The sequence below is a fragment of the Mustela putorius genome, unplaced genomic scaffold (genome assembly GCF_011764305.1).
Source record: "Mustela putorius furo isolate JIRA1106 unplaced genomic scaffold, ASM1176430v1.1 tig00000095_pilon_pilon_pilon, whole genome shotgun sequence".
NCBI classification, from domain to species: domain Eukaryota; kingdom Metazoa; phylum Chordata; class Mammalia; order Carnivora; family Mustelidae; genus Mustela; species Mustela putorius.
The window spans coordinates 35,787,279-35,900,694 of record NW_025421280.1 but is presented as its reverse complement, the minus strand read 5'-3'; the positions used below and the strand labels follow the sequence as shown (position 1 = coordinate 35,900,694).

Sequence of the window (113,416 nt, the reverse complement as noted above, 5' to 3'; positions counted from 1 at the left end):
CCAGAGGAGGGAGGAGGAGGGAGAAGCCCCTGGCGGAACAGGACAGGGGGATTCTGAGAGCAGTGGGGCAGGGCTCCCGGGACAACTCCATCCGCTAATATGGCAGAATGTGCCAGAACCCAGGAGGGCAAGCCTGGGGAATACGGGGCCTCCAAAATGCTGGCACCATCAGCTTGGATCCTGATCTCTACCCTGGCAGTTCCCTCAACCCCCCACTCTGGAGAAGTCTCAACGGCAGAGGGCAGGAGAGGGTAGAAGAAGACGGGGCTTGATCCCAGGACCCAGCAGGGGCGACCCCATCTTCCCACTTCATCCGGATGCTGGGATGTGACATTTCCCGATGGGTCGGTGGCTCCCAGCCCCCAGTCCTGCGCCAGCCGTCCTGTCTCTGCCCTTGACGCTGCTGCTCCCTCTTGCATCTTAGCCAGCGTGGAGCCCTCTGTGAGGCTCGAACCCAAGACCTGAGCTGAGATCAAGAGTCAGGCACTCGACAGGCTGACCCACCCCAGGCGCATTCCCCCCCCCTTTTTTTTTCATTTCATGGTATTTATTGATACTTAGGTGACCATGTGAATGCCTTTTATAAGTCATTAAGTGCTGTACATACCCGAGGAGTTACTAGTGTACGAACTTCCCACACCACCTGTATCCGGTATGTCCTCCCCTCTGAGAACAGGGGGGTCCACAGAGACGGGAAATTGGTCAGAGCTTGCTGGGGGAAGGGAGGAATAGGCACAGGTTTTCTCTTGGGAGGGGGTGATAAAAATATCCTAAAATTAGACATTGCGATAGTCGTACAACTCTGTGAATATACTAAAAACCGCTGAATTGTATACATTTTAAAAGGATGAGTTTCAGGGTGCCTGGGTGGCTCAGTGGGTTAAAGCCTCTGCCTTCAGCCCAGGTCATGATCCCAGGGTCCTGGGATCGAGCCCCACATCGGGCTCTCTGCTCAGCTGGGAGCCTGTTTCCCTCTCTCTCTCTCTCTGCCTGCCTCTCTGCCTACTTGTGATCTCTATAAAATAAATAAATAAAACCTTTAAAAAAAAAAAAAAGGATGAGTTTCGTAGTATGTGGATCCTGCCTCAAAGGTGTTATTAATAACACGAATCCCTCCTACTGCACTCAGACGCTCGCCACCGGTCTCAGGGGCTTCACAGACATTCCTCCTCATGTGCTAGATGCCCCCCCCCGCGCTTGTCCCCAGGACACCAGGACACGTGATAAACTGTAGAATCTTTCCTAAACTTCTTTTTTAGATTTTTTTTTTAAATTTGACAGATCCCAAGTAGGCAGAGAGGCAGGCGGAGGCGGGGGAGCAGGCTCCCTGCTGAGCAGAGAGCCCTGATGTGGGGCTCGATCCCAGGACCCTGGGATCATGACCTGAGCCGAAGGCAGAGGGTTTAACCCACTGAGCAACCCAGGCACCCCCACCAAACTTCTTTTTTTTTTTTTTTTTTTTAAAGATTTTATTTATTTATTTGACAGAGAGAGATCACAAGTAGGCAGACAAGCAGGCAGAGAGAGAGGAGGAAGCAGGCTCCCTGCCAAGCAGAGAGCCCGATGCGGGACTCGATCCCAGGACCCTGAGATCATGACCTGAGCCGAAGGCAGCGGCTTAACCCACTGAGCCACCCAGGCGCCCCCAAACTTCTTTTTTAAATAGTATTTAAACTGGGGGCTCCCAGCTGGCTCAGTCAGTAGGACGTGCAACTCTTGATCTCCGAGAGGTGAGTTCAAGCCCCACGTGGGGTGTGGAGTCTATTTAAAATAAACAAACAAATGGTATTTGAAATTGATCTGGGGGAAGTAAAGTCAGAACAGTAACATATACCCACCTTCTTAAAACTATTTTATTCATCATCTCAGGAAATACTAGGTATGAAAAAACCTGAAAATAAAAAAATGAAAGAGGAAAGTCCCTGGAATACAGATGTGGGTAGATTTCTTTTTTTACTCTCCATTTTGGTTGAATTGAAAAACAGATGACGATTTCTTTAAAATCACGAAAACTCTCAAGATACAAAGTGTATTTATTACTGTGTAGCCTCAGTTTCCCCAGATTGTGCTACAAAACTCTCCAGTGTGCCCAGAAGATCACTATAGTTCTTATACTCTATGAGCAGTTCTCCTGGCACAAGGTCAAAGGCACCACTTGGTTCTGCCAACCAAGTCTAATGTGCCTTTTATCCCGGAGGGAGCGCAAGGATAGCTCCTTCACGTGTTCCCTCCGAGCGACTTTTGATGTGGAATGTGGCCAGTGGATGTGTTTCTAGCTGCCTAGAACTCAAAGGTCCGGAAGTAAAATTAATGTTGGCAGCTGTGCGTGTTTATTCCCACAGAATTTCAATACCGGCGACTCAAGACTTTCTCACCCAGTCCTTTTTAATGCCTTGAGCAAGGGGATATAGGAGGAACGGAGCTAATCTAGCCACTTCTCACCTCCCTGGAATCGAGTCTCTCTCTCTCTCTCTCTCTTTCAAATAAATCAATTAAATCTTTTAAGAAAAAATAAAGAAGTTTCTCTGGTGATTCTTATTTTTTAAAAAAGACTCTTTTTACATTAGAAGAAAGCAGGGGTATCGCCCACCTTGCTCAGAGGAAAGAACGGATCCAGAACACATCTAAATGTGCTGGATAGAATGAAATCTTGGAAGAAACACAAGCCGTCGGTAGTGACAGATTAGAGCATGAGACTTGATAAGCGATGTGGCAGATTATGAATTTGATAATCCGGAAATGTTTTTATCTGTTTTGCCTTCGGCACACAACCGCTCTTCCTAGAAAGAGGCTTTCTGGATCTGACAGCAGGAAGATCGTGAAGTCTAGAAAACTTAACAATTGCAGCTATAACAGTTGCAGCCGTATTTGTGTAAGACTTTCTCCCGTCCTCAGATTTCTGTTATTTTGTCATAATGAGGAAAAACTCAAAGATGCCAAAATCTTTCATCTTTTGTTTAGGCGGGGAGGAGCAGAGGGCGAGGGAGAGAGAGAGAGAGAGACTCCCAAGCAGGCCCCACGCTTCCCTTAGCACGTGTTTCCGGTCCATTCCTGTTGCAACAGTGCAGAGCGTCATCCCCTTTTTGGGCTGAGAACCGTTCCTGCGCGTGGATGCGCCGCGTGACGTTTTTATCATTCATCAGTCAGTAGATGCTGGGGTCACTTCCCCCCTCTGGCTGTTATGAGCAAGGCTGTGTGAGTCTGGGCATGTGCAGGCCGCTTCCATGCCAGCCGTTTTTCTGTTTTTTGTTTTTTGTTTTTTCTCTTCTCCCCTCGCCATCTTCCCTTTCTGGATCACGGTCACAGAAGCGGGGTTGATAATCGTACCAAGACTGCAAAGACAGACCCTAGGATGATAAGTCCCCCCAAATACACTCAAAGCACGCCCCACTGCGATTTGCCTGCGCCCCGGGTGCTTTGGCCTTCATGGGTCCCCCAGGCCATAAGGAAAAAATGCATATATATATTAAAAGTTAAAATTTGCAACTGGGGGGCGCCTGGGTGGCTCAGTGGGTTAAGCCGCTGCCTTCGGCTCAGGTCATGATCTCAGGGTCCTGGGATCGAGTCCCGCATCGGGCTCTCTGCTCAGCAGGGAGCCCGCTTCCCCCTCTCTCTCTCTGCCTGTCTCTCCATCTACTTGTGATTTCTCTCTGTCAAATAAATAAATAAAATCTTTAAAAAAAAAAAAATTTGCAACTGGGGCGGGGGGCATAAAGATGGATATAATCCAGACTAGATTACAGGTGTTTTTTTTTTCTGATTGTAAAAGAAACGGAAACATTTGCAAGGACCCCCAGAGTACTGGGGGCCCTAGGCATATACTAGATAAGTCAGCTCTGCTAACAGGTCCGGCCTGGCTCTTGGGAGGGCCCGACTCACTGACTACCCCACCCACAACCTACCCAGGCTCTGATGAGCGCAAATGATTTCGACAAGAGAGATCAGCGCGGTGGTTACTAATGGCCTGCGTTGCCCACTTGATACCCGAACAGGCAGGTGTGGCCATTCCACCGTCACCGAGCCCCGTCCAGCCCGTCTCCTGGCTTCTCAGCAGAGCCCCCCCCCCGGCCAGGCCCCCCGGTTTGGGACACTATGGTGGCTCCTAGTGACCTCCAGTGGCCTCCTCACTGCAACCAGAGGGATCTTTCTGCAAAACAGAAAGAACGGTAGGGCTCGCAGGACACCCACCGCGTCCTTCTGCACCCGGGATATTTGCATAGGTCATCCCCCCAATCCCAGAGCGTCCTGACCTCTCCCCTGCCTGCCATCCCTCCCCACAGCAGCCTTCGAGAATCGAGAATCGCTTTTGGCCCATCACAGACCTCCCCGCTCGCTGCCCTTTGCTTCTTGGCCTAGAAAATGGGGGGATGCTTGCTGTCAACTTCCCAGACTTGAAGTCCGCATCTGCCTATGCATGGCTCTTGCTTCTTCGTGACCCTGCCCCCACCCTGCCCCGGGGCCAGGAGTGCCCCCTGCTCTGACCTGGGACGACAGCCCTGCCCTTTCTTTCCAAGGTCACATTCTCTCCGAGGCTCCCAGCCGCTGTGGGCAGCTTCCTTCCCCTCGGCAACTTTGGGCGCCCATCTGTACCCAAGAGCTTATGCTCGCATCCGCCTCAAAGGTGTGGGGGGGGCCGCGGTGGGGGGGCTGCTAAAGGAGCCGGCACTTGGGGGGGGCAGGCGGGCTGGAGCAGAGGAGGGGAGCTCCAGTGCCAGTAGCTATTATGGTACCTGGAGGAGGCGAGAGCAGGAGATGGAGGAGAGAGCCAGCCGGTAGGGGAGGGAGCAGGGGCGGGAAGGAAGCCAGGCAGAAGGCAGACAGAACGCGGAGGCCTGTGGGCAGCAGCAGCTGGGCGTGGGCAGGGGCTCTGGGCCCGAGGCAGGACTCCCAGAAGCTGTTGGAGGAGTTTGCAAGCGCGGCCCTAACAAAATACCACGGGCTGGGGGGAGGGGCTTACACGTCAGAGGGCTCCCCTGCCCCCACACCCCTCCTCACCCCTCCCCCCCACCCCACCCCCCGCAGGTGGCAGGGCCTCTGTCCTTGGCTGGCAGGTGGCCCTCTCTGCACCCATGTCCCGTGTCCCGTGTCCCGTGTCTGCCTCCTCTTCCTCTAAAGGCACCAGTCACACTGGACCGGGATCCATCCAAATGACCTCATTCAAACTTGCTTATTATCACTTTTAAGGCCTTATCTCCACATCATCGCATTCTGCTGGGCTGGGGATGGTAAGGAGGTTCACAGATGAACTTGGCGGGGGGCGGGGATGATGGTCAGCCCAGAGCGGCCAGCAAGGGGCTTGTTGGAAGAGGGGCTTGTTGGACGACAGGAAGCTTGAGGAGCCGTCGGTTGCAAAGAGGCCGACTTCTCTTGCTAAGGATGTGTCTGGGGCCCCAGCCGGTCTCCCCGAAACCAGAGGGCTGTCCGGGGCGGCCCGCGGGGGAGCCTAGCTACGTGGTGAGATGCCGGACTCTCTCATTCGGGTTCTTCACGGCTACAAAGGGCCTGATGAAGCCAGTATGCGAAGCTCTTGGCACACTGCCTGGCCTCGAGAGCTTAATAAATCATTCTTAATTAAGATGATTTGGCCGGCAATATTAATCTAGGAAAACCACCATTTGGGCCAAAAGAAAAAAAAAAAAAAAAAAGAGCCTGATTACATAATGATAAACATCACGAAAAGTTGGAGACATGGCATTATTAAAACTCTGTGCCACATAGAATATAATCACACCACATGGAAAAAACGTTCGAAATAGAATAAACTGCCAGAAACGTAATTGCAGTGAGAATTTAAGAGACTCCGTGGCAAAGCGAGGTACGAGAACAGAAATCCTCTATCCGACAGTCACACTCCTCGGTATTATCCAAACTTACAACCGCACCCCCAAACCCGCGCGCACAGGTGTCTAAGGTTGATTGACTCATCAGCACCCAAACCCCGAAGCAGCCGAGACAGGCTTCAGCGGGGGCGAAGAGACAAACTGCGGGACATCCCGCCAAGGGGGTGATATCCAGGGTGAGAAAGAGATGAGCTCCCCAGCCCTGAAAAGACACAACAGGGGAACTTCAAATGCAGATGAGTAAGCAAGAGAAGCCAGTCTAAAAAGGCTACTTACCCGCTGTAGGAGTCCAGCCCCGTGACATTCTGGAAAAGGCAAAGGCACGCAGACCATGCAAGGATCAGTGGCTGTCAGGGGCGGGGGCCGGGGGGGGGTGGGTGGGCAGGGGGCGATGAAGGAGCCCAGCACAGGGGAGTTTTAGGGCAGTGAAACACTCGGTATGTCACCCCAACGATGGGTGCATTCATTAGCCATCTGTCCCAACCCATGGAGTGAACCCCAGTGTCAGCCCTGGCTCTGATCGATAACGATGTCGGTGTGGGTTCACTGATGGTGACAAAGCCGCCCCTTTGGTGCCAGGTTGACGGTCGGGGAGGCTGGGCATCCGGAAGGGCAGAGGTTTGTGATATGAGGTCAATGGGAACTTCGTTCACTTCCCACTCACTTTTTTTTTTTTAAAGATTTATTTATTTATTTATTTGACAGACAGAGATCACAAGTAGGCAGAGAGGCAGGCAGAGAGAGAGAGGAGGAAGCAGGCTCCCTGCCGAGCAGAGAGCCTGATACAGGGCTGGATCCCAGGACCCCGGGATCATGACCTGAGCTGAAGGCAGAGGCTTTAACCCACTGAGCCACCCAGGCGCCCCACTTTCCACTCAATTTTGCTGTGAACCTAAAACTGCTCTAAAATGCAAGTTGTATTTTAATTTTTTAAAAGAGGCCCTTGTTTGTTTGTTTGTGTTTAAAGATTTTGTGTGTTTGTTAGAGAGAGAGCACAAGCAGGGGGCATGGCAGGCAGAGGGAGAGGGAGAAGTAGGCTCCCCGCCAAGCAGGGAGTCTGATGGGAGACTCGATCCCAAGGGGCCCTTGTTTTTTACATTAATGCCTTTATTGAGAATACAGTACCCTTCAGGGAGATAAATATATTAAATGTATGCATTCATAAAAAGTAATGACACAGAGGGGTGCCTGGGTGGCTCAGTGGAGTAAGCACCAGCCTTCGGCTCAGGTCATGATCCCAGGGTCCTGGGATCGAGCCCCGCATCGGGCTCTCTGCTCAGCGGGAAGCCTGCTTTTCCCTTTTTCTCTATCTACGTATTCTCTCTCAAATAAGTAAATAAAATATTTAATTTTTAAAAATATTTTATTTATTCGAAGAGAGATCACAAGTAGGCAGAGAGGCAGGCAGAGAGAGAGGAAGAAGCAGGCTCCCCGCTGAGCAGAGAGCCCGATGCGGGGCTCGATCCCAGGACCCTGAGATCATGACCTGAGCCGAAGGCAGAGGCTTTACCCCACTGAGTCACCCAGGTGCCCCTGAAAAAATTTTTTTAAACTTTCTATTTTAGAAGATTTACAGAAAAATTCCAAAGATGGTACAGAGTTGGGGCGCCTTCGTGGCTCAATGGGTTTAAACCTCTGCCTTTGCTCAGGTCATGATCTCAGGGTCCTGGGATCCAGCACCGCGTTGGGCTCTCTGCTCGGCAGGGAGCCTGCTTCCTCCTCTCTCTGCCTGCCTCTCTGCCTACTTGTGATCTCTGCCTGTCAAATAAATAAATAAAATCTTTAAAAATAAAAAAAAGATTACAGAGTTCCCATGTACCTTACAATCTTTCCCCTAGTTATAATATCTTAGAATAAAGTCTTTGTTATGATTAATGAACTAACACTGACACATTATAATTAACTAAAGTCCATATTTTATTCATATTTTTTCAACTTTTCCATGATGTCCTTTTCCCTACAATCACCTAGCTGTCATGTCTCCTTACCCTCCTCCTGGCTGGGCCAGCTTCTCAGACTTTCCTGGTTCGTTATGACCTTCCTTGACAATTCAGAGAGGAACCAATCAGGAATTTTATAGAATCTCCATCAGCTGGGACCTGTCTGATGCTTTTCTCACAGACAGACTGGGGTGGGGGGGTTTTGGAGGAAAACCCCAGAAGGGAAGGGCCCCTCCCATCATATCACATCCTAACCAGACAGAGTACATGCTGTCCGCAGGACTAATCTCAGGTGTGTGTTCAAGGAACAGTAACAAAGACTGACAACATGCATAGGCCAAGAAGAAAATCTCTAAGCACAAAAAGTAGACACTGCCCAGGCCTCAGGTTCTGTTACAGTACAACTACAGAAAATGCAGGGGGCGCTACCCCGGAGCCCTGAGTCTCAGCCTCTCCGGGCTGCACAATCAAAACACCCTAACACTGATGGCGGCGGGTGGGGGGCTCTAAACTGGCCCCCATGGTTCCCATCTCCTATATTCGTGCTCCTGTCTGATCCTCTCTCCTTGAGGACAGACAGGATCTAGCGAGTCCATTTCGACTAAAAGAATACGATCCCTGGGATCGGAGATTAGGTTACAGAAAACCGTGACTTCTGTCTTGCTGGCCCTCTCGTACACCCGTGCACGTCCGCTGGCTGTCGTGTTGGAAGCTGCCAGATGCCCACTTGGCAAACCCTGCAGAAGGCTGCCAGCAGGCGGTCCGTGAGAGACGGAGGCCCTCGGTCCGACAGCCGGTCAGGGACTGAATCCTGCCAACAGCCGCAGGAGTGATCCTGGAGCAGAACCTCCGCACCGTCGGGCCTTGAGAAGATGGCTCGCAGACCCGTGAGACGCTCTGAACCAGGGGACCAGCTGGGCCATGCCAAGATGCCCTTCCCCCAGAAACGGTGAGAGCATCCAAACTGGTCTTAAGCCATGACATGGTGGAAAGATAAAAACAGCTTTATTGGGGCTCCTGGGAGGCTCAGTCGCTAGGCATCTGCCTTTGGCTCCGGTCATGATCCCAGGGTCCTGGGATCAAGCCCCGCATTGGGCTCCCTGCTCAGCGGGAAGCCTGCTTCTCCCTCTCCCACTCCCCCTGCTTTGTGTTCCTGCTGCTCTTGCTGTCTCTCTCTCTCTCTCCGTCAAGTAAATAAATAGAATCTTAAAAAAAATAAAAATAGGGGCCTGGGTGGCTCATTGGGTTAAAGCCTCTGCCTTCGGCTCAGGTCATGATCTCAGAGTCCTGGGATCGAACCCCGCATTGGGGCTCTCCGCTCAGCGGGGAGCCTGCTTCCTCCTATCTCTCTGCCTGTCTCTCTGGCTGCTTGTGCTCTCTCTCTGTGTCAAATAAATAAATAAATAAAATCTTTAGAAAATAATAAATAAAGTAAAATAAATAAATAAAAATAAAAATAAATAAATAAATATAGCTTTATTGAGGTAAAACGGATATGCAAAATCTGCAAATCCTTAGCGGATATAATGTGACAAGTGTGAACCTATGCGCACACCGATGACACCATCGCCACAATCCGGTAACCCACCCCTCACCTCCAAAGTTTTCTTGTATCCTTTGTTTTTGGGGTGTGGGGCGGAAGAACACCCAACATGAGTTTTCTTAAAACTGAAAAGAATTTTTTAAAGATTTTACTTCTCGGGGCACCTGGGTGGCTCAGTGGGTGAAGCCTCTGCCTTCAGCTCAGGTCATGATCCCACGGTCCTGGGATGGAACCCGGCATCGGGCTCTCTCCTCAGCAGGGAGCCTGCTTCCCTTCCTCTCTCTCTGCCTTCCTCTCTGCCTACTTGTGATCTCTGTCAAATAAATAAAGAAATGATCTTTTTAAAAAATAAAGATTTTATTTCTTTATTTGATGATGGGACGCGGGGGGGCAGGAGAGCCCAAGCAGGGGCAGTGGAAGAGGGAGAAGCAGACTCCCTGCCGAGCAGGGAGCTGGATGTAGGGCTCAATTCCAGGACTCCAGGATCATGACCTGAACCGAAGGGAGACACTTAACTGACTGAGCCACCCAGATGCCCCTAAAACTGAAAATTTTAAAGTGTACAATATAGCATAGAGAACTGGAGGTCCTGTGTGCACAGCACAACTCTAACACTCACTTTGCTTAACTGAAACTTGCACGCACTGAACAGCACCTGCCCATTCCCCCACCCCCTAGTCACCCGGAACCACCACTCTGCTCTCTGTCATTCTGTTTTGGAAGAATCTGTCCCATGGCCATGGTGAAATAATAGTGTTTCTGTGATAATCCCAGACCCAAATCTTGACCTTCGTCGATGAAGACTGCATGCACACACACTCCCAAGAACAGGCTTTCTGGATGCTTCTCCAGAGGGCAGCTCCCTGAGTGCCTTGGTCCTTGTCCTGCTCTTGGTCTTGCCATGGCCTTGCCCAGTGCACACTCACCACACGGCGCTGGGAAGGTTGCCTGCATTCTGCCACCACACCAGGCATCCTGGAGCACACACACGGCTTGGTCTACTGATCAGGGGAAGGTCTTCTTCGTCAGCTGCACTGGGGGAGTGCGGGGCGCTAAACCGCACACAATGATGTCTCACAGCCTGGAGTCTTAAAAGTCCAAGATCAAGGTGGTGGCAGAATTCGGTCTTTCTGACTCAGAGAGCGAGCGAGTGAGCAAGCGCGAGAGAGATCTTAACCAATTCTTTTTTTTTTTTTTTTTAATTTTATTTATTTATTTGACAGACAGAGATCACAAGTAGGCAGAGAGGCAGGCTGGGGGTGGGGGAGCAGGCTCCCTGCTGAGCTCACCCCATGCAAGTCTCCATCCCAGGACCCTGAGATCATGACCTGAGCCGAAGGCAGAGGCTTTAACCCTCTGAGTCACCCAGGCGCCCCAGATCTTAACCAATTCTTGAGTGTACAGGACAGGATCGTCAACTACAGAGCCCACTATTGTAAAAATTGGGGGATGTTTCCCAAATCGGGGTATCCTCCTGAGGCAGGGGCTGGGCTATCTCTGTGTTCCTCCAGGCTCCTTCCGATGTTGGTATACACAGTGCCGCAGCGAGCGCCCAGCCAGACTGCTGCTTACAGAACTAGGAGCTAAGGAACGGGTGTGTTTTAAGCCACGAACTTAGTGGTGAGTTGTGGTGCAGAAATGGAAAAATAACATCTCACCACATAAGGTCGTTGGAGAACTTAAATGAGACACAGCACGCACAGCACTTCCTACGGCACGCGTCTGGGTCAGGAAATCAGCGACTGTTGGTATCACTGACCACCCACTGTGTGCCCAGTACAAATCAGCTGGAGCACATCGCTGGCCTGGAAACCTCAACTATTTCCCCACAGGGGACCAGGGTGATGAATGCAGAGCAAGGTTCTCTGCCCACACCTGCCGGGCTGGAATAATGCCTGGATGGATGGACACACCTACAATGTCCCCTGGGCCCAGCATGACATTTGCCAGCGGCTGCTCTCCCTTCTCCATCTCCTCCCCATCCTCCCTCGAGCTCTTGCCGCCCAGCAGCTCAGCATGTAAATACACTCCTCCCTCTCCCTTCACAGACATCATAAAAGATGGAACCTTTGACCAAGCCAGCACACGGAGTGTCCCCCGATTACATCATGAACCTCCTGTTGGCGCGCATCAGAAACACGCATCACCTATGGGACCTCTTGACAACATAGGAACTAATCATGCTGAAATTAGTCACCTTCAGAATGTGGGGCATGTTTACAAGACAACAGCCCTTCCAAATGCTCGGTCATAAATGATCCCTCCCCCCAAAAACAAGGGGACTTGTATAGATTTCTTTTTTAAGATTTATTTGTTTGACAGACAGAGATCACAAGTAGGCAGAGAGGCGGGCAGAGAGAGGAGGAAGCAGGCTCCCTGCTGAGCAGAGAGCCCAATGCAGGGCTGGATCCCAGGATGACCCGATCCCAGGATGACCCGAGCTGAAGGCAGAGGCTTTAGCCCCCTGAGCCACTCAGGCACCCCAGGGACTTGTTTAGATTAAAGAAAACTGAAGGAGGCATGACAACCAAAGTGACGCTTGATGGAACCTTGGATTTTTCTTTTTTTGAAAAGCTACAAAGCAGGACACCTGGGTGGCTCAGGGGGTTAAGCCTCTGCCTTTGGCTTGGGTCATGATCCCAGGGCCCTCGGATTGAGCCCAGCATCGCATCGGGCTCTCAGCTCAGCCTGCTTCCCCCTCTCTCTCTGCCTGCCTCTCTGCCTACTTATGATCTCTGTCAAATAAATAAATTAAATCTTAAAAAAAAAAAAAAAGCTACGAAGAGAAAATTGGGGAAGGAATACTGGAGAGTTTTATTTGATTGATTTAATTGCCAATAATGACTCTCTCAGGTTGATAAGGGCATTGTGGTCTGGTAGAGAATGCCCTTATCAGAAATGTGCTTAGGTATTTTTTTGTTAAGATTTTTTATTTACTGGTGCACCTGGATGGCTCAGTCATTCAGTGTCTGCCTTCAGGTCAGGTCATGGTCCCAGGGTCCTGGGATGGAGCCCCTACCGGGGGCTCCCCGATCAGCAGAAAGCCTGCTTCTCCCTCTCCCACTTTTCCTGTTTGTGTTCCCTCTCTTGCTGTGTCTTTCTCTGTCAAGTAAATAAAATATTTTTTAAAAAAGATTTTTTACTTATTTATTTGAAACAGAGAGAGAGAGAGCAATGCAGGGCTTGATCCCAGGACCTGGGGATCGAGACCTGAGCTAAAGGCAGACGCTAAACGACTGTGCCATCCAGGCGCCCCAGAAGAGGTATTGAAGGGGAAGTGTCCTGATGTCTGCAACTCTCTTTCAAAGGTTTAGCAAAACAAACAAATCTGCTTGTATACATTTGTGTCAATACATATAAGAGATGGCAAGGGTCAAAATGAATCTAGAGGAAGCGTCTATGAGTGTTCATTATACCACTCTTGCAACTTTTTTGGTGGCTTTTAAATGTCTCAAAATGAAAAGGTGGAGAAGCACAGCACCCTCAGGCCTCCCCATATGTTCCTCCAGCTGCCATCATTTCTTCCGCTACACACAGCAAAGATTCCTCAGCGGTGTCCATGCCTGCTCTATGGGCCGGCTGAGTGTTTACTAGTGGGCCCTCTAAACGAGCCAAAGCTCAAGATCTGTAGTGTCTGCCAATTCCCGTGGTATAAATACTCCCACCGTGGCTGATTTTCAAGCCTTGGATGTAGCGTCACGGAACACGGAGTTGATAGAGGATGCAAAAGTGCACAGGACAGCATTCCCAGCATCCAGATGTGACTTACGTAAATACCTCCAGTAGCACAGCTAGCGACACGTGGAAAAATAACGAGAAAGCACTGCGTTTTGAGTATTTATTACCTTTGCCTAAATACGATCCATGTGATGGGGAAGTTTACACATGAACTTTTCAACAACGGCTGTTTGACAACTAGCTCCCAGATTCCTAAAAACTTGACAATTAGCTCTCGCCGGCCAGTACAAGTTGACTCCGGCTTACCTCTGTTAAAAAAAAAAAAAAAAGGAATCTCAACCCACTGAAATCTGGCTTCCACCATCACCGTTCGACCAGAATGCCCTTGCTTCTCACCAGGGACCTCCGTATTGCAAAATGCCAAGAATGACGGACCCGGCCTGGCTATGCCTACCTTGCCTGAGTGCAAGAGTCCCCGGCAGCATCCAACACTCCGCACACCACCTGCCTTCTCTGAGGTCCTCCAGATGCTCTCCCTACCTGTTGACCAGTCCTGCCCAGTCTCTTCCCAGGGCTCTTCTCTCTCCACTTTACCCTCGGCCTTAGATATGCCCATTTGACACACTCCCAGGTGCCCTGATCCGATCTCATGGTTTTAGCTACTATGAAGAAGCCCTGACCTTCTTCTCAGCAACAAACCTATATATCCCAACCACTTAACTAGTTGGCTCTTCTTGGAGTCAAGATATTTCAGACAAATCCAGAGTGGATCGCAGACTCCCACCTGGAGGTGGAGCTTCTGAGAGACAGAGAATTGTCCAGCCCTGAAGCTAGAGGGAGTGTGTGTTGCCTCCCTTTCAAGTCCCACAGACCTTATCACAGTTTAAAACCTCAGAAGGCTACAAGAGGGCAAAGGCAACACGCGCGGACTTCGCCACCGTCCCCATCCCTCCCAGACTCAGACTGCGCGGCCACGTCAAGGTACCGCCACTTGGTGGCGGCATTCTCTAAATGGCAAATAGTGTCCCGGAGCTAAAAAGACAAAAGGCCTGATCTTCAGGGCCAAGTGTGTCAAGTCACACGGAATCCGTGGAGGAGTGGCGTCCACCCGGCCTGGTCTCAGCTTCACCTTCCTGTTCTGGACTAAAACCAACAGGCGCTTTCTCAACGTTTTGCACAAAGTGGGCTCCTGGGCTCTCGCTTTGGAGCAACTCACTTGCCCTTCTGTCGGTCCCTCCAGGCCACTGTCAGTGAGACCCAGGGCCAGTCACTACAGGGCCGGCCCGCGGGCCCATCGGTCAGAATCCAACGGAATCGCCCTCGTCCTTCCAGCCGCGGCAACCCCGCGTGATCTGCCGGAGAGCTCACGGCTCGCGACGCAGCACCCCCTCACGACCCGCCCCTTCGCAGTCTTATCCAACCACAGGTCTCCGCTTCAAAAAAGTGCCCGCCCCCCGGGTGACATCCAGTACCAGGCCCCGCCTTCCGAAATCCTGCCCTATCAGAGGCCTAGCTGTCTAGGAATTCCCCCCCCTCATTACGCTCCGCCCTATGCCACACCGCTCTCCAAGGCTCCGCCCTCCCCGGGAATGCTGTCTAGTCATAGGCTGTTTCTTCTCCGAAACCCCGCCCCCAGAGCCGGCTTTTCCCAGGCCCACGCCGCGCCACATCGACGCGGCGGGTGACGCCATCGGGCCGCGTCGCAAGAAGGTCACACGGGATCCTGCAACATGGCGGCGGCGGCGCTGTGGGGAGGCTGGTGCCGCTGCCCGCGGGTAAGTGGACGTGCGGGGTTAGGGTGGAGATTGGGGGCGGGTCCAGGGAGCTCCAGGCCTGCGACCTCCAGGGCCTTTTTGTCCTCAGGCCTTTGGCCCCCTCCGCCCTCCCTTGGGCTCGGCGAGAATCTTGGGGTTGGGGCATTGGGTCGGCGGAGGCCGGGCCCGGGATCCCGGAGCGAAGCTCGTGGGCAGGAGCAGAGCGTGCCGGGTCGGAGGCCGCCATGGGCGGAGCCGGGCGGGGGGCGAATCGCCCCTCACTTCCCGATCAGACTCCACGTGCTTCGGGGAGTGAATGGTGGCCTGGGCGCCCAGTGGAGAAACAGCGAGAAGTCAGAACACCGTGACAGTCACGGCTCGCGTTTATATGCCAGGTCCTCTACCAAGAGCATTTCCTGCCTCGCTCCTCCTAACCCTCCGTGTGAAAGTGCGGCTGGTAGTTGTCGCCCTGGCTGAGAGCTTGGGTTCACAGGGGCGGTGGGAGTTGAGGTGTGTATAGCGCGCTCAGAAAACAGTAGTGCTTCATGTTGTTGGGACTGGGTGAGGAAACCGGGGCTCAAAAAGGTTAAGCAACCTGTCCACAATGTCAGCTACTCCAGTAGCTGACACGGCCAGCACCCTGGGTCAGGCTGACCACAGAGCCGGAATGCAGGGAGGAAATGTCTCATAGGGATCCTAGTGTGGGGAGAAAGAAGCTCTCTGATTCAACGCTGGTTTTTTTGGGGGGGGGGTGCTGCTTGTCTTAAGAGTCAGGGCTGAGAGATTGAATCTCTACATGTTTGGATTTGGGCACAAAAACTGGTGGGGAACCAACCTCAGGTTTGGGCATACTGTGGGATTTCTTTCCTAAGTTAGACTATTTCAGACTGTTGCTGAAGTCAGTGGCTCCAGGATCAATAATGTAGGCAGAGAAGAAGAACTTACTTAAACTCTTGGGAGTTGCTCTCTCTCTCTTAAAGATTTTACTTTATTATCTGGCAGAGAGAGAGAGAACAAGCATGGGGAGCAGCAGGCAGAGGGATCGGGAAAAAAGCAGGGAGCCTGGTTCAAGGCCTGGTCCTAGGACCCTGGGATCATGACCTGAGCCAAAGACAGATGCTTACCGACAAAGCCATCCAGGCATCTCAGGAGTTACTGTTTTGTTTTTTTTTTAACAATTTTTTTGGTAAGTTTATTTATTTAAGTCATCCCTATCCCCAGCATGGGGCTCGAACTTATCACCCTAAGATCAAGAGTCTCAGTCTGTTCCAACTGACCCAGCCAGGCATCTCAGGAATTACTCTTGAGCTATAGGAGATGGTGACATTTGGGATGTTGCTTAAAGTTCCTGGAGAATGGAGGAGTGACACAGGGAGAGGAAAGGGCCAGAGAGTGGAAATGGAAGCGTGATTCTGCGGGGTCACTGACATCAGCATACCTGGCTTAGCTCTGAGTGCTAGGGTTCAACATTGAACAAGACCTGCACAGGCCCTTCTCTTATGGGGCTTAAGTTCTTCATTTGGTGGGAGCAGAAATGCCTTTTATATGACATTAAGAGTATCTTTGCTCAGGTGGGTCCCCTCAGTTGTCCCGCTGGCAGCCCAGCCCTGGACCAGGACATGGTAGGTTTGTCCCAGGGTTGTGCCTGGACCAAGAAGTTCTCCGTGTTTTACCTCTGAAAGCCCAGGTCTCTGCTCTTCCAGGGCTGGTAGAAAGGGGGTAGGCTGTGAGAGAAGACTGCTTACTGCCAGTGTCGAGGCTCTGGGTGCCCATTTCAGGTTCTGGGATCAAATCAGACTGGCATGATTCACCTTCTTCCACTGTAGGTTGGCCTTTCCCAGGCCTCCTCTGGTTTCCCCCAGGTTCAGAGGCAGGAAAGTAGACATGGACTCTGGAGGTGCAGATCCAGTGTCGTCTTTTCCGCAAGATTCCACTGGCTTCTCAGAATTTAGCAAGATTGCCGAGCGACTAGCATGCAGCACAGGCATGCGGTAAAAATTGGCAAATCAGTCTTGGGTGACCCCCCTGCTTTTTAGTGTGGCCTACCTGCTTCCCTGTCAGTCTCTTACCTGTATTGGGTCTTTTCTCTCTTCTCGCCCAATTAGAGATGCCTCGGCAGTGGGGTCCAGTTCCTGTCCAGCCACAGCCTGCTGCCGCTACGCCACCGTACCTCTCAGACGCGCTGGCCCGGGAGAGAGCTGCCCGTGGTGAGTGACTCAGAATGCCGGCAAGCTGAGGGCAGGGGAACGTCTTCTGAAAGATTAGGTCTAGGTGACAGGAAGAGAGGGCCTCAAGTGTTGCTCACACTGCCCGGGGCCGCTGATAGGCTGACATTCCACAGCTAAGCCCTTCGAGGTTTCGGAGCCCAGCCTGCTGGTCCTCTCGGGAGGAGGTCCAGCCTGATGGAGGGGATGACGTGTCGGCTCTGATGGCTGGGAAGGCGTCCCTGGACTCTGCTGAAACCCACCTCCCTGCGACTCTTCCCTTTTCTCTGTGACAGCCCTCCAGGCATTGGAGCAGAGTCACCCACATCGGGAGCTTGGTTTCCGGTTTCTGTTGTTCCTCAAGACCACATTTTCTAGAGCTTTTGCCCTTCCCTTCATACCTCTTCAACCGTGCTTCTTTCTGTGGGTGCCTCACCGCTATTGGGAGGAAAGCCCAGAAGCTGACCTACCTCCCCAGACCCACATGGGGGGTGGGCAGCCCACACCCTACCGTTCCCTCTGGGTTTCCTCTCAGCACTAGACTCTCTCATGTAGACAGTGGTGCAGTCCCAGACAGTCTTGGAACTTGGACTACCCCCCCCACCACCACCACCAGAAAGCCTGGCCAGGCTGGCCCTGCGGCTTGATAGGGGCTCGGGAGTCGGTCACCCTGAAAGTGGGAAGGCGGGCCGTGTCCACGGCGGTGCACTTGCACACTGTGAAAGTGCCCATTGTCCCATGGCACAACTCCCTCGTGTCGCTGTTCAAGCATTCCCTTTTCGGAGCCTACTCTCATGCTTGCGGCAGAGCGGAGATCCGAACCTGGCCTAGTCTGACCTTGAAGCCTGTGTCTTGGGCAGTGGACTGACTCTTGTTCCTGGAGTGGGGCCTTGGCCTTTCTTGTGGCCTCCCTAGGCTCTGGCTTCTGGGTTTGTCGGGTTTTCCTACAAGAGAGACCCCTGAGCTTTGGTTCTTGGTGACAGTGATCCTGTGGGTTGATGAGGGAGGTTTGTGCCAAGCCCTGGGGTGACACGTGAGTCCCAACTTTGGACTTGAGAGTGACCCCCAAAGGAAGCAGTTGTTCCGGCCCCAGAAGCCCAGGGAGCAGGGTCCCATGCCAGCTTCTTTGGGATAAGGGGCCACGGAGTCCTTTGAACTCCAGTCCTAGGACAAGGGCCCCTTTGGCTGTTGACCTTCACCTGGGGTGAGCACATTTGAGTCCCTCTGAGGATTCTCACCTGTGCCTCTTTCTTGTCCAGGGTTTCCTCTGTTGGAGAAGGAGCCTGGTAGTTTGTTTTGTTTTAGAATAGACTTTATTTTATTTTATTTTATTTTTTTGAGATCTTATTTATTTATTTGACAGACAGAGATCACAAGTAGGCAGGGGGGCAGGCAGAGAGAGAGGGGGAAGCAGGCTCCTCACTGAGCAGAGAGCCCGATGTGGGACTCGATCCCAGGACCCTGGGATCATGACCTGAGCCAAAGGCGGAGGCTTAACCCACTGAGCCACCCAGGCGCCCCAGAATAGACTTTATTCTTTTGTGCACTTTTAGATGTACAGAAAAGCTGACAGGAAGTACAGAGAGTTCCCATCAGCTCCCCCTCCCCCTCTCCTCCCACCTGGGCACAGTGTCCCTGTGAGGCGTCTCTCCATGAGGCGCGTTTTGCGTTAGTGGAGCGCGGTAGCTACGGCTGATGAGCCAGTATCGATCTGTAATCATTACCTGACGTCCGTGGTTTACCTCAGGGTTCACTCTGCACATTCCTGGGCTGAGGACAGACGTCTGCTGCGTGTCCACTGTCATCATGTCCCAGAGAGTAGTCTTGGTGCCCAGAAACTCCCGTGGGCTCTGCCCATTCATCTCCCCCGCCAACCCCCACCAACGGGCCCCTGATAACCACTGATCCTTTTACTGTCTGCATGGTTTCACCTTTTCCAGAAGGTCCTAGAGCGGGATCATACCGTTTGGAGTCTCTTCAGATCCGCTTCTCTTACTTGGCGGTATGCAGCCAAGGTTTCCCTGGGTCTTTTTTATTTTTTTAAAGATTTTATTTATTTATTTGACAGGCAGAATCACAAGTAGGTGGAGAGGCAGGCAGAGAGAGAGGAGGAAGCAGGCTCCCTGCTGAGCAGAGAGCCCGACGCGGGGCTCGGTCCCAGGACCCTGGGATTATGACCTGAGCCGAAGGCAGAGGCTTTAACCCACGGAGCCACCCAGGCGTCCCTCCCTGGGTCTTTTTTAAATTGAGATGTCATTGAGATAGGACGTTGTGGCAAGCCACTGCATCTTTTCATGGCTTGCTAATGCATTTCTTTTTATTATTGAATGATATTTTATTGTCCAGACATTTCACAACTTACCACCTGATGCTTTTTTATTTTTTTATATATATGTTTTCTAAAGATTTTATTTATTTATGAGAGAAGGAGAGACAGAGTGTGAATGGGGGTGGAGGCAGAGGGGGAGGGAGAGGCAGACTTCCCACGGAGCGGGGAGCCCAACTTGGGGCTCCATCCCAGGACACAGGAATCATGACCTGAGTCGAAGACAGATGTTTAATTGAATGAGCCCCCCCCCAGGCACCCAACCCGATGCTTTTTTGATTTGACTTTTGTCACTCAGGAAAGAGGTAGCTGTTCATTGTGAAACCCGTATCGGCGCAGAGGAGAAAGTACAAACCCTTTGTTTTTTTTCCCATTTTTTTCTAGTCCAGATCTTATTCTTCTGGAAACAGGAAAGGCTTTCTCTCTGGCTTGTTGGATAATATCAAACAAGAATTAGCCAAAAACAAGGAAATGAAAGAAAGTATAAAGAAGTTCCGAGATGAGGCCCGCAGGTTGGAAGAGTCCGACGCGCTCCAGGAAGCCAGGAGGAAATACGTGAGTCCCTCTGCTGCGCGTGTCCCCCGCTGGGACACTCGCTTCCCGCGCGGTGCCCGTGTGGCAGGGGCAGGCGAGGTCACTGTGCTGGCACTGGGGGGCGAGGGGACAGGAGTCCGCTGCCAGTCCTCCGTTTCCGTGGTGAGATGGAGCGCGGCCTGTGCACACCAACAGCGCCATCTCCATCTCGTGAGCAATGCCGGGTCTCGGAGCCCCCCAGCTGCAGGATCCGAGTGTGCATCCGCCGGGCGCCCCTGGTGACCGCGGGAGCAGTAGGCTTGAGACGCGCTCTCCTGAGAGGCGCTCGTGGCTCTCTGAGTGAAGTGGGTAGAAAGCGGGTCACCGCACTGTGGGTGTCGTCATTGATGAGCAGCTGCGAGACGCCTGCCATGGCGAGCGGGCTGCACCGCCTCTGCCACACAAGGCCTGGGAGGTGGGGCAGCCCCCCACCCCGTCTCAGCAGTGGGCATCCGCTCTGGGTCTCTGGGCTGTTTGTTCTCTCGGCGCCCTCCCGAGCCATGCGCAAGGTCTGCTCCATCTGTGGTGGATCACCCTTCCTCTCCATTAAGGAAGGGAAGGGGGCTGAGGGGTGGTTTGGGAGCAGGGCAGGTGGGACAGTGGCTGTGGGGGATCCGGCCGGGGCTGGCAGCTGCAGGGGTGCCGAGTGAGGCAGGACCATGTCAGTTCATGTCAGATGTGGGGGAGGGGTGGGGGGGAGGGGACGGCTCTCCCTTGCACCTAGCGAGAGAGTGGAGGGTCTCCACAGGTCCGCCTTCCGGCTGCTGAGCCCGCTGGAGAGGCTGTGGGGCAGTGAGAGGCCCCCGGGGCGGGGGAAGGAGCCTCTGAGAAAACACTTCTTTGGACCCTCCCCTGTAAGAGAACTGTGGCGTCGTAACCAAAAGAAACACCATCCCTACCGTAGAGAACCATCGAATCGGAAACCATGCGGACGAGCGAGGTGATAAAGAAGAAGCTGGGGGAGATCTCGGGCACAGTGAAGGAGGTAATGGTCTCGGGGCCCCCGCGCTCCGTTGGCCTCGCTCCGGGGCCATCTGCTCGGCGCCTCTGGGAGGAGCCGCGGAGCGGGAAGCAGCAGGCAGAGCCGGCGCCCGGGACTCGGCAGGGCGGGACTTGGCCCAGGCGATGAGTGGCCGCGGGCGGCGAGAAGGGAAGAGCGTGCCTGGTCGGCCGCTTCCGGAGTTCGGCTGCAGGGCGCCCCCGGGAAGGAGGGTGAAGTCAGACTAGCCCCCGTGCCCTGCAGTTTACCGCCTGGGTGAGAAGCTTGCTTGCAGCTGGCAAAGACCGAAGGCGAGAGGAGGATTTTTTTCTTCCTGCCGAACAACTGGGAAGCGCTGCTTGGCCCGCAGGCCGGGATGGAGATGGGAGGGAGATGCTGCGGCCTTCCTTTCCGGGGCTTGTTTTGCTTTTCTCTGTTCTGGGCAGGAGAGAGGGTCAGGCCAGTGTCGTGCTGGACGCAGGCTCCTCCCCTGTGTTCCCCAGGCTGCCACTCCTGCCCGTTCTGGGGGGAGCCCAGCAGACCTGGTGTCTAGCCCGGAGCCCAAGGGCCCAGCACCCTGGACATCGTACACGGGGGACCTGAGTCTCGGGGCCCCGTGGGCCAGATGCTCACCTGTTCCTGCCCTTGGGAGGGCTAGACCGGCCTAAGTCTGGGGGAGCTCGTGCGGGCCCCAAGGGGCGCTGTGCTGACATCCTCCTCCCTCTGTCTCAGTAGAGTCTTGACGAAGTCAGTAAAAGCGACCTTGGCCGAAAAATCAAGGAGAGCGTGGAAGAAGCAGCCAAGACTGCCAAGCAGTCCGCCGAGTCAGTGTCCAAGGGCGGGGAGAAGCTGGGGAAGACCGCCGCCTTCAGAGCCCTCTCGCAGGTGGGTCAGGCCTCGCGGCCGGGGTGCCCTGGCCTCCCTTGGCCTGCTCTGAATCCAGGAGCCAGAGCTCCCAACTCCCACAGGCCTGGAAGCGGGAGCCCCTGCCCGAGGCACCGGGTCTGTGCTCCACTCGAGGCCGGTCAGCCTTGGGCGAGCGAGATCCTCTGAGCTGCTGACTGTCTTTGCTTATGGCCTTAAACCGGGGACCTGTTGCACTCCGGGTGACTGGAAGTCCTGAATTCGTTCCCCATCACCTGTCGAATCTTCCTTGGCTGGGTCCTCTCTGGCCATGGGGGTCCCAAGATAGAAAGCCCATGTTTCTGCTCTCAAGGGGCCTGGGGGACCTGGCAGGGATGAGCAGTTCCTGAGTGACAAGTGAGGGAGGACTATATAGGGAAGAGGCCACAGGTGGCGGGGGCGGGGGGCAGGCTCTCCAGAGGGGGGCGCGCATAGCCCCCTGCACGCAGCCAGAGCCCCCCGCAGGTTACTCAGGGCCACATGACCTCAAAATTGGGGGAGGCCAAGGCCCTGGGTTGCCATCAGGCCCTACACTGGGGTTCCCAGTGCACATGCACAGGCCCGCCGTGGTGGTCCGCAGTGTCGGGAAGGTCCTGGGTGCCCACTGCGTGGTGGGCTGCTTTCCTCCAGGGGGTGGAGTCGGTGAAGAAGGAGCTCGACCAGAGTGTGCTGGGGCAGACTGGGCCCTATCGGAGGCCAGAGCGGCTCAGGAAGAGGAAGGAGTTTGCGGGAGAGAAGTTCAAGGAAGAGAAGGTGTTCGAGCCTAATGAGTAGGTTCGGCGCCCCGGTCCCCCCCACCCCCCGCGCCGTTCGTTCCCCAGCTGCTTTACTGCTCTGGAGTTCCTGCTCCCTAGTGCTTCTGGGGGAGAGGGTGGGGCGGTGGGAAGGGGAGGGAGGAGGCAGGAGGCTGAGAGCTGTCCGGCTCCACCCTCCCCTCCGAGCCGGGCGGGAGGGAGGGCTCGGGTGCTCCCCCGCTCACCGCTCACCGCTGGCCCCGTCTTCCCTAGAGAGGCCCTGGGAGTCGTGCTGCACAAGGACTCCAAGTGGTACCAGCAGTGGAAAGATTTCAGGGACAACAACGTGGTCTTTAATCGTGAGTGTTCACATCTCCAAGGCTCAGCTGACAGCGTGGCCGCAACAGCAGACGCTTCCTGAGTGTCCCCCTGGGCTGGGCACAAGCCAGATCCCCCCACTTTACAGAGGAGGAGACCAGGGTCCGAGGGGACCAGCCGCTCCCACAGGCTCACCCAGCCAGTGAGCAGCAGAGCCCTGGCCGAGCACAGGCCAACAGTGGCCAGCCCCGCTCACGCGGGCAGCCCGGGACATCTTGGGCCGGTGGGCCAGGGACCCTGCCGTGGGGGCCGTCACCCGCCGCTGTCATTGCCAGAGCTGTTGCCAGCAGCAGGGCGGCCAGGCACACCCGTCTCGCTGGGGCCACGGCTGTGGATTCCACCATGAGATACTCCCCGCTAGGGAGAGCGCTGGTGCGGCGCAGCCAGCCAGCTCGCGGGCCCGGCTTGCTCTGCTCTCGTCTGGGGTGGGGGGCCTCCCAGGGGCTGCACACCCTCGTCCCTTGTTCTGTGAGGCTTGCTAGAGGCCTGTTTCCTGTGAAGGGAGAGCGCCAGGCAGCGGGGCGGCCCCTCACTGTTCACATAGCCCCCTCGACCCACTGCTGGGGACACAGGCTCGGAGAGGGCCCCACATTTACCTTTTCTGCTCCGAGAGTGGATCTCACAGGGGCCCCAAAGAGCCCTCGGAAGTCGTGGAATAGAGGCATCATTTTGGAAGGGCCTCTGACCCTGGCCCACGTCCCCACAGGGTTCTTCGAGATGAAGATGAAGTATGATGAAAGCGACAACGCACTTATCCGGGCGTCCCGTGCGCTGACGGACAAGGTCACGGACTTGCTGGGTGAGTGGCTTGCCTGTCCTTGCCACTGGGGCCGGCCTCGGGAGGGCCGTGGGCCCTCGACCCACTCCTGGCTCGGCTGCCTCCAGGGGGCCTGTTCTCCAAGACCGAGATGTCGGAGGTGCTCACGGAGATCCTGCGAGTCGACCCCGCCTTTGACAAGGAGCGGTTCCTGCAGCAGTGTGAGAATGACATCATCCCCAACGTCCTGGAGGTGGGTTGCCCCTCAGTGGGCCCTCCCTGTTCTGCCCTGCTTCGGTCACCCAGGGCTATGCACAGCACACAGGCTGCGGCCTGGTGGGGCACTGTGCCAGGGGCAGACGGCTGTCCCGGCTTCAGAGGTCTGAGTCCCCACGCCTGGCCTTTGTTTGTCACGCGCCTCTGAGAAGGGACCCGGGGCCGCCCATGGGCCCTGCTGGTCCCCACGATGGCAGGTGCTCTCTGTCTTGCCTTGCCTGTGGGGTGCGTCTGCTCCCGGGACTGAGTTCCCCATCACGATGTCCGGCAGCAACTCCTACCTCCGTTGCAAGCTGGCCTGGAGCCTCCTGCCCGGCTCCGTCGTGCTCACTGCTGGAGGCGGTTCCCTCGAAGCTGCCTTGAGCGGCCGCCTGGGGCCTTTCAGGAGTTGGGGACACTATGGCACGGGGGCCAAGCCACAAAGAGGACCCTGAGGGGGCTTCCCTCCGAGGTGTCCTCTCTGTGGGAATCCTGGTCCCATCTCCTAGCCCCTCTTTATGGCTCAGAAGCGAGGAGAGAGCAGTTGGCTCAGGGTCCTGCCACAGTGCACCCTCCCCAAGGCCCGTGCCCGAGGTTGGTGGCCTTTTCTGTGCCATGTCTGTTCCTTTAGCCCCCACGATGTGGCCGGACCCGGGGAAGGTCCTGATGAGACCCCAGAGGGGCCCTGCACTCCCTGATGGGTCCCTATCCCCGCCACCACCTTCCTCCTCCATCCCAGTGACCTTCCCAGGGTCCCCTCCCCCTCCGATTTCCCAGGTCCCTCAGGCCACTCTGGGCGGGGCCGGGAGGCTGTCGACATGGAGCAATCCCCAAAAGCAGCTGTCCGAACACAGATGAAAGGTTTCTTCCACGGGAGCCTGCCTGTGTTTACCCTCGGGTCCTGGGCTCTGGGTCCTGAGCTCCTTCATCACCTTCTGTGGGTGTGGCCCTGCCTGTCGGTTCCTGCCGAGGCCTCCCCCATGCCATCTGGAGGCCACGCCCGGGTCCCTGCCTCTGGGCCTGTGAGGACCCAGCGGGGCAGAGCTCCAGTGGAGCGAGAAGACAGCTGCTGCCCTCCTTGGCTTAGTTTCCCGGCCGGGGTGAGCCCGCCACGATGCTACCTTCCTCTGCCTCTCGTATGAGGCCTTTGGGACCACCCTGGGCTTCTGGGGGTCAACACACAAGGCCCTTGGTCCCTGGGGGCCCCTTCTCCCCAGCTAGAGTCTTTAGTGGAGGGCCCCCCAGCTGGATCATCCCTTCTGAGACTCAAGCTAATTTTTTTTGTTGTTGTCCCCTTTTAGGCCATGATTTCTGGAGAGCTCGACATTCTCAAAGATTGGTGCTATGAAGCTGTGAGTACTTCTTTCTTTTTATTTTTTCTAGTTAGGCCTAAAAAGAATCACAGCCTGGAGATCCGCTTGGGCAGGACGGTCAGAGAAGGGCACGACAGGGTCTGGTGTCCTGATTGTGGGGAGACCCCGGGGGCCAGGGCTGGGCGGAGAGGGGCTGTGAATAGCCCTGGGTGTGTGTGACCTTCCTGTCCCTGGGCCAGAGTCCATCATCACGCGCATGTCACAGGCGTCATGAGGAAACAGCACGAACACAGATGCAGCATTTGCAGGACACGAAGCTCTGATGGGACTCATTAGCTGTTCTCACTTCAAGTTCCCGAAACACAGATCAAAACAGACGGTGATAGATTTCCCGCACGGGGAGGAGCCGTGTGTCCTGACAGGGCCTGACTAGGCTGCCTGGAGTCGGGGCTCCGGGTCCCGGGGCTGCACGGCGCCGGGCTGTGGACGGCGGGCCAGCCCTCCTCGGGAGCACACTCTGTCTGCCCCGGGCCTGGCAGCCTCTGTGTCCCCGCAGGGCTCTGGCCAGCCACCTCGGCTCACCCTGCTCACTCCCTGACCTGTGTCTTCATGGGGCTTTTTTTTTTCCCCGAGCTTATTTGTATTAAGCAATCCAGAGCCTTTTTTGGCTGATTCTATTCTGCTTCCAGCTCACAAACAACTTGGAGAAAGCAGAGGAGAAGATGTCAGGTTTTTTTTTTTTTAAGTACTCCTCTGCATGGTGACTAATCCAGCAGACATTTCTGAGAGTGGGGGTGGCATTTTTTTTTTTTTTAAATACTTTGGGTCCATTAGGATGTGGTTGATTATCTTTGCCAGAAAGCTGCTGGTGCCCCAGGAAATGCACTTGAAATTGCAGGTGCTCTTAGAGAGGGTGTTTTTTAAATGTCGTTTTTTTTTAAAGAATCACACCAGAAACGGGAGTGGCAGCATTTTGGTTTTTTTCTTGGTAGATCAGTTATTTCCATAAAAAGTAGGTATGATTGGAATATCTTCCATCATAGTTGCTGAGTCCAGAGAAGGTTCCAGAGGAAAGCTGCAAGGCTGCCCATGTCCCGGGCCTGGGCGCAGGCTTGGGGAGAGGGCTGTTGGGGGGCGCTGCTGCCCCTGGGGAAGAACGAGCTGCCTGCAGCCAGCAGCTTCTCAGAAGAGCTGGTCAGCGTGGAGCAGGCCTCCCGGGCAGCCCATGTCAGAGTAGCCGCGGATTAGGGCAAATCCTAGAAAACGCGTTTGATTCCAGGCCAAGACTCAGGACTGTGAATATGGGCAAGTCCAGGATCAGTCAGAGAGGCCTCGCCGGACGCCTGGGCCTGTGGTTTCAGATCCTGTAGCGGAAAATTACCAACCCTTCGGGGCTACCACTTGTAGTTCATGGTTTTGATGCAGCGCTGCCTTTGCTGCGAGGGACGGGGCCGTGCTTCGGACCAGCAAATGGGTGGCAGCAGCCGGCTGCTCGGAGCCGGGCTCCTGGCATCTGCCACTCCTGGCATGGCAAACCCAGGCGCCAGGAGCCGTTGCTGGACAGTGCCAGGGCCGAAAGCACGGAGCTCGGCTGGCGAGCCAGGGAGAGTCTCCCAGGCCTGTGCACCCGGACCCGTGGGGCGCCGGCCCTGGGGCGTGCTGGGGACTACAGGTGTGCGGCTTCTCATTGCAGACCTACAGCCAGCTGGCCCACCCCATCCAGCAGGCCAGAGCGCTGGGCCTGCAGTTCCACTCCCGCATCCTGGACATCGACAACGTCGATGTGAGTGTGTCTCCCTGGGGGTGTGCTCGTCACAGGGGTGCCCTGTCCCTGGAGGAGCTGTGGCACGGGCAGGTGCTTGGGTTAAGGGACCTCCAGGGTCCCTTTCAGTGGGAGCCTGTGGTGGGAGAATGCTTAGGCAGGTGGCAGACACACTGGATGCCTCTGCCCTGACCTCGGGGCCCCGGAAGGCAGTGCGTGTCCCTGCACCTTTACTGGGAAGGGTGGGCGCTTTGTCAGGACCGCTCAGGCCCCCACTGTCCCTATGGGGAGCTGAAGACACGCCAGCGCGTGCTTCCCTCTTCCCTGCCTGTGTGCAGAACTGGCCCCTCTGGGAGGCCTTGATGTGTGCACCCAGCCCACGTCTGGGGCGGCCGCATGGGTTCTTAGCAGTTGGGACTTGGGCTCACACTGGGAAGGACCTTGGAATCCCCCACCCAGAAACGGGCGACCCCTCAGTCTCCTTCTGGGGCCTGGGCAACAAGGGGCACAAAGGGAGTGCTGGGGCCGCCTCTGCAAAAGGGAGGAGCGGGGAAGGGGTGTGGCCACTCTCTGAGCACCGGCCCCGCCCCCCTCCCCCAACAGCTGGCCATGGGCAAGATGATGGAGCAGGGGCCTGTGCTGATCATCACCTTCCAGGCCCAGCTGGTGATGGTGATCAAGAACCCCAAAGGCGAGGTGGTCGAGGGCGACCCGGTGAGTGAGGGGGGAATTGGAGCAGGACGGGTGGGTGGCCGCCCTCAGCTCCCTGTGCTCTGGAGCCAGGAGGTTTTATGACTGCAGAAGCAGCAGGGCTGGGCCTTCAGAAGTCGAGGGCCCTAGCTGGGCCTGGTGGAGGTCAGAGGGTGACAGAGCTGTCTGGTTGTGCCACATCCTGAGTTGCAGCCTCTGGAGCCCAGAGCCAGGCTTACCGCCCGCTGCCCCACTCCCTGGTCCCTTCCAGCGGGAGTCCCCTCTCGACAGTCCCTCATCCCCAGCCCTCACCTTCCCCACCTCGACAGGACAAGGTGCTGCGCATGCTGTACGTGTGGGCGCTCTGCCGAGACCAGGACGAGCTCAACCCCTACGCAGCCTGGCGGCTTCTGGACATCTCCGCCTCCAGTACGGAGCAGGTCCTCTGAGCGTGGTGGCCATGACTGGGGGCTCCTGGGCTGGATCAGCACACAGTGGACACCCGGAGGACTGGTGTCTGCCCACAGCAGTTAGACCTTTGGGGACAGGACTGTTGGTTCTCTACCAGGGTGACTGGAAGCAGCTGGATGGGGAAGGGCTGGCAGCCGCAGAGGGCTTCTCTCCACACTGCGGGCCCACACTGCTCCTCTGCCCTGTGGGGCTGCTGGGCGAGGTCACTGCGGTGCACAGGCCAGATGGTGCCAAGGGGCCCCTGCCCAGGGATTCTCTGGAGGCCGGACGGCAGGGCCCAGGCCCCTGCCACTCAGAGTGGCCCACTGGCCACTTCAGCCAGGCCATTTTGGCTTTGTTTTTTAACAGTGCCCTTATTACCCTGTATATATGCCTGATATTTGGACATAATAAAAGACCAAAGTGCAGGAAAGCAGCTTGGGTCGTCTGATGTGTCTGTCACTTGGGGGGGGGCGGGGGGAGCTGGGACTGATGATGGGGTGGTGGGAGCTGGCCAGGAGGCCACAAGGAGGTGGGCAAGGTCACTGAAGGAACTGTGGCTCTGGAGGAGCAGTCTTGCCTGGTCAGGACCCTGCTTCCCCTGTGGTGGTGGTGGGGGCCGTGACACAAGAGCTAGGGAGCTTTTCAGTAGGCCCGCTGGGGTTTCAGAGGGTTGGGGTCCCCAGAGCTGGAGAAGCTGGAGTGCCGACAGGAGTGATTTTTGGAGGCACTGGGATCCGCCCCCGCAGGACGTTTGGTCCAGGGGTCCATCGCACAGAATTGCGGGGAAGGTGCGGAAGTCGGGCTGGGCTGCCTGGATGCTTCTGGGGTGGGGTGGGCGGGGTCCTGGGTGCTGAGGCTCCCCGCGGCGGAGGTCTCCCAGGCGCCTCGGGGTGGGAGCTCCGTTCTCGCCGAGTCCGGGGCGGGGTCGCGAGCCCGCGCACCGTTCCCTGCGCAGCCTCCGCCCCCCGCGGGGGCCCCGCCCCCCGTCGCCATGGGAACAGCCGCGGCGGCCCGGCTAGCGCGCGGCTCGCCTGCCTCGGTCTCCGGCGCTCCAGGGGCGGGTGGGGTGGGCTGAGCCCCGGGCGCCGCCGCCGCCACCGCCGCTGCCGCCGGGGAGAGGCCGAGAGCGGAGCCGGCTGGGTCCCGGAAGAGAGCGCAGCCACCGGGCGCACGGTCCCCGTCCCGGTCGAGGCCAGGGTGAGGGGCGCGGCGGGGCGGGGGTGGTGGGGGAGGGGTCCCCGGGACGCCGAGAACAAAGGGAGAGGGGCGGGGGACAGGGCTTCGCCCCGCTGCGCCGCCGGGCTGCGCGTTCGCACCTGTTGTGTGCGGGCCAGCCGGGTCCGGGCTCCCTCTCCCCACTCTCAGCGCCCCCACCTGCGCGCACGGCTGGAGTTGGGTCCCCGCGTGCCTGTGGCGGCTTGCCCGGGAGCCGGGCTTGGGCGTAGCCAGGGGGACAGAGGCGCGGGCGGGGGTTGGGTCCGGGCAAGGTCAGGGGGCGGTGGCGGGAGAGGCGGCGCAGGGGGCGGGAAGGCGCATCCTCATCCCAGCGCCCCCGGCCGGCTCCTCTTCTGCAGGGCGCGCGGCGATGTGAGCCATGAGCGCGACGTGGACGCTGTCCCCCGAGCCGCTGCCGCCGTCGACGGGGCCCCCGGTGGGCGCGGGCCTGGACGCGGAGCAGCGCACAGTGTTCGCCTTCGTGCTCTGCCTGCTCGTGGTCCTGGTGCTGCTGATGGTGCGCTGCGTGCGCATCCTGCTCGACCCCTACAGCCGCATGCCCGCCTCGTCCTGGACCGACCACAAGGAGGCGCTTGAGCGCGGGCAGTTCGACTACGCGCTGGTCTGAGCCGCGCGGGGCCGCTCCCCAAGGGCGGACCCGACCGGGGCGCAGCCTGGCAGGGGATCGCGCTCAGGACCCCGCCCCATCGCCTAGCCCGAGGTGGGAGGGCGTTAGAGGTCCAGCTCCTCCCCCTCAGACCCTTCCCATCTTTCCTCCCGGCCCGGCCGGAGCCCCACTTCGTGCCTTTATCCCGCCCCGTCCTCGCTCCATAACTCGACAGCTCGGCTGGCCCCCGACTGGGAAGAGGCCCCCCATCCCCACCCCAAGGCGTATAGGTGGTTCTGCTATTGTCCTGTCGCCGAGCATGAGTGTCCCGTCCACTCCTGGATGCGGGGGACCCGCGTGTCCCCTCTCTCTCCCCTGTGGTCTGGCCACCCTCACTCCTCCGCCCCCAAACCCCCCTTAGTGTTGAGACGCTTCTGCGGGGCAGTCTGTCCTGCGCCCGCGTCGTGGAGGCTGCCATACCCACGTGCCCCGCGCGGCCTGCCCGGGAGTTCGGGATCCGAGAGCACCGATGGCTGCTGTGTGTCCAGGACGCCCGGCACCTTCGGTGGGAGGAGTGCGGGCAGGTTCTCCCCAGCACAGGTCAGCACCCCCTGGCCCTCCTTTCGCTTCCCGCGCTTCCCTCTGAGCCCTCCTGAGCATCCCCCGGTGGCCTTCCCCAGCCCTTCTGCCCGCTCCCTGCCTCCGAGCGGATGTTGTCAATAAAAGCTATCACTGAGCGCTTACTACCCGGCCAGCCGCGCGTGACCTGTTCCCTCTGCAGGACCCGCAGTGAGCCCTCTTAGCATCGCTGCCCCACGGGCGGGGGACCAAATCAGGCAGCCGCAGGGACTAGCCTGCACGGTGCTGAGTGGCAGGATTCCAGCCTGGCTGGAACGTGAAGCCGGGTCTGACTCGCACATGCTCTTCGTGGCTGCCCCACGCTGCCAAAACAGCCAGGTGGCGTTTTGGGGGGACTGGCCTGTGAACTAGCTCTGTTCAGCAACGTGCATCGCTGAGATCCACCCCCCCCTTTCTTTCCCTTGACTTGGGAAGAACCGGGGGAGGCTCCGTGGAAGTGGGGGGCCAGGGAGGCCCGCTGAGCCAAGAAGTGGCAGGCTCTCCTGGCACGGACCACAGCTGCACCCCAAACCTCTCTCAGCCTGGTTCCTCCTGCCCACCTTCCACGTGCGCTTTGGAAGCCAGGGGCCCGGCAGCAAGCGAGTGGGCTGGCTGGGCTCCACACCCGCCGGGAGACGTGGTCTGTGCCCCAGGGAGCCGTGCGCAGCGTGTGGGGAGAAGCAAGCGCTTCTATAAAAGGCAGGCTGTGTGACTGCACGGGCTCTGCGAACGCGATTCACCCGCTCCCAGAGGACTAGTTGGGCTGCGGGGGGCGGTGCTGTGCTGTGGGAGGACACCCGGCTCCCGGCTGTGCGCTCCGCAGCCTCTCCCTGAATCTACACCCTCAGGCAGGCTGGGGAAGGGGGACCCCTTGCAGGGAGACACCGCCGCACTCCCGGGCATTTGGGACCTTTGGCAGGGGCGCAGCAGCAGCATTTCCTCCCCCAGCCCGGCTCCTCCCTCCCTGTCCCCAAGGCCCCTCCACCCCCAGCTCCGCCTCCCTCCCTCCCTCCTAGCACCTCCTCACTTTGCTAAGGCCACCTGGGGGGGGCTGCTCCCCTCTCTCCCAGCTCCTGCACAAGCAGCCGCCACGCCTAACCCTTGACCTCTACCTGGGGCCTGGCTCCCCCTCCTGGCTTCTCTTCACCGGCGTGAGGTGAGGTCACCTGCGCCTGAGAACCTGTCAGGCTCAGAACTCATCCTCCACACAATCAGCAATCACCGAGGGTCCCCTTCACGGCCAGACCAAGGTCACTCCCCGGGGCACAGAACCAGACCTGGCAGTGGCGGCCTCTACTGACGACTGGGCCTTCCTTCCGGCCTGCCCCCCCAGTTCAGCCTTGAGACCTAAGGCTCCCTCGGTCCTGTCTGACTTCTCCCTCTGGCACTTCGGGCCTCCACTCCCATCATTCACTCACAGGAAAAAGGGAGCAAGACAGATTGACAAGAACTTTACTCACAGGATGTAGGATGCAGATGTTGGACAGGACAGGAGCTCCCCACCTCCCGCTTCCCCCACCTCAGTTCCGTGGCCAAACCCCTGTACAACCGTGCCTCTGTTTAGGAGACCCCTGCCGTGTTGGTCACCTTAGAGGCCAACCCCTGCTGCCCACCATGTCAGGGACCTTCCACCGTGACAGGATCCTCCTGATAACCTGGGGCCAGCCCAGGCAGCACTGAGGGCCGGGGGGGCTCGCAGATGTCTGCTGTGTCCTCCGTCCGCTGGGCCTTCACCTAGCAGGGCCGGCTGCCTGGCCCAGAAGTTCCAGGGGCACCAGGAACGGGTTCAGGGGGCAGACCCCAGCTGCTTGCCAAACAGACCTTGGCTCCCTGGGCCTGGCGTTCTCGGGGGCCTGCAGCTCCGCCTGGCTGGCCTGGCTGGCCTCCTTGTGCCCCTGGGCGCCTGTCCCGGCATCCTCAGCTCCGGGCGCCAGGCCCTCGAATGCTGGGTCGGGTTGGGGGGCTGTCAGGTGCGCGTACATATCCGACAGGTGTTTAACCAGGGCCTCGCAGGGCAGGCGGAGCAGCTCTTGCGGAAGTGCCAGGAGCAGGTCCAGGACCACTGCTGCCTCTGGTGATGGACACAGAGGGCTGGGGTGAGGGCAGGGCAGGTGTGCTACCTGGGGCTCCCTCCCTCACAGCCCCTGTCCGTTAGTCTCACCAGCTGCAGAAAGCTCAGGGCCATGACACCTGCGGGAAACAGACGACAGGTACTTGTAGATCTTCTCGAAGTCCACGGAGAAGTCTGCTTCTGCCGGCGGCGCCGAGGGGTCAGACAGGGATGCAGCTGCGGCCTCCGAGGCGGGGCCATTCGTCTTCGGGGCGGGGCCAGGAGTGTCCGGGCTGGGGTCCTCCCGCCCGCCAGGGGCGCTGAGCAGCAGTAGCTTTCCCCGCGCCTGTGTGGACTTGGGGGGCTTGGAGTGCAGGAGGCTGACGGGCTCCGTGGCGGCGATGGTGAGTACCTGGCAGGAAGGGAGATCGGGGAGGGGAAAAGGGGGGAGGTTCTCCTACAGGCCTCCCTCCTGCCCTGCACCCCGCGGAGCCGTCCACCTCCACCTGCTCACCAAATCCCCCCTGTTGGACGTAACACGGAGGGGCTGTCGCAAGCAGGGTCACTGAGGCTCCGTGTGTTCAGTGACTGGCCGGCGTCCCAGGGCGGGCAAGAGGAAGGCCCCCTTAGCCTTGCGCGCACCACCCTCTCCCGGCCTGCGGGATGGCTGTACCTGTGAGAAAGCCACAGTCAGGGCCTCCTCCAGCGGGCCTGTTATCTTCTCTGCCAGATCCATCCATACCTGGAGGGGGCGACAGAAAGGCCCACGGTGGGCCTGGGGACCCACCCTCGGGGGTCTCCAAGCCCTGCCCCTCCTGGGGACCCCCTGAGGTTATTCCCCTCAATACCCACATCATGCCACAGGGGCCGGCCTCGGGGTGGGGGTGGGGGGGGCTTGTCCTGCCTCACCTCGATGGGGGCCGGGGTCTGTGTTTCCCGGCGCCTCCGTCCCTGCGGGCCACCGGGCTGCACCATCTGGATGGCCTCCCGGACCACGCGGCCCTTGAGCTGCCGCAGGAAGTCCCGGATCTGGAGAAGAGAGGAGGCGGCCGAATGGGCCTTCTGGGCGCCCAGGGCTGGAGAGAGAGGCCAAAGCCTACCGCCTGCTGCGGGACCGGCACTGCTCCCCAGCCTCCCGCTACCCCGGTGTGACCGGTCTCGGGGACTCTGCCCCGGGGTTCGGGGCCAGGCCCCAGGTGTGACCAGCCACCCTGCACAGGTGTAAGGCCCAGGACAGCTCCGCTCCCTCCCCGCAGCCACGGCCCACCCTTTGCTAAGTACTACCTCGCTTCACCCACTCGGCCCCGTTTCCTGGCTCTCACTTCAGCCTCACTGCCCCGGGGTCCCGCGGCTCTTTCCGCCCTGACCCGGCCTCCATCCACTTGGTCTAATCGAAGTTCGACCCTCAGCCTCTCGCAGGCGCGGCCTCTACCTCGCCCCGCCCCTCAGCCTCAAGCATGCCCCGCCCACGCCCAGCAGCTCCTCCAAGCTCGCCCCGCCCCTCAGCCCCGGCCTCCCCGTCCCGCCCCTCGGCCTCATGCATGCCCCGCCCACGCCCAGCAGCGCCTCCAAGCTCGCCCCGCCCCTCAGCCCCGGCCTCCCCGTCCCGCCCCTCGGCCTCACGTACGCCCCGCCCCCTTCGCTCACACCCCGCCTCCTTTCCAAGTCCCCTCGCCCCCATCCTCGCGCTCGCCCCGCCCCTCCGCCGCCCGGATGCCCCGCCCACGTCCTAGCCCAGTCTCCAGCCCCGCTCCCTTCCCGGGACCGCTCACCTCCGCCTCGCTGCGGCCGGGCAGCTCCCGGGCCAGCTCGGCGGCATCCGGCTCCGGCTGGCCCTGCCGCGCCTGCAGCAGTCGTAGCAGCTGTCGCTTCTCGCGGGCGCTCCAGGCCGCGGGGCCGGTCACCTCGCCCAGGTAGCGCGCCGGGGCCGCTCGCCGCCGCTGTGGAGGCTTCATGCCGGCGAGGGCGGTCTCGCCGCTCCGGCCCGTTTCCCTGGTAGGCGGGGCTACGGAGGCCGCTGGGGTCAGAAAGCGCGGCGCGGAGGCGGAAACAGATGGGGGCGTGGCTCCGCGTTGGTGGCCCAGGAGAGCGGCGTAGATGGGAGATGGAGAGACTGGCCGGCGAACTGAGGTGGGGGCACATGAGACACCCCCCCGTCCGCATTTTATCTCATCCGTGACCTGGAGCCGAAACCATAGATCTCCTGCCGTCCCTCCATTGCGGGACTAAGTCTTGTAAAACTCCTACTGTGTGCTTTGCTTCTCCAAAAGGGGTGGACCCTGGCAGGAGGGCAGCTGTTCAGTGGTAGCCAAGAACCTGGGTTGTGAGGCTGGCCTGCCCGGAGGACCTAGAGCAAATGGTTTGGCCGAACCGAGCCTCAATTTCCTCATTGTAAAACGGAGCTAGCAGTCCTGCTCCGGAGAAGGGAGGAACTGGGGCGGCAGACATTCTAAGAGCTCTAAACTGGACGGAGTGGAGACTGAAGCAGAGGCCAGAGGTCGAGGCCTTAGCGAGGGCAGGGTCCAGGGTGGGGGTGGAGAGCGGAGAAAGCCTGGCTTTGTAGGAGGGCAGGTGCAGGGGTTGAGAAAGGAGGCGGACCTTTTTTTTTTTTTTTTCAATTTGACAGAGAGATCACAAGTAGGCAGAGAGGCACACAGAGAAGGGGAGGTAGGCTCCCCACTGAGCAGAGTGCCCGACCTGGGGCTCGATCCCAGGACCCTGAGACCAGGGCCTGAGCGGAGGGCAGAGGCTTAATTGACTGAGTCACCCAGGCGCCCCGAAGGTGGACCTTATTAAAACTTAAGCAGATGGGATTGTTTGGGAAAAACTCCCTTGGGTCTGCCCTGGCCCCCATCTGCACACGTATATATGAGTGTGTGGGCCAGGTCCCCAAGTCCTGGTCCAAGGCCTCTGCTTCCTGCCCCCTATAACCGCGCCAAGTGCACACGCAGACTTCAGAACTCAGTAGGTCAGACCGGGTGTTTATTTTGAGCCCAAGTGCGAAAAAGAGGAGGAGCCGTCAGGGGCACGAGGGTTCAGGAGGCAGAGACAGTGGTCCCACTGGGTCTGAGGTCCACCCGGCTGGTCCAGTCCTGGCGGGCCTGGTTCAAGGCCGTGGCTGTTGTGTCTCCGGACCGTGCTGGGGGTGTGCCATCCCTGGGGAGGGGCTACCCAGACTGAGCGAAGCAGAGGGACACCATGCAGGCCGCCCCCTTCCCAGCGGATCATTGGCCGCCTCCATCAGTCTGTGTGCAGGAGTGAGGGTGAGCGGTAGGTCTGAGTCGCGAATTCTCCTTGCCTAGTACTTGTTCAGGTCTGAGGACCCCTCTTGTGACACAGGGCCTGAAGCTGGGTGCAGGTGACCCCATGCCCGAGTCTGAACTCCACCAAATTTTGTGACCTTTGACAAGTTACTTCAGAGAGTGCCTCATGTTTTTCATTTCTAATATGGGGATTATAATAATATCTACCTGAAAGTTGTTATGAGGATTACATTAATTAATATTAATGAAACCTTGAGAACACTTCCTGACACAGGAAAAGCCTATGAAGTCATTATCATTACCTCCCTCTTCCAGCTGTCCTCCAGGCCCCCCGTTACAACCCCCCCCCCGCCCGTTTACCTGCCTTATTGGGGCCTCCTGGGCTGGGGGCCGCTGGGCGAGTCTCTCGGGGCGGGACCGGGGTTCGGGGGTGCTGGAAAGGAGAGGCAGGCTGCGGAGCAGTCGGGGTTGCTGCGCATTGAGCCGGGGCAAGTGCGCCCCCTGGCGGCTGCTCTGGGCGTAGCGCAGGCAGGTCTGGGGATGGTCGTGCCCCACCGGCTGGGTGGCGGCGACCCGGGGTTCCGACCCGCGGGAATAGGCTGGGGGCCGTGCGGAAGTCCCGGCGGGCCGAGGTTGGTACCTGAATGCGCACAGACAAGGCCGAGCCCGGCGGCCAGCGCAGCGCCCAGCACGAAGGCAGCCAACACCAGCGCCACCACGGGCGCGGGCTCCAGGGCCGCGGGGGCCGGGGCGGGAGGCTCAGGACGCACGGCTTTGCTGGGGATGCCCTTGGGTGGCCCTGTGGGAAGTACATCACAGGGACTGGGCCCAAGCCCCAGGTTCCTCCTCACCCCCCTTCCCGGGACCCTGCGAAGAACTGCGCGCTCACCGGGGGGTGGCCGCGGCACTGTGACCACGATGGGCTGCGTCAGCGTGTGCAGGTGGGGACCGTCGGCACCCAGACTCTCGCCGCTGCCGGCGCCCGTGCACGCCTCATCCTGAGGCAGACACTGTGGGGAGGAGGAGGCAAGAGATGGGGACGTCAGGCCCCAGGATTCAGGGACCTGTCCCCGGCGCTCCCGAGAGATATAGGTGTCTAGCTCTCTATTGCAACCAGGAGTCGCACCAGTAAACTGGAAATCCGACCCCGTGAGAGGTCCCCGAGCCCAGCCTCTAAGATATACAAGCATCCAGCCGCCTAGCCTGTAAGGACTCCAAATCTCAGGCCCTCAAGGTCACACGATCCAGTTCTTTGAGAACATTAGACACCCAGAAGTTTGGCTGCTCAGCCGCCTCTGCATCTGTAGAGCCAGCCAGCCCTGGAGGGAGCTCAGAGTTCCACCCAAGGTGTCCCAGAGCAAGCCCAGTGTTCATTCCCTGTCCCCTGGGGAGCCCCTAGGGAGAGCGTCACAGCCCTCCCCCTCCCCACCCACCCACACTCCCCGCACAGGCCCTGAAGCCCAGCCACCAGCCTGAGAGAGACCCAGTGACTCTCCCCAGCTCCAAGGGTCTCCAGGCTCCAAAGCGTATGAATCCTAGATCCCCAAGCTCCAAGGGACTCTTCCTTCAGAGGCCAGAGGGCCTGTGCCCAGCCCCCGACTGGCCCAGGCGGCCATTCCCCGCCCCGCGCACCAGCGATGGCGGCGGCAGCGTCAGAGGCGCAGGTGTCCGGCGGGCTCCCCGGAGGCGGCGGCAGCGGCTCAGCTGGCAGTGCAAAAACTGCACCGAGGCGTTGAAGACCGGGCGCAGGCGGAAGCTGAAGCGCACGGGACCGGCAGCACCCGGGCGCGCCGGCGGTGGCGGGAGGACGACGGAGGAGTCGGCGGGGCAGCCCCCGCGCAGCAGTGCCAGGGCGGGCCCCGGGGCCGGGCGCGAGGACGGCGTCATCGAGCAGCGGTGCAGGATCAGGCCCCAGCGCGGAGAGGGACGGGCCAGGGCCGCCTAGGGTGCGGGGGCGGGATAAGCACCAGCCCCGGCCGCCCCCATCCGGCCTGACCCGGCCCCGAGCGCCCCGCGTCCACACCTGCACGAACACGCGGCTGTCGGCCGGGACCTCGAGCGGCCCCGCGCGGCGCGGGAAGGCGTCCTCGGCGTCCGACAGCTCCAGACTGAAAAGGGGTTGGCGCGGCCAGGGCCCAGGAGCCGCGGGGAATGGAGGCGCTGGCGGGAAGAAAGGGTGACACGACAGAGGTCGCGCAGCCCCTCAGCCCCTCCAGGCCAGTGCAGCGACCTCCCCGCCTCCTTTGGGAAATGGGTGCTGTTGCAGTAAGGATTCACCCGCGCTCGGCTCCGCGCCGGGTTCACTGCTGGCAGAATAGGTGCGGTGTGTCCCCCTGAAGGTCCCGGGACCCTCACAGCCCCCCCGCAGAAGCTGGGAGTAAAGCTACGCACCTCTGGGGAGGAGCCCCCACTTCTCGGACCTGGACTTCTCCACCCGGCGCAGACCAGGGGATCCCCTGGCTGGGCCAGTCCAGTCACAGGGTGCCCGATGGGGGCGAGGCGGTCAGGCTGGGGGAGGGCAGCTCCCCAAGGGCCCCAGGGCTGCTCTGTGGGGGCAGCAGGGCCAGCTCCGGGCAGAGGGTGCCATCCCCCACTTTCCTTTCCAAGCGTGCTGTGACCAGTGGGGAAGGGAAGAAGGTGGGTGCTGTCTCTTTTCCCCTCTGGCACAGCAGGAGCCCATCCAGGCCTCCAGGGTCTCCGGTTTCCTCACTCCCCGACTGAGGGCAGCTGCAGCCCCAGGCAGGGACACACGTGCACCCACACCCTCTCTGCCCGAGGGACCCTTGTCAAATTATGTTCTCATTTAGGACGGCCCCCACACACAGTTCCTAAAAGCACTGGCACACTGCTCTCCCGCGCTCATGGGCCTCATAGCTGCTGGGGCCTCTGAGGAAGGTGGGGGGTCCAGGAGAGGAACCTGGAAAGGGGAGACAGAGGCAGGGCCCACCTCCCCGGCCCCCGTGTCCCCCACCCCCTGCAGACCCCCCTACCCCCAGCAGGGCAGGTGAGCAGTGGAACTGAGAAAGGGCAACACGGGGGCGGCAGCGTGACGGGCCGTGTCCGCAGCATCTACGTACCAAGCGGCCCGCTGGGCGAGGTGGCGACCCCAGGGAGCAGGACCAGCAGCAGGAGCGTGGCACCCGGCATGCTGGACCGGCGCTGGAGTGTGCACTCCCGCCTCGGAGGCAGCCTCCGGGCAGCACCGAGGCCCTGCAGGTAGGCAGGCAGCCGTGGCCTTGGCTGAGCGGCCACCCAGGAAGGCAGGGCGCGGGGGCGGCAGGCTGAGCGGTGCGCATCAGAGCCGGGCGCCCAAGGTCTGCCAGGGATTAAGGGCTCCTCTCTGACCAACCTGTGGCTGTTGGGGCGTGGGGGGGGGGGTCCCCGCACACTGCTCGCTTGATACCAGGCCACTCAGTACAAACACCACCCTACCGGCCCCCGCTGGGCTTCAGTCTCCCCTCGTGCAGAGGCCCCTTCCCCCAGAGGGGCACGGCTCCCCCCCCCCCCCCCCGCCAAGGTCAGAGCTCACAGCCCCTTCCCACCTCTTGCTGCCTGGGCCTGCCGAGCTGAAGACAAACCACAGACTCAGTGGAAGAAGAGAGACGGTTTATTCTCAAGCGGCTAAGGGCTTACAAACAAGGGCATTTCGTTTTTTAAAAAGGGTGTGTGTTGGGGGGGGAATACTGGCGACCAGAGAAGGAGGGGTCGAGGGCCGGCAGCCCGGGCCAGGCCACCCCAGGCCCCTGCCTGCCCGCTCCGCCCTCTGCCTGGTCAAGAAGGATGGCTGGTGACTGGCGACGGAGGGAGGACAGGAAAGAGGCAGAGGGAAGAAGAGGTTCCCCCAGAACCCCCACTTCTTGCGGAAGGGGGGCAGGGACGGGCAGACACACTCACAAAACAGAAAATAGTTAAATAAAAATAAATCCAGGTGGCTGGCCCAGGGCCTCCGCTGGCCCTGGGCCCAGCCACGGAACCTTCCAGCTACCCACAAAGGCCTCCCCCGCTCCTTGGCTGGGCCAGGTGAGGGAGGGTGGGGGACCAGACCTGTGGGCCCCCCACCCTGCCCCCATCCCCTCACAAAGGGGACGGGGTAAGAGAAGGCGGCGGTCCCCCTCCGGGGCAGGGGGCAGAGAGCAGAGAACTCTGTACTTTTGAACACGCGGCGTTTCGGAGTTCAGGAGCGGGAGTGAGAGTGGACAGGACGGACGGGATACAGTGACGCCTCGGCCCAGACGGCGTCCGTGGCCGGCCAAGCTCCTCACCTTTGCTGTTGGTTGGTTTTGTGGTTCTGTGGGTTTCTGTTTGTGTTTTTTGTTTTGTTTTGCTGTCCACTTGATTTGCATGCATCACCAACAAAAAGGAAACACACCCCCTTCCCACTGGGGCTGCTGCGGAGGGCGCAGGGCGCACTGGCCAGCTCTGGGGGAGTCCAGGGGTGCTCAGGGGCACTCCAAGGGCGTCCCTGCCTGCACACGCCCAGCCCTCAGCCAGCCCCACCTCTGTCCTGTGTCACGTCCTCGAACCCCCACACCCACCCCCTGTACCCTCTCTCCTGCCTCCCTGGGGCCCCCGGGCCCCCGCTCCTGCCACTGAGCCCCTCTACCATGTCCCTGCCGCAGCAGCGTCCGCTGCCCTCACCGGGCCCTGCGCCCGCCTTCCCTGAAGGCCACCCTGTGTGGCCGCCGCCCCTTGGGCTCCCTCCACGCCCCCTGAGGTCCTCAACTCACCCCACCCCAGCTGTGGCCAGTCTCCAGCCGCAAGGGCTGGCCCCAAGGGAGGAGGAGCCCCCCAGAACCCACCTTTGGGGCTCGCCAACCCCCCAACCCCTTCCCCAGACGCCTATACCCACAGGCGGTTGGGGGGCTCCACCACAAGCAGCTAAACATGACTTTGGTAAAAGTTTCTGAAGGTACCGACAAACCCCATGAGAACAAGCTCTTTGCCCCCCCCACCCCAAACACCCCACCAAGTACAATAAAATACAATAAACTCCAAAAAGGACCCCCTGAGATCAAAGAGAGAGAGAGAGAGAGAGAGAGAAAAAGAGACCAGCCCAGGCCCAGCTGCAGTCGTAAGGCCCAGCCTGCCTTCCTGGGGCGAGGGCACCAGCTGACGGATTCGCCACTGCCGGAGACCTAAGTGGACCCAGGAGTCCCGCTGGGGGGCGTGGGCAGAGCCCAGGTGTGGGCAGGAGAGAGGCAGAGGCAGGGAGGGAGACGCGGAAAGCCAGAGAGGTAGAAGGGAGCAGAGAGGGAGGCGGCGGCAGGGAGCAGGGCTGCGGAGGGAGGCGGCGGCGGAGGGGCAGGCACACGGCAGGGGGTGGGAGGGAGGGGCGGATGCGCGGGGAGGGGCGGGACGGGCGGCTCTCTCCCGGGCCCTGGGGGCCGCCCCAGCCCAGAGGTTACGACTGAATAAATAGCGAGTCTGCTCGTGGCCTGCTGTCTTCCGTTCACAGTGTCTGTCAGGGGGACGCGCACGGCCGGCTGACCCGGGGAGGCCGGCTGACCCCGGGGACGGGAGGGGCTGGGGCCTGGCGAGCCCATCTGTCCACGGCTGGTGGGCAGGGGGTCGGGGCCGGGTCGGCGCCCCCCCTACTTTCTGTCCTCGGCCCTCAGCAGCTGTCCAGGTCCCAGGTCTCCCCTGGCGGGCAGCTGGGTGGCCAGATGGGGAAGGGGGGGCCTGTGGCCATGCCCCTGGCCCCCAGTGGGGCTGGCCGCCACCACGTGGCTACCTGAAGAAGGGCAGGTGGTGCTGGCTCAGGACTCCACTCGTCCTCGGTGACTCGGTCTTCGCCATGACGTCCTTGAACCAGGACGCCACGTCCACCTCCAGCATCTCGTAGCGCTTGATGAAGCTGTGTTCCTGCCGGGCCGAGGGGCGGGGCTGAGGACGGGGGGAGGAGCCCAGCGGCAGCTCCGCCCCTGGGGGAGGGGGGTTCCGGAGGAGAGGGAGGGGTGGGGAGGGGCCCCAGGTACTCACAAGTAGCTTATTATACTTTGGTCTCTTCCTGTGATCCTTAGTAAGGCTGGAGGAGGAGGAGCAGGAAAGAGGAGTAAGAGCCGGGGAAGGAGGGGCAGCCGGGCGCTCCGTCTCGGTGTCCCGGCTTGGAGGGGGTGGGCACCCGTGACCTGGGGCTGCTTGCTGAAGCCCGAGGCCCCGGAGCCCTGCACTTAGGAATCCGGCCTGCGACGGAAGCCCAACCTGGACTGTGAAGGGCTTGTGGGACAGGTGAGTGGGGCTCCCGTGGGACGAGCAAATGCAGCCCCTGTGCAGGCAGAATTCGGCTCGCAGGGGCTGGACACACAGCCCCCCAACCCCACCCCCGCGAAGGGCCAGCTTCTACCCGCACCCCTGCTGGGAGGGCCTGCCTTCTGGTGTGGGTGGGGGGCTGCTCCGTGGTCGTCCCCCCAGCCCCAACATCCCTAGCTGGCGACTCTAAGCACCTGCGTCCCTGACCCCTCGCCCCGCCTCCCGGGGGGGGGGGGCGGGGGGGGAGGCAGGGGCTCCTCACCAGTCTTTGACAAAGGACTGGAAGTCCCCTGAGAAGCCCATGTGCCCGGGCAAGAGCGGGGGCTCTTCCTGGAGGACTTTGGTAAGGACCTCAAAGTCTGTCTTGCAGTTCTTGTAGGGAAACTGTCCCGTCGCTAGCTCCACCTAGAAGAGACGGCGGGGCCGGTGGGGCTGAGGACGGGTTCCTCCTCTCCCTTCCCGCCTCCCTCTGGATCCTCAAACGGTGGGGGCCCCCCACTCACCAAGGATATGCCCAGGCTCCATACGTCGGCCCGGATGTCATAGTCCGGCTTGGTGGGGTCCGGAGGGTCTATGCGCTCCGGCTGCCGGGGAGCAGAAGGGGAGGATGTACCCCCGGGTCCGGTGCGTCACCTGGATCCCCCAGGCCCACCCACCCAAGCGCTGCGCGTCGGGGGCCCCACTCACCGCCATGTACGCGGCACAGCCGGCGCTGCGCGTCTTGGCCTTGGAATCGACCAAACGTCCGCTGATGCCAAAGTCACAGAGCTTGATCTGGCCCCGCTCGTCCAGCAGGATGTTCGAGGGCTTGACGTCTCGGTGGATCACGCCGTGCTTCTCCTTCAGGTAGTACAGCGCCTTCACGATCTGCAGCGGGGACAGCGGGACAGCACGGGTGACGGGAGGACACCGGTGACAGGAGGACAAAGCAGGTGGGTGGGTGGGGGAATGGTGGCGGAAGCACCCGGCCAGCCGCACCCCTGCCCGGTCCACTTACCGCCACCGTCATCTTGCCCAGGATCCGCTCGGGGATGGGGCCCTGCACCCGCTTCTTGAGCTTCTCCGCACATGTGCCCATGAGCTCCATGGCGATGAAGACGTCCGTCTGCAGGCGCAGCACAGGGAGGCTTGGGTGCGGCTGTACCCCCCAACTCCCGCCCACCCCACGTGGACTCCGCCCAGGAAGGAGGAGACCAGCAGAGCCCCGGGGGACAGGGGAGCATCCGCGGCTGCCTGCCAGCGCTCACGTTGGTGATAAACGTGCCGAAGCACTGCACGATGTAGGGGCAGTCGTGGCTCTTGAGCACCACGTCCAGGTCCATGAGGATCCGCTTGTTCTCCTCCTTGTTTCCCGAGCGCCGCATTTGCTGCACAAGGACCAGGGGAGCCTCAGCCCGCAATTGGGGAGGAGTGGGGGTCGGTTCCCGGGACGGGGCTCACGTGGGGCGGGGCTCACCTTGACGGCGATGACGTGGCCCGTCTTCCGGAAGCGCATCTTCCACACCTGGCCGCAAGTGCCGCTGCCCATCTCCCCCAGGTTCTCCAGATCGTTGATTTCGGCCTGGTAGCGCTGGCCAGGACAGCCAGAGCTGGAGGATGGGCCGGGCCTCGGCACCGCCCCCACCCCAAGACCTAGCCCCGTGGTGCGCCTGCCCACCCCCCAGGGGGCCAGGGCCAGGGTGGTACCTGGCCCCCGATGGTCAGGTAGCCGGTCTGCTTCATGATCTCCTGTAGCTTCTGGTCAATCTCAATGCTGGGAGACAGGACGGAGGTCTTAGTGGGGGATGGTCCCAACCAAACAGAGGCCACCCTGGTTCCTGACCCACAGGGGTTCCCACAGATTTAACCACCCTCCTCCCTAGGACAGGTGAATGGCCCTCCCCACATCCTCTCCTGACCCCCTCCCCCCACTGGCCAGCCGCCCCCGTTCCAACAGCTCACCTCTCCATGCTGCGGGGCATGAACAAGGTTGATGGAAGCCCCAGCATGTTGCGGGGCCGGGCAGGGGGTGTGGGGTGCTGTGGGGAGCTCTCGGAGCACGGTGAGCGGCTGCCCCCATCATTGGCCAGCGGGAGCTGGAGGGCTGGGTGGGGGGTGAGAACCAGGAGTGAGAGGGGGTTAGCCACCACCTGGCACTCTGGGGCCTTGGGACTCTGGTCTCCCCCTTCCTGGCATCAGGTAGGCCAGCACAGACCCCCCACCCCCCACCCCACTGGGCTGGAGGAGCTAGGGTCTCCCTGCACTCTCAGAGTGCCTTCTCCCGCCCCCCTGACCTGGAAGAAGATGGCGTGGGCTGGCAGGGAGGGGTGGTTTCCAGAGGCTAAGGGGTTGTCCCCAAGTCTGTGCTGACACGGGATCGCGGCCCAGGGACTGATGACATCCTTCAGCCAGGCGGCCCGCCCGATATGCCCCTTTCCTCCCCACCTCTGCCCAGGAAGCTGGCCCAGGGCCACAGCGCCCACACTCCGGACCATGCGAGGAGGGAATGCCCGCTAGGATCAGCCTGGGTTCTGGCCCTGACGGCAGCACTGAACTCGGCTGCCCATTAAGAATCAGGCAAGACCATCCCAGGGAGCCAGTGGGCGAGGGCCCCATGCTTCCTTCCGGCTGCCTGGCCCCACGTTCTGTTCCAGGGTCAGGGAGGGCCACCCTCTAGCCAGTAGGCTCATCTCTGAGCCTCCCAGTTTGGCCTGCAAAGCTGGGGCCAATGGATGGGGGCAGGACCCCAGGCTGGGCCTGTGTCCTTGGGGTGAGGGGATTCCGGTGGGCTGGGGCTGGGGGTGGGGAATGGGCCAGCGGGGGTCTTCTCAGCAGCCTGCATGCGGACAGCTCGGGCATGCTCCACGCAGGCGGGCAGGCAGCGGGCAGGCAGCGGGCACCCCAGGACGGGCAGGCGGCATTCGGGGATCAGGAGGGCAGGAGACAGACAGACAGATGGGAGCCAAGACTCGGGGCCCAGCTGCCCAGAGGAGGCACTGCAGAGACAGGCCAGACAGGGGCCCGGGACAGGACAGTAGGTTCCCGGAGGGGCTGGGATCCTCCCTGGATGGGCTGCCAGGAGGGTGGGAGCAGAGACCCGTGTGGCCCCTGGAGAAGACAGATGATCCTCCACTGAACCCTTGTAGCCCAGATGCCCAGATGCTCTAAAAGGGGGTCCCTAACCGTGGAGGGCACTGGCTGCAAGTGTCTCTAAGTGGGGCCAAAAGAGAACCTTCCTATGGAGAACGGCCGGGAGGCCTGGGGCCACCGTCCCACGACCCTCAGTTGATGCCCCCTTCTCTGCCTGCACCTCCTGCCGCGGTCCACGCTCTCCTCCCACAGTTCTGCAAGCGCCTTGTGACGCGGGCCCATGGACAGTGACCCGTGGACACAGACGAATACGCTTGAATTGCTGCCGTCTGGGTACTTTCTCTGCCCCGTTACCCCGGGCCCAGACCACGTCCAGAGTGAGGGAGCAGGTCCGTGATCCTAGCCTGCAGCCGCAGAAGGGACACGGGTCTTGGTGGGGTCTGCTCAGAGCAAAAGAAGAGCTCTGGGGACCCCAGGGAGCCTCCTGTGCTCCCTCCCTGTCGCTCTAGGCCCTGGCTTTGTCACGTCCCTGCTGCACTCCTGTCATGGCCGGAGTCCTGATCCCTCTGTCTCTGGCTCAGCAACCTCAGGGGCACCTGAGGGGCCCCCGTGCTCCCCTGTGCCTGGACTCTCTGGCGACACTGCCAGGCTCTCGCCCCCTGAGAAATATCTGGGCCCCTTTTCTGCCCTGCATGGTCACCTCCTCTCTGGGGTGAGAACCACACCCCGACCCTCTGCACGCTTCTGGGGGTTGGGGGGAGACACTGCCAGTGGCCCTACAACTGAAACACGGTGGGGACCTGAGGGGGGCTAAGGTGGGCGAAGGGAGGAGGTACACAAAGGCTCTGAGAATGGAGGTTACAGAGGTGGTGAGAGGCCACGTGGCAGGTCAGGAGGGCACAGTGAGAGCGAGAGGCTGAGTAAGAGAAAGAGAGAGAGAGAGAATAAGAAAGCGCATGGGAACACAGGACCAACAGGAGCCACAGACATACCGGGCTGTCAGTCCAACATACATGCACGCACACACACACACACACACACACACACGGGATGGCACAACCAGCCCCCACGCACACACATACAGACAATATGCTGAGAGCCCTGAACAGAACCAGCCCCACGCTGTCTTAACACACACACACACACACACACACACACACACCATCTAGTTCCACCTACACAAGGGCCAACAGGGCCAGACCCCTCAGATGTGTGTCTGTTTCTCCAGCTCTCTCTCTCTCTCACACACACACACACCCACACCCTGCACACACCTGCTCTGCACCCACAAGCAACCGCACTCAGGACCCTGCCGGCTGCTTCCTCTACCTTCGTTCACGGGCTCCCTGCCTCCCACGAGCCTGGGCTCGTATCCCAGCTTCTCCAGAGGCCTCCCTGACCAACCACCCCCTGCAGACCTGGCCTTTTCTACAAGGCATCGCTGCTTTCTCCGCTTCTTCCACACTGGGAAAGTGCTCACTGTCCGTGACTGTCAGCCACGCGACAAGGGGCCCTTGGTCCATTCCGTCCGCCGCTGTGTCCCCAGAGTGGAGCGACATGTGTTTGCTGTGTTGTTGAAACAAATCAACAGGAACAGCCCGACGGCCTGACTCAACCTTCTCTTTCTCCCTTACACACGCATGCACACACGTGACCTCTCACAGGCGGCAGACTCCCGGTGGGTAAAGGAGCTCACTTCCTCTTCCAGGAGTCCAAAACTGAGCCCACCAGGAAGGGAGGAGTGGAAGGTGAGTGCACAGAGAAGAGGCCAAGTGGGCCGAACACTGTTGATCACTGATGGTGTGCAAGGAGAGAAAGTAAGAGTGACAGGAGCGCGCGCACACACAGCATGGGGGGTAGGGGAGGGTATTCTGCGGCGGGGGCAGCGGTTAGGTCAATGGTGCAGACGTCCAAGCGACGATGATAAAAAGGCTGGTACCTGCTCGTTGGGACGGGGCAGGAGCAGGGCTTAGAGTGATCACAATAACTGGATGGGGAAAAGGAAGAAAAAAAAAAAAAACAACACCACGATAAATCACAACAGAAACAACTGATTTGTTCAAAAGAAAAGAAATCAAATCATAATGAGGAAGAGGGGTGAGGCGCGAGGCTCCAAACTGCAGAGACGGGTAGAAACCGACAGAAATGGCAGGACCGGGAGGATGGATGGAGCTGACACAGACACACATGCCTGGAGGGGGCTCCTCAGGGACCTGCCCGCCATGGGCCTCACCGTGCCTCACTGTGCACCTGGGACAGCCACCCCATAAGGGACCCCTGGCCCCATACCCAGCCCTGTCTCGACCGTGCTGGGGCTAGCGGAGGCAGCACTGCAGAGCCCAGTAGGGAACCTCCAGTCCTGGGAGGGCTTTCTGCCCCAGGGAGGAGCCCACACGCCTACCCCAAGTCAGAAGAGGGAAGGACAAGGAAAGGACCGCACACAGGGGTCGGGGATGGTCGGGCTGGGTGAGCAGAGAATGACTGCAATGCCCTGACTGACGGGGGAGGGGTGCCCCCTCCTACCCGGAGGACCCCTTAGGAGCTACATAAGCTACAAGGACCATATCAGGAGAAGCACCAAAGAGGCCAATTTGCCAGCTCGAGAGACACAAAGTGTGTGGTGGGGTACCATTCGTCAGGTGTGTGGGGAGGGTGAAGATCTGATGCCCTCTAGCTGGGGGATTTAGAGGGGGGGGGGGCGTCCTGTGGGACCTAACAAAGAAAGCAGACTGGCTGGGGTAATCCCAGGCCAGGTGCATCCCAGGCCAGGTGTTGGGGGAAGGCACAGCAGCTTTTGAATTCAGATGGTAAGACGCCAGGGAGGTAGGTGGTCACAGAGAGAGCGGGATCGGAGACAAGCGGTACGTGGTCTGGGAGGCCGAGTTATCACACACTCGCCTCGGGTATCCTTAGGCTAGGTGAGTGCAGGGAAGAGGGAGTCCCTGGAGTCCAGGTGATGAAACGTTGCCAGGCTGGGGGTCGGGTGTGTAATTTTGGAGAAGCTAGAACAGTCCCCAAGACAGCGGCAATGAAACCAGTCAGAAGAGTCTGAGGGTGCCTGGTGTATGTGGGTAGGGTGTGCACGGGACAGGGCCTGCTAGGCCCAATGACAAGGGCCCAGCCTGGGAAAAAGGGATTCCCAGGCACAGCCACCGGGAAGGAGTTCGCAGGAATAGGGAGTTATATGGGGTCCTATGACCTCAGGGGTCACCCGGGCCGGGTGTGCGTGTGTGTGGGTGTGAGTGGATCGTCCACGGAACCATATGACAAGGACCCAGGTGCAGAAGAGGAAAAGGGGCCTCCTGCCGGGCACTGAGATGGCAGCAGCGAAATCATCTGGTTGGCAGAGGTGTCCGCGTTTGCCGGGAATCTGCATGTGGTCACGGTCGCGTGGATTAGGGGGAGCCGCGGCTCCGGGTAGGTGACGGGGACACAGGCTCCGAGAATCACGGTGAGGGGGCGGGTCATCAGGTGGTGGGGGGCCTTCGACCGGGGCCGGGTAACTGGGCTCGTAGTCCCCGTAAGGGGAAACCCCTACGTTGGGGGAGGACTGCCCGGGAGCCCGCGGCCCCACGCCCCCCGGGTCACCGTGACCCTCTCCCTGCGAACAGACAGCAGGGGGTATGGGGCGGAGAGGAGGAGGAGCAAGAGCGCCCCGGAAGCGGGGGCGGGGCCTGACGGCGGGGGCGGGGCTTACCGCGGCGCGCGCCCCGCCCCGCCCGCCCCCTCCCCCACGCCGCCGTGCTTACTGGGCCTGGGCCGCTGGGGGCTGATATCCAGGTTGAGGTCGATCCTCCGCCGGGCCTCGCGGTTCTCCTGCTTCAGCTTTGCTTCCAGGCGGGACAGCTTCTGCTCCAGGGAGGACGCCGCCATCTTCCCCGCCGCCGCCGCGCACCGCCCGGCCGCCCGTCAGTCCGGCAGACAAACACCGCACTGCGCCTGCGCCCGGATGACCCCGCCGAGCCGCCGTCTCTCCCTGCATGGCGCATGCCCGCGGCGCGCGCTCGCCCATCCCTCGTACCTAACCTCTGAGCATGCGTGCTTTTTCCCAGCCGGAGAGCTGACGCCACCTAGAGCTCGCGTCTGGCAGCGTGCAACGCCTCTCACCGTGAAGCGCACGCGCTGATTCCGAGCGCACTCTCGGGAGGCGCTGTGTGGAAATCCATTCACACTGTTTTGCAGAGAAAGGCGGGGGCGGGGGGGGGTCGGTGCGCCTGCGTACGGAGGGGTAGACGCGATCCCGCGCGTGGCCTTTTTTACGCATGCGCAAGCTTGGCCCGCTCTTTTGCCGCTGTTCCCGGGAGTAGCTTATTGCTGTGTGTCCTCCCCAGTGTTGTTTTCGCTCTTCCCCGCCCGGCCTGTTCTCTGGCACCCACGCTCCCTCACAGCTGCCTTTCTCGTCTGGGACAGTGCTTCATTAGGATCCCTGTTAGGCTTAATTGCTGCCTTCTCACCATAATTAGGCGCCCGTGGGGAGCCCTTTCTATTTCAGCAAGCTCGGGGTTGGGCAAGGACTGGCGGGAGGGGCGGGGTAGGGCTCGGTCACTGTAGGGTCTCTAGGACCAGCGGCATGACCCCTGATCTCGAGGACACGGCCAGGGTCATGGCCAGAGTTCCAGGTCAGACCCAAATCGGGTATTTCAAGACTTTCCCTCTTCTTCCAGCCCCAGAATGTGAGCCCTGCTCCTGGGCAATGCAGAAAATGGGCCTTGGTGTTAATGCGCCTCAGCCTGTCTTCCCCGAGGCTTAGCTAGTGTGATGAGTGCCTCGGAAAATGTCCCCAGCTGGAATCCTGGTTTTCGGAAAGCAGTTTGCCTCTGCTCTCAGTTGCCAGGAAGAGGCTCACATTTTGGAGACACCTCGTGGTGTCCAGTTGCAGGAGGTCAGGGTCAGGCGGCTTGTCCCATATGCCCCACATACTCCTGGTCCAGCACAGGAACACTGGTGGGCGATGAAGGCTTGTGGGAACTTCTGTGGTGACAACTGACGGGTCAAACCGGTACAAGAGAGTGGGGTCTGGAGAACTAACAGATAATGTAGAGGAAAAGGGGTTCTCCAGAAAAAAGGTAGGCAGAGGATGCCACGTCATTTCTCCTGGTAAGTCAAGATGGCTCTGCCTCTGCTTCCAGGACAGAAAAACTCATACCCTTGATGCTGGCAGGTGAGTATCGCTGCTTGCCTATAACCAACCGGTCTGGTGAAATGGAAGGCTTAGACAACAGAATGGATACCAGAGATCAGAAGTTTAGTTTTCATAATTCGTATTATTTATTGAGCATCCTCTGATAGATGCTCCCTCATACAGGGAGTATTTGAAAGACAAGTTCCTGCCTGTGCTCAGAAGAATGTAACCTCCATCGAAGGCGTTCTGAACCCTGGAGTCTGCCATCCTTCGGATGTCCATGAATGGCCCTCTGGGATGTCTGGGGGAATCTGCTGCCTGCCTGAAGTCGCTTGCGGAAATTTGCATGTATGTGTACCTGAGCATTTTCCTGGGAAAGGAGGTGTCCAGCTTTTGTCAGATGTTTAAAAAAGTCTAGGACTTAAAAAGGGTTCAGAATCCCTGCACTGGACATCCAGATTCTGGAGGTCCACAATTCTCAACATACAGACCTAGGACCACCTTCATTAGAATTACCTGGGATGCTTACTGACAGTCAGGTTCCTGGTCTCCAGCCAGACCTGAGTCAGTCTTCCAGGGGTGGGGCCCAAGATGTTTTGTTTTGGGGATGTTGATTTTGATGCATAGCCAAATGTGAGAACCATTTTTCTGAGTGCACGTGTACGTAGCAAACAACTTATAAATAAGGGATTGGCATCAAAGCTCGGGGTGAGGGTCGCCGGTCTCCTGTGTCTGTGTCCCCTCCTTGGGAGAGGACCCCAGATAGAAGCTGTTTTGGTCCAGGGCGGGGGAAGGGTTGAAATCCCATTGGGATGTGCCGCACCCCCTTATATGGCACTAATTGAGCTAGAATGTCCACGGGCGGGGCAGGCCAGCCAGCCAAAGACACAGGTGTGGTTTTAGCCTGAGAATCCAAGGACTGAGTTAATCCCTCTCTGACGTTCCACCCCAAATCCACGGCCTCCCGTCTCTTCTCAGACCAGCCCCAGGATCTTGCCTGGACCCCACGAGGCTGATGTGTCTGCTCCTCCTCTCTTGGCCTGGGCCGTCTTGGCCACCTCTCTTGAAGACAGCAGCAGAGACTCTGGCGTGGAAGCATCCAGAAGGCCTCTACCCCAACCTTCCCCACCTTCGCTTCATTCCTCCTCCAGTTTCTCCCGCACCTCTGCTGGCAGGCCCTCGTAAAGGGCATCCTCTACCACGAGCCCCACTTTCCTGAGCCCCACGCAGTTGCCAAGCTCTTCTGGCAGCACCTCCAAGCGGTTGCCCCTGAGCTCCAGGCGCCCGAGGGCTCTGAGGGCCCCCACCTGGGGCGAGAGCTGGCTCAGGTGGTTGTAGCCCAGGAGCAGCGTCCGCAGCTTGCGGCAGAAGAAGAGCTCGTCGGGCAGGGCTTCCAGGGCATTGTAGGACAGAGCGAGGTGCTGCAGGTTCTGGAGGAGGCCCAGCTCAGGGGGCAGGGAGCGCAGCCCATTGTGGGAGATGTCCAGCAGGCGGAGGCTGCAGCACATGCCCAGCTGGCTGGGCAGGGTCTCCAGCTTGTTGTGGCTGAGGTAGAGCTGCTCGAGCCCCCGGAGCTTCCGCACGTGCTCGGGGACATAGGCGATCTGGTTGTGCCACAGCCTGAGCGTGACCAGCTTGCGACAGTGCTGGAAGCTGAGGATCTCCTCGATGGACCGCAGGTGGTTGTCCTTGAGGTCCAGTTCCTGCAGCGCGCCCAGGCTGAAGATGGCGTGGGGGATGCGCTCCAGCCCGCAGGCCACCAGCTCCAGCTCCCGCAGCGCCGCCAGCTTCTTGAGGCTGTTAAGGGCCAGCAGGCGGGCCCCATCGTTGTGCAGGCTGAGCCGCTGCAGATGGCCGGCCACGTCCGTCACGCTGGCGGGCACCTTGCCGGCGTTGCTCCGCAGAGATAGCACCTTGAGCTGCTTTAGCTCCCGGAGGCTCTCAAGGGTCGCTGCCCGAGCCAGCTCCGGGGGGAAGAGCCCCTCGAGGTGCAGCTCCTCCAGGCCCCGCAGCCCAAACACCCACAGGGGCACCTCGCGGAGCTCCTCGCACTTGACGCGGATGACCTTGAGGCGGTCACGCAGGAAGACCTGCAAGGAGAAGGGCAGCCTGGCCGGCGAGTGCAGCAGGCTGAGCTCCTGCAGGCCCACCAGCTGCGAGAGGCCCGGGGGGAACGTGATGTCGCAGATGGCCTCCAGCCGCAGCGCCTCCAGCTCGCTGAGCTCGAAGACGGTGTCGGGCAGCCCCGGGAGCATGCAGAGGGCCAGCTCGAGCCGGCCGCGGGCGTTGCGCTGCAGCTTCTGCCGAAGCTTCTCGGGCGTCCACTCGTGGTTCAGGTTGAGTTGCTTCAGGCGGCTCTCGCTGACCTCGGAGAGGAAGACGGCGAAGCGCTTGGAGTAGAGCGAGTCATACTGGTCGATGAGGTGGAGCATGAAAGCGAAGTCATTCTTGACGTCCGGTATGTCCCCCATGCCGGTCTCCTCCCGCACCGAGCGGAAGGAGTACTCCTTGAGGGGCCGGTGGAAAAGCCAGTAGAGGGTGTAGAGACAGGTCAGCCCGTAGACGCACACGAAAGAGATGTAGCAGAACGCCAGCTTGGAGAAGAGGTGGGCCTTGGTGTGGTTGCAGCAGAAGCTGGCGTAGCCTGTCACCTCCGAGGTCTCGACCCTGCAGGCCACCAGGAAACTGATCTTCTCCACATAGACCAGGTTGTAGACCAGGATGGCGAAGAACTTGCAGACCTTGAGCACCGTCTGCCGGATGTACATGGTGTACAATATGTCGCCTTCCTCCACGTGCACGCGGAACTTCTTGACCTTCTCAAACAACGCCTTGGCCTGTTCGCCCTCCTTCTTGTCCAGCAGGGTGACGGCCGGTGGCTCCGTCACCACCTTCTCAGGCTCCATCAGTACCTTTTCCTTCTCACCCTCACTTGCCTTTCCTGGCCCCGCGGACGCCTCCACGGTCGCCGTCGCCCGTCCCGCAGCGGGGCCCTTGTGGTTGTCCCCAGAGACCTCGGACAGGGCCCGCGTGGTCCAGGGCGAGTCGAAACACTTGCCCAGAATGGAGATGAAGTGCTCGATCTTGGAACTCGTGCCGGGGAACTTGAACCAGAAGCTGGTGCAGACCATGAAGATGAGTGTGTGGATGACGACCAGGTAGGGGAAGTACTTGGCGTACCAGTGGAGGGCGGTCTCGTAGCACAGCTGGTTGATGAAGCTGTACTGCTGGAGGTCCAAGTTGTTCTTGAGGCCGCTGACCTCCCGGAGGCCCCCCATCTGCTCGGAGACGCCCCGGGGCAGCAGCTGCTGGCATGGGGCTTCGGATAGATTCTCTCGGAGTTCGTGACTGGGCAGACAGATGATCTTGTCCTGTGTCACCTGGGAATGAGGCGAGGGAAGAGGATCAAGGAGCTGGGTCGGCTTGGATAGCTGGCTGAGGGGGGCAGGTGGGCTGAAGGTGGGAGGAAGCCCCAGGCCCTGCTGACTGTCCTCAGCTGGCTGTGATTTTGGAAGAGTCGCTAAGCCTCTGAAAGCACCTCAGTCTTTGAAAAAAGGAGTTTGGTTGAATGCGATGCTTGGTCTCTCCCCCTCTTAGCCCTGGCAAAAGATCCTGAAGTCCTAACCCTTAATACCTGTGACTAGATCGTCTTTGCAGAGCACACGTGATCAAGTTAAGGTGAGGTCATTAAGGTGGGCCTTACGTCCTTTGGACAAAGACACATGCACAGGGAAGAGGAGCTACGGGCATCTATACACCAAGGAATGTCAGAGGCCACGGGAGAGCCGGGAAGGAGAGAGGCAGGGAACGCAGGCTCCCTCTGCCTCACAGCCGCAGAAGGAAATAACCCCCGTCAACGCTTTGATGTCCCCCTTCCAGGCTCCAGAACGGTGGCACCCCCTTCCGGAATCCCCAGGCCCCGCCCCGCCCCGGCGGAGCGCCTTACCTGCAGAGTGCAGCCGAAGACCCCGATCATGAGCATAGCCACCGTGAGGTACTCGGCCAGCACATCCCACCAGGGCTTGAGCACCTTGAAGGCGGGCTGCTGCTCCGTGAACTGCTTGAACTCGGCCACCGGAATCATCTTTCCTGCGGGGGAGGGGCAGGCAGGGGTTGCAGAGACCCTCAAGAGGGGGTGCCTGGTCGTGGGCCCCCAGCGAGCCGGACACCTGCCTCTGCTCCCAATTTGCCTTCTCGCCTGTCCCAGCCAGGCAGAGCGCACGAGCTGTGTGCCCCCTTCCCCTCTGCCCCAGACCTCACCTCCTTCCTGGAGCCGAGCTCCTACTGTTCTTCCCACTTCTGCTCCCCGGGATCCTCGCTCCCATCTGACGCTGCTGGCCCTTTCAGAGGTCAGGACCCGCAGTCCACAGGGCCGCTGTCCCCCAGCTGGCCTGTGTGGCGCTCTCCCAGAACGCAGCCGCCGCCCACCCTCGATGCAGAGCCCGAAGCGCTCGCTCTGCGGCTCTGACTCCAGACACCCAGCCCCAGCTCTCTCTGCCACTGGGCCAGAGCGCGTCTGAGGCAGGCTCAGGACTTCCGGGGTGTGGGCCCCCCACCCCCTTCAGGGGCGCTCTGGGCACCACCTCCAACCTCCAACCGGAAAAGCCGGCTGGAGCCTGGCTCTGGTTACAGGGCCCGAGGGGCAGGGAGTGGCAAAACCGAAGGCTGGTCAGTTAGGGGGAGGGAGCACTAGGACACCTGGGTTTCTACAGGGGTTGGTGCCCAGAATCTGAGGCAGAAAACAGAAGCCTGGGTAGGGGGTGCCAGGATGCCTGGAGGGCAGAGGATCAGGAAATGGAAAACACAGGGAGAAGCCAGAGTGACACCTACAGCCCGGGACTGGGGCTGGGCGGCCGGCCCACTCTGTCTGTCCCTGGGTTTCATTTTAGACCAAGGTATCATTATTTCAGATACGGACGGCCAGGAGCAAGTCACATGGGGGCGTGGGCCACAGGCTGGGACATCACCCTCCCAAGCAGGGAGCCGGGGGAGCCTGCCTCCCACAGGGAGCCTCCCTACCCAGCGCCCTGAGGCTGGACGGAAGGAAAGTGAGGCAGCAAGACCTGCACTGCTTCCCAGGGGGCTCCGAGGCTGGACCGCCCCTCCCAGCATCCGTGCTCCTCTACCCTGCCAGTTTTCCCATATGGGGTTCCCGGAGACTGGGCAAGGGAGGGAGGCATCCGGGCCATCAACGGGTCCCCCAGCCTCTCACCCATTTCCTAGGGGAGGGGAACCTGGCCTTGGCCCACACCTCAGTCAGTTACTCGACACTTCCCTCCGACCCTCCTTTTTGTTGGTCCCCAGGTCAGTGAGGCCTTGGGTTGGCTCCTGGGTGGGGATGGGGTGGAGGTGGGCAAGGATACAGGATGCGGGTTCTGCCCACCAGGCTGAGGGCTGAGGGCGGGGCAGTCCACCACACCTTCTAATCCCATCAGAGGCCCTCACTTTGGGATGGCAGGGGCAGGGCCCCTTGACTCAGGCCCTGACTCACCCCAACCGGGCACGCAGACAGGGGGTGCTCAGACAGAACCGAGGCTCCCTCCCACAGTGCCCCATCCTTCCCTCTCACCGTGACACCCGATCCTAAAAGGAAAACTGTATCAGTCCAGTCCCTGGGGAATCTTAAACACGTGGGGCTCATGCCCGGGGGGGGGGGGCCCAATGTACACAGCAGCCATCCAAGGGGACACCTGGGGGCATTCTGGAGTGTGCGCCTGGATGTACACGCTGAGCTGAGGGGAGAGCCGGGAGCCAGCTGCTGGGGACCTGTCCCTGTGAGGGACCCCACTCCGCTGTTCAACCTAAGGAGAGCACTTCTGGGGGCTGTGGCAAAAATACATGGGCAGGGACCGACGTTCTGCCTGCGTCCATCTCGCCTGGCCAGGAGCTCTAGCGCCCACCATACCAGGACTGCAATCAAAGGCAACAAGGCAGAGACACCCAGGGTCCCCAGTGGAAGGCCCTGTGGCTCTCACGGAACAAGGTATACATACACAACACCATCGGAGGCAGACATGGGGGTTATCATTATCTGTCTCCATGACTCAAACTGGATGGCCCGAACCTGCCATTAAGCTTCCACAGACACAAGATGGGCCCCCCCCACTTTGTCTGAGCTGGGCCCCAGGGCGGAGGGCTTGAGGGAAGGGGAGTCCGGAGGAAAACAGCCACTCGGCCACACGCTCCTTATGGCCACCAGATGCTTCCAGGACCTCCTTTCCTCCCAACTCTCGGAGGGAGGGTGTTGCAACCCTCATTTTCCAGACTCTCAAGGAGGGAAATAATCAGCTGGAGGTTTCACAGCTACCAGTGGTATTTAAGGCGTAACCCCCAAGTCTCATCTGCCTGGTAGCACCCCCCCACACCGCCTTGTACGCTTGTGGGTGAAAACCTCTGCTGAGATGCCACCGTGTCTTCTCCAGGAGACCCTCAGAGGGGAGCTCCAGCAGAGCAGATGGGCGGTCGGCAGCTGCTCGGATGGCCAGGCTGGAGGGTCCTGGTCCACCTAACCACCAGGCCCAGCCCGAGCTCCACCCATCCGTACCTCACCCCTGCTTCTGCTCTCTCAGGCCCTCTCCGGAGCTCCCAGGTGGCCTCCCAAAACAGGGCACTGGTGGGTGCTCCTGGTCCCGGCCCCCCCTCAACCCACAGCCCATGCTCATGGGCAGGGAAAACACAGTGATAGTTGTCAGCCCTGAAACAGGCTTTGGAACACACGGGTCCAATCTTTGACTTTTACACAAGAGAGAAACTGAGGGGGAAAGAAAGTGCGAGAAACTGAGGGGGGGTGGGGGGATCTTAGTAGCATATCTTGGGCCAGGCCCGGGCTTGGGGGCTCCCAACCTAGTATGTTTCCAAGCCGCACTGCCAGGACTTGGGAGCGGAGGGAGTCTTGAGGTTTAAGAGTTCTGGATGGGACACCCTGGAGAGGATCCCAAGGGGTGAGGTTCTGGGGGCGCTGAGGGGTTCGCAGAGGTGAGTTGTCGCTGTCTCTTTCCCCCAGCAGGCAAGGAGAGGGGAACAGGATCAAGACCCCGGGGATGGGGGGGGGGTCCTCCATCCTGCTGACCTTCGTTCCGTTCCGTCCTAGCCCAGACCCCCCACCCCCACCCCGCTCCCTGACAGGCGCCCTCGGGCTGCCGACGGCCGAGTCTCTCGCCGCCCCCACCCCCTCCCCAGTTCATTGTGCCTCCCAGCGGGCCGCGGGCTCGGGCGCCAGGGTCAGCGGCACCTGGGGCGGCCCTCATGCGGGCCAGACCCGCGCCCCGCCGCCCCGTCCCCGGGGACAGACAGCCATCTACTCACCGCTCCGGCTGGGACGCTGGGCCCAACTCCTGGGTCCCTGGGAGCGGAGCGGCCGGGACTCCCGCAGAGTTCCCGGGCCAGCCTGGGTGAGTCAGGGCGGGCGGGCGGGACAGGAGCCCGGGAGCCGCCCCGCCTGCCCGCCCCGTGGACGGCCCGGCCCCGCCTCCCTCTGGGCCCTCTCAGGTCGCCCCCAACTCCCGGCGCCGAGGGGTTGTGGGAGGAGGGCAGTCGTGCCCCCGCTCTCCCCGCGGTGGGTGAGGGGCGGGCCGGAGGAGCGGGGGTCTTAGACCTTTGGCTCAGGCTGCAGTCGGGGAAACGGAGGGGCCCGGAGGGACTGCGCTCCCAGAACCAGCCTCGGGGCTTCCTTCCAGGATCCAGGCTGCATAGACCCTGTCAGGAACAGGTGACGAGCCTCCCCACCCCCGCCCCTCCCCCAGGTGTAGCCACCTTCAGGCATAGCCAAGGGACCAGTGAACAGAGTCCGGGGAACCAAGGGGGGTTTCCCTTTTCCTGCTCTGAGCACCAGGCCAAGGGAAGCTGAGCAGAGTGGGGGCGCTTCTTGGTCTGACCCTGCCCAGCCTTGAGTTCTGCTCTGGACTTCCCTGGGAAGGGTAGGGGCAAGCTGCCCTCAGGTCTGGGGTAGGGTGGGGGGTGCAGAGCCAGGAAGCACAGGGGCCAGAGGGCTCTGAGATCCCAGGCTTGAGGGCAGCCTGGGAGGCCAGCTTCTAGAAAGGATGACTGCCTCTCCACCCCCACTCATTCCTCCCCCGCCGAGGAGGCCTACGCTGAGTCTTAGAATCAGAAAGCACCCGCTTCAGCCTGAAGGCCTTTGATGAACCTTGATCGCTTCTATCTGTAAACCTCAAGGGATAGGGGACCTTGACGAAAGGGGAGAATGAGATCCCTCCCCTGCAGGAATAAGGAGCCCATGAGTCCGCTAGACCGGAGATAGCCAGACGCTCCAAACCTTGAGGATGGGGACCACCCCCTCTCCGCTTAGGTTCCTCTGTGAAGCCTTGCGATTGGCACGACCCTGGGAGGCACAACTTCTCCAAAGTGTCTGTGAGCTCCCCCATGGGCAGCCCCAATGTAGACCTTCATTGTGAGGCCGAGATAAGCAAGGCCCCGTTCTCTCTCAGAGCTTCTGCCGGAGCAGGGGCAGCCAACACGGAGGTAAGCAGGCAGACAGGCCAGGGAATGAGATCTCGGTCTGGGAAAGTGCTGTGCATGTCACTACGCAGGGTGAGGTGGGTGAAAAAGGCCAAGCGCCACTTTGGGGCATTTGAGATGGAGTCCTGTCTCCCTCTCCTTCACCCCTTCCTGCCCAGGAGTAGCTCCTTAGATCCATGTCCTGGGGGTAGGGGTGGTGTTTAAAGCTTTATGTTGAAGTGAGCATCCTTTTTTTTTTTTTTTTTAAAGATTTTATTTATTTATTTGACAGAGAGAGAGAGAGACCACAAGTAGGCAGAGAGGCAGGCAGAGAGAGAGAGGGAAGCCCGCTCCCTGCTGAGCAGAAAGCCCAATGCGGGGCTCGAGTCCAAGGACCCTGAGATCATGACCTGAGCCGAAGGCAGAGGCTTTAACCCACTGAGCCACCCAGGTGCCCCTGGAGTGAGCATCCTTTAAAAAAACAAAAAAACAAAAAACAACTTTATTTATTTATTTCAGAGAGAGCGTTTGCAAATGTACATAAGAGCATGGGGAGCAGCACAGGGAAAGGGAGAAGCAGACTCCCTGTGGAGCAGGGAGCCCAACACAGGGCTCCATCCCCAGACCCTGGGATCATGACCTGAGCTGAAGGCAGACCCTTAATGGACTGAGCCCCCCACACGCCCCCGGAGTGAGCATCCTGAGACACCTTACTTTACACCCTTGTACGAATCTCTGAGGTCACTGGGATAGAAGCCCTAGGACCCTAGCACATGAGATTCCTGCTCCCCGCTGGGTCCCCAACATTGGCACGGTGCCTGCCACCCCATGGGGCTTCAGTTAATGATGGGCGTGTGGAGGATTGAGGTGTTGTCTCAGTTCAGACACCTCTAGGTGCAGACCCTGAGACAAGGAATCGGACTCCAGTGGTCTCCCTGGAAAGTGATCTCAGGAAGCACTGAAGTGGGCCGAAGATGGGGAGGGGAGACCTGCAAAGGAAGGAGGTCAGTAAGTATTAGCAATGGCACACGAATGAGGGCAAATGAACAGGTGCGCAGGCCGCTAGGGTTCTCTTCTGCTGGGGAGCTCTGGGAGATGGTGTGGGACCGACCTCCACGGGGTCCCACCCAAGAGCCGAAGTGTTGACGCACTAGCTCCTGTCAGACTAAGAGCTGCTCTGGGGAAGGGGGATAGAGAGGGTAATAACTCCCTGGCACTTTGGACTTTCTGCCCACGTGGGGGCTGTGGGTGCTCAGATGATAAAGAGGAGTTTAGTTGCCGGAGTGGAATGGCGATGTCACGGGACACGCATACTCACTCTGCTTTCACACAGTCTCTCACTATGAAAGACGGCCGACTTTACATTCCCATGGGTCCCACGTGAGTTTTTCCACATTGATAATAACCAGTCTAAAAAAAAAAAAAATCAAGGTAAAACACTGTAACACAGAACCCACCATGGTAACCATTGTTAAGTACATTCCCCTTGTCCTGAAACCATCACCACCGTCCGTCTCCGGAGCACTTTCCATTTTGCAAAAACTGAGACTCTGTCCCCATGAAACGTTAACTCCTCATCCCCCACCCCAGCCCCTGGCTTCCACCATCTACTGTGTCTTTATGAATCTGATTCTTCTAGAGATCTCATATAAATGGAATCATACAGTATGCGTCCTTTTGTGACTGGCTTACATCACTGAGTACGATGTCCTCAAGGTCGATCTGCATTGTAGCAGGTGTCAGGATGTCCTTCTTTTTTGAACGCTGAGAACTATCTCATTGTGTGGATGTACCACGTTCTGTTCATCCACTCATTCATGAAGGGGTACCTCGCCATTGTGGTTCATGTTACCATGAACATAGTTGTGTTTGGATCTATTTCTTTTTTTCTTTTCTTTTTTTTTTCCTTTTCTCTCCCTCTCTCTCTCTCTCTTTCTTCTTTCAATTCTTTTGGGTGGGATTGCTGGGCCATATGATACTTCTTTAATTGTTTCCTTTTGTGAGGAACCGCCATACTGTTTTCCACCGCGGTTCCCCCATTTTGTACTCCCACCAATGGTGCACGAGCCTTCCTATTTCTTCACATCCTCACCAATGCTTGGTATGGAATACCCAACTTTTTAGGTTTTGTGAACATGAGGTCGTTTTTTATCTCCCCACCCCCAGCCCCATCCTAGCAGCTTAAAACCACTTGCATTTATTGTCCCACAGGATTTCGGAGGCTCAGGAGTCTGAGACTGGCTACAGTGGGCCGTTCAACAGTCTCCCTCCCCCACCAGCACCGGCTACCAGTGCTTTGCTTTCTGTCACTGTAGATTAGCTTGCCTTTTCTGGAGTGTTATATAAATGGAATCAGGCAGTGCATGGTGTGTGTGTATGTGTGTGTGTGTGTGGGGGGGTTTCTTTTGTTCAGGAGAATGTTTTTGAGATGTGTCCCTGTTTTGAGTGTCTTGGTAGTCTGTTGTTTTTTTTTTTCTTGCTGAGGACCATTCCACCATAAGGCATACTTTGTTTTGTATAATCTGTTCCCGTTGATGGACGTTTGGAGTGTTCTTAAAAGAGGGCAGAGTCCAGATCCCAATGGAAGGCAGGATGGATTCAGAGTAGCCTTGGAGGGATCTTGCCCTGTACAAGGTAGGAGGCAGATATCTGGGTAGCTGGCTGTGACTCACTCAGAAGGGCACTGCTGGTGAGGGGGCGGGTGGGCTGGCGGAGGGACCAGGCTGCTGTCGTGCCAGAAGGGGCTCACACAGGTGACGCTCGGGAAGACTTGGGGGCAGGAGGCAGGGTCTAGAATGATCTGATCGAGAGGGCAGTGCCCCGAGGAATGGTGAGAGGACACTCCCGCAGTCTGGAGGAAGGTTTTCCTTGAAAGAAGAGCTACTGCAGAGTTCCGACCTGTTCTCTTCCATTCCCTGACCCTCAGTGGTGAGCACAACTCCTAAAGTGCAAAAACCCAAAGCCCTACTTCCAGCCCCACCCTATTTAAGTCTGCCCCCCCACCTCCTCCCTCCAGGACAGCTTCAGCCAGGAGACAAATGACTCCTCTTCTTGTCCTGTGCATGGAAGTCCCCCAGTTCCAGACAAGGAATGAACAGCCCATGTGCGGACGGACATGCAGACATGTGATGGAGAACGGGTTGGGGCAGAGAGCGCTGGTGCTTTGGGATGGGGTAGGGGGTGGCTAAGTCCGGAGAGAGGAAGCATCCTAGGCAGAAAGCACTATGTGTGTGTAGGGTGGTGGGGATGGGGAGGGTTTGGGGGGGGTAGGTAGCTTGTGTAGCAATAGGTAGGGGTGCAGGAGGGTGCTTGGCATCAGTGGGCCAGTGCGGAACAGCTGAGGATGGCCATCTCCTTCATGCTTCTGCCTCCTCCATGCCACTGTCCCTGGTCAGGGCCCTCCACTGAGACCCCTGCAGGAATTGTTTAAAGTCCCCAAAATGACACCTCCAGCACCGCCCCCCCCCCCCGGCTGTGCTGGGCAGCCTCGGCCAGGATGGGCTCTGCTCCTTCATGCACCAGTTTTGACCCCTTCCACCCCATTCCCAATCTTGTATCTGCCCGCTGCCCCCGCCCCCCAAAGCTCGGCTCTGCCGACTTGACTTCCCTTTTTCATATGACATAGGAGGGCGTGGAGGGGGTGGTGCTCTGCCCTGCCAAAGGCTGGATCACCTCTCACAGTCCTGTCTCCTCCTCCCCATCGTTCCTTTCTTCTTGTGTTCCCCCAAATCCGAATCTACCCCTAAACTTCCAGGGCTGTATTCTCTCCGTAGTCCGCCCCCCCCAACCAATTAGGATTTTTCTGGGGTCTGGGAAAAGTCTTGGATATGAGAGGGGCCGAGGCCCCCGAGGATCCTTGGGGGGCCGGGCCTCCGCGGTCGCGCGGTTGCGAAGGCGAGGACTGGGACAAGGACCCCGAGGGCCGGATTGGTTGAATGGGCACGAGGCACGATGCTCCCGCCCCCTGGTTGTCAGGGCCCAGCCTATCCGCGTCCAGGCGGGCCTCGGTCGCCAGGTGGTTGGGGTCGGGGGGGCCGGGGCAGGTGTGTGTGTCGGGAGGAAGGGGCTAGGCCCTCCCGGGACTCCCAAGGGATTCCGCCGAAGCCCCTGCGTCTGGGAATCGGGGGCCCTCCGGCTCGGGAGCCGAGAAGCCGCGCCTCCCTCCACAGCGCCTCTCCCCGCCGCCCCCGGCGCGCTCCCGCCCACCGCCTCCCGGGTCTGGAACGAGCGCGCGCGCCCCCGTCTCCCATCGGCGGCGGAGGGGCGGGCCCGGCTCCCGGCGCCACAGCCCGCAGCCCCCTCCCCTCGCCCGCCCGCCGCACGCTGCAGCCCCGGCGCTCCCGCCCGGCCCCACCCCAGACGACCCAGCGTGGAGAGGCGGGCGGCCGGAGCCCGAGGTGAGCGCGGCGCGAGCAGGTGGAGCGGGCGGCGCGGACCAGGGCCCGGCTGGGGGAGGGGGACGCGCTCTGGACGCCGCTCTTTGTCTCCCCGAGCCCCATCGCGGGCCGCTGGGGCCGCTCCTCCTCCTGGCAGGTGCCCGCATCCTAGGGGAAAGGTCTGGGGGGCTGGCGAGGGGACCCGGGCGTGCGCTCCCGTCCCCCTTAGCTGGAGCCTATAGCAGCCCCCCGTCCCCGAGGCTGGTGGTCCGGGTCCTGAAGGGGCGAGGGGTGGGGGCGTGGGTCTCGTCCTGAAAGGGAGCAGAGGCGGGCGGGCTGGGGCTTTAGCTTTGGAGGAAGGCGGTGGGGTTGGGACTAGGGGACAATCCTGAGCAGCTGGGCGGGTGGGTGGGTGAGTGGGTGTGTGCGTGGGAAGGAAGTGGATCGAGGCCGGGTTTCGGGCGCCCATGGGTGACAACGCTGGGGAAGGGGCAGCGAGGGACCAGGACCAGGGTCCGTGCAGGCAGCATAGCAGTGCAGGAGATGCTGATCCATCCGTCTGTCTCCTCATCAGGTGCGGGATGGACAAGAGGGACAAGGGCAGGTCAGGGGCGGCCACGCGGACGCCGGCTTCTCGCCCTCCAGGCCTTCCTACCCCCAGGCCCCCAGGGTCTCCCCGACCTCCTCCTCCAGTAACCAGCGCGGCTCTCCGCGTCCTGGGAGCAGCGGGAGCTGCGGGGCGAGGGCCCCTGGCTGAGCGTTCCGGGGGTATCCGGGCAGCTGCTCTCCCGGAGGCTGGTCCCCGGGTGGGACCAACACAGAGCGCTGGGACAGGCCCCCGGAGTCCAGGTACCGCACCATCTTTCCCCCATTCAGATCCTATCTTCCTGCCCCCCTTTCCTTCTAAGGCTCCAGTCTCCCCTTCCTTCCTGGGGCACCAACTTGACTTGGCCTTCTCCCCACAGCCTCCAGGCCCCCAGCTGCTGGGAGAGGGGAGCGGGCCCCTGCCAAGACCTCAGGCCCAGGCTCTATCTCCAGCCCAGGACGTGCCAGCGGGACCACCAGGTAAAATGCCTCCCCAGTCCCTTTGGTAAGGGTTAGTGTCACTATCTGGAAACTTAATTTTACATGTGAATTGGGGAGTGGGAGCATTTGCAGGTCACTGGGTGCAAGTTGAATGAAAGCCATTATTGGTCCGCAGAGAGGGTATAAATGAGAAAATGAGACTTGGGAGAAAACAAGGAGCTCTGTAACTGAGGGCGGCCACTCCTGTCCCTAGGCTAGGCTCTCTTGCACAGAAGGGGCTTCGTCCCCCAGCTGAGGAACCCGTGACCAGAGGGAAAGCCCCAGAAACCCCCAGAAGGAGCGCGCTGAGCACCGGGGCACGGAGAGGTACGTGACCTGGGGAGGATGGGGGTTCCTGGGCAGTGAAGGGGAGGAGCCCTGAAGTATCTCTGACCCTCCCGCCTTCTGCTTTGTCTCCAGACTCTTCTGGGCCCTCCCCAGGCGCCCCTTCCCCAGCCACCTCCCGTCGGTCTCGGGCTGCAGGCGCTGAAGTCGGTCTCCCTCGGGCAGCTCCCAGTGCCCGGCCTCGGCCTCCAACCGAGGCTCCCAGGAAATCAGTGAGCAGTGCCCCGCAGCATGTTACCGCAGAGCCGAGCCCCGCCGCCAGGAGGCGACCCGGCGCCGGCGGAGGCCTCCAGAAGCCAGCCTCGCGCCCCTTGGGGTCCAGCGCCACTCCTCTGTCCTCTCCCGCCCGCCCTGGGGCCTCGCCGGGTGGAACACCTCGGGCTCTGGGGCATCCCTCGCCGCCCAAGACGAAAGGGGTGCAGGTTCTGCGCCCCCGCCAGTCCACACCCCCAAGGAAGGGCGCAACCCCTGCGCAGGGTCTTCCTCCTCCTTTAGCCACACCCTCTCCGCCGGGTTCGAGGGCACAACTGGCACCGCCTCCGCATATCACGGGCACTCCCCTGCCTGCCACGCTCCCTCCCTCTCCACCGACCACGCCCCCTTCTCAATCCGCAAATGGTCCTTTGGCCACGCCTCTTTCTTTAGCCCCTCCTCCCTCCGCTCCACTCCCTCCTCAGACCCTCCCCTCTCCGCCGGCCACACCTCCTTTGCAAGACCCACCCACACACCTGGGTACCTCCTTTTTGGAGGCGTCCGCCTCTCCCACGAACACTTTTCTGGCTTCATTCTCTCCATCATCGTCAACCCCTCTGCAGAGTATGCCCCCAACCCAGGCTTCTCCAGCTTTGCCCCCTCTTCTGACTCCCCCCTCTTCCTTGGCCACATCTCCTTTGTTGGCTCCAGGACCACCAAGCAAGACCCCACTCCAAGCCCCTCTTACTCAAGCAACATCTCTGCTAAACCCGCCCTCTCCCCAAGCCACACCCCCTCTGCAGGGCCTTTCCACTTCGACTACTACTCCTCCACTGGCCAGTCCTTCCCTATCTCCTCCCTCTCTTGAGGCCACACCCTATACAGTGACCACGCCTCCCACACAGGACACCTCTCCGGCCACATACCCTCTGCAAGCCTCTCCCTGTCCTCTGACCACCTTCTCTTCACAGGGTCCTCCTCCTCCTCTGTGCTCCCCGTATCCCTTGGCCTCACCATCTCTGCAGGCTGCACCCTCTGCCCTGGCCGTGCCCACTCCACAGACCCCACCTCCTCTGGCCACACCCCATCTACAGGCCACTCCCTCTTCGGCCCCGCTCCCTACACAGGCCCCACCTTCTCTGGCCTCACCTCCTCCGCAGGCCCCACCCTCTTCCCTAACCACTGCTCCTCAACAAACTGCAGTGTCTCTGGCCACACCCCCTCTGCAGGCTAGTCCATCCCCGAGCGTGCTCCCAGTTCAGGCCCCACTCTCTCCGGTATCACCCCCTTTGCATGACCCTTCCTCTCCCTTGGCCGTACCCCCTCCCCAGGCTCAACCTTCCCTGGCTTTGCCTCCTCTTCAGGCTCCTCCTTCTCCCCCTGCCTCACCCTCTCCGCGGGCCCCTCCCTCTCCTGTGACCCCGCCCTCCCCGCGGGCCCCACCCTCCCCTGTGGCCATACCCTCTCCGCGGACCCCTTCCTCTCCCCTGGCCACACCGTCTCCGAAGGCTCCACCTTCCCTGGCCTTACCTCCTCTGCAGACCCCGACTCTCCCTTTGCAGGCCACGCCCTCTCCCCTGGCCACGCCTCCTCAGGCTCCACCTTCCCTGGCCTTGCCTCCTCTACAGGCCTCTCCACGCCCTTTGCAGGCTCCTCCCTCCGTGGCCACGCCCCCTCCTCAGACTCCACCTTCCCTGGCTCTGCCCCCTCTGCAAGTCCCTCCCTCTCCCCCGGACTCACCCCCTCTGCAGGCCCCTCGCCGCCCCCCGACCCCAGGTCCGGATGCCCCGATCCCGGGCCCACGGCTGACCCTGGCGCTGGCCCCGGCTCCGCCGCCACCGCCCTCGCGCAGCCCGTCCAGCACGCTGAGTGGCCCGGATCTGGCGGGCCACAGCAGCAGCGCCACCAGCACGCCGGAAGAGCTGCGCGGCTACGACAGTGGGCCCGAGGGCGGCGCCGCGGCCTCCCCGCCCGCCGACGCGGAGCTCGCCGCCTGCCACCCGGCCTCCTGGAGCCGAGGTCCCGCTCCGCCGCTGGCCGTCCGCGGCACCCCAGGTAAGCGGCCCCTGGCTCCCGCCGGGCTGTGGGAGGGGCAAGGTGGGAGGGGGGCGGGGTGGGAGGCCAGGGGGTGTTCAGCTCGCGGACAGGTCACTTGGGTCTGGGGCGGGACGGAGGCGAGGGGCGGGGCCTTGTGGCGGGAGCCGCGCTTTACGCCCCATAGGCCCAGCCCGGCATCTCTCCTCGCAGGAGCGCCCCTGCCTTGGCCTCCCGCTGCCGGCTCGGGCACCGCTGACGGCCTGTGCACTATCTACGAGGCTGAGGGACCCGAGTCGGCGCCCCCCGCCCCAGGGGCGCTGGATGCGGGGCCCGGCGCCGGCGCGGGTAGCGGGAAGGTGGTAGCTGGAGCCGGCGCGGCGGCGGCCTCGCGTGGCGCGAAGCCGGCGCGCCTGGGCGAGCTGCCGCTGGGGGCGCTGCAGGCCAGCGTCGTGCAGCACCTGCTGAGCCGGACGCTGCTGCTAGCTGCGGCGGAGGGTGCTGCTGGCGGCGGCGGCCCAGGAGGCGCGGGAGCTGGTGGCGTCGCGGGGGGCGCCCGGACTGCGCTCAGCGACGCCGAACTGGGCCGCTGGGCTGAACTGTTGTCTCCCCTGGACGAGTCCCGCGCCAGCATCACCTCGGTCACCAGCTTCTCCCCGGACGACGTGGCATCCCCGCAGGGTGACTGGACGGTGGTGGAGGTGGAGACCTTCCACTGAGCCAGACCCTTAGCCCCGCCTACGACACCCCTTCTCTCTGGTTATGCCTCTCTTGTCTTGGGCTGCCCGGCTGCCCTCTTTCGGGAGTCTGGCTCCCGGTGGATTGGACATAGCCCCTGGAGGCCTAGATTTGGGGCCAGGCTCGCGTTCCACCCACGCCTCTGGCCAAGGTCTTCCCCCTGGAGCCCGGCCGGGTGTCTTGGACTCCCTCCGGCTCCCCTCGAGCCCCGCCCCCTCCCTGGTCTAGGCCCCACCCCATGTCCTGAGTATTGTCTACTACGTGCTCCCCGAGTTTGCAATAAAGGCGGGACCCTGCAGCCTGCGCTCCTCGCGGTCGCCGAGGGGGGGTGGTCCACCGCGGGGCGGCGGGAGGGGCAGGGCACGAGCGGGTCGTAGCTCTGGCTGAAGGTCTCTTGCACACAACGCAGCGGTGCCTTTTCTCTGTTAAGGCGCGGGCTCGAGAGGCAGGGCTGCGATGGGACCTGGTGCGGCTGAGTCCCCGCGGTCCAGCGCGGCGCCCCCACGCACGTGCGTGGGCCTGGGCTTTTTTCCTGGGAGATTTGCGGTGGCAACATTAGGCGCAGGAGCGGCCCATTGATACTGCGAGATCAAGTGCAGGAGTGATGCGTGCCGGGCGTGGCTGAGCTACCGAAACTCTTCCTATACTCCCCTAAGGGAGCCGGCATCTCTTGCCGAGAGGAGAAAGACATGTGGGAATGGCTCTTCCAGGTCTGGGACGAGGGCAAGGCGTCCCTTCCTGAGGCCTCCTCACAGGGTGCACCTTGGGAGTGCCCAGAGGAGGGAGGGGAGGGGTCGCTGAAGACCTGAGGGCGATCTTGGCTCTCCTGCGCTCTCCCAGCCCAACCCAATCCAGGGCGCACTGCGCTCTGTCACTGAGGAGGCTCCAACGCAGAAGGTAGGTCTGCAGGTGGGCCCTGGGCCCCTTAAGAAGGCCTGGTGTAGACTACAGGGTCCTCGTGGGTCAGGAGGCTCCGAGGATTCCTTGCCCCTGCGAGCCCGCTGTGCAGAGAGGGTTCTGCGGGGAAGGAGCAGCCTCTCCCCAAGGCTGAGTGGGAGACCGAGAAGTCTTCACATTGCCTCTCGCTCCCCAGGTGCTCCCACCATGCCCCTTTGTGCCTCCCAACGCATGGGCCTCCCCTTTCCGTCCATCTCAGGATGCCCTCCTCAAGCCCCTCCAGCCAGGCGTCCTCGCCTGTGCCCACAGCAAAGGTTCTCAACAAAGTCAGTCTGTTTTCACCTGTCTCCCTATCAGAATTTCTTGTCCTTCCTCTGGCAGCTGAATCACCCTGACCCTGGACGACTCTAGCCCCACCCAGGCCCTTCTTCCTAAATAATGGGGCCAAAAATTCAGCCCCCGGGCCTTTTTTCCCGGAGGGTCTCCTGTGTTACGGCAAGTATGATGCAGGCCTGGTGGGGACCACAAACGGGGCTGGTAAAAGGACAGAGCAGGACCGTGTTGGACCCTTAGCCTGGTCTCTGCCCCCAGACCCGGTCCCTGTAGTCCTGTCAGGCACAGATCACCGAGTCCTGCCTGTCCTCACCCCCGATGTCAGCCTGGGGTCCTAGTACAAAATCTACCTTCTCCCAGTGGGACGGTGCACCTCCGCCCCTGGGGGCCAATGTACATGGGGGGGCAGGCTGCTCCCTCACTCAAGATTGGAGTTCAGTGGCAAACCAGAGGGCCCTGCAAGGACCCAGGCATCCTTCTTTCCAGATGCTAGGGCTGAATCCTGACGTGCTGGGCAGCCAGGGCATCAAGACCAGCCCCCGAGATGGAGCAGGGCAGAACCTCAGACATTGCCCCCTGGGGCCCTGCCCCTTCCTGGGGAGCCAGCTGGGGTAGAATTACCCGTGGGAGCAGAAGAGACAGCAACTGTCGGGGCTCTCAGTGTTCAATCTGCATGATGGGAATGGTGTGGGGACACACACTGGCTGGGCGATGGGTCAGTGCGTGGGACGTGGCCGTCCTAGTGCAGAAGCAGCTTCATGCCTTGCTGCTGGCAGGTGTCAGGCCACTGCGGGTGGGGGCACTTCTGGTGCAGAGGGCAGGGCCCGGCTGGCATGTGCCTGAACCCAACCAAGATTCTCCTCCTGGGAAGCCTTCCTTTGCCATCCCTGGCTCTCCCGCTACTCATCCCCCCAACCCTGCCTTAGCTCCACGGGGAACCCCACAAAGGGCTCTGCCTCTTTGGGCCTCGTTTCCCTCCGGGGGGCCCCTACTCACTGTCCCTACTGCCCAGCTGTTGGGGTTCCGTCCTGACCTACTGACCCCCAACACTGTGGTCCATCTGATGGTGCCCCCTCTCCCACCTAAGCTCCCCATGGCTCCCCGGTGCCCTCAGTTCAGAGCACAAATTCTGGTTCCCGAACCGATTCTCAGTCTGGCCCTGCCCACTTCCTTCTTCAATGGCATCTTGCGCCTCCTGCTGACCTGCCAAGTCTCGCTCTCTGCTTTTGTCTTTGGAGAGGACTCCACCTCCCACCCCCACCTTCCAGGAAACCTTCCTTGATTCTTTTGGGCAGTTACCCCACAAGTCAGCAGGCTTAGCCCAAAGCCCCACGCCACTGTCTGTCTCTACTACACTGGGGACTCCTCAGCCCAGTGCAGGGCAGAGGACCCCGAAGGTCTCCGGAAGTGTGAGCAGAATGAACACCGATCAGATCCCGCATCTTTCTGAAGCCTTGTGCCCCCACAATCCTCCAGGTCTCTCAGGGGAGGCACAGGCTAACTTGCCTGGGTGAAAAATCATGCCTCCCACCCAATACCTCCTCACTCCCACCATCTCCAGAGCCGCCCTTTCGAAAATGGGCATGCCATAATGGTCCATGTGTCAGCCTGACATCTGAAGACCTTTGTGACTTGTCCCCCCATCAGATCCCCCCCAACCCCCAACCTTTTGTTCACACGGAACCAGCGCCTGCCTTTTTCTCTCCCATGCTGCCCCCCACCCCAGCTGGGCAGCCTCTTTGGTATCCCTGCTGGCCTGCTGGGCCCCCTACCTCTGATTCCCTTAGACCGTGGGAGGCTCCCATAGGCAAGGACCGTCTGGTCCCCTTGGCACCGCTTTTCGGGACAAGGAGCTGGGGACTCACAGCTGCTCGCCGTTCCCCCAGGCGTGCTGTGCCCTTGTCTGTGACTGTGTAAATACACTTTATTTTCCATCTTTCCCGCCTGGGCGACATGTGGAGTGTGAACAGGCAGTGTGCAAAATGGTGGTGGGCAGTGTGGGGGGCACATGGGAGAGCCCCTCGGATGCCCACCCTGGTCCCCGGGCTTTGTTAACACTGAGGAGCGGGCGACCGGAAAGGGGTAACTGGGCATGGATCCCCATCCCAGGAAGCGCCAGGGAGATTGCTTTTGACGCTGCTCCAGGCTCCAGGAGCACCGACAGGGTCTGAGGCCTGAAGGTCACAAGGCCCTGGGGGCAAGGGGCTGGGGGTATCGTTGGACTTTGGCACCGTTCTTGGCTCTGACTCTGCAGAGAGCACGGGACCACCATGAGCAGCCGAGGGGAGGTAACGCCTCTGGAAAGGCTCCTGCCCCTGGGGCATGGCCTTGGCCAGAGGGTGAGGCCGGGGACATGGGAAAGGAAGAAGGGATGGGGAGGCGGGGGACCACTTGGAGAGCAGGCTAGCTTGGGTGGGGGAGCCCCTCCATCATTGGCCAAGACAAGGTGATGGGAGTGTCCCAAAAGGGAGATGTGGGGTGCTGGGGAAAGGGGGTCTCTTCCTTGCAGCTGCTCTGGCCCCCAAGAAGCAGGGACAGACAGGTCTGTCCTGCCCAGGTCTGGGCTGGTTCCTGCTGTCCACTCACACCCCGGCTGGCCCTGCGTACAGTAGGGGGGACTTTGGTTTCTGCTGCAGGGGCCATGATGCCCGCACCAGGCAGGAAAGCCTAGCCTGGTCATCTGTGCCCAGCCGCCAACGGTCCCCAGGGGCATCACGGGGTGGTGACGTCCAGCCCAGAGCGGCCCCTTCTTCCTTACGCCTTCTTTAGCTCCGGGGCCCTTCCCAGCAGGGCCACCCTTGTCCCAGAAGAGAGACTGCTGGGAGGGGGGAGCTTCCTGCTCATCCAGTCCTGGGACCTCTGGGTCATTCCCTGCCCTGGCTGTTAAGAGGGGCAGACCCTCCAGGGAGCCGGGCTGGAGGAGTACAGACCAAGATGGGTAAACACTGCTGGGGAGAGTAGGCCTGCTGGGGGGACCCTGAGGATCCTCAGACCGCGGCCGTAGCCTCTGCGCCCCCGTGCTCTGGGCTGAGCCCTCCGGTGGGCGGGACCACGGAGGGCGTGGAGTTCATCAGGTGGGGGCCCCCCTGGCTCCAGCACGCAGGGCACGGAAGGCCTCAGTTGTCCAGGCCCTGGCTATAGGGCGCGGCCAGCTCATCCGCGTCGCTGTCTGAGCTGCCCTCGCTGTCCTTGGCCGGCCGCTCCAGTCGACGAAAGAAGCGCGCGTCGCGCGGGGACAGCGGGTAGAGCGCGTCCTGCAGCGCCGCGCCCACGCCCACGCCGACCCCGAGCAGCTCCTCGTCCGACGACGGCAGCGAGTCCTCATCCAGGTGCCGCGCCAGGCCCAGCCCGTCGAAGGCCAGCGGGTCCTCGAAGGGCGGCGGACCCTTCAGCAGCCGCACCTGGGGCGGGGAACCCGAGCGCTGAAGGCCCGCCCCGCCGCGCCCCCGCGGACAGAACCCGGCCGCCCCGCCCCTCCTCCCGCCCTCCCCGCCGGCACCACCCGCCCCTGCCCCGCGGGGGCACACACGCAGGGCTTCCGCCCCTCCCGCCGCCGGCCTGCGCTCACCTCCGCCTTCAGCTCCTCGATCTGGTCCTTGAGCTCGCGGATGTACTGCGACGAGTCCGAGTGGTTCAGTTGGCCCTGGATGCGGCCCTCCTCCCTCTGCGGGGCGGGCCAGGTCACCGCGGGTCAGCGCAGGGCCCGCCCCGGGGTCCGCCCCCCGCCCCCCCCCGGCCCGGCACCCCCGGCTCACCTGGATCTCCAGCTCGGCGATGCGCTGGCGCATCTCGGCCACCGCTGCCATGCTGTCCGCCTCCCGCAGGCGCACGGCCATCACCTCCTCCTTGCTCTGGGGGCAGAGGGGGCGAGGGCGGGTCAAGGGGCGCGGCGCGCCGGGGGCCGGGCCGGGGCGGCGGGCGGGGGCGCACCTTGCACTCGGCCTCGGCCTGTTTGCGGCGGCTCTCGCTGAGCTGCGTCTGCAGCCCCTTGTTCTGCGCCGCCAGGTACTGCAGCTTCTCCTGCAGCGCCGCGCGCTCCGCCTCCACGCGGTTCAGCAGGTTGCGGTGGATGTTGTCCTGGGGGCGGACGGGCGGGCGTCACGGCCTGGTCCCGCCGCCGGCCTCCCGCCCCGCCCCGCCCCGCCACACCCCCTGCGAGAGGCGCGGGCGCCCGGGCCCACCTGCGTCTCGAGTTCCACCACGCGCTGTCGCAGCTCGCGACCCTCGGCCAGGGCCTGGGCCTCGCGCAGACGCACGCTCATCAGCTCGTCCTGCAGCTCGCCCAGGACCAGCTTCCGAGGGGACTCCTTCCAGCGGCCACCGCGGGACAGGTGGGCCTGGGGGGAGAGGGGGCCGGTCCGTCTGCAGCCGCGAGGGCCGCGCGGGCCCTTGCGTGCGCGCGGGGGGGGGGGGCTCACCTGCCAGGTGTCCGAGAGCTCCTGCAGCTGCAGCTTCAGCTCCCGCGCCGAGGCCACGGCCTCGCCCTCCCGCACCTTGACCGCCTTCAGCTCCTCCTGCAGCCGCGCCACGTTGTTCTCGTCGGGCAGCGAGCTGTTCCTCTGCAGGGCGAAAGGGGGTCAGAGCCCGGGCAGCTGCGGCCAGGCAGCCCCGACAGAGACCCCTCCGTCAGGTCTCCTCTGAGCCCCACCTTGAGCACCCCGCGGGGAGACTGTGTCCCCGGCACCCCAGGAGACACCAGGCGAGGGGCCCCAGGCCTCTGCGGAGCAGACCCCACCCATGCGGCCCCAGGGAGAGATCTCAGAAGTTCAGGGGTGTGGAGAGCGCCAGCTCTCACTGGACTGTCTCAGGGTGACCCCGACGCCTGCATTCTGCGTAAATGTTACTGCTGTTAACACCGGGCAGGCTGGGCAAGGGCGGGTGCCTCCCCATCCTGGGAACCTGAGATCCGCCCCCTGGGGCCCATGATCACACTTGGGACCTGCCCCAGCAGCAGCTGAGACCATGGGTGGCCCCTCCCTATTGCTGCTCCTTACCCCGCCAGACCCCAGGCTAGGCAGCCCCTTCCTCTGGAACAGGCTGAGGGCCAGCTTAGACCCGGAGTCCAGCGTTCCAAGGGCTCAGTGATGAGGGACTTGTGCTCCAGCCAGATGGGAATCTGGCTTGCTGCGGGGGGTCCTCACTGACCCCTGTTTGAGTGTGGGCGTTGTTGGGGGGTGGTGTTGGTGGCAGGATCTCCTGGGGCTTATTTCCCTTTGATGTGGAGGCAGGTGGGAGGGAAGCCCAGCTCTGGGCCGGCTGATGGGGACTGAGAAGCCCATGGATAGGGCAGAGACACCCCACCTGGGAGGGCACCCCAAATATCACTGGCTTGAGAGGAGTGAGGCCTGGTTCCTGCCGTGTGTGAGTGGGTCCTGCTGCCCCCTGCTGGCCGGGGCACCTCTCTTCCAGCGTCTTTGCAGGAGCTGAGTCAATAGGGAGTCTGGGACAGCCGTTGAGCTCCGCCCAGGAAGTCTGGGGCCCCCTTCAGGGTAGCAGGCTCCAGAAGAGGGTGATCCCAGTCCAAGCCCTGGGTGGTATCTCCCTGGGGGTGGGGAAGGGGAGAGCAACCCTGATGGGCCTTGGCCTTCCCTCCCAACTCCATCCCCGAGCCCAGGGAGGGAGACACACACACACACACACAGGTGGGGCTGTCTGCCCAGGGAGCCCATGGAAGCCACCACACCGCTGGCCTGGGGCACGAGGGCAGGTGTGCCCCTTGAGGAGTCATTCTGTTTTGTGTGTACCCTGACATGTGTGTGCATGTCTGGGGCTTGGCAGGGTCTGTGGTGAGGGGCCCAACTCCCCAGAGGCCCAGAACCTTGCCGGCGAGCATGGGGGAGCAAGCAGGGCACCAGAGGGTCAGGGAGGCTCTCTAGGTTCCTTGGGAAGCCGGTCTGAGGCGGTCTGAGGCGCCCTGCTGGTCTGCCTGGTCACCCCTTCCTGACCAGGGCCTGGCCACACGCCTCCCACAGTGCAGCCGGCACCTCCGCTTCCTCTTGCCCATCGTTCCCCGGACAGCCACCCACATGCCCACCCAGTCGCACCTTCTCCATGTCCAGAACCTTGTCCTGCATCTCTCGCAGAGCCCCCAGCGTCTCGGTCTCCCGCAGCCTCGACTGCTCCAGCTCGGTCTCCAGGTGGGCCACGAAGTCCTCAGTGAGGCGCGGGTTGTCCTGGGGGGCAGGCAGAAGGCTGTGCTGGGCCCCAGGCTGCCGCTGAAGGATAAGCAGGCCTTCCTGCTGCCTGGCTGTGGGCCCGGGCCTTGCCCCCGCCCCCCAAAGCCCCCAGGCTGCCAGAGGGGCTCAGGCTGCAGGTAGACACGGCTGGAAGGTGAGGAGAAGCCGTGGATCACCCTTCCTGTGCCTTCTGACCTTGTGGGGAGAGAGCCCAAGCCCATCATGGGGGTTCTGATGCTCTGTGCCTAGGAGTGTCCTGGCTTAGCCTCTTTCCGGGGAAAGCCACAATGAAGGGACCTTCTGAAGGGGTCTTTGCAGGGTCTCAGGCTGCCCCTGGAGGGATGCCAGTGGCTGGTCCCAGGACTGGGCACCCTTCTCCCTTGGTGGTCGCTGTCAAACCAGACAGTGGGGGTGGGAGCGGGGTCGGGCTCAGGGCTGTGGCACTCCTGCCGCCCCTTTCTCCACCTCCCTGCTCTCATTGGACCCCCATTTCAAAACAGGAAGGGAAACAGGAAAGTCTGCTGGGATCCCTTTCTTGCTCAGTGCCCAGAAGGTACCCCATATGGGGGCCCGGGGAGGCGGGTGCGTGCACCTCGAGCTCAACAGTGAAGACCTGGCTGGTGGGAGAGGGAGGCTCCTTAAAGGCTGGAGCTCGGGGGGGGCGGGGCAGGGGAAGGTCTCCCTGGCCCGGAAGTGGGCATTGCGCCAAGGTCGGGATGAGCCCGGCCTTGGTTTCCCCGTGGGCCATGCCGCTGGCGGGTCATCAAATAAGGAAGGTGGCCTGGGTGCAGCTGAAGGAAAATCCCGAATCCACATCCTGGAGAAGTGGGTTCTTCACAGTGTTCTGGCCCGAGGGCCCGCCTCCCAGGATGCAGAGGTCCTGACTCCACAGCACAACCTGGGCCGCCCCCACACCCCCACTCGGCCAGCTCAGAGTGGTGGGCACAGACCAGACCCTCTTCTGGGGGCAAAGTGCTGGGCTCTGGAGTGGGGAGCCCCCCCACCGTCTCTCATGCTAGCTCCCACTCTGCATGGCTGGCCCCTGGGGAAGTCTGACAGCCCTGGGGACACTCCAGGGCTCCCCTAAGGAATCACAACCACATCAGTTGGGGGGGGACCCTGCAGGTAGAGCCGGGGTCCCAGGATGCCTCACGGACTGGTGGCGGGGGAGATATAAACCCCAGGATTCCCCAATCTGGGGGTGGGGCCGCTTCCTTGGAGGGGGACAGAATCTGCACTCCCTCTGGGTTTCTCCTCCCCTCCCCTGCCCCTCCCAGGGTTTAGGGGGCTGATCCAGAAAGCAGGAGCGGTGGTGTGGGGTGCAGCGCCCCCCCCGCCCCGCTGCCTGGTACCTGCTGCTCCTGGAGCTGCCGGATGGTGCTCTGGGCCTTCTGCAGGTCCTCGGCCGCCGAGCTGCACTGCTGCCGCACCACCGCCAGCTCCCGCTTGATGACGTAGTTCTCCTCGGCCTCCTGCGCCCGAGTCACCTGCCCCTGAGCACAGGGAGGACAGGACACCGTGACCCTCTGCTCACACTCCAGGCCTTCCCTCTGGCCCGCCTCTTGGGAGGCCCCGAGAGGGCGGACATGGGGTGGGACAAGGGCAAGGCCTCCCGCACTCAGAGCCTGGGATGGGGCGCCCCACCGGGTCTGGGCCTGTGGGGTTGGTGGGGGCACAGGCAGGAACAGGACACGGGGAGGAACCTTAGGGCACACACCCACCCCAGGCCCAGGCTCTGTGGGGCTGAAATGGAGAATGGGGACCCCAGGCTGGGGCCGAGGCCAGCTCTTTCCCCTGCTGGCTCCCGGCTCTCAGCCTCTGTCCCAGGTGAGGAGAAACCATCCTTATTTAGGACTGAGGCACAGCAGAGGCCGGGCTCCCCTGGCAAAGGTGGGGGTCTGGAGGCAGTGGAGGGCCCAGGGACTCAGGACCAACCCCTTAGGGCAGGGTTGGGAGGTGGAGCACAGCTCTTCTGGAACCTTCTCCAGTCCTGAATCCTGGGGCCTCCATCTACCTGGGGCTAAGACCTCCCCCTACCTCATCCCCTCAACCCACCCAATCCGGGTCCCCCCATTCCAGGCTCGGAGCCACCAGGTGGCGGGCAGAAGCTTCCAGATAAAGCCATTCAAGATGAGGCAGCAGCAGAAGCAGGTGAGAGAAGATGGCAGGCCTTGCAGGTAGGAGCAGTGAAGGGCCAGAGTGGGGTGTGTGTGTGTGTGTGTGTGTGTGTGCGGCTCAGTGCAGTGCACACATCAGGGCCTGTAGCTGACAGAGCCTCGGGGTCCGCACCCGTGTCCCCTGGAGGGAGGAGGCTTTCTGTCCCCATGCGTGTACAGTCACAGACAGACTCACACTTACCCACACCATGCTCTCACACGCACACCCCTCCTTCCCCCTCGGGAAAGCTCTGTCTCCCCCGAGAAGCAGTCTCCAGCCACCCCCATGCATGGTGCCAAGCCTGCCCCCTTCTGCCCGCCCCCGCCCCGGGCTGGCAGCGGCCAGGGAAGAGGCGGGTCCTGGCTGTGGTGTGCGGGGACCAGGAGGGACCTGGGGGGGCGGGAGGGACAAAGAGCTACAGTACCTGGATTAACCTATCAGCCAGAGCAGCGCTCTCCTACCCGGCGGAGGGGGTTCCGAGCGACAGGGGGAGGAGGCAGAGCGGAAGGCGCAGGGACAGGAGAGGGGGAGAGACAGACAAGAACCACTTGTCACTAACACGCAGTGGACTATCTCTAGAAGCAGGGGAGAGAGGAGTGAGACCAGAGAACCAAAGAACCAGCAGGAGAGGACCCGGAGGAAGAGCAAAGCCAGAGCTGGCTCCGTCCTGGAGAGGGACGTGTGTGTCTGGGCAGGTGGGGTTGCCGTCCCGGGGGGCTGCGGGATGGGGTGGTGGCAGGGATGGGCGGGGAGCGGAATATTTTAACATGGAATAAGAATCGAGGCTTTGGCGCAAGAATCGAGGCCCCCCTGTGGTCAGCGGGGGCGCCGAGTGGGAGTTGGAGAGGAGAGGCAAGTGGGGCGCCCCTCCCCGCCTTTACTCCCATCTTTAAAAACAGAATGGGGGCCAGGATCAAGGTTGTGGCATCCCCCCACCCCCACCCCACGGCGCCAGTGTAAGGCCGCCCCTCCTCTACCTCCTTTCTTTCCAGGGTGAGGCCTCCAAATTACAGGGTTGGGAGCCTGTGGCCTAATTCGGGGCACCCCGGTCAAAGCAGCAGTCTGCCTCCTTCCCCCTACACAGGCAGCCCAGGAGGGACCCGGGTTTACAGTTAACTGGGTTGTAATTTCACACCCAATCCCAAGCAAAGCTGCCCTATGCCTCTGGTTCTGTGGCAGCCCAGATCTCAGTGGGGCTCTTGGTGGGGGGCCACTGGTTCAGGGTGGGGTCCGGGCAGGGGGCTGGCTGGCCCTCTGGCTGCTGGGTCCCGCTTGGGGCCTGCAGAAGTTGGTGCCCCAGGCTGGTGGCCGCACTCCTCACCTTTTCCAGGGTCTCGATCCGTTGTTTCAGGAGCCGGTTCTCCGTCCGAAGCCTCTATGTAGGGAGAGGGGGAAAGTGTGTCAGAACCCACTCCCACTCCCATAAAGACAGAAGTCTGTCCCCTTAAGGGCCAGGTTGCCTCCAGGCAAGATAGAGCCATCATCAACGCTCTGGGGAAGGCATCCGAGAAAACAGGGCCAAGTCCCGTCAAGCATGGCCCTTTCGATTTTTTTTTTTTTTTAAACAAACTTTGGTTCATTTAAAGTGATCGCTTTCATGGATATGCACTTGTGTGTCAGGGGTCAGCCATCAGCACCCTTGCCTTCCTGGGAAGTCTCCTGGGAGCCCAGGCTGGGGCCTGTCCAAGGCCAATGTGATGCTTCCTACAAGGGCAGGCCTTCCTCTGGGCCTGTCTGTTCCCACCCCTCACTGCTTTGCTTCCAGCGCCCGAATGAACTGTCCTCAGAGTCAGGATCCCGGGGAGGGGGTCCTGTTGATACCACGGGCCTCCTTGAGCTGGACAGCTATGTTTCTGTGACCCACCAAAAGTCAGGGGACTCAGAAGCCGTCACTTCCCTCCAGCGGGGGTTCTACAGGCCTCTTGCTTTGCTTTTCACCTTCTCCCCTGGACTGATGGGTTTGGGTTAGATATTTGTGGTTTTAAGTTCCCCATGGCCTTTGGGAAGCAAAGTGAGGTTTATATATGCCTCGCATCTTAGTCTCTACTTATGTTCCCTTTAAGGCGCGGGTGTGGATGGTTGGATCTTAAGTGTGTTCTGAACGAAGACCAACCAGACCCTCCATCTTCCTGAAGCCCCGAGACCCCACACTCATCCATTATTAATGGGGGAGCTGCCTCTCTGTGGGCCACACAGAACATTTTCCGGATTCTTCCGGGAAGAAGAAGGTGATGGAAACACCTAGAACACTCTCGGGAAGCATCTGCAGTCAGAGAATCACAGATGTGATTCACAGTCATTCACCGATGTCATGCATGGGGAAACTGAGTCAGAGGGGGGCAGTGTCTTGTCTGAGCCCCGCAGCTTGCCTGGGTTAGAGGTGTTTCAGGCACAAGTCTCTGCCCCACATCTGGAATCAGGAGTCCGGATCTCTTGGAGGGCTCTTGCCCCATCTCTGGGCTTGACCCACCACTCTGTAAGCACAGAGATCCTCGAGAAGTTCGATGTGGCCAAGTAACAACTCCCCTCTCCCGCTTACTCCAAAGAGAAAACGACACAAGGAGTGAGCCGGAACTGCGGGGTCTAGGTATACATCAGGCTTTTTTTTTTTCTTCTGTATTTTTGATGCTCTGACATCTAGCCACGCGGCCGGTCTTGGAGAGACTGCCCCGCCTGGGACTGGCTGATTCCTAGACACAGCAAACCAGTAGTAGTGTGCCTTTCAGATGCAAACCAGCCAACCCAGTGCCTACACCCACCTACTACATCTCACTCATGCCATCCTGCCCAATGTTCTCTCTGCCTTAAATTGCCCCCAAGACAACGAGGGACCCCCTGTAGACTGCAGCTCCCTGAAACTGTTCAAAGGAACCAACCTTTAACTCAAACTCGACTACCCAGCCTTGCCCATTCTTTTCTGTGGAGACCACAATAAAGGCTCTGGCCCATGCTTTGCCCCCTCACCCTCTGCCTCCGGACCCACTCTGATGCTTCCCCATGTTGCCAAGCATGGTGGGGCGTGCCCCCTCCCTTTGGGAACTATGAATAATAAACTCTTCTTTCAAAGGCAGTCTCTGTGTTGGCTCCATGTCTGTCACTTTGCCACACCTGATTAAAGCAAATTCCAGGTACATTTTGAAATAGGCTGTCAGGGAAAGAGCAAAGAGCAGGGCCATGGGACAAGGCATCTGCCTGGATCCTTTAAGCCCGTGGGCTCTCAGGCTCCTCTCAGGAGTAGTTTCCAGGTGGGGCATGTAGTCTGAGTATCTGCTGTGTCCCTACCTACTGCTAGGTCCTCTGTCACCAGATGGGGGCAGGCCCATGACTGCATGAGCAGGACGGGCACACAAGTTTGGACTGGTGCATCAGTCAAGCCACCATTTCTGAGAAAGGGGAACGCCTGCAAACTTGGGACACAAAACTACTTCTGGAAAACGTACAAATGGGGCCAGGACACAGACGGTCTCTTTCCCTTCAGGTATGGGTGGCAGGTGACCTGGATTCTAATCTAGATTCTGCCTCTCCCTTTCTAGAAACTTTTTTTTTTTTTTAAAGATTTTATTTACTTATGAGGAAGAGAGAGAGCAAGAGCAGGGGGAGTGACAAGCAGAGGGAGAAGCAGGCTTCCCACTGAGCAGGAAGCCCGATATGGGACTTGATCCCAGGCCCCTGGGATCATGACCTGAGCTGAAGGCAGATGTGTAACTGACTGAGCCCCCTAGGTGCTCCTCCCTCTCTAAAGGAGGTGGAGATGTTGATAGTGGTGGTGGTAAGAAAAATAGAAATAAATAATAATAATCTGAACAGAAGAGCAAATCTTATCCCCATTTTGCAGAAGGGGACACTGAGACTCAAAGAGGTGAATCTTCCTGTGTCACATGGCTGGTCCATGGTAGAGTTGGGATTTGAATCCTGGTCTGTGGGACTCTAGTCCCAGCCGCTGTGGGGCTCTGTCCCTGAAGAGGACAAAGCCAGGGGTTATGTATTTGTGTCTGTTCCTCTCACTGGACCAGGGGGGTGGGGCCTCAGTCTCCTATGACTCTGGTACACCGTAGGTGCTTAATAAATGCTTGTTGCATGAATAAGTAAAATTACGTGTGGAAGGTGAAAGCAGAAAGGAGAGGGAGGAGAGTCTGGAGGGTCGGAGGGTCACAGTGGGTGGGGAGCCCTGTGGCACCTGGCTCCTGCCTGCCCCGACCCCAGGGCTCCGTCCACCGAGGCCGCCTTCCTGACATTCCTCGACTCCATCAGGCCTGCTGCAACCTGGCCTTTTGCACGGACTCTGTGGGCCTGGAGCGGTGGTCCCTGGGGTCAGCTCCACCTCTCTGCTGCATGTTTTTACCCAGAGTACTTTCTGGAGTCCATACTCTGTACCTATGGGTTCCCCAACCATCTCCCCATTGTAACTGGGGGGTCTCATGAGGGCAGGGACCTATCCAGCTTCTCTGCCTCCCCCCCCAGCCCTGGGACGGGTCTCCAGCAGCAGGGTGGGCCCTGCTGCTGGATGAGGGGACAGGTGGGCGGAGGGAAGACGCCTCAGATTCCGAGGACAGGCTGGCTCGTGGCCTGGGCAAGGCTGCGTCCCAAGAGCATCCTGTCGCTGTGCCCCGCCTCCCTGGGGACTCACTTTGATCTCGATCTGCTCCTCCATCTCCTTGCTCTTCATGGCCGCGTACTCCTTCTCCAGCCTGCAGACAGGAGGGCCGCTGTGGTCACCATCCCACTCTTGGGGACCCCGTTCTGCCAGCACCCTGGCCTCCCGGTACTGACCTCTTCATCTTCTTGGGGTTGTACTTGACCTGGTAAGCCTTGAGGACCAGCTTGTCCGGGCAGCTGTCGAACTGGTGGGGGATCACCCTCTGGAAGTACTGTCGGGGGGTGGGCACAGGCCATCCTTGACACACAGGCCCTGACTCGTGGCGGGGCGGGGGGGGGGCAGAGCCCTGCTGTACCCTGTTTCCCTGAGGAGGAGCCGGTCTGCCAGGGACATCATGTCCCAGCTCAGGGCCCAGCCTGCAGTGGGCGCTCTGTCAGCGCGTGTGGAGCAAGTGAGTGCATGGGCTGTGGGGGGTAAGCAAGTGCCTGCAGTCCGGACTGCCTTCTGCCCCGGAAAGCAGGGCTTCAGCAGCTCCTGCAGCCAGCTGGAGGCCCGGTGGCGGTGGGCCTTTTGCAGAGGAAGGGGGTCCTATCGCTGTCCCAGGGCAGGGAGAGGAGGAATCAGGGCCATGGGAGCAAGGCGGAGGGAAGACCCCTTGGTGGCCGGCCTGCCTGCCTGGGCCCAGGGAGCCCGGGCGAAGGGTTAAGCACTGGCGCCGGTGGAGGACACAGCTTGCTGCGGTTCAGGGTCAGGCCGGCTCCCGCCACCCAGCCCAGCTGGCCCCCTCTGGCAGCTGCACACAATGGATGCCCGTGTTCACGGACACAGCCGTGGCCTTTGTGCATTCTTCCCTGAAGCACCAGCTGGAAGATGCTGGGAGGGGAAGGGGCCTGCCTGATGGGGATATGGCAGCAAAGCAGGCTGGCCTCCCCTCCAGCGGGCAGGGCGGGCGTGAAGCTGCCCCAGGCTCCTCACTCCCGCCCGTTGCTCTCACCTGGCCCAGCTGCCGGGGCTGAAACCACACCCAAGGCCTTGCAATCTGGCTACTATCACTATTTGCCCCATTAGACTCTGGAGGACCCAGAGCTCGGAGCAGGAAGTGGGTGGTGGGACCTCCTGGGGCTTGTCCCAAGCCTGGGCCTTCCACCATTTCCTCTTGACCCCAGTAGCCAGGTTGCTCCTCAGAGCCCGCCTCGTCCTCCAGGAAGGCCTCCGGGAAGCACGGGACAGGGCAGATGTTCAGGAACGCCTTCCGCCCGTGAGGCCAGGCCCTTCCCCATCTCTCAGGAGGACTTCACCTGCCCGGGTGCCCCTGGTGTAAGGGAATCCCACCCTACCCGGCCCTCCTGGCCCACCTGGGACATCCCCTCCATGTCCAGCTGCATCAGCTCTGTCTGGTTCACCTGCAGAAGCGCGAGGCCCACCCGGAACACAATCTCCAGGCCCTGCAAAGGGGGTGATGGCAGCGAGTTTGTCGTCCTGCTCCCCCAGGGCGGGCAGCTGGGAGGAGCTCTGATCCGCCCCCCCGCCCTGCCTCCCCCAAGCCCTGGCCCTTCCTTAGCCTGGGCCTGGCTGGGATTTGTTTCCCACGGCAGGTATCTGGGAGAGGAAGTGGTGTTTGGGGTCCTCACCTCGTACATGAAGATGTCAAAGACACGGGTGGCAACGGGGAGCGGGAAGGTAGTCAGGAAGAGTGTGAGAAACCAGGACGAGGCGTACATGGACGTGTGGAAGCTCTGGGAGCGGAAGTGAGTGTTCAGATCCGGGAGCTGCTCCTGGGGCGAGGGGGTGGGAGGAGGAGGCCAGGCACCGTGAGAAGGCTGAGGGCACAGTGGGCCCCCTCCCCGCGCTAGTGCGGGGGCTCAGTGCCCCCACCTCCAGGGAGACTTCCTGGCCCGCCCCGGGCAGCCTGTGGCTCCCTTCCTCTGTGCGCCCTTGGCACTGTGTTTGGGTGAGGCTGAAGCACCCAAGAGCTCTACGTGGCAGGCGGTGGGGAAACAGGCAGGGGTGGCAGTAGCGGCAGCAGCCGGTGGGGAGGGGGCTGAGTACACTCGGGGAGCCTGTGCTGGCACAGTTACTTATGGGATCCCCACCACTGCCTCAAGAGGGAGCTTCTAAGGCTCAGGGTGGGGGAGGAGGATGGTTATGTGGTCAGGTCACTCCCCCAGGTCACCCAGACAGCGAGAGTGGGGTGCGGTGTGAGCCCAGTGCAGCTCACCCCGTATTGTGTGACCCGCCATCGCTGTGCCCATCCACAGTCCCCCCATCACACTTGGTGCCCAGCAGTGCCCAGGGGATGCGGGTCTGATGGGCTTGAACTTCAGACTGCTGAAAAGGGACAGAAATTGGGGAAATTAAGGCTGGACAAGGGGTCAGGAGCCCCTGGATGTCCTTCGCCAAGAGAGATCAGACTCTGGGGATGTCTCCCCGCCGCCCTGGGGCTTCGTCCCACAGCCCGGGGTTCTCTGGGCCTGTCCCCCTACTCCAGGGATGGCCTTGCCTACCCAACCCGGGGCAGGTGGCTTCTTCTCTGTGGCCCAGACCACCGGCTTGCCAATATTACCAGGTCCCCTCCAGTGACAGTACCTTGCTACCCAGTGCCATGCAGAACTACACAGCCCCACCCGCAACCAGCTTCTAAAGCGGGCCCTGTGCGCGCGCACGCGTGTGCGTACATGCACGCACACACGCACACGCGCCCGCCCAGTCTCTGTCTGCCAGCCAGGGGCGGGGCCTGCGGGGGGCTGCTATTTATAAACAGAGAAGGCTGCGCTCCAGTATCAGCAAAGGCAGGCAGACAACACTTTCCCTCCTTCCGCCACACTGGGGAGCAGACAGGGAGGGGGCCGGGGGTGCATCCGACCAGAGCCAGGCTGAACCCTCTTGCCCTAGCGGCTCCGGGAGCCCCGCGCTTTCAGGAGCCCCCACTACCCATGGCTGGCCCTCGCCCAGTCCCCGGAAGCCCTCCTTCGGGCCTGTACCCCACAGCCTCGCTGGCACAGGACCCCTTTCTGAACTGGAACATGCAGGCGACTTCGTGGCCCTGGGGTTGTCAGTCGACGAGACGGAAGTGGGGCTGCCCTAGTTTAGCACCTGTGGGTGCGGCCGACAGGGGTGGGAGGGTGCAGACCAGCCCCGGCCCGCGCCCACCTGGAGCATGTACTCGAACTGGTAGATGCAGAGCCCCAGCTCCGCCATGCTGGGCTTGAAGAGCTCCCGCAGGCGGTACTCCTGCATCAGCCGCACGAACACACAGAAGGCTTCTTCCTCGGGCATCTGGGGGAACAGGCAGGGTTGGGAGGGGTGATCGCCACTCTTTTTACGGCCCTGGGGTGCAGGGCTTCGCCTGCTTCTGTTCCATTTAGATTTACAGAACAGGGACTGCGGGGGCGGCCCAGACCCTCCTAAGGGGCCTCTGGTCAGTATGGCCACCTGGGTTTGACTGATGGGAACCCTCCTGAGGCCAGGGTCACCTGCCACAGGCCGCCCGGTAGGAAACTGTGGCGCTGGGACTTGAAGCCCAGGTCTGCCCACATCCAGAGCCCAAACTGAGACACCCTCTGGTCCCCCTCCACCCCCAGCTGTCTCCATTCTCGCCTCCTGAGTCTGCTGGGGTCTCTGGAGGAAACCCTCAGCCCACCCAAGACCACACAGGCTGACCTAAATCCCCTGCCTGAGGTTCAGCCCCTGGATGGTGCCGGTGGCCAGCCTCTCTGCGCCCACCCACTGGTGGCTTGGCCTGGAGACTGGCAGAAGTCACAGACGCATGGAGAGGGAAGCTCTGACTCTAGAAAGACCCTGGGTGGAGGGAACACTGCTCCTGCCACAAGCCTGGCCCCAGCCACCTACCTGCATGAGGAGCAGGCCCACGATGAAGGCGCTGCCCTGGCAGTAGCCCACCTCCCTGTCCACCAGGGAGTACGCCTACAAGGGAACACACACGTTAGGGCCCACCCCAGCAGGCCAACACCAACGGTGTGGGAGTGGGGGAGGTGGGGGGGTGAGGACCGAGGGTTCCAGTCCTCACCTTCATGACATTGAAGAGGACCTCCTGGCCCAGGCTGTCCTGGCCCTTGAAGAACTCATGCTCTGGGTAGGTGCGGGCAATGTCCCTGCGGATCAGCTTCTCGCACGGCGAGGACATCTTGAGCAGCTCCGAGTACTGGTTCTTGACCGGCATGTCTGTGGCGCTGCACAGGAGCTGCCACACGATGGCCCGGAAGTGGTGCGGGATGCCCTTGCGGATCAGCTCCTGTCAGCGGGGCGGGGCGGGGGCGGCAGGCTGCTGGACCCTGTCCTGGGGCAGCCTCCCCACAGCCCCCCGGACCAGCCCTCGCCCGCGGCCCAGAGCTGGGGGAGCTACTGTGCCGCAGAGTCCACACCACTTAATGTGCTGTCCCCAGCAGGGCACCGGACACAGCAGGGCAGGAGACAGCCGGGTACCTGAGACGCCAGCGTGACAGCCGCTTGTCTCGCCATTCCCACCCCGTGCCTCGTCCCGCCCGTATCCTGGCAAGGCTCATCTCCACCGCTGCCCTCTGCCCTCGAACCCCGGAAGACACACCCCCCCACAACCCCCCGACCCGGGGCTGCTACCGGGGGCCAAGGGGCTCAGCTGGCCCCGCCCCGCCTCGCAGGCTCCGCCCACCTTCAGCAGCTTCTCTTTCCTGCGTCGCCACTCCTCCCACTCGTTGGCGATCCGGCCCCACAGGATCCAAGTGTCCTCCTCCAGGTGGCTCAGGTTGGAGGAGGCCGAGGAGCTGGACACCAGCGAGGAGCCGCTGTTCCGCCGCGAGCCGTTCATGGAGCGCATGGACTTGGAGTCGGCTTCCAGGAGCCTGGCCATGGAGGGCTGGTGGAGGCGGGCCCAGGCTTCGGGCACCTCCCGCCGCAGCCCCGGGCCTCTAGTGACGCCGTGGGGCACCCTGCCCCTCCTCCCGGGAGCCCCAGAGGCTGCCAGGCATTGGGTCTAAATTGTTCTTGCCCAGTGACCTTGGCCGGTGCCCTAAACTCTCTAAGCCGCACCCCTATTCCGGGGCCCCTGGAGAGTCTGCCTTCCGGGTGTCCCATTCCGTGTCTAGCACTGGGCTGAGAAGCATGTGCATGAGCTGACAGTCTTATCAGCCTAGCAGGGCAGGTGTTGTTAAGATCTGGGCTTTACAGACCGGGGTAGAGAGGGCGAGCCACTGGCGGGGCAGCCTGCTGCGAGTGTTCCCGCAGCTCCGACATCTGGGGCCTCCCAGCCGGTGGAGGGACCGCCCACGCAGGCCTAGCAGATTCCTAGAGATAAGGACTTGCCTGCCAGTGCACCTTTCCTATGCAGACCAGCCAGTCTAGAAGCCACAAACCGATGGTCTCTCCTGTTCTGATGCCCCCAGGCGGGGGGGGGGGGGGGGGTGGCAGACAACTAGGGCTAGCCCCCACCCCAGAGACCGGTAAGATTATTTAAACCAGCCAGTGTTCTACCTGCTCACACAGCCTTGCTGTTCCTTCTTGCAGAAGCCACAGCACATTTCCCCTCCCCCCCTCTGCCCCCCCCCCCACTGATCCTGGTACTTTCCACATGGTAAGGCGATCCCCCACTCCCAAACCCCCTTAGGGACCATGAGTAACAAACTCTTGACTGTGGTCCTCGTCATATCTGAATAATAATAACAACAACACCCACATTTTAAGACGGGGAGGAGCCGAGGAGAAAGGTGGGAAGGCCTGGCTTTGCTCTTCCATCCAACAGGGGCTCAGTCAGCAAAGGCCGGGCCTCTTGCAACCTTGGTCTCATCTGATTGGGGACACTGTTCCTCCAGGGGTGAGAGAACCACACACAGGACCCCTGTCGAGCCTTTGCCCAGGGCCAGGCCCAGCTCTGAGCGTGAGGGGCCACCAGGAACTTCTAACTTCTGTTTGGGGCTCCAGTTGCACCCCCGAGGCTGCGCGGTGTGCCCCAGGCCTGCACTCACCGGTTCTGCTCCTCCAGCTTGGCCAGCAGCTCCAGCTCATCGGGGCTGAGGTTTTCAGAGTCTGAAGTGGGGGAGCAGGTGGGGGCCGACAGGGCCTCTTGGGATGAGGAGTCGGGGCTCAGAGTGGGGCTCGCCATGGTGGACAGGCTCATCGGCTGTGAGCAGGGCCAGGTCACAGCTCTGTCTGGGGACCAGAGACACACGTGGTCAGCACTGGGTGGGATGCCTACCCTGTCCGGCCGGCTCTGGGCCCGCTGAGCCTGCTGCTCACCTGGGTGCGTTTCCCCGCCCAGGGCTTCCCATCGCTGGTCTGTCCACTGGCGCGCCCCTCATCCCCATGCACTCCAGCCCAGCGGATGGCCTAGCTGGCTCCTTCCACTCCAGACGCTACCTACCAGAAGCCCTGCCTGTGTCTAGCTGTATGGACGGAAACAGAAGCTGTCCTACTGTCCCTGGGCATGAAGGCCAAGTCTCAGCTTGACCCCTCTGAGTCTTCAGCAGGGCCACGGGCCAAGAGTCCCTGTCACTCAGACTTTGGGGGTGCAGAAGCCACTGCTTCAGTGGCCCTTCTGATAGCCTCGGTCCCTGTCTCTGGCTGTGGCCGATCCCGGGAGCCCGGCATCGGCATCTGACCTTCCCCATCTCATCAACTGAAGTGGGCTGTTGGCACAGCCAGAAGCAATTATTCTCTACTGTTAATTGTCCGTTGCTGCCAACAGCCGGAAGAGCCGACTCCCCTTGGGCTGGGCAGCCAGGGATGGGCGCATCAAAGTGCTGGGAAGCTGCTCCAGTGGCTGCAGAGAGAGAGCCACAGGCTCTCATCAGTACCCTGACGGCGGTCTGCTGTGTGCCGGGTGGGTGCCAGGCCCATTTGTCTTGTTCTTCTTGGGGATGGTCTGGCCTCACCCTCCTTGGGGGTTCTAGAACACTGGCCTCTTGCTTCCTGCCAGCTTCAGGACAGGCAGTTCAGCACCAGGCCGAAAGCCAAGCTCTGGACTCCAACGAACTTGGGTCTGAACCGTGGCTCCCCCTCAACCAGCTGTGAGGCCTTGGGCCGGCCATTTGGCTCCTCTGAGTCTCCAAAGACAGAGGATCATGTGGGACTGACTTCAGAGTAACATGGGAGAACAGTGATATTTAATGACTGCTCTCTCCCTCCTTGCTGGCCATTTTTATCCATACCAGGGCCAGGGCCAAGGCCAAGGTCTAGCTGGACTCCAGGGTTCTGCTATGCCTGGTGTGAGGACTGTGGGCAGGAGCTGGCGTCACCCCGGTGGGAGGGTGTAGGGGTTGGGAATGGCTAGAAGAGCGGAGGCAGGGGCCAGGGTGGTGTTCCTTCTACTCGGTCATGCTTCTGGTAAGCCCAGGCTAGCATCAAGGGTGTAAGAAGATGGGGTCTCCAGGGCCCTGGAGGCAGGAAGAAAATGCTGCTCCCCTGGCTGCCGCTTTGGAGGGCTCCTTCACACCCATCTACTGCCCCGCATAGTCTGAGCCAGGAATGTACTCCTGCCCTTGGACCCCACCTGACCTGGCTCTGACAGCTCAGCCCACAGAGGGGCCCTCTGACCCCAACCAACACCTGAGGTCCCCCACAGGTTGGCTGGCCTTGACCTTGGCCATGCACTTCATTCCAGCTTCCTTCCCTGTGCTTCACTGACATGGGCGCAGGGGAGGTGGGCATCCTTTTCCCACCTTGTAGGGTACCCAGAAATCCTCCCTTCCCTGGTCTCTGTGGCTCCTTGGGGCCACTGGTCCTGCCTCTGGGTCCCAAAGGCTCTCCAGTTCTGTTGGGTGCCAAGGACTCTGGCTTTGGTGAGTGGTCCAAACCAAGTGGCCCATGCCGGTGGACCTGGAAGACTTTTCCTTCTCATCGCCTAGCTGGCTGGGGATGACTGGCCCAAAGACCAAGCCACTGTGCACCATCTAGCCAGGAGTTAGTTAATCTCTCCTGAGAGGTGGACAGTGGGGGCCACTCTGGGGCCCTCTGCAGGGTCAAAGTCTGTGACCAGCCAGGGCAGAGTTGGGCTGTGGACAAGAAGTGCTGACCTAGAAGGATCTCTCTGGGCGGGGGGGGGGGGGGGCTGGGAAGGGAAGGCAGTGTGGGTTTCCCGACGTCAGATTTGGGAGGTGGGGAAGACGGGGTGGAGGCGAGGACCGGAGCCTCCTAAGCACAGCTGGCTTGGGGGAGGGGGGCTCTATGGAAAGAGACCACATGTGGCCAGGGTAGTGGTCTGGGCCCACCATGTCCTTGCTGAGCCCGGGAGATCCAAGCCTTGGAGTGCATTGGCACTCCCACTGCTGCCCCCAAAGGGCCCAAGAGAATGGTTCAGCTCTGGGTTTCTGATTTAAAAACACAACCAGGGGCCAGCCACTAGCGGGATTTGTTCAGCTGCTTATCACATATTCATGTGAACTTCATACAGGAAATAAAACTGATTCAATACATAAGGCTGAAATTTGCAGTCTGAGAGGCAGAATCTTCTGATCCCTCAGGAACTTTCTCTTGACTCATCGCCAGACTAAACACAGCCTGGCTTTGGAAGCCATCCTCCTGATGCACACATGTACACACACACACACCCCTTGTGCACACTCACACACTCATAATTCACACTCACACGCCCACACATACTTACCTACATTCACACACTATTTCACACCCCACGTGCTCACACTCATGCACTCTTGTACCACTTTCTGGCATGTGGGTACACACACGGACACATACAATCTCGCACCCATGCACATGGATACACATGCAGACACACACTCAGATACATGCACACTCATACACATCTACACCATCTCACACCCACATTGTCGCATGCACACACACACACATACACGCACGCACACTTCCTGCACTGACCAGATCTTGTCACCCTCAGGACTCAGTAGATTGGGATGGATCCTGGCTTTCTGCCCTCCTAGCTCTGTGGGTGGCCCGTTGCCTCCCTGATGCTCGCTGAGGGCCATCTGAGGCCCAGGCACTGTTCTAGGCCCAGGGATACAGAGCAGAAAGAGGCAGATGAGAGATGAGACACCAACTCCACAGCCCTCCTGCCCTTACTGGGTGGGTACAGAGACACAGAGACAAGGCAGGCACCCTCGAGGGCTAGGGGGCCACAGGCCTTTGAGATGCACACACAGGCCCACTAGGTCTGAGGCCCCGGCCTCTCGGCATCCTCAACTTCAATCCCCTTTGCCTCTGTTCCCCTCAGCCACTTAAAGGGGGCGCTGGACCCTGCAGAGCGGGCAGTGGGCCACCTACCCCTGTGCCCGCTGGCATTACCACCCTCCACACCCCTGTAGCGTGGCCCATGGCTTACAAGGCTGAGTCAACCCAGAGGGACACCAGTGAGCTGGAGCTGGGGCAGGGGGGCAGAAAGGTCCAGCTGCTGGATGTCTCCCACCTCCCTTCCCTTTCCTTCTAGGTTTGTTTGGACACAGCCACTCACACTTCCTCCTTCTTGAAGTCCTCTTCCAGCTAGCTCAGAGAGACTACGCTGCTAGCTGCTCTCGAGTCTTCAGTGACCACATATGTGCCTCCTTTCCGTATATAGATGTGTATGAGTGTGAATGCATTTGTCCTCTCTCCTGAGCACCGTCTAAGATTGCCAGCCAGCCCCCGAACATCTCCCTCGGATCCCCTGCCAGAGCAAGAACTGCCCCTGTCTGGGTCCTCACTTCTGTGGTGCCCCACACAGAGCCTACAACACAGCACTTGAGAAACTTCTGAGGAACAGCACCCACCTGCCCGCGCACCAATGTTTGCTGAATGCCTGTCAGATGCCGGGCACCACAGTGAGCAAAGATGGACGGAGCTGCCGCCCCCCACCCCCCGCCCTGAGTGCTCGGGGTGTCGAGAGTAAGAAACTATCATCTAAGCTTTCTCTTACAGATTGAGAGACATGCTTCAAAGAACAGATAGAGTGGCACACCATCTGGCAGCTCCCTAAGCAGTTAAATATGGAGTTCCCATGTGACCCAGCAATTCTGCTCCTAGTATCTGCCCAGAAGAATGGGAAATATACATCCCCATGGAGACTTGCATGTGACCCTTCACAGCAGTGTCATTCGTGCTGAACAGTGCAAACAATCCAATGTCCCCTGAAACGGATGAGCGGATAAGCCCAGTGCGGTCCATCCATGCACTGGAATATGATTCAAACATAAAAAAGGAAGGAAGCTCTGACACATGTTGCTGTGTCGAGGCGCCTCAAAGACCTGTGCTCTGTGAATGAAGCCAGATACAGACAATCACAAGTGACATGACTGCCTTGAGTAAGAAATGTCCAGAATAGTAGATACATAGGGACAGGAAGTTGGCTAGAGGTTGCCAGGGGTGGGGGGGGGGTGGCATGGGGAGACCTGCACCCGGGATTTCTTTTTTGGAGTGATGAAATGTTCTGGAACTAGACTGTGATGAAGTTGTACCACGTTGTGGATATACTGAAACCCACTGACCTGTTCACTTTAAAAGGGTGAATTTTATGTTATGTGAACAATAACTGAGAAAAAAGATGATAAGGGCTGGGCTGGGCTGGCAAAGGAAGGGCGGTGCCGAAGCAGGAGGGAGGCATGCCACTTCAGGAAAGACTAGAGAGTTCTGCAGGGGCCAGACTCCCACAGGGCCCTGCAGGCTCAGGCAGGAGCCTGACTGGGCTTGAATTTTAGGAAGACCCTCCTGGTCCCTGGTGGAGAGATGCTCATCCAAATCATTACTCCCCTGACTAAAGCCAGCGCCTGCTCCTGCTGCACACGGAACTAGCTGGGCCCATGGTCCTGCTCAGGCCAAGCCTGGCGCTACTCTCCTGCTGCTTGTCCAAACCCTTCAGCCACTCCCTACTTGGTGATGGAGCCCAGATGTTTTCACCTGGTGCACCCAGTCCTGCCACCCTTGCCTCCTCCTTCATCCCGGCCCCATGTGCTCAGCCCTCCAGGACCCCCTGCTTCTTCCTGTCTGTATCTTCGCACATGCTGTGCCCTCTTGCCGGAAAAGCATCCTGCAACACCTGCTTTGAATTTTTTTCAGTGACATCATTCCCATCAAAACCCCACCTCCAGCATGACGGCTCACTTCTCTCTCTCCGAAAATACTTGCCCTCTACACTTCAGCCCTAGGCACAGTCCATGGCAATTCCTTCTATATGGGCCTATCTGCCCTGCTGGGTCATGAGCATTCTGAGCGCAAGGACCTATCTTCTTAATTTTCTACTCCAAGCCTCTAACCCATCTGGAATTTAGTAGGTGCTCAATTAACATTTGCTGAGTGAACGGAGACAAAAATTTCTGTGCTGCTCAGCCAAGTGACCAAGGTCAACATCAACAGCGATAAGTCATATTGAGAGCCTGGGCCTATGATGAGCTGAGAAAGGCATGTCACCTCTGCATCTTTCTCCCCAGAACACATCATCCCGGTTTAACTACGAGAAGAACATGTGACAAATCCAGATCAGGGGACATTCTAGAAAATGTCTGACCAGTCCTCCTTAAATCTGTCAAGGTCATCAGAAATAGGAAAGTCCAAGAAACCGTCCCAGCCATGAGAGCCTAAGAAATATTGGTGACAAAATGTCATGCAGGATTCCAGATACGATCCTGGAAGAGGAGAAGGAAATTAGGGCAAAACTAAGGAAAGCTGAGTAAGTGTGGACTGTAGTTAACGTATCAGCGTTGGTCTGTTAATTATAACGAATGCACCAGACCACCTGAAGATGTTGCTAATTGGGGAAGCTGGGTGTGAGGTCTGCAGGAACCCTCTACTGTCTTCTCAATTTTTCTGCAAATCTGAAACTGTTCTAAAAAATAAACTTGATTTTAAAAATAATTTAAAACAAAGATGTTGTGTCAGTGTAGACAGAAAAGTAAAGGCCGGCTATAACTCATGCGAGGTCCCATGGTGAGTGGGACACTCACAGGACCCCTTGACTAGGCCACAGGGAGGAAGGCTTTGCATTTGGATTTCTGACTCCAGAGTCTCTGCCCTAAGTAGATCCTCTGTGCTGCTGCTCTCTCTGCATTCTTTTACTTTAGAAACAATATACATAAAGCACGAGAGCCCAATTTACCGGGTGCTCAGTAAAGCACAGTCATTACTTTGCAACAGGGAGAGGGAGTGAGGGTGTGCGCATGCGCCATTTTGCAGAACTTGGCATTTTCAGAGACAGGAATAAAGACCCCAAGTTTCCTTTCAGTTTGGCTCCCTACCTCCCCTTCCCCTGGCTTCTAATCCTCTACTTCTAATGATTACGGGGGACACAGACTCAGTTCTGAACCAGATGTCTTTGGAGATGCCACGTGACCCCATATGCCCAGTCTGCCAGGACTGACGGTGTAGGCCAACTACCGTGGTCCTGGCTGTTCCAAGTCCTGGGGAAATGGCCCGGGATTTGGGTCCTTTTCCTTGCGAAAGGGGGAGCAGCTGATGGGTAAGCTTGGATAACGAGGACAGCAACTGGAATTCAGGGCTGTCTGCCCCCCTCTTTTCCCCAGTCCTACCTACTCTTCTGTGCTCTGGATATTTCCATATCTGTGTCCCTTCTTTGCCTGGCTGTGTGTGTGCATGTGTGCGTGTGTGCATGTGTGTGTGCATGTGTGCGTGTGTGCATGTGTTTGCGATACACTTGACCTCAGTTTCTTCACCTGAAAACAGGGCTAATGATAGTACCTGCCTCACAGGTTTTGTTGGGAGGAATACCTGAGCTAAACTTGTCACGTTCTTAGGACAGGAGCTGGTCCGTGGCATTCGTTCCCTGCCATGGATGGAACATTCCATGTGAGCAGGGGCTGTCTAGCCACCACTGGATCCCCAGAGTTCAGCACCCCACCAGGCATCCAATATTTGTGGAACGAATAAACAAACCTCTTCCGCAGCAGGCCCTCCTGCAGTGGGGTGGCCCCCTTTAAAGGTTAAGGGTGGTAAAACTATAATTATCGTTATTGGAAATAGTAGTAGCAGCAACTAGCTTCAAACTAAAATCTGGGAGGTGGACCATTATGATCTATGGAATCCCTTCTGGCCTAAAAGAAAAAAAATGCTTACTGCCCTGTGAAACCACCAACTTCCTTTCTACTGCTGGGAACAGGCTCCTTCCTGGAAAATCCTTCATTTCTCTATACTCTAGATCCCTGAGAATGACCAGGGAGAAAACTGAAAGCCCTTATAAGCCTTCCAGGGACAGGGGAATAAGAGAAGGGGCATCCTGCACAAGCTCCTGGCTCTTTAAAGCCAGAATGGTGTCTTTCCTGCTGCCTGTGTCAGTGGATAAGCCTCGCTGGGCCGGGTGACGGGAGGTTGGGGTGAGATGAGTATGCCCTGCCTTCGGGAGCTCTCCGAGGCGGACGGGTCAGCCTCTTTCTGTGGAAGAGATCCAGGTCATCTTTTGGAGGTGAGTGGGTAGGGAGGACTGCCAGATCCTAAAATGAAGCAAGTATTTACTAAGCACCTGTTGTGTGCCCTCCACTCGCCTGAGCCTCAGCCTCGAACAAACAGAGGCCCTCTGCCCCTGTGGGACTTGTGGGCTGGTGGTGTGGGAGGCGCACCTCAATGAAACCATTTCACAACCCACCCCAGCGCACTGAGCCAGGCAAGACCAGGGCAGGTGAGTCGCCCTGAGGGGGCCTTCGGAGAGAGATCTCTCCCCTGGCTCCGGTGAGCCTGTTCTTACTCCCTTCACCCGCGCTGTTTGACTCCAGGAACATGTGTGCTACACACTCCCCTGGGCAGGGTAGGGCTTGCTGCCTCTCTTGAGTTCCTGCAACTACAGGTCCCTTTTCCCAGCGAGGGGCGCACAGTGTGTGCCCCATGGATCGCATTGGGGCCACAGGGCCTATGGGATGAGGCCCACCAAACAAGGCACGACTCCCTGGATGCACCAGGCTTGCTCCAGCTTTGTGAGCCTCTGTCCAAATACTCTGCCTGCCATGCCCGCCCCGTGAGCTCCTCTCTGGGCCTATCCATCATCCCTGTTCCGCCTTCCCTGACGGCCCCGGGGCCGCACCGGACCCTTTCCTGCACTCCCGCGGCATGCTGGGTATAATTCTGTCCCGTGCTCCCACCCGGCAAGCAGCAGGCCATGATGGTGAGGGTGCAGGCTGGAATCTGGGTTCCTCCAGTGGTTTGGAGGATTAAATGAGATAATACGTAAATGGTGCTTGGCCCTGGGCCTGACATACGGGATGGGCCCAATCAGACCCAAGAGGGTCTTTAGAAGCAGGACAGAGACCATGTGTGACCTGCCTTCAGACCCCAGCACCTGACTCCGTTCCCGGCACCAGGTGGGGCTTTCCCTGGACAAGCCAGCATCAGTATTCTGCCAGAAGAAACTGAGATCACTCTCCGCCTCGCCCCCCCTGCCCCCTTCAAAGCACGCAGACAAAGACAGAGGCCTGTACCCCCAGCCTCGGGTAAAAGTGCACTGATCCTTCGCATAGGCTCTCCCCAAGCGCTTTCTTGGGTTTTCCTAAGAAAGTTCATTGTCTATTCTGAAGAGCCTTCTGGGCCTCACTGCATCGGCACAAGGGCCCACCCTGGGGAGGCTGTGGAGACTGTTTCCTGTGCGCCTCGTGACCTTCAGGAGTCTTCAACCACTCCTCCCTTCAGCCAACTGGGCAGAATGAGCCTCTCCCTACCCGGGTCTGTGCGTCAGAGGTGTGCATGAGGCAAGGGCATTGCCAGCAAGTAGGCCCCTCCAACCTTCTGTCCCCATGGGAGGCTTCTGTGTGGCCACAAACCCTACAACAGCCCATCTCTCAGCCCCCAACTGGGCTGGCTTCCTGAGATGCAGCTTGGCTGCAGAAAGAAGGCCATTATCCAGTGAGGTGTCAACGAATGACAACCAGGGGACCAGGACGGCCAAGGATTCTGCTAGCACCCATAGACGGGTGACTGCCCTGATGGACCCCACGGACCCCTCCCCCACGGTGCCCAAGGGACATTCAGGACCACATCCTAACCTCGTGGGCTCCCCTGCAGTACAAAGCAAGGTTCTAAGGACTTATCCCCCCATTTTCCAGATGGAGAAGTTGAGGCCCTGAGCCAACAGGAGCTTCTTCCTGGGGCCATCCAGAGCCCACTGCAGAATATCCACAAAGAAGCCTGGGCTTGTGTTTCTGAGGCTTTCCAGGCTTGCCTGTGTGGCTCGAAGGATCCCAGACAGGCAGTGCTGGGGGCTGGACTGGTCTGGATTCTGCACAGCTGGGACCCAGGCTCCTCCTCACTCCCTGCAGTCCTGGCTACACCATCTCGCCAGTTCCGTGATCTCCCATCCTCATGCCTGTGCCAGGGCCAAGCCACCTGCAGCTGCTTCCAAACCACCCGCGGCCGACCACAAAAGCCCAGGGGAACCCACAGGTTGCACCCGAGGGGCAGCAGGACGGGCGGGGAGGACCAACACAACCAGGGAAGATGGGTGGACATGGGTCCTCCGGCTTGGTCAAAGCCCGGCCAAGGGAAAAACCAAGCTGACTCCTCGCTCGTGTCCTACCCGAGCCTCTTCAGCACATTCTTCCCCTCTGAAAATATTCCTTAACAAAGAGCTGTCTGCTTCTGGCAAGCCCCAACCCAGCCTCACCGGGTCCCAAATGCCAGGAGAGAAGGAAGCCGTTTCATTTAGGCATGACACACTGGTCGTGGGTGAAGGAACTCACGCGGGCTACCCGGGGCTGCCCCCGGCAATGGTGCAGGCCCTGCCACTTGAGGCCAGCGGGCGAGACAGGGTCAGGATGCTGGTCCTACCAGTCCGGTTGGACTTCGGGAGCAGCCTGAACTCCCCCTCCCCACCAGGGGGTGGCATCAATCAGAGGGCAGCCTGTGTTTCCCTTTGGGAGACTTCAGTGTAGGAGGGAGAGTGAGTGCCCTTCCCTTTGAAGAAGGGCAAAGCAGGGAGAGACGGATGAAGGGGAAGAGGCCCGGGGCAGGTGTCCACAGGGGTGCTGGGAGATTCTGGGTCACCCTGCCACCCTTCCGGGCCCCGATGGGGATACGAGGTCAGGGAGGCTGGTGTGGCCGGGCAGGCTGGCTGCCTGGGGCAGGGCGGGTAGCTCATGTCTCCGAGCGGGCCTGAGCTGGGAGCTCTGGGCACCACAGGAGGACCTGGGCAGGTGGGATCCTCGGAGGTGTGTGAAAGTGCAAGGAGTCCTGTGTGTGAGAGAGCGTGTGTTTGTGTGTGGGGGGAGGGAGGGCCCAACTGTCTGGGTCTGGGTTGGAGGTCTGGGTTCCTGTGTGTGTGCTGGGGATCCAAGTGTAGCTGTGTGTGTGTGTGTGTGTGCGTGCACGTGTGCCCACGGCAGATCAGGGGCTCCTGGATGTCTGTGTGTCTGAGTTGTCCAGGGTTCACAGCCATCTCTCTCTCTGAGAACTGTTGGCTTCCAGATGTGAGTGTGTGTGTGTGTGGGGGGGGGGGGCCACACAGGTGTGAGCGTGCGGCTCTCAGAAGATGCGTGCCTCTGCACCTGAGGAGGGTTCCGAATATCTGTTGGGAGGTCCTGAGCAGGAGGTGGGTTTTTGGGACGAGTCAGACTCAGGGGTGTGTGTGGGGCTGCTGGAGCGTACTGGGAGGAGCCTGAGGAGTGATCCCCCCCCCCCCCCGTGCCCTTGGGCATGGGGTTGCCGGGGGTGAGAGATGGGCCAGCAGGCTGAGGGGAGGCCTGCGGGGAGGAATCCTGATTTACAGAGGCCAGGGGAAGGGTCCTGCGGGGCTGGAAGGGAGGGGTAGGGTTCTGAGGCTCTTAGCCTTGGGGCTGGGGGCAGGTCTGGGCCCAGAGATGGGATGAGAAGTGAGGGGAGGGATGGGGTGGCAAGGGGTCTGCAGATGGGAGCGGTCCTGAGGGATCCGGACGGGGGGGGGGGTCCTCGGCCTGCGAGGGGGGGCGCCTTGGGGGGCGGGTCTGCGGGGTGGGGGCTGGGCGAGCCCTGAACGGTCTGGGAGGAGTCCTGAGGGTCTATGGAAAGGGTGGGCGGGGGTCACGGCCGCGGGCGGGGTGACGACCCTGGAGAAGGGGTGGGATGGGGGAGGGGGCGCCCGGAAGGGCCAGGGGAGGGGCCCCGAGGGGTCCGGAGGCATCCGGAACGAGGGTGGGCGGGGGCCTGGGCCTAAGACTGACGGCCAGGATCCGTGCCGGGAGTGCCGAGGGCTCCCAGCCCGGGTTCCGTGGCTAGGCAGCCCCGAGTCCCGGTCTTGTCGGGCCCCCGCGGGCCGCAGCGCGGAGCCGCCGGCCTGAGAAGGGGCCCGGGAGGCCGGGCCCGCGCCGCCTGCCTACCTGCGCCGAGCACGCCGCCATCGCCGTGCCGAGCTTCACTGTCCCGGGCCGCGCCGCTGGATCCCCGCCGTGCTGCTCGCTCCGCAGCCCCGGCCCGGCCCCCTCAGCCGCCCCCCGGGACCGCGGCCGCCGCCGGTTCTGCCGCTGCCATTTCACCCGCTGACAGGAGCGGCTGCCCCGCCCCCGAGGTCCAGTCAGCCAATTCACCGCCCCAAGACACCCTGGCTCCGCCCACTATTCAGGAGTGACGGGGTGCCGGGCCAATCCGTAGCCATTCCGTGAGGAGGGCCCTGGCTACGGCCAGAAGGTTGCCGCCTCTAAGGGGAGAAGCAAATTGAAATTAGGAAAGCAGTGAAGGACGGGTGGTTTTGCCTATCGAAATGTGGAATGCTGTTGAGCAACACTTGGCGTCACCAATAACAAGGAGCGAGGGGTGTGTCTCTGAGGGAAGGCTGCGGCCCTGAAGAACCCCAGACTGAGGCAGCCAAGCGTTTGCCTCTAAGCCCCGCCCAGAGCCGGGCTTTCTGCCCAATACCTAGCCGTCCTGAGCCGTCCATTATTATCTGCCCCTCAAATCTCGGCCATGGCAACTGTTGGGGCTCTATAAAGAAGATTGACACCTAGGGACCCAATAACACTGACGGAAGGCGGTGCAGTAACACCGCTTGGCCAATGGGATCATGAGATTGGTTTTAGGTTGGCCTCCCGGGCGGTGGGACTTGAGGCCGGATTGAATGAAACAGGGGAGGGGCTGAGGGGGGCGTGACCTAGACCAACAATGGGGCGGGGCCAGTAAGGGAGAGGCTAATGGGTTGGGTCTGAGAAGGGGCGTTGGCAGGCTGAGGGGGCGGTGATGCGACCGCATTTTTGAGTCCGGCTGGGTGCCGGGGGCGGGGCTGTGGGGGGTGGGGTCAGGTCCAAGGCTCAGGCCCGTCCCCTAACGTTGTCTAGGCCTGCTTGAGTGTCTTCTCCGGGGCTCACAGTGCCTTATGATCCCCCGTCAAAACTCTGATCAGGCTGTGTCATCACGGCTTACCCGGCCCTCCCATCCTCCCGCTGGGGGGTGGAGCGCGGGTGGGGGTGATGCAGGGCCTAAGTCGGGTCTCCCCGGGGTCCCCAGCGTTGCTGAGGAGGGGCCTGGCTGGTGGGAACTAAGTATAAATGCTTGATGAATGAATGAGTAAATGAATGGTGGGCCCGAGACACTCAACAGGGAAGGAAAGGGCGGGGGAGTGTCACTCAGGCTGGAGAGGATCATGTAGGGACAGTCGCGGACAGCACGGCAGACTTAGCAAAAAGGACAGGATTCCACCCCGAGGGGTGGGCCCTGGAGTGGGTGGGGCAGGGAAGGACCCAGTCACAGAAGAGAGGGTAACACTGTAAGTTCAGGTCGGGGCCTGAAAATGAGGAGGCAGAAATGGGTGTGGGAGGGCTGGGATGGAGCCGGGGGCGTGTCCCGGACTTGTAAAGTCTGAGACCTCAACCTTCTAAGTACTAGGGGCTTCTATCTGGGTGGGGGAGCAATGGCTGACATCTGTTCGCAGCCTGTCCCTGGCCATCTCTCTTTGCCTCTGTCTACACTTTGTTCCAATCTGCATTTTGCTTCTGTCTGTATCCTCTCCGCCACTGTGTATCCTCTCTGCCCCTGCCTCACTCTCTGAATCTATCTCTTACTATCTACATTGCATCTATTAAAATTCTGGAACTGTAAGAAAAGCCCCAAAACATATTTCTAAAAACTCCAGTGGTAAAAATAAATGTAATGCATTCCTTTTCCCCACATGCCCGTATCCCCTCTCCTTTTTTTCTTTTTTCTTTTTTTTTTTTTTTAAGATTTTATTTATTTATTTATTTGACAGAGAGAGATCACAAGTAGGCAGAGAGGCAGGCAGAGAGAGAGAGAGGAGGAAGCAGGCTCCCTGCTGAGCAGAGAGCCCGATGCGGGACTCGATCCCAGGACCCTGAGATCATGACCTGAGCCGAAGGCAGCAGCTTAACCCACTGAGCCACCCAGGCGCCCCTCTTTTTTTTTTTTTTTTTAAAGAACAGATCTTTACCTCCCTTTTTTAAAAGTCAGCTTTTCTGCTGGGCATTTCATAGTCCTGACAAAGTTATAAGGTGACTTTGGATTTGCAGAGTATGAAGCTGAAATGATTCTCATCAACATTGTCCCCTGATTTCTGGGTGGGCTTGGGGGGGTGCTGTAGACCTGCATGGGGGTGGTTTAAAATGCAAGCCAAGGTGGGCCTTAAGTCAGAAGGGTAAGAATAATAGCAAGACATGGTAGGGATCCAGTGACCAGCAAGGGACAACCTTTATGTTGGCTGCCCATGGTCCCTTAGTGTGGGGAACTGAGGAGCCATCATAAGGGCCAAAGTCTTGGGGTTTACCTGGGTTTCTAGAGGTTTTCCCCACAAGGAAAAACAGTTTGGTGTGACCACACCTTCCCAGGAACAGAAAAACCGACTGGTAGCAGGGATGTGAGAGACAAAGGGGTCTATAGAGTCACATGTCTGGGTGGGGTCCAGGGTGCCCCAGAAAGGGGTCACCACCAGTTCATTTCTGGGGCCTTGCCTGGGAGATTAGCAGCATCTGGTGTCTGGAGAATAAAATCAAACCCAAGAAAGATGCACCGCGCATTTGACCCTCTTGTCCTCACATTGCCATTTTCACACAAAGGAGGATTTTATTCTGGGGACACTTTGATTCCATTTTTATAAGCACAGTGGAAAAAAAAAATCCAACACATTTCTGTTGGAAAATACTTTTGAATCACAAACTGCATTTAGCCAATTAGATTCCTGGATCACTTTTCTGTTTAGTGCAGCTAAACTGTTCTCAATTTTTTTTTTCTATGCTCATTTTTACTTGATTGAAATCATCTTTATCAGGAACATTTTTTTTCCATGTGATTTTTTTTGAAACATTCGATTCATTAATCAGGCTCATTTTGTCCAATTTTTACCAACTGTTAAATCTACTGCTGTGATTTTTTTTTTGGTGTGTGGTTGTCATTTCTCCAGAGCCAAATTTTGCACATTTGAGTTTATTAAAAGACTCTTCTCTCAGTGTTTCACTGATAACAAATTTTAGCACGATCAAAATTTTTTTCTGGGTTAAACTTTGGACTCAAAAGTCATTTGCTATGAACATTGACTAGTGTCAGCCTAGACCTCATTTGTCTCATAGAGAGAGAGGTTTAAAAAAAAGCCACAATATCTGTGGCTCCTTTTATGAGGAAGTAGAATCTGTTTTCTTGTCACTTGAATCTGTGCTGGCTTGTCACCTGTTCTTACGAACTAGCCCAGCATTTATGATGCTGGGCTAGTTTTATTTATTTATTTATAAAGATTTTATTTATTTATATGACAGACAGAGATCACAAGTAGGCAGAGAGGCCAGCAGAGAGAGAGAGAAGGAAGCAGGCTCCCCGCTGAGCAGAGAGCCCTACAAGGGACTTGATCCCAGGACCCCAGGATCATGACCCCAGACAAAAGCAGAGGCTTTAACCCACTGAGCCACCCAGGCACCCCAATGCTGGGCTAGTTCTAAGCCTAGACCTTAGGAGGCACTGTGACTTTCTTTTTTGAAAAAAAATTTTTAAAACCACATTTTTTTAAAAAAGTAAGCTTCATGCTCAATATGGGCCTCAAATTCATGACTCTGAGATTGAGAGTTGCATGTTCTACTGACTGAGCCAGCCAGGGGCCCCTCTTTTTGGAAAATTTTTAATTGTGATGAAATACGTATAACATAATGCTTGGCTACAAACCAGTGACATTACGTGTATTCAGAGTGTTGTGCATCAACACTACTATCTATTTCCCAAAAGTTTCCATCATCCCCAAGGAGAAACTTGTTCCCCATTAAACACTAACTCCCCATTCCCCCTGTCCCCAGCCCTTGGTTACCTCTATTCTACTTCCTGTCTCTATGAATCTGCCTCTTCCAGGGACCTCATATAAGTGGAATCATACAATATTGGTCCTTTCATGTTTGGCTTTGTTTACTCAGCATGAAGTTCACAAGGTTCACCTGTGTTGTAGAATGTATCAGAACTATATTCCTTTTTCATGGCTGAATAATATGCCATTGTATGTGCGAACCATGTGTTGTTTATTCATTCCTCTGTTGATGGACATTCAGTCATCTTCCAGTTTTGGGGGATAATGCTGCTGCCAACACGGATGTGCCAATATCTAGCTGACTTCCTGCTTTCAGTTCTTTTGCTTGCTACCTAGGAATAGAACTGCCGGATCGTAGAGTAATTCTGCGTTTGGCTCTTTGAGTTTTCCAAAACAGAAGAGCTTTCCATGGTGGCTGCGTCAGTTTCCGTTCCCGCCCGCAATGCATAAGGGTTCCTGGTTCTCCGCCTCCTTGACAGTACTTGATATTTTTCACTTAAAAGAATTATAGCTGTTTTATTTTTTAAAGATTGTATTTATTTATTTATTTGAGAGAGAGAAAGAAAGAGAGAAAGAGAGAGCACGTGTGCATGCTCACGAGTGGGGGAGGGGTAGAGAGAGAGAATCCCAAACAGACTCCACATTGAGGGCACAGCCTGACTTGGGGCTTGATCCCAGGACCTGAGATCATGACCTGAGCCAAAATCAAGCATCAGGCACATGAACATCCGAGCCACCCAGGCGCCCCATGAAGATCTTAACTATTTTTTTAAAAGATTTTATTTATTTGTCAGTGAGAGAGAGAGAGAGATCACAAGCAGGGGAAGCAGCAGGCAGAGGGAGAAGCAGGCTCCCGCTGAGCAGAGAGCCCAATGTGGGACTCGATCCCAGGATCCCAGGATCATGACCTGAGCTGAAGGCAGATGCTTAGCCGACTGAGCCTCCCAGGCGTCCAGAAGATTCTAACTTTTGATGAAGATCCAGTTAATCTATCTTTCTTTTGTTGGGTGTGCTTTTGATGTCCTATCTTAGAATCTATTGCCAAAGCCAGTGTCATAAAGATTGAACCCAACGTTTTCTTCTAAGAGGTGTATGTCTTTAGCTCTTATATTTAGTTTTTTTTTTTTTAAATCAATTTCCAGTTAACTTCTGTACCTGGTGTGAAGTAGGGGTCCACCTTCATTCTTTTGCATGTGGAGAACCAGTTGTCCCACACCATTTGTTGAGGACACCACTTTTTCCCATTGAATAGACTTGGTACCACTATAAAAAATCAACCGGCTGGGGCACCTGGGTGGCTCAGTTGTCAAACGTGTGCCTTCAGCTAGGTCAGGATCCCAGGGTCCTAGGATGGAGTCCCGCATTGGGCTCCCTCCTCGGTGGGGAGCCTGCTTCTCCCTCTCCCACTCCCCCTGCTTGTGTTCCCTCCCTCATTGTGTCTTTCTCTGTCAAATAAATAAAATCTTAAAAAAAAAATCAACTGGCTGTAGATATATGGGTTGATTTCTGGACTCTCAGTTCTACTCTACTGGTGATATGTCTATCCTTATGTCAGGACCACAGTGTTTTGCTGACTGTAGCTTTTTATTAAGTTTGAAATCTCAAAGTGTGAGTCCTCTGACTTTGATTTCATTGTCAAAATTTTTTTGGCTTTTTGGGGCGCCATTGCAATTTCATAGAACTTTGAGGACTGGCATCTTCACATCTGCTAAAAAGACTGTTGGAGGGGCGCCTGGGTGGCCCAGTGGGTTAAAGCCTCTGCCTTCGGCTCAGGTGGTCATGATCTCAGGGTCCTGGGATTGAGCCCCACATTGGACTCTCTGTTCAGTGGGGAGCCTGCTTCCCTTCCTCTCTCTCTGCCTGCCTCTCTGACTACTTGTGATCTCTCTCTCTCTGTCGAAAAAGTAAATAAAATCTTAAAAAAAAAAAGAAAAAAAAGACTGTTGGGATTTTGTCAGGGATTGTATTGAATCTGTAGATAGTTTCAGGAGTATTGACATCTTAAGAACATTAAGTTCGCCTCTCTGTGAACAAAGGGTATCTTTCCACCTATTATGTATTCTTTAATTTCTTTCAGCAATATTTTGTAGTTTTCAATTTACAAACTTTCCACCTCCATGGTTAAATTATTTCCAGGTATTTTACTCTTTTTGATACTACTATAAATAGAATTGCTTTACTTACTTTTTTCTGATTGCTTGTTGCAGGTGTATACAAATGTGGCTGATTTTGTTGTTTTGATTTTTTATACTGAAATTTTGCTGAATTAGTTATTAGTTTTACTGGCTTTCTTGTGGATTTTTAAGGATTTTCTAGATAAAGGATTACGTCACCCACTGGTGAACAGAGGTAGTTTTACTTTTTCCTTTCCACTTTGGATGCCATTTATTTCTTTTTCTTGTCTAATTGCTCTGGTTAGAACTTCCAGTAAAATGTTAAATAGCCGTGACAAAAGTGGGCACTTTTCCTTTTTCTTGATCTTAGGGGGAAAGCTTTCTGTCTCTCACTGTTGAGTATTGTCTTAGTCCATTTGGGCTTTTGTAGCAAAATGCCATAGAATGGCTGGCTTATAAACAACAGAAATTTATCTCTCTTTTGTTCTGGAGGCTGGAAAGTCCAAGATCAAGGAGCTGGTAGATTATGTCCCTAGTAACTTCTTTTAGCATTTCTTACAGAGCAGGTCTAGGGCCATGAGCTCCCTCAGCTTTTGTCCGAGAATCCTTTCATTTCTTCCTTATCTTTTTTTAATTTTTTAAGATTTTATTTATTTGACAGAGATCACAAGTAGGCAGAGAGAGGCAGGGAGTGAGGAAGGGAAGCAGGCTCCCCGATTTGGGGCTCAATCCCAGGACTCTGGGATCGTGACCTGAGCTGAAGGCAGAGGCTTTAACCCACTGAGCCACCCAGGTGCCCCTCTTCCTTATCTTTGGAGGACAATTTTGCCAGATACAGAATTCTTGGTGTATAGTTTTTTGTTTTTTTGTTTTTTTCTTTCAGACGTTAAATATGTCACCACAGTCTCTTCTGGCCTCCATGGTTTTTTTTTTTTTGTTGTTGTTGTTGTTTTAAGATTTTATTTATTTATTTGACAGAGAGAGATCACAAGAAGTAGGCAGAGGCAGGCAGAGAGAGAGAGGAGGAAGCAGGCTCCCCACTGAGCAGAAAGCCCAATGCAGAGCTCGATCCCAGGACCCTGGGATCATGACCTGGGCCGAAGGCAGAGGCTTTAACCCACTGAGCCACCCAGGCGCCCCAAGGCCTCCATGGTTTTTGATGAGAAGTCAGCTCTCAACATTATTGAGGCTTCCTTGGAAATGATGAATCACTTCTTCTGTAGCTCTCAAGATTTTCACTTTGTCTTTTGACGGTTTGATAATAGTGTGTTTCAGTCTCTGGGTTTATCTTATTTGGAGCCCATTGAATTTCTTGGATTTGTAGATTCATGTATTTCACCAGATATGGGGTGTTTTTCTACCACTCTCTCTTCTCCTCCTGGGAATCCCATAATGTGTATATTGGTCTACTTGATTGTATCCAAAGATGCCTTAGGCTCTGTTTATTTTTCTTCATTCTTTTTTCTTTCTGCTCCTTGAGTTCAATAATCTCAATTATCCTATCTTCAAGCTCTCTCATTCTTTCTTTCGCCTGCTCAAATATGCTATTGAACACTGCTAGTGACTTCTGAATTTCAGTTTTGTACTTGTCAATTCAATTATTTCTGTTTGGTTCTTTTTTAATAATTCCTATCTCTTTAGTTTCTGTCGATTTGCTTTTTCCTTTAAACAGGCCATACTTTCACATTTCTTTGTATGTCTTTGATTTTTCTTGTTGAAAACTGGACATTTGCATATTCATAATGTGGTAACTTTGGATATCAGATTCTCCCCTTGCTCCAGAGTTTGATGTTACTGTTTTTGGTTTTTGATCATTAAAAGCTCTGGTAGCACATTTGATTAGTGACTTTCTCAAGCAATTCTTGCAAATGCTATATTCCTTCATGTGTGTGGTCACTGAAGTCTCTGTTCCTTAGTTTGTGGATCAGCTGGTGTTTTTACAGAGATTTTCTTGATCATCAAGAGATTACAAAGCAAACAAGTAAAATAAAACAAAAATCCCACCTTTCTGTCTTCACAAATCACTTCTGTGCCAGAGCACCCCTTCAGCACTTAGCCAGGCTTGCACTGAGCCTAGAATCAGCCTAAAGTAAACCTTGGGGTCTTCTCAGGTCTTTTTGGAGCATGTGTTTTGCTTTGGGCATCCACCAGATTTTCTACATTGCCACTGATACACAGGGGTTTCTGAATGTCTTAATTTTCCAAAAACACTCTCCCCAGCTTTTGAGCCTCAGGCAATGTATTGCATGTTTTGACCATAGTCTTTGCCCCGGATGTCTATGAATGGTTAAGTCAGCTTGCAGGGTGTCCAAGCAGCACCCAAGCCTTCTCTAGTTTGAATGCCAAGTATGCAAAACAGAGACATGTACTTTGTGTTAGTCTTTTAGGTAGTTCCCAGACAGGTTAGAGCAGACATACATTATAACTTCTGAATAAAGTCTGCTGTGCTCCCTTCAGGACCAGGGACCAGGGTCTCACACTGAGAACATGGACTTCCCTTTTTAAGACACTGCCACACCAGGAAGAGGGTGGGACAGGGCAAATAAAAATGCCACAAAGCCTTTTACCATTCTGAAGTTGCCTTTTTATTAACCAGTGTTTACTTGGTTGCTATAAACCCTTGACTCTTCCAGAGTTCTGAAAACTTGGTTGTGGCAGTTTCTGCTTGTTTTTTTTTTTTTTTTTTTTTTTTTAATGTTTCTGCTGGGGGTTGATGAAAGCTGCATACTCTGATTTAGTCCATGCTGGTCCAGGTTATGAGAATTATATGATTTCATCGCCTCTATGGCCTCAACCGCCTTCCAATCAGCCTCCAGCTATGAGTGAGGTTATCTATTCCAACTTCTTATTGCTGTGCGACAAGCCACCCCAGGACTCAGTGGCCTAAAACAGTGGCCATTTTCAAATATGTTTCTGTATTTGTGGACAAGACACAGAGGAGAAAGTTTGTTTTGCTCCATAGCTTCTAGTTCTTAAGCTGGGAAGACTCAAAGGGCTGGGGTGCCTAGTGGTTGGAGGCTGGAATTATCTGGGATAATTACTCACGGGTCTGGCTCCTGGACGGGGATTGCTCAAATGGCTGGGGACTCGTTGTGGGGGGGTCTCTCTCTCAATGCTCTTGGGACTTTCCATGTGGTCCCCCACATGACATCCGCAGCATGGCATCCCCAGGGTAGCTGGACTTCTTACATGATATCTCAAGACTCTGGGAGTGAGTCTTCTGTTAAACAAGGTGGATGCTGACCAATGAGGAATACCAGGGGCTCAAAGGTCAGGTTCAACTGTTTAGATTTCTGAGATCGGTAAGAATTTTATTCCATCATGATTCTTAAATGGAAGAGTATTCATGTTATTTTGCACCCATAAGTTTTAAAGTTTTCGCTCTTGTGGTCAGGTCTCCGATCTGTTTAGTTTTTTAATACGGTGTAAGGTCAGGGTCTAACTTCACCCTTTTGCATGGGAATATCCAGTTTTCCCAGCACCATATTTTGAAAAGATGTTATTTCTCAACATCAAATCAAAACAGCTGAGTCCACCCAATGACTACCTCCCTCAGCTGGAATACTGTCCAGTGTTCCAGACCAGTCTCATCACCTCTGAGCCTTGTCTGAGAAATGGGAGCACCTTTCCCCGTCCCAGGCCTCCCGCTGAGCAGAGAGCCCGATGTGGGGCTCGATCCTAAGACCCTGAGACCATGAACTGAGCCGAAGGCAGAGGCTCAACGCACTGAGCCACCCAGTGGTTGCCTGTATATTGATTTATTTCTCTGCCAAGAGAAGAAAATCTTCAAATGTAAGGGAAAGAGTCATCTCAAAGGCTGAGCCTTGACACCACAGTTCTGTCTTCAAATTCTTGATATCTTAACCTCAATGTGAAAAATGTTTGTAGTCTTGTCCTAAAGCCAAAGGTTCAGGGTGATCAAGATATTGACGGTGCCTCCCAGAGCTGCCAGTGCCACAAAGACAGTATTTGCTGTATTTTGCCTTATTTTCTCTTATTTCAGAGCCTCATGTGAATATCTTTCCCCACTAGCCCATGTACTTTGTTCAAAAGTGTCTTGTACTTGCTGTCCATTTCTCTGCACAGTAGTTGAAGAGACACAGAGAGATCAAAAAACAAACAAACAAACAAACAAAAAAAAAACCAAGGTGGATGCTTGCATGGTCTTTAATGCTATAATATTGGAGGTCATGCAATATTTCTGCTGTACTCTATTGGTTGAAGCAGCCACACTGAGATTCAATCTTTTGATTGTTTAAGTATTTTCACTGTAAAAGTATTTTCAGTTAGGGGGTGCTGGGATGGCACAGTCAGTTAAGCCTCCAACTCTTGGTTTTGGCTCAGGTTTGTGATCACAGGGACTTGAGATTGAGCCCGGTGTTGGGCTATGCACTCAGTGTGGAGTCTGCTTCAGATTCTCTGTCCTTCCGCCCTTCTGACTTGTGCTCTTTCTTTGTCTCTCCCTAAAATAAATAAATAATTTTTAAAACCCCACTATTTTCTATTATGTTTTAAAACTGTGCTGGCTAAGTAACCAAATTTAGCTAATCTACCCACTGACCACAGATGTAGAAATAAGCCCAGCTGTCCTCAGCAGAACTTTCCATCTGAGCCTGACCCAAATTTCTGAATCACATAATTATAAATGAAATAGATTTTATTTTGAACCATTAATTTGGAGGGGGGAAGTTTGTTATGCAGCAAAAGCTAACTGATGTATCTTGGCAGATATATGACACTCACCAAGCATGGTATCACCTGATCACTTCCTGGAGCCTTACAAGGTTATGCGAGCGAGCAGACCTTGACTTCTATGGTCAGGTGACTCCTCCCTGCCTGTGCTCACTCTACAGTCCTCCACCCTTGGTTCTACCTGCTGTGACAATTCCACCCATCCCACTGGTCCTTGATTAGTTTCAACAACCTGTGAATAGAACATAATAAAAGAAATGTCAAATTGAACCATCCCTAGCTCTTCTATTCTTAGACCATACACCTTACTTTGTTCAGTCTTTCATTTTACAAGTGTTGATTGAGCACATGCTGGATGCCATTCACTCTTCAAAACACTGGACGAGTGAGAGTTAACATGAACAAGCATGTTCCTGGTGTAACAAAATTTATATTCTGGTGGGATATGGTAAGACATTTCTAAAATCATTCACACTGGTCCCCACTTCCTGGTATTCATGGCCTTGTGTAATCTTCTTCCAAGGAGTAATTTGCTTCTAACAGACATAATGCCTCATCATTGAAGAAATGTCGTTTGTGTAATCAGGTTACAAAAGAGTCTGACTTCCAATTCTCTGGCACACTTTCTCCCTTGCTGGCTTTGATGAAGCAAGTTGCTGTGTTGGAATAATTCATGTGGCAAAAACCTGAAGACATCCTTTGACCAGCAGCCAGCCAGGAACTGAGGCCCTTAGTCCAACAGGAACCAAATGCAACCAAAAACCATGTGAGCGAGCTTGGAAATAAATCATTCCCCAGTTGAGCCTTCAGATAAAAACCCAATCCTGACCATCCCCTTGACTACAGCCTCATGAAACACTGTAGGCAAAGGATCTACTAAGTCATGTCTAGATTCCTGACCCACAAATCTGGGATAATAAATCTGTGTTTCGGGGCACCTGGGTGGCTCAGTTGGTTAAAGCCTCTGCCTTCGGCTCAGGTCTTGATCTCAGGGTTCTGGGATTGAGTCCCGCATCGGGATCTCTGCTCAGCAGGGAGCCTGCTCCCCTCACCTCTCTCTGCCTGCGTCTCTGCCTGCTTGTGATCTCTGTCTGTCAATTAAATACATAAAAATAAATAAATAAATGTGTGTTTCTTCAGTTCACTTGGTTGGTAGCCATCTGTTATGCAGTAATGGGAGAGCTTCCCTGTGAGGGGAGTTGGAATGAACAAATAATTCAGAAATAAATCACAGAGTGATACAAGCTATCCAAAGGACCCAAGACGTTGGAAACATGAACGGACTAAGTATCACAGGAAACGCTGGAAAGGAAAGTAATTAAAGATCTAGTACACCACCAGGCCAAGATGATTCTACAGCTTTACTCTGGTGTCCCCATACCCTAACCTGACCATTTGGTTCATATGGCCAGTTTGGGTTTTCAGGTTTGGCTTCTTGGATCTTGGATGGTCTCCTCCTTCAGTTCTGGCCTTGGCGCCTCCTTCTGACTTTGCTGCCCCTGCAGCCCCACGTAGGCTCCAGTCCTGGAGAAACTGGGTGAGCAGTCTGTCCCTGGCTGCCTTTCATCCTCAGCCCCCCAACAGGGGAAGGGGATTCGGATAGCAAACTTCATGAGTGATAGGCGCATTTCAAGGTCAGGCAGAAGAGGAGCCTATGAAGGGGATGGAGAAGCAGCTGGAGAGACAGAGGAGAACCCAGAGATGACACCATCAGGGAGGGAAGTCTTAGGAGAGTGGGATTTCCAGCAGAAAAGGGAGTAGTCACCTTTCTGTGGGTGCAACCAAGACAAAATGGGTCTGTTGATTTTCTCAAGGGGAAGGGTAGACTGTCATTGGTCATTTTCATGGAGTGGTAGGAGGTAGCAGTAAGAAAAACCTTTTCCAAGAAGTTTGGTGACACCTAGAGGACTGAGGAGTTGTTTGTTTGTTTTTTCTTCCGAAGAGGGGAGGGGCATGCCTATGTTCCTGGAAGTCTTCCTGTTCCAAGATGTGAGGTAAGGATCATCCACATCCCCAGAAACGGAGCTTCCAGGACTAAAGCAGAGCAGAACCAGGAGTTGACTTCGCGGCAGGGCAGAAGTGTGTGGTGGGGCTGCCCTTCTTCCTGGAGCAGCAGTGTCCAGGGAGTGCGAACGCTCAAGGAGAGGAAAATGAGCAAACCCCGGGGGGAATTGTGAGGTCACTCTCAAGAACATGCAAAATGTTGGAGAGATGGAGGAAGGCTGTGGCACGCTAGGCAGACGTCCCAGCCAGTGCAAAGGCAAGGAGGCAGGAACAGGTGGCATCTGTTCCGTAAAGCAGCGCTGAAGCTGCTCTGAGCGCTGGGTGGCGCTGTCCAGCCTGGCAAGAAAGCCAACACGCTGTTTCCTGATTCCTGACCACAGCCGGCGGGGGGGGGGGGGGGGGGGGGGGGGGGGGGGGGGGTGGGGGGTCTCCTCCTGGTCTGTGGACGTTAGCTGAGGTTCTGGAATTCTGTTGCCAGCAAGTTTCTGAGATGCCAGCCGAGCCTGGCCAACATTTCAAAGAAGAGGGAGAATGCCACCTCTAAAGCCGCAGGTGTCACCTGTTGGAGCCATGGGAAGTAAGTGGGTTTTGACCTCCTATCAGGGGAAACTTCCTATCAGCTCAAAGCTTACAGGGTGTGGCAGAGTCTGTGAGCCCAGTTAGTTTGGGAATGGGCTACAAGTGGGTAGAGAAGGAAGACTTCTTGGAAGAGGTGGTATGAAAAGGTGATGAGATTTGTCATGGGGAGAGAGATGGGAATATGAGTGGGGATGTAGGACTGGGTAGCCATATGTGTCTATGCGTGATGTTGACGTCGAACTGGGTAGTAGAGTAAACCAACATTTGCTCATTCCATGTGTTCCCTAGACATTTCCTGAACATCACTTTTGAGCTGGTTTCTGTATGTGGAACTTGGTTTATAGTGGGGACACTGATCTGAAAGACAGATCCAGGAAGAGCCTGGAGGAAGCACCAGACCCAGCTTGGTGGGGAGATCTAGGAAGGTTTCTCTGATATCATAGGGAATATATCTGGTGTTTGTGCCAAAGGTTCCAAGACCCTTGCAATTTTCTGAGTGATAAGAGTGTCATTTGTTACTTAGAAGGGTCTCTTTGGAGCATACCTGAGTTTGAGATGACTTGGCATAGGGCCCCTTCCTCAGCCTCAGGAGGATCTGGTCACCAAGAAGTCCAAACGATTAGAAGGTTGCAACTTCTGGGGGCTTAATCTTTCTTAGAGGTTAATCTCTTAGAAAATTCTTGAACAACAAGACTTGGTTAGCTTCCCGGTTAGTGAGGTGTCCCTATGTGGGGGTCCTGTGCAGCCCAGTTTTGTGGGGACGGAGTCACCAGCCTGCTGGATCTTCTGGCTCATTCTGTGCACCTCTTCATTTGGTTGCTTACCCGTATCCTTTATAACAAACCAGGAAATGGACGTCAGTGTTCCCCCTAAGTTGGATAAATAGTTCTCACAAATGATCTGAAGAAATCTGAGGAGGTGGTCGTGGGAACCCCTAAGTTATAGTGGGTCAGTCAGAGGTAGGGGTGGCCTGGACTTGCAGTTGGTGTTTGAAGTTGGGGACGGTCCTCTGGGACTGAGCCCTTAATCTGTGGGATGTGTTAAAAACAAGGCAACAGGCCCCAAACACGCTAACCCCACCGTCACGACACCGAAGTTTAACTCAATCACAGCTTGGCTCTCTCAGAAGTGGAATCTTAACCAGCCAGTCAGGAATCACCTGATCAGCCCTAGTTAGGTGACCTGCCTCATGGACCCCTGCCCTCCCCTATGGGCGAGGAAGCTTGCAGTAATGGAACCTCGCTTTTTTGGCCCAGCACAATTT

The 113,416-nt window shown here is 58.5% G+C and overlaps 8 protein-coding genes and 1 long non-coding RNA gene across 22 annotated transcripts; 3 read left to right on the top strand and 6 right to left on the bottom strand.

Moving 5' to 3' along the window:
* The first annotated feature begins 14,648 nt into the window (after positions 1–14,648).
* On the top strand, positions 14,649–28,515 carry TIMM44 (translocase of inner mitochondrial membrane 44). Its single transcript, XM_004771685.3, has 13 exons — positions 14,649–14,776; positions 16,861–16,962; positions 19,670–19,840; positions 20,763–20,843; positions 21,573–21,722; positions 22,371–22,510; positions 22,748–22,833; positions 23,559–23,651; positions 23,738–23,862; positions 25,166–25,216; positions 26,871–26,960; positions 27,543–27,653; positions 27,959–28,515. Exons 1-13 carry the CDS (start codon positions 14,732–14,734, stop codon positions 28,076–28,078), a joined length of 1,365 nt encoding a protein of 454 aa, XP_004771742.1. The 5' UTR covers positions 14,649–14,731; the 3' UTR covers positions 28,079–28,515.
* Positions 28,516–29,073: 558 nt separating this feature from the next.
* On the top strand, positions 29,074–30,647 carry CTXN1 (cortexin 1). Its single transcript, XM_045085049.1, has 2 exons — positions 29,074–29,279; positions 29,657–30,647. Exon 2 carries the CDS (start codon positions 29,677–29,679, stop codon positions 29,923–29,925), a length of 249 nt encoding a protein of 82 aa, XP_044940984.1. The 5' UTR covers positions 29,074–29,279; positions 29,657–29,676; the 3' UTR covers positions 29,926–30,647.
* Positions 30,648–31,957: 1,310 nt separating this feature from the next.
* SNAPC2 (small nuclear RNA activating complex polypeptide 2) lies at positions 31,958–34,577 on the bottom strand. The gene is made up of 5 exons (XM_004771687.3): positions 34,345–34,577; positions 33,482–33,601; positions 33,246–33,314; positions 32,684–32,984; positions 31,958–32,593 (listed from the first exon to the last, which is right to left on the bottom strand). Exons 1-5 carry the CDS (start codon positions 34,525–34,527, stop codon positions 32,253–32,255), a joined length of 1,014 nt encoding a protein of 337 aa, XP_004771744.1. The 5' UTR covers positions 34,528–34,577; the 3' UTR covers positions 31,958–32,252.
* A 704-nt stretch (positions 34,578–35,281) lies between these two features.
* On the bottom strand, positions 35,282–38,093 carry TGFBR3L (transforming growth factor beta receptor 3 like; the record flags this gene model as incomplete). The annotated part of the gene is given in 5 exon segments (XM_045085039.1): positions 35,282–36,634; positions 36,725–36,845; positions 37,468–37,776; positions 37,859–38,033; positions 38,035–38,093. Coding segments are annotated over 5 exon segments (1,098 nt in total), but the record flags the coding sequence as incomplete, so codon positions are not given.
* Positions 38,094–39,420: 1,327 nt separating this feature from the next.
* MAP2K7 (mitogen-activated protein kinase kinase 7) lies at positions 39,421–49,117 on the bottom strand. 2 transcript variants are annotated; one of them, XM_045085020.1, is made up of 12 exons: positions 48,903–49,117; positions 47,093–47,140; positions 44,026–44,167; positions 43,771–43,837; positions 43,541–43,654; positions 43,332–43,451; positions 43,082–43,189; positions 42,772–42,951; positions 42,588–42,668; positions 42,347–42,489; positions 41,815–41,860; positions 39,421–41,697 (listed from the first exon to the last, which is right to left on the bottom strand). In XM_045085020.1, the coding sequence occupies exons 1-12, from the start codon at positions 49,024–49,026 to the stop codon at positions 41,563–41,565; spliced, it is 1,308 nt and encodes a 435-aa protein (XP_044940955.1). In that variant the 5' UTR covers positions 49,027–49,117; the 3' UTR covers positions 39,421–41,562. The 2 variants fall into 2 exon arrangements, with proteins under 2 accessions (XP_044940955.1, XP_044940962.1); XM_045085027.1 differs by lacking the exon at positions 47,093–47,140 and having other exon boundaries at positions 48,903–49,116.
* A 1,280-nt stretch (positions 49,118–50,397) lies between these two features.
* On the bottom strand, positions 50,398–57,685 carry LRRC8E (leucine rich repeat containing 8 VRAC subunit E). Of its 2 annotated transcripts, none has more exons than XM_004771690.3 (3): positions 57,581–57,685; positions 54,222–54,364; positions 50,398–53,655 (listed from the first exon to the last, which is right to left on the bottom strand). In XM_004771690.3, the coding sequence occupies exons 2-3, from the start codon at positions 54,357–54,359 to the stop codon at positions 51,412–51,414; spliced, it is 2,382 nt and encodes a 793-aa protein (XP_004771747.1). In that variant the 5' UTR covers positions 54,360–54,364; positions 57,581–57,685; the 3' UTR covers positions 50,398–51,411. The 2 variants fall into 2 exon arrangements, with proteins under 2 accessions (XP_004771747.1, XP_004771746.1); XM_004771689.3 differs by lacking the exon at positions 57,581–57,685 and adding an exon at positions 54,536–55,196.
* A 1,509-nt stretch (positions 57,686–59,194) lies between these two features.
* Positions 59,195–66,292, bottom strand: LOC106003687. Of its 2 annotated transcripts, none has more exons than XR_006608110.1 (3): positions 66,238–66,292; positions 60,048–60,139; positions 59,195–59,718 (listed from the first exon to the last, which is right to left on the bottom strand). It is a non-coding gene; the product is annotated as an uncharacterized LOC106003687 (long non-coding RNA). The 2 variants fall into 2 exon arrangements; XR_001176325.2 differs by lacking the exon at positions 66,238–66,292 and adding an exon at positions 60,422–62,533.
* PRR36 (proline rich 36) lies at positions 62,557–80,112 on the top strand. Of its 6 annotated transcripts, none has more exons than XR_006608097.1 (8): positions 62,560–63,126; positions 63,680–63,954; positions 64,071–64,170; positions 64,385–64,497; positions 64,591–66,762; positions 76,965–77,062; positions 77,622–77,737; positions 79,106–80,112. XR_006608097.1 is itself a non-coding variant. In XM_045084957.1 (8 exons), the coding sequence occupies exons 1-8, from the start codon at positions 62,681–62,683 to the stop codon at positions 79,130–79,132; spliced, it is 3,321 nt and encodes a 1,106-aa protein (XP_044940892.1). In that variant the 5' UTR covers positions 62,560–62,680; the 3' UTR covers positions 79,133–80,112. The 6 variants fall into 6 exon arrangements, 5 of the variants coding, with proteins under 5 accessions (XP_044940890.1, XP_044940895.1, XP_044940892.1 ...); XM_045084957.1 differs by having other exon boundaries at positions 76,965–77,036; XM_045084955.1 differs by having other exon boundaries at positions 62,557–63,126; positions 76,965–77,036; positions 77,622–80,112.
* On the bottom strand, positions 70,614–99,059 carry EVI5L (ecotropic viral integration site 5 like). 6 transcript variants are annotated; one of them, XM_045084987.1, is made up of 20 exons: positions 98,859–99,059; positions 87,597–87,780; positions 86,288–86,491; positions 85,667–85,891; positions 85,489–85,563; positions 84,790–84,915; positions 83,271–83,414; positions 82,995–83,084; positions 81,813–81,910; positions 81,670–81,730; positions 78,364–78,417; positions 77,467–77,499; positions 76,238–76,378; positions 74,754–74,924; positions 73,128–73,268; positions 72,891–73,046; positions 72,640–72,786; positions 72,465–72,560; positions 72,278–72,373; positions 70,614–72,110 (listed from the first exon to the last, which is right to left on the bottom strand). In XM_045084987.1, exons 3-20 carry the CDS (start codon positions 86,483–86,485, stop codon positions 71,826–71,828), a joined length of 2,337 nt encoding a protein of 778 aa, XP_044940922.1. In that variant the 5' UTR covers positions 86,486–86,491; positions 87,597–87,780; positions 98,859–99,059; the 3' UTR covers positions 70,614–71,825. The 6 variants fall into 6 exon arrangements, with proteins under 6 accessions (XP_044940922.1, XP_044940903.1, XP_044940905.1 ...); XM_045084968.1 differs by having other exon boundaries at positions 86,288–86,477; XM_045084970.1 differs by having other exon boundaries at positions 86,288–86,477; positions 87,597–87,776.
* Positions 99,060–113,416: the final 14,357 nt, after the last annotated feature.

Excerpts from the sequence above, each read along its gene's own strand:
- PRR36 (XM_045084952.1), top strand. The coding sequence starts at position 62,681 with ATGCTCCCGCCCCCTGGTTGTCAGGGCCCAGCCTATCCGCGTCCAGGC. Across the intron at positions 63,955-64,070 it reads GACAGGCCCCCGGAGTCCAG|CCTCCAGGCCCCCAGCTGCT; the intron begins GTACCGCACCAT and ends TTCTCCCCACAG. Across the intron at positions 64,171-64,384 it reads CGTGCCAGCGGGACCACCAG|GCTAGGCTCTCTTGCACAGA; the intron begins GTAAAATGCCTC and ends TCCTGTCCCTAG.
- LRRC8E (XM_004771690.3), bottom strand. The coding sequence starts at position 54,359 with ATGATTCCGGTGGCCGAGTTCAAGCAGTTCACGGAGCAGCAGCCCGCC. Across the intron at positions 53,656-54,221 it reads TCTTCGGCTGCACTCTGCAG|GTGACACAGGACAAGATCAT; the intron begins GTAAGGCGCTCC and ends CCTCATTCCCAG.
- CTXN1 (XM_045085049.1), top strand. The coding sequence starts at position 29,677 with ATGAGCGCGACGTGGACGCTGTCCCCCGAGCCGCTGCCGCCGTCGACG.
- EVI5L (XM_045084968.1), bottom strand. The coding sequence starts at position 87,748 with ATGAGCCTGTCCACCATGGCGAGCCCCACTCTGAGCCCCGACTCCTCA. Across the intron at positions 72,561-72,639 it reads AGGCCGAGGCCGAGTGCAAG|AGCAAGGAGGAGGTGATGGC; the intron begins GTGCGCCCCCGC and ends CTCTGCCCCCAG. Across the intron at positions 72,374-72,464 it reads TCGCCGAGCTGGAGATCCAG|AGGGAGGAGGGCCGCATCCA; the intron begins GTGAGCCGGGGG and ends CCCGCCCCGCAG.
- SNAPC2 (XM_004771687.3), bottom strand. The coding sequence starts at position 34,527 with ATGAAGCCTCCACAGCGGCGGCGAGCGGCCCCGGCGCGCTACCTGGGC. Across the intron at positions 33,315-33,481 it reads AGACCCCGGCCCCCATCGAG|GTATGGATGGATCTGGCAGA; the intron begins GTGAGGCAGGAC and ends CGCCCCCTCCAG. Across the intron at positions 32,594-32,683 it reads CCCTGAGCTTTCTGCAGCTG|AGGCAGCAGTGGTCCTGGAC; the intron begins GTGAGACTAACG and ends GTCCATCACCAG.
- TIMM44 (XM_004771685.3), top strand. The coding sequence starts at position 14,732 with ATGGCGGCGGCGGCGCTGTGGGGAGGCTGGTGCCGCTGCCCGCGG. Across the intron at positions 22,511-22,747 it reads AAGGTGTTCGAGCCTAATGA|AGAGGCCCTGGGAGTCGTGC; the intron begins GTAGGTTCGGCG and ends CGTCTTCCCTAG. Across the intron at positions 26,961-27,542 it reads TGGACATCGACAACGTCGAT|CTGGCCATGGGCAAGATGAT; the intron begins GTGAGTGTGTCT and ends CTCCCCCAACAG.
- MAP2K7 (XM_045085020.1), bottom strand. The coding sequence starts at position 49,026 with ATGGCGGCGTCCTCCCTGGAGCAGAAGCTGTCCCGCCTGGAAGCAAAG. Across the intron at positions 43,452-43,540 it reads GCCACGTCATCGCCGTCAAG|CAAATGCGGCGCTCGGGAAA; the intron begins GTGAGCCCCGCC and ends GTCCTTGTGCAG. Across the intron at positions 43,190-43,331 it reads TCGGCACGTTTATCACCAAC|ACGGACGTCTTCATCGCCAT; the intron begins GTGAGCGCTGGC and ends CTGCGCCTGCAG.